The following is a 140,507-nucleotide window of genomic DNA, read 5'->3' as shown; positions in this document are numbered from 1 at the left end:
TGAGGACTGGTGTGATATGGTCATATTTTCTGGTTCTGCTCAGGATCCTGGCAGCAGCGTTCTGTTTGAGCTGTAGCTGTCTAATGGTCTTTTTGGGAAGGCCGGTGAGGAGACCATTACAATAGTCCACCCTGCTGGTAATAAAAGCATGAACGAGTTTCTCTAAGTCTTGCCTGGAAACAAAGCATCTAATTCTTGATATATTTTTGAGATGATAGTAAGCGGATTTAGTTATTGCTTTGACATGACTATTGAAACTCAGGTCTGACTCCAAAATCACACCAAGATTCCTGACTTGATTTTTTGATTTCAGGCCTTTAGCCTCAAGATATGCGTTCACCTTGAGAATTTCATCTTTGTTTCCAAATGTAGTAATTTCAGTTTTGTCTTTGTTTAACTGAAGAAAGTTTTGGCACATCCAACTGTTAACTTCATCAATGCATTTACATAGAGAGTCAATGGGGCTGTAGTCATTAGGTGATAGGGCTAAGTAGATCTGGGTGTCGTCAGCATAGCTGTGGTAAGCCATTTTGTTATTTTTCATTATTTGGCTGAGTGGCAGCATATACAGATTGAAAAGGAGTGGTGCAAGAATTGACCCTTGTGGGACTCCGCATGTCATGGATGTCCACTCAGACTTATGGTCACATATACTCACATAATAACCTCTCCCTTCTAAGTATGACCTGAACCATTTGAGGACCATTCCAGAAAGCCCAACCCAATTTTCTAGCCTGTCAAGAAGTATTTTGTGGTCAACAGTGTCGAATGCAGCACTGAGGTCCAGTAGTACCAGAATTGATGTTTTGCCTGTATCTGTATTGAGGCGAATATCATTTATAATCTTTATGAGCGCTGTCTCTGTGCTGTGATGCGGTCGGAAACCAGATTGAAAATTGTCAAAGTATCCGTTTGAGTTCAAGAATTTGTTCAGCTGACTGAAAACAACTTTTTCAATGATCTTGCCTATGAAGGGGAGATTTGAGATTGGTCTGTAGTTGCTCAGTATGGAGTTATCCAGATTTCTCTTTTTCAGGAGAGGCTTAACTACTGCGGTTTTTAGGGAGTTTGGAAAAGTCCCAGAAAGAAGTGAGGCGTTTACCACTTCGAGAAGATCTGCTTCTAAACAGTTAATCACACTTTTGAAAAAAGAAGTGGGGAGTGTGTCAAGGGTGCAGGTTGATGTTTTAAGGTGCTGTACTGTTTCTTCTAAAAATTTACCATCAATTGCTTCGAAATCAGTCATAGTAACTTTCTGAGGCTGTGGTCTGATCTGATTCACCCCAGAGAAACTCAAGGATGTGCTGATCGCATTTCTGATATTAATGATTTTCTCGGAGAAGAAGGAAGCAAACTCACTACATTTTCTGTCTGAGAGCATTTCACTGGGAATGTGACTCGGGGGGTTTGTTAGTCTCTCTACAGTAGCAAAAAGAGTGCGTGTGTTGTTTATGTTTCTGTTTATAATATTTGAAAAGAAGGTCTGTCTAGCTTTGCCTAGTTCCACATTGAAAGCACGAAGACTGTCTTTATAGATCTTATAATGGACTACAAGTTTTGTCTTTCGCCACATGCGTTCCGATTTCCTGCATTGTCTTTTCATTAATTGCACTGCTGTTGAGTTTCTCCAGGGTGCTTTTTGTTTGCCACTCTTTTTCCTGACTTTTACAGGAGCAATATCATCAATTACACCCTTAACTTTTGAGTTAAAAGAGTCAAGGAGAAAATCAACAGAGTCTGCAGATATGCTTGGTGTTAGAGATATAGCCTTCATAAACAGCACACTAGTGTTCTCATTTAAGCATCTCTTTTTGATAGAGACAGATCTAGTTTCAATGGCAGGAGAGATTAATATATCAAAGAAAATACAGAAATGATCAGACAGTGCCACATCCTTAATAACTATTGATGAAATATTTAGACCCTTACTGATAAGTAAATCTAGAGTGTGTCCACGATCATGTGTGGGTCCGTGAACATGTTGTGTCAAATCAAAAGTGTTAAGTACAGTCATGAGATCTTTTGTTGTACTGGATTCAGCATTGTCAATGTGAATGTTAAAATCCCCAGCAATAGCAAAACAGTCATACTCAGATGAGATTGCTGATAACAGCTCTGTAAAGTCATCAATAAAGGCCGGAGAATATTTCGGAGGCCTATAAATAATGATAAGCAGGATGCGTGGTGCACCTTTTAGCACAATGCCCAGATATTCTAGAGACAAATAGTCACCAAATGATACTTGCTTACATTGATAAACATCTTTAAATAGAGCTGCGACCCCCCCCCCCCCTTCTGACTGGTCTGCAGACACTCATAAAAGTAAAGTTAGGAGGGGCTGTTTCATTGAGGACTGTTGCACTGTAGCTGTCTTCTAGCCACGTTTCATTTAGAAGCAAAAAATCTAGGTTGTTTGTGGATATTAAGTCGTTGACTAGAAATGATTTGTTTTTAAGTGAACGGATGTTTAAGAGTGCTAACTTAACAGTATTAATTTTAATTTTTTCCCCCATAGTAATCTTAGTTTGACAATTAACAGGCAGCAGATTAGATGGGTTTGCCATACGGCCTGAGAAAGCCTTGGACTTTCTATCACGTAACAGAACAGAAATAGAGAAAGATAGAGACACACTGGGCTCACGCATGTTTTGTAAACATTTGATAAGATTGCTGTTGACTTTGCGAGGACCCAGAACACGTCACTGAGAGCTGGTATCAGTTGTTTTTGGTGCAGATGGAGGAGGGTGTGTGCCCTGACGTTGTGACCGAAGAAATCTCACAGGAGGAGGGGCAGAGCGAGCTGGGCCCACAGTCTTTGGTGGTTGTGGGCCTTGACGCTTTTTGGTTGATATCTGGGGGCTCGCAGCGATCGAGTATGATTGTCTGTTTCCAGTATAAACAAAATCCATTTTCTCTGTGAAGCTCAGAGGCGGGGATGCTGTAGAGCGGGATAACATGTCTGGTGAGGGGGGCTGTTTCCCTGATGTTACCGGAAACTGCAATATGTTATCGTCCGGTTCAAGGAGTGACATTTCTTCCAGCCTATTGCTTATATTACATATAAGTTTTAAAATTTCACCAGTATCACTCCTGATGGTCCCCATTTTTACCAGTGCTTCCACAGACTCCACAGTATGGGCTGAGATGTTACTGTTTAGTTCCTCGATCTGTGTCATTTGGAGCAGTTCTAATCCGTCACAGTGTGTCTGTGGTGAGCTCTGAGGGCGGGGCTCAGCTGGGAGTGTGTCCATGAGAAGTGGTTGTTGTGGCTGCGTGGTGTTATCATTGTCCTTGTGGGGTGTATCAACCGCATGTCCATTCAGATGCTGAAATGAAGTCCTGTGATCGTACTTTACTGGTGTGTGTGTGCCATCCAGGTTGAGTGGGTTAGCACACACAGCTGAAGGATGATGAAGGGAAAAATAAATATTGTCCTTTAGCACTCTTGCACCGAGTTTGTTTGGGTGGAGGCCATTTGATGTAAACAGTTGTCTCTGACTCCAGAAGAGATTAAAATTGTCGATAAAGTTCACTCCCTTCATGTTGCAGGTTTTTTGCAGCCATGTATTAAGCCCAAGTAGCCGTGAAAACCTATTTGTTCCTTTTGCTGGAAGTGGTCCACTGATGAACGGCTGAACTTTCAGTTTTCTAAGTGTTTCAAAAAGTTCATTGAAATCCCTCTTAAGGAGTTCTGACTCCTCTCTCTGAATATCGTTCTTTCCCACATGAATGATGAGTCGATTTGCAGTCTTGTGTTTCATCAGAATGTTCTTAAGTTCCCTGTTGACATCAGAAACTGTAGCTTGTGGAAGGCAGCATGTAGTTGTATCCCTGCTGCTAATGTTTCTGATTGTTGAGTCGCCCACTATCAGAGTCCTGGGCTCGGCTGCGGTCTGAGCTGAGGGCCGCTGTCTGCTTGACCTTGAGCGCCTGTTAGCATTAGTGTTAGCTGCGGGCTGATTCAATCTTTGTTCGGTCACATTTATCACGTTTGGGGATTCCTCACCCACATTCATTAGCACTTCAAATCTGTTTTCAAGATGTATATTTGGTGGTAGAAAACTAGTGTTTGCAATCCTTGTGTCTGGGGTAGAGCATGCTACTGCGGCAATATGTGATGCTCGTGACAATCTGATGTCTCGAGTGCCTTTGGGTCTTGCTCCCTGTTTGTTCCATTGATTAGTGTGTTGATCAGTTACTTGTTTCTGTACATGTTGAGTAGCACTACATTTATGGGACTCATCGGCAGTGTGCAGAGGGCGATCATGATGAAGCTCTGCTGTGTGATTCGTCTGGTTGGATGGTTCCGCAAATAACTTTGTTTCAAGAACTGCAATCCTTTGTAAAAGTCTGTGGCAGTTTGTGCAGCAAGTAGATTCTAGAAGAGGCATTTTCTTATCCTTTTGAATGTAGGCAGCTGTGTTTTCCCTTCTCCGGAATGTAAGCTGAAGGCAGTGGGAGGCTGGTCGGTTGAAATATTCCGCTTTTTGTTTAGGAATTCAGTCACCAGAGTTTCTAATTTTATCATTGGAGTCAAGCTTTGTCGTTTGAGCAATGTGCTGATTTGCTGAAGTTGTAAAATATAGAAGCGATAGAGAAAAGCGCGGAGCAGTAACCAAGAGCGTCCGAACAGTAGCGAAGCAGGAAGTCTATCCTCTAAACAGACAGCCACCCTGATCGGACATGCAATGCCGGCAATGTTGGCCACCGAGAGTACAGCAAAATCTCCGGTGTTAACCCTCTGGGGTCGGACAGTGTTTTGCGCCATATAGAAGTGTTGACATGCCCTGACATGTGAATTTTTCAGTTACTTATAAACTTATTAATAACTAAAGTCTGTATTCAGCACAAACAAGGCTACAATAATATGTGAGAAACAAACAAACAAAAAACATTTATGTCACTCAAATAAAGGCCACATAATGCATACTGAATATTTGTTAACAAAACTTTTGAGAACTGAGTCTGATGTCGTCTGATGCTGTGAAATTCACCTTGCCCACTCATTCACTTAAAACAATGTACTGATTACAATTTTGTAAGACACTTGTTGTTTAATACGACCTTGGAGGCATGGAGGCGTGAACGATCATGAATAATGGTGTGATTCACACCTGAAGAGATTTAGGCTGTCCCCTAATGAGCCTACCAGTGAGGAATGTGAGAGGGAACTACAAGAATCAATGTGAGGACAAGACAAGTATATATATATATATATATATATATATATATATATATATATATATATATACTGTATATACACTTTTTGTTTGTAGCCCATTTAGAATATAGTTAACAATATAATCCAAATATAAATGAGGGTCAAAGGCACATTTTGAGTATACAGTCATAACTGGAAACAAATCATGTTCAAATATATAAGAGAACATCACATACCTGGTATTTCCATGGTGCTTGATGTTTCTGGAGAAAGAAAACGTCCCTGCTTCCAGTCAGTGAGCTCAACTTCACCATATTCATATAGAATATCAGTCCAATGTAGCTGTACAGCTCACTGATGCTCACATTTATCCAATTGAATCTGTGACCTTTGCATTTGCCCTGGCAGCCCTGCCCTCCCCTGAGCAAAATAACACTATCAGAAAGAGTTTGTGTAGAGTCAGGGGAGAGTTTGTGGTCCAGGTTCACATGTGATCAGGTATCCTGTCACTGTCATTCTCACATCTAAACAATAAAATAAAAAAATAAAGCAAACATGCTGATAACAGAATCATATAAACTATGTTATTAATGCTCACATAATATTCACTCATAACAGAAAACATGATTTTTGTAATGTTATACACGCATGTATGTATTACACAGTATATGAACAAAATTTGTATAATTTTATATTATAATTTAACATTCATGGAGATGGAGGGCAACATGACATCACGACTTTGCGTAAACATACACGCCACTTTCTAAAGCCAAATGGCGTGTTATCTGTACACATTTTGAGCTATCCGCGTGTATGTCTACGCCGTGTCATTCCGCGTGTATGTGTACGCCGAAACGAACCAATATCTCCGCGTGTATGTCAAAGCTGTGTGATTCTGCGTGTATGTCAACGCTGTGTGATTCCGCGTGTATGTCAACACCGTGTGATTCCGCGTGTATGTCTACGCCGTGTGATTCCGCGTGAATGTAAATGGATTTATAAACATACTAAATGATGTTTTTTTGAAAATGTAAAAAGGCAGAATGTTTCTTGTGATAGGTAGGTTTAGGGGCAGTTTGTGTGTGTATGTATGCGTGTGTGTGTGATGGGTAGGTTTAGGGGTAGGGGCAGTGTAGGGGGATAGAAAGAAACAGCGTTGATAAACACACTAAAAAGCGATTATGCGTCTTGATAGCACGCCAAAATGGCATAGCGAATTGGCGGTTTTCATATTCATAACTCCTGACACATATTAACAAATTACAGTCACTTTATGACTTTGAGAATAAAACAGGGGTCTTTAAAGGTCCCGTTTTTCGCGTTTTTTTGAAGCTTTGATTGTGTTTACAGTGTGCAATATAACATGTGTTCATGTTTCGCGTGTAAAAAAACACAGTATTTTTCACACAATTTACTTATCTGTATACTGCTGTTTTCACTGTCCTCAAAACGGCTTGAAAGATTTCCCTGTTCTATGAAGTCCCTCCTTCAGAAACACGTAAGGAGTTCTGATTGTGCCAGCGGTTCCCGTGTTGTGATTCGACAGCAGCTTAGCGTACGCAGAGCGCACGTTACCGGAAAGGTCACGCCTCTTACCATAACGGGGATGCATGCGCTCAATGATCTCTAAGTACAGCGTCCCTGGGAAAGCCAAACAAAGGTGACTTGACTCCGGGATGAAAATAACAGCGTCTCGACGACATGGCGACAAACAAACTATACAAACGCAAACGAACGCAACGCTTCCTCTTCTCCACGCGGGAGCAACAAGACCACGCCCCCTTTTTCGCGTACTCTTGTGGGCGGAGGTTAGTCGACAAACTGTTCTATTGACGTCATTAAAGCAGGAAATACCAGGATGTAGTCCAAACCGGCCGTTCGCTGTAGGCTTTGAAAGGGAACTTCTGTTAAATAAAATATCTCGCTTGGCATTGAACTTTGAGCTTTATAATTTTACAGGTATTATATATGCTCTAACAGCAACATTACACACTAACTAAAGTTTGAAAAATGGGATCACGAAGAACAGGACCTTTAATATTCACAGATGCTAACAGAGTAAACTTAGCCTACTTACACACAGCAGGGAAATCAGTTGCTTTCAGAAATGAACAGCTTTTCATGGAGAATTATTCCAGGATTATTAAACGCATCTCCAAACGATGTAGTTGAAGTAGGAATGCAGTACTTGATGTGTTTGTTTGAGTTGATGTGTGATGTGATGTGTGGGTGTCGCCTCCAGAGCCTCAGTATTTGAATCTCAATAGAATGCGTGCTTCGAGGGCGTGGTCGCATTAGTGTATAATGAGCCGCTCAGGAATGACTAACATCTCTCTGCTTTCAAACGGATTACATAAACACAGAATATTTGTTTTTGATTTGGTTTACAGTGTTTAAAACCTGACATTTCAGCGTTTCTTTAGACATATGTCTCATGTTTGTGAGACAAGTATTCACTAAGCTAGAGGTCATTTTCTGAAGACTGAATGAACGTCTTTGAGAGAAAGGCTGCAGATCGCGCATCATGTTTGATTTCTTTATTTAGCAAAAAAGCACAACAATTTGTTTATAATACTGAGGCTCCGAAGACGATGCCCACACACACATCAGCTCAAGGTGGACGAGGACGCACTGAAGCTTTCTTTGTTTAAATCAGCTCAAAATTACTGTCAGATGTAAGTAATTACCTTGACAAACTATACATCATTTAAAAGATCTAAGACTCAAGCTTCCATTTTTGACCTCCCGTTTATTCTCAAAGTCATATAATGACTGTAATTTTTTAATATGTGTCAGGAGTTATGAATATGAAAACCGCGTCGGTATCTTTGATTGTAATATGAGCGTCAGCTGATCTCATTCATAAAAAACTCCTCTATTCTCGTCATGAAGACTCACGACAAAACAACATCCCTCAGGGCTTTTAGTTCAAAAGTGTGCAGATGAGGAAAAATATTGATAGATTCTCATATCTGTGTCAAATTTCTATACAGAGCAGTGTTAATTTTGACAGCCATTTTTGATTTAGTCTTAGTCTTTGTCTTCAGACGAAAATGCTTATAAGTCTTAGTCACATTTTAGTAATTTTTTCTTTCATAGTTTTAGTCTAGTTTTAGTCGACGGAAAGTCATTGTTTTTTTTCTAGTTTTAGTCATTAATTTTAGTCAAACTGCCGTTACCAACATTAATTTTATTTTTAATTTAATATATAGTCTTTAGACAAAAATGTTCATTATAATGTCTCTATTTAGACCAAATCAGTTTTTAATCTAGGTAATTTAGGCTGTATTGACATCACACTCTTAGTAGTAGCACTTGTGCAATGCTACATATCCCTTTTCTTTAGTTGGATAGCCTATATGCTGTGTCGTCCGCTAATTTCTAAGGTAGGATCATATATGAAGGATAGATAAAATGGTATTATAGTTTAAGAATCAAAACAAAATTTGTTTTTCCCTTTGGCTGTTGTGGAAAAACAGCATTTATTTGAAACTTCAAACTTCAAATAAAAGTGCAATGAACACAGAACACATGTTCAAAAGCAATGGCTGATGAACAAATATTTCTTGTGCATTCAAGAGGACAGTACTTCAAGTATAACTATTGACTGTCAATGCAAATACTGCATTTACAAACAATGTAATAAAACCATTAAAGGTATATACAAAAGGTACATACAAATATATAAAGGTTGATACAAAATAACATTTGAAATCTTAAACAAAAAAAATTACAGGCTTTGTACTTGGACTTTATTATCTACATTGATAAAAAAAAGTGCCATTGAAAAGTTATTGGTAGAGAAGTTATTGCAAGTAATAACTTGCAAATGAGCAGCTTATAAAAGTTGCTTAAAGTAATAAAATAAACATATTACTTTACCACTTACTTTAACACCTTCGGCTACCTATAAAAAAAATTGAACAAAAAGTGCATAAATGCCAACAAGTAAACATAGCATAACTTCAGTACAGAGGTAACAAAGCAAACATGAACATGGATGTCAGTAGTAGTTAAAACCTGAGCCTATTGGCAGGCTACTGACAGCGATTCATTTTCAGAAAAGCACTTTTTTCCAAGATCAACGGGCTCGATTCCGACGGCCCAAAAACTCTCTCAGCAAATGCCTGAGATGCAGGAACAGCAAGAAGGTCTTGGGCCAGGGGTTTTAGAAGCTGATAGGTAGAGCAATGAGCAGCCCAAAAGTCAAAGGCAGTTCCTTCATTTATAGGTTGTGACAGCTGCTCCTTGAATTTCTGAATTTCCTGCTTGACACAGAGCTTTTTGTGGCAGTGGCTAGGTCTAGATGGCCGGTTTGCACTCACTTTTGTACTTAGAAATCTAAATCTGGGTCGCTTTGCCTGTGGCTCCTGTTCCTCCTCATTTTCAATTTCAACAGCCTCCTCCTGTATTACGGGGGACACCATTTGCTCAATGTAATGTTCGGCACTGCTCAGAAGCTCCTGAATTTGTTCGTCGTCATTTTCAATGAGTGCATCAGCTGAGACCGTTGGATCAAGGAAGCATGCAGCAGCAGCGAGGGGTGAGAACTTTGAATCACTAGGATTAAGAAAGCAGCTAAAGCGTTGGTCTAGGTTTGCCTTCATCTTCTTTGCCAGAGAAGTTATGTCCTTGTGGCTAGAACCTTGGGTCTGGGGAAACTCAGATAGGTGAGCACTCAGGTCAAGGAGGGCAGGCACAACCAGACATAAGGACATGGTGTCACTCTGGAGCATCTGAGTGTGCTCAGCAAAGGGCAGGAGCAGATCTCTGAGTGTAGTTATTCTTTGCCACTCACTTGGCAGCAGACAATCCCAGCCCATCTTATCAGCTACTTGAGAAATGGAGTCCTTCGCATTAATAAAGCCCTATTCGGACGGGATTAGTTTAACATGGGGAGGTGGGGGTAAAGTAATTTTACCTCAGGACGTCTGTAATATTAATGGCCAATTCGCACGGGATAAGACATCTCAGTAAAACTAGCAGAATTGGTAGGGGTAACTCGCTTTAACCTCCTTGTCGTCATGTGCGTTGCTTCCTGTTTTCACGTGAGCAAACACACAATATATGTGTGTGTGTGTATATATATATATATATATATATATATATATATATATATATATATATATATATATATATATATATATATATATATATATATATATATATATATATATATAAACATTTAGGTCCAGTCTAACGATTCTGTTTGGATTGTATTGTTAATAGACACTTACCTAAAGCTAAAAGAAGTGTTGTGCCTCTAAAAAGTGCTTTCGATCTTATTGTTGCTTTAAATTGTATGCGGAAAATACTGGAGGTTTGCCACAGAGTTGTCCCACCCAGTGACGCCGCTACCACCACGCGCATCACGCGCTGCACGTAGGGCACCAAGTGCTCCGAGTGCACCACAAGAAAATGCTCTCTCTACCCTCCCGCGGCTCTGCAAAATTCGCGAACGCCGCCACCGCGGGCATCATAAAGTGATCGCGCTTAGGGCATCAAAGTGGCCAGCGGCGGGACTGGTCCCACCACCTACAACGAAACCGAGTGCTTCTTCAAGCGCTTCCATGCTTGCAAAACGCGCCAAAACTACTTTTAAACAGGAAATGATGGAATTTTACCGTACATTTTTACACCGGGTCTATTCGAACGGGATTAGTTTTACCCAAGGTCATTTTTCCGGACCTTTTTACAGAAGGTAAAAGTCTCCGTAATCTTTACTGACATTGTCCGTAATGATTACCGAGATGGCACATTCGGACGGGACTAAAATCACAGAGAACCTCTAGTAAAAATAATTACTTTACCCCCACCTCCCCATGTTAAACTAATCCCGTCCGAATAGGGCTTAAGACGTGCTATCATCAGGTAGGTGCTGGACCACATAGTGGGGCAGTCTTTGATCAGTGTGAGTCCAGACAGCTGCAGCAGTTGCTCTGTTGCCACGGATGACTTGCGGAAGAGCCTAACAAGTAGTCGAACTCTGTCTAGGAGGCGTTTGACACTTGCTTCTTTCTGGATTATGTTCACGACTAGTTGCAAGGTATGTACAACACAGGGCATCCTCTCTAGTGCTCCAAACCTAGGTATAAGTAACACAGAGAAAAGGACAAAAACGTTATTAATATTCTACAGGAAATTAGAATCCCATGAGCAATATAATGTAATAAGTAGGGCTGTCAAAAGATTAATCGCGATTAATCGCATCCAAAATAAAAGTTTGTGTTTACATAATATATGTGTGTGTACTCTGTTAATTATTACTTATATATAAATACACACACAAGCATGTATGTATTTAAGAAAAAAATATTATTTTTATATATAAAACATTTATATCTATATATATTATATAAATGTATATACAGTATATACATGCAAATATTTCTTAAATATATACATAAATGTGTGTGTATTTATATATAAATAATAATTAACAGAGTATTAACAGAGATTCTGTGACATTACACACTGTTTTCCCTTCAGATAACATATAAGTGAAATGCTTCCAGATATCATCTCTTCTTTTCCTTCCTAAAAATGCAGGTGCCGCTGACGCCATAGTTGCAACGAACTTGCTACTCTAGTTCAAATTTGGTAGACTAGACTACCAGTACATGTGACGTCAGCTGCTGCTTCCCCTTGCGGACAATAAAGTTAACTAACTAACTAACTAAGCAAAAACTCACTTCATTTTGATTTCCCCCCCAGCAATTTTTACTTATCTAGTAAATTAATCTTGATTTAAGAATTTTAAATATTTGGACTGGAAACAAGAAAAAATACCAAATAAGAATAGCATTTTTTGCAGTGTAGTCAAATCTTTTGATGATTTAAAATATAATAGGCCTTTGTTGACTACATTCCAAATAAAATAAACTACAAAAAATATATTTCCTTTGCTCTGTTGCTCCCTGTCACATAGGCCTACCTGAAGCTCATTCATTATGCAGCTCATTAATGCGGGCTATTATGGCCTTTGTTATCTCAGGTGCTATCTCATTATTCATTAGATATCACACCTCCTTGCATATTGGCTTTGTGAAGAGAAATTGTCTTACAAATTTTAAATCAATGTATTGTTTTATGTGAATGAGTAGGCTCAATGATTCTCACATCAGTATAAAGAAAAAACTATATGGAAATACAAGATGCAGTCAAAAGTCTTGTGAACACATATCTATTGTGTGTTTTGAGACCTTAATTTTAAAACAAAGTTTTTTGTTTTTTCAAAAACCGTGCATAAACATTTTTCTCTCAAAAATACAAGCATGTACATACATGTTGCTCACATATTATGGTATCCCAGTTTGTGCTGAATACAGTGTAATTACACTTTTGCATTAATGTGTTTATAAGCAACTGAGCAAAACATAAATGTAAGAGCATGTCAAAACGTCTAAAGGGCCCCAAAAGAGTTCAGACTCCAGAGGGTTAAGACTCAACTGTCAAAAGGACAAAGTTTAATAAAGAGTGTACTCAAAAGCCTCAATCCTACAATTCTTCAATTTTACCATTCAAATCCTTTGAGTGGACAAGGAGGTATCTTTAAAACCTACAAACATCTACAGAATGTTGTCTTCTGGCCTAGAATGTGGACAGATGTAAAAAACTATGTCAAATGTAGCTTGAAGTGTCAAACACACAAAGAAGGAAAATCGGATATCTGCAGCCAAGGTGCAACCTATCATAACCACACGTCCTAATGAAATGTTAAGAGTGGACATTATGGGACCATTGCCAAGCAGCAGTCCACACCGCCACAAATACCTTTTAGTCTGTTTAGACTATTCCTCTCATTGGGTTGAAATGTTGCTAATGCGTAAAGCAAGTGCAAACCATTGCTATGAATCTGCAAATTCTTACCCTTTGGAATGTGCCAGACTTCATCTTATCTGATTGCGGAATACAATTTGTCTCATCACTCTTCAAGTAATTGTGTTAAAAAAGGAACATTGCACGAACATTAACAACAGCCTACCATCCACAGAGAGTAAACCGCAGCCTATAAATGTATGATTGCTTGTTACGTGGAGGAAAAACACAAAAAATGGTACAGTTTTGCAATTAACTCAGCCATCCAAGAAAGTATTGGAATGTCTCTAGCAGGACTACAACTGGGACCAATATCTTCAAGGTCCAATAGACAAACTGCTTCAGGAAAACAACCTCTAACCATTTGATCCATCGTATGATGTGGTAAACCAGAGAGCTCAATTGGGGAAAAAAGTTAAAGAGAATAGCACACGAGACTATAAAAACTCAGAGACTATAATAAAAATAGACGAGAAGTCATCTTCAAGGAAAAATATCGCGTCTGGTTGAGGAACTTTTCACGATCCAGTGCTCAAAGTTTTCGTGCCAAACTAGCCCCTAAGTGGAAAGGACTTTATCATGTAATAAAGCAGATAGCATTGGAATCCACCGGTGAAGATGTCAGAACCACTCACGTTTGTAACCATGCTATCCCACGGCCAATGACTTGGAGTTGGAAAACAAAGACTCCTGGAAATCTTTCAAGAATCGTTGAGGCAGACAACAGTAGAAGCAGCAGCAGTTGAGTCGACAGTCACAGCACAGTCACGACGAGTAAGCTGAGTGAGTCAAGTAACCTGTGTGAACTACAACGCACGTTGTTTTGGGTTGGTACAGTCAACTGAGGGAACAAACCAAAAGACATTACTTGCGCATTTTTGGAACCTTCAGACACCAGCTGCAGAGCATTGCCAGTTCCCATTCAGTCGGTCACTCTCGACGCCACGTCGGAGTACCGACGAATAGGAATCTCGCTCGCGAGAGCCAATCTACTTCGAGTGTAACTAAACGAGCCAATGCACATTGGCATGCAATGATTGCACCAGGTGCTCATGCCACGCCGTGCGGGTATAAATGAGACACAGGTGATTGCATCAAATCAACCTTTTGCTTCGGAGCCGAGTGGTGAATGGTTTGTCCTAAAATCACTCTCTAAAAAGCGTGTGTTAACATTATAACGAGTCAAGCTCTTCAGTGGACCTCTCCTCGTTTGGTGTTGGAGTGACGGCACTGCAGCGGGGTTGATTTCTCTCTTTCTTTTTCTATTTTGAGCAAAAACAAAAGGCTGTTCTAACAGCTGGTTCGGTGCGCTGTTAAGAGCGCTGAAAAGCCGTTTTCACGGCTGGTAAGAGATCGCCTTCTATGAGAGAGAGAGAGAGCGCGCACGTCAGGCTGCACTTTTTCCCTGTCTGTGTCGCCGCGACTATTCCCCTGTGTGCTTCAGCACCGCGGAGAGCAGTTTCCCTAAAAGAGCTACACAGATAGAGTTTGCGTCTTTTTAAAGATGACATTCTATCTGTGTGTTTCTGGATGCGGTTGTTTCCTGTCCTCACTGACGGCCACGAACACTGTTTCACATGTCTGGGCGCATGCTGAGACTGTGTTTGTGGGTGGTCATGTTTTCTAATGAGAACATGACCACGTCGGCACGCCGGTCGCGACTCATCTTTCTCCGGGAAGCTTGAGTCCCCTTTGTTGTTGGCCAGCCGCCGCTCGTGTGTAAAAGCACAGCCGCGGGTCTGCTCGACACTCTGGGAGACCGCGGAGATCAGCGAGAGTTGCCGTCGGGGAAACCCGAACGGACCTCTCGCTTCTCTGCGTGCCGTGTGCCGTTGAGTGCTAGGCTGTAGCGCGGGTTGTCACGGCAACCCAGCGCTCGCTCTGTGCTCTAGGTGCGCTGTCCCCTTGCCTGTTTCTCGTTGTAGCGCCCTCCCTGGCAACAGGAGAGGTCTACTTCAGTGAAATAGCTGGGGTGACCTGAGGAGAGGAGGGCTTCTCCTTCGGGGAACCAACCCCCTAGGGCCCCTCCCCCTCTAGCGCACTGCAAGCTGTCCAGCTCTGGGTGGAATTGCTGGTCCTTCTTATGGGGGAACCTAGCATTTCATTCAGTGCTCCAGCTGAGGATCAGATGTCAATCGCTGCATCGGAGAGAGGGCTGTTGTGCTCTGGGAATGAGGATGATGCTGAGCCCACTGTAATGGTGTGTGCTTCGCTGAATTAGATTCAGAGTTAACAGCCATGCTTCCCGGGATCACTCCCGGATGTGCATGGAAAACTTGGCAGTGTGGCACTTCTTTGGATATGGAAAGCCAAAAGGGCCAAAACTGCATAAGTTTTTCCTCTCTCACTACCCTCAACGGTGGGGTGGCTGTGTGCAGACCACCCCTGCCTGCACTAGGGTAGTTCTGAGTTGAGGTTGAGGTTGAGCTGTGCATGTTGACTAACCGTGATCAGTCATGGCGCAGGCCCTCGGCCAGACGATGTCCACCTCAGTGGTCCAGAAAAACCTCCTGGCTTGCCTTGCTGAGATGTGAGTGGTCGTCAAAGTACGCTTTCTCGATGCTCCCATCTCACAAGGTGGCCTTGGGCGACACTGTTGAGAACTGGGCCCAGCAGTTCTTCGCAGTCGGTAGCAGGCTGAGGCAATCAAGAGCCTCCCCCGACATACCATCAGAGTGCCTCGTGGGCCGCCCCTCAGTCTGCTCGTCGCCAAAGGCGTCGTCCCCTGCAAAAAAAAACAAAACAAAAAAAAAAAAACACTTGGCACAGCCTGCTCTACTGTGTCCTGCAGGAGGATGGCGCTACCTGTCTCTGCTGCTGTTTAAGCGGTCGGTGAAACATCACCTCTGAGACGGGTGACTGGGAGATAGGCGGGGCTGCTCTTCCCCGGAGGAGGGCCGGGCAGAAAATCTTGAGTCAAAATCCGTTCTGCCGCTGGTGTCACAACCAGTGGTACCCAAATTCTCAAAAAAAAAAAAAAAAAAAACAGTTCCTCCCATCTCTGGGTCCCAAGGGGGTTCGGAGAGCTGTGGACGGTCAAACGCCGGACCACACTCATCCTCCTCCTTCGCCAGTGGACAGTAGTGGATGGTTCGAGGACGCAACCTAACCTTCTCACGTACCCTCTGCCCTCTCGTGGAATCAGGTAAGTGTGCACCGCACACTCACAACCGCGCTGCGGGCCGCCTCCACGAGACAGCCGCCCCAGCCTGGTACCTGCATTCCACCTCGCTGCCCCACGGTGGGTACGCCGGTGGTCCCTATGTCCCGCTTGCACGGACTCTGCGAGCCTGGCTAGAGCTCCCCAGTCCGTCTCGCTGGCTCATTCGGACCATCAGGCTCGGCTATGCGATTCAGTTCGCCCGGCGCCTCCCCCCAGGTTCAAGGGCGTCCGCTTCACCTCGGTGAATGTCGCAGATGCCCATGCCCTGCGTGCGGAGATCGCTGTCCTACTGGCGAAGGACGCGACAGAGCCGGTCCTTCCAGCCGATATGAAGACCGGCTTCTACAGCCCGTACTTCATTGTACCCAAGAAAACCGGTGCGTTACGACCAATCTTGGACCTGCGAGTCCTGAATCGGAGCCTCCACAAGCTACCGTTCAGATGCTCACGCAGAAACGCATTTTCGAATGCATCCGTCCCCAAGATTGGTTTGCAGCGATCGACCTGAAGGACGCATACTTTCATGTCTCGATTCTTTCTCGACACAGACCGTTTCTGTGCTTTGCGTTCGAGGGTAGAGCATATCAGTACTGAGTCCTGCCCTTCGGGCTGTCCCTGTCCCCCCGTGTCTTCACGAAAGTCACGGAGGGGGCCCTTGTGCCCCTGAGAGAACAGGGCGTTCGCATCCTCAACTATCTCGACCACTGGCTCATTCTAGCACAGTCCATCCAGGGATCAGTTGTGCGAACACAGGGACCTGGTGGTCAGACACCTCAGCCAGTTGGGTCTTCGGGTCAACTGGGAAAGGAGCAAACTCGCCCCCGTGCAGAGGATCTCTTTTCTCGGTGTGGATTCGGTCGAACGGACAGCGTGCCTCCCAGAGGAGCGTGTCCAGTCGATGCTGAACTGCCTGAACACGTTTCAAGGCAGGATGGCGGTTCCACTGAAACAATTTCAGAGGCTCCTGGGGCATATGGCAGCCGCTGCGGCAGTAACACCGCTCGGCCTGCTTCATATGAGACCGCTTCTGCATTGGCTACACGGCCGAGTCCCGAGATGGGCGTGGCAACGCTGCACTCTCCGGGTGAGCATCACACCGGCCTGCCGCCAGTCTTTCAGTCCATGGTCAGACCCCTCGTTCCTTCGGGCCGGAGTGCCCCCGGAACAGGTGTCCAGGCACGCTGTGGTTTTCACGGATGCCTCTGCCATGGGCTGGGGAGCCACGTACAACGGGCATGCAGTGTCAGGGGTTTGGACGGGCCCGCACCTGCATTGGCATATCAATTGCCTCGAGTTGCAAGCAGTGCATCTTGCTCTGAGCCGCCTCAAAGCGCGGTTACGGGGCAAAGATGTACTGGTCCGCACGGACAACACTGCGACCGTTGCGTATATCAACCGACAAGGTGGTCTGTGCTCCCGTCGCATGTCGCAACTCGCCCGCCATCTCCTCCTCTGGAGTCAGAAGTGTCTGAGGTCGCTTCGGGCCATTCATGTCCCTGGTGTGCACAAATGTGTGGCCGACGAGCTTTCACGAGCTGCGCTCCTAGGCGAGTGGCGACTCCACCCCCAGGGGGTTCAGCTGATTTGGAGACCGTTCAGGGTGGCACAGGTCGACCTGTTTGCCTCCCCAGAAACGTTCCACTGCCAGTGGTTCTATTCGCTGACCGAGGATAAACCCGGCACGGATGCCCTTGCGCACAGCTGGCCCCAGGGGCTGTGCAAATGCGTTCCCCCAGTGAGCCTACTTGCACAGACACTGTGCAAGGTCAGGGAGGACGAGGAGCAGGTCCTGCTGGTGGCGCTGTACTGGCCCAACCGGACCTGGTTCCCAGAACTTATGCTCCTCGCGACAGCCCCTCCTTGGCCGATTCCTCTGAGGAAGGACCTTCTGACTCAGAGACGGGGCACCCTTTGGCACCCGCATTCAGACCTGTGGAAGCTTCATGTCTGGCCCCTGGACGGGACGCGGAGGTTCTAGGTGACTTACCCCAAGAGGTAGTTAACACCATCACTTCGGCACGAGCACCGTCTACAAGACAGGCTTACGCCTTGAAGTGGGACCTGTTCGTCGAGTGGTGTTCTTCTCGCCGAGAAGACCCCTGAAGATGTTCGATCGCTTCTGTGATTTCCTTCCTGCAACAGGGGTTGGAGCGTAGGCTGTCGCTGTCGCCCTCCACCCTCAAGGTTTATGTCGCTGCAATATCCGCCTATCACGACCATGTAGAAGGTAAGACGGTTGGGAAGCACGACCCGGTCGTCAGGTTCCTTAGGGGGGCGAGACGGTAAAATCCTCCTCGCCCTCCCTCCATACCCTCTTGGGATCTTGCTCTGGTGCTCAGAGCACTTCAGAATGCCCCATTTGAGCCTTTGCAGTCAGCAGAGCTAAAGATTCTGTCAATGAAGACTTTGCTGTTGGCTGCATTGGCCTCCATCAAGAGGGTAGGGGACCTGTAGGCATTTTCGGTCGACGAATCGTGCCTAGAGTTCGGGCCGGGTGATACCCACGTGGTGTTGAGACCCCAGCCTGGCTATGTGCCCAAGGTTCCTACCACTCCCTTCAGGGACCAGGTGGTGAACCTGCAAGCGCTGCCCCCAGAGGAGGCAGACCCAGCCCTAGCTTTGCTCTGTCCCGTCCGCGCTCTGCGTGTTTACGTGGATAGAACTCAAAGCTTCAGAACCTCAGATCAGCTCTTTGTCTGTCACGGAGGCCAGCAGAAGGGAAAGGCTGTCTCCAAGCAGAGGATGGCCCACTGGATAGTGGATGCCATCACCTTGGCTTACCAAGCACAAGGTGTGCCCTGTCCGCTCAGGGTGCGAGCACACTCTACTAGAGTGTTGCATCCTCCTGGGCGCTGGCACGTGGCGCCTCGCTGTCAGACATCTGTAGAGCTGCGGGCTGGGCGACACCCAACACGTTCGCTAGATTCTATAGCCTACGTGTAGAGCCGGTCTCCTCCTGTGTTCTCACCTCAAACGGGTAGAAGCACTGAGAGGCCCCGTCTCTTGTCGGCTTGCTGCGCTACGGCGCTTATATTCTCCAGAAGCAAACTCTGTGAGTCCTCCACCGCCCTCGGTGCCGGACGTGGCGGAACGTCTGGCATTAGGCCCCTTGCCGCTGAATCCTTGAGAACCGGTATTGGGCTTGGGTTATATGAGTGACCCTACGGGGATCCCATATATCTTTCCACGGTCGCTCCTACGGGAAGCCCGTGTCTTTCCCTTGGGAGAGCCTTCCCGTCAATGGGACTGAGCCCCCTCTCTCCGTTGCGGGCTACGGCTCAGCATTGTACTCCACATAACTCCTTCGGGGTACGATGTGGGCTCCGCAGCGTCCCCTTCACTAGGGCACGCTTCCCAGTGTTATCCAATAAATCACTAAGCGGGTCTTGCGGAACGGCAGTGATGGACTTCCCGGTGTGAGCCCTGTCTCATCAGGTAAGAGAGCTCAGGTGGCTCACACAGGGCACTGGAAGGGGGCAGAGGCCATGGCGCTTTGGTAGGGATTCCTATTCGTCGGTACTCCGACGTGGCGTCGAGAGTGACCGACTGAATGGGAACGTCTCAGTTACGTATGTAACCCTCGTTCCCTGAAGGAGGGAACGGAGACGCCACGTCCCGTCGCCATGTCCTCTGTACCCTGCTGGGGTGCCTGTCTACCTACTCGGCTCCTCAGCAAAAGGCTGATTTGATGCAATCACCTGTGTCTCATTTATACCCGCACGGCGTGGCATGAGCACCTGGTGCAATCATTGCATGCCAATGTGCATTGGCTCGTTTAGTTACACTCGAAGTAGATTGGCTCTCGCGAGCGAGATTCCTATTCGTCGGTACTCCGACGTGGCGTCTCCGTTCCCTCCTTCAGGGAACGAGGGTTACATACGTAACCGAGACGTTCCCAAAGCCTTACCTCAGGTACTCACTCCAAAAACATTTCTCTTCAAGCTCCCCAAAAGTCATTCATATCAGTGATAAACAAACAAACGATTTACTCACTCCCAACGCGCATTCACCCATCCAACTTCTCTGACCGACCAGGGTGCTCTCTTGTCGGCTTGGGTGACTGCCTTAGACACCCTGGTTCCCTCTCCACCAGAGAGAACCATCCAGCTTCTCTGACCGCCCAGAGTGGCCTCTGGTCGACATGGGTGACTACTTTGGACACCCTGGTTCCCTCTCCTCCAGAAGGGACCAATCCAGCGTCTCTGACTGCCAAGAGTGGCCTCTGGTGGGCTTGGGTGACTGCCTTGGACACTCTGGTTCCCTCTCCTCCAGAAGGGACCACTCCAGCTTCTCTGACTGCCAAGAGTGGATTCTGGTGGGCTTGGATGACTGCCTCCAACACCCTGGTTCCCTCTCCTCCAGAGAGACCCATTCAGCTTCTCTAACCGCCCAGAGTGGCCTCTGGTCGGCTTGGGTGAGTGCCTTGGACACTCTGGTTCCCACTCCTCCAGAGGGACCCATCCAGCTTCTCTGACCACTCAGAGTGGCCTCTGGTGGGCTTGGGTGACTGCCTTGGACACCCTGGTTCCCTCTCCTCCAGAAGGGACCCATCCAGCTTCTCTGACCGCCCAGAGTGGCCTCTGATGGGCTTGGGTGACTGCCTCCAACACCCTGGTTCCCTCTCCTCCAGAGGAACCCATCCAGCTTCTCAGACTGCCCAGAGTGGCCTCTGGTCGACTTGGGTGACTGCCTTGAACACCATGGTTTCCTCTCCTCCAGAGGGACCCATCCAACTTCTCTGGCTGCCCAGAGTGGCCTCTGGGTAGGCCTTGGGTGACTGCCTCCAACACTCTAGAACTCTGGAGGACTTCCATCCATCCAGAGGGACCCATCCAACTTCTATGCCCACCCAGAGTGCCCCTGAGTGGGCCTCATGATGATCTGTGTAGGGGGGTGGTTGTCATTATCATCCACCAGCACCCTCCTCCTCAACTTCCAGACGGCCTGTTTTGAGTCCGTCTTCGCTCGCAACCGACCACACTAGAGGGGGGCGTAGGGATCTGACTTTGCCCGGGCATGAGTCACCCTCCCTGGGCTGGCCAGGGAGGTCTGAAAGCATGAAGCTCCCAGGCGTGTTTGGATTTTGGGGCTTAACCCCGGGCTTTACTCTGGTGTGTTTGGGTGACTGCCTCCAAAGCCCTGGAACTCTGGAGGACTTCCATCCATCCAGAGGGACCCACCCAACTCCTCTGACCGGCCAGGGCGCACCTTGGCCTGGGGATAGTAGCGTACGTGACTGTTGCATGGCTGACTTTGAGGAATTGTCAGAGGATGTTTACTTTGTATCAAACCAAAATCCAGAACGATATCGTTTTGAGCCAGAATACACAGGCAAGGAGTTACAAACTTTGGAAGCTGACTTTTCAAGACGCCGAATTACCTCTGGCACCACTCATTTGTTACTGTGACAGTCAGAGCGCGTTCGTGACAACACAATACTAACATTACAGGGGATACATGGAGCACGGGAACAACTGCAATACAGTAGTGACCACCCTATTCATGTAATACTGTCACTAACGTTACATTATGTATAGCTAATGACACTGTTACAGTAGGCTAGTCATCTAAAAACATAAAGGAAGTACTTACCGTAGCTGCTTGCTCTGGATATGGATCCAAACACACCTGTAGCCATCATCAAGTAGCCTACCATCGGGTTTGCTCAGAACATTTAACCGAGGACGACTATTTTGAAAAAATGGAATTTGCCACAGGGATCATGAAACGTGGGCTGAAGGATACGACCATCCCATCGGTAGTGACTACAGACAAGACAAAGCGGACCACCTGTGGCTGCGGTAAGTGTTCCGTTATGTTTTTAGATGACTAGCCTCCTGTAACAGTGCCATTAACTAGATCTAATGTAACGTTAGTGACACTATTAGATGAATAGGGTGGTCACTATTGTATTGCAGTTGTTCCCATGCTCCATGTATCCCCTGTAATGTTATTGTGTTGTCATGAACGCGCTCTGACTGTCACAGTAACAAAAGAGCGGTGCTATAGGTAATTCGGCATCTTGTCTATCAGCTTCCAAAGTTTGTAACTCCTTGTCTGTGTATTCTGGCTCAAAACAATATGGTTCTGGATTTTGGTTTGATACAAAGTAAAAATCCTCTGACAATTCCTCAAAGTCAGCCATGCAACAGTCACGTTCGTTACGATCTTCCTAGTCACGTTGGTTTTGTTGACAGACGTAACAGCGGGGCTTCTCCCTTCCTGCGAGCAAATCACTCCGCCCTCCGCAGAAAAGTAGAGCAGTGCTGCGCCTTCTGAGAATATATTCCCCAGTGTGTATAAGTTTATAATATGGCTGTGTCTCATGTAACTTTGTTATTTGTACACACTGTGACTATACACATCACAACATGTAAATAGGAAAATGTTGGTGTTATTTTGTCACTTATTGAGCAGTAGGCTAGCTGGAACCATATACCTCCAGTCTTTGGCTAAGCTAAGCTAGACTAACGATGGGTGCGTCAGACAGAGTTATGGCATGCACAGAGATGAGAATGGTATGTATGGACTTATCTAACTCTGGGGAATACAGTTAATAAGCCAAAGTCCCAAAAAGTTGGCGTGCTCCTTTAAGATATAAAAAAGGTGCCATCAAGAGGGCATAAGAGATGTTTTAAAAATACCGACTTTTAATTAACTGAAATTTCTGACGAATGTATGATATGACCAGTAACGTCTGTTACCTTAGCCTTCACCATGTACAGAACTGATGGCCTTGGTCGAAGATGTAGCAGAACATTAAATTGAATGGACAGTTGTTTTGGCTAAATTCACTGAGCATAATCTAAGCACTGCTATGGGGCAGCTTTGAAGAAGTATGATGGATTTTAGTGATTAAGTTTTTATTAAGGTTTTATGTGAGGTGTGTATGAGAGGTGAGGCAGATGTCTGTGAGGCCAGCAGCGTCACTGGTGTTGGGAGAAGCTGTGTTTCGTAGGGGCCAAGGTCAAGACTGGACACAGCAGCCCCTGCTCTAAATAATGGCCCCTCTATACCGCTCACCAAATACCGCATAAATTGAGAGCCAGGAAACGCCCTGAAGAAAAGAGCTATGATGAGATTGGCATTTAAGAGCCAGCTGAGACCATGCTGTGATTGTGATTGATAACTTTGTGGAACAGAACAAAATGTATTAGTATCAGTAAAACTGTATGATATTGAACTAATATGTCTCTATCATAGTCTTAATCCTTCAGGTCATTAGGATGGAGAGGATAATTTGGAGACATGGTGATGGCTTTAAGATGAGGACGGCTTTTGAAACGCATTTATTAAACAAGATACAGGTCGAGACTGGATTTGCAGACATATTGAGATTAAAACACAATGCTGTGCCTTCTATATTGGATCCGACAGGAACGGTGCAACACACTTATGTGAGTAAAACATGTTTTTTATATGTGTTAGTATTGCATTGTTACAGATCGTTTGAAATCTATTGATTACATACCTTAGCACACAGCCACAGGCTGGAGAATCCTCTATTTGAAGTGTTATTGCTTAGTTTGGGATCATACTCGGACTTGTAACGTTATGGGCCAGGGCTCGGACTTGACTTTTTTAAAAGCCCAAGGCTATGTGTTTTTCTGCCTGCCGACGGGCTATCTTAAATAGTGAAATAACATTCCTTGCTTGCACACGTGCACGTGTGTCCGGTTCGCAGTAATATTCACTGATCGCATCTCTTCCAGCAGCACCTGACCAATCAATAATAGCACTTAACATTCTATTCATTTTTCTGTCTGTCTAATTTATTTAAAAAAAAAAAAAAAATCCTGTGTGTTCTGTGTTAGATTAACTGAGACTTGTTACAGCACTTGCATACTGTAGCCTCTGACTGTTGTAGTTGCTTCTATTGCTCTCATTTGTAAGTCGCTTTGGATAAAAGCGTCTGCTAAATGACTAAATGTAAATGTAAATGTAAATGATCGGGCGACAACATTCCAATCAATCGCGGGTGGATGAGAGATGAATCTTTGTGTTTGTTTGATAAAGATATTTCGCAAGTCCTGTGAGTGATTCCTTAGACGCTTTAAAAACAATCCCCACATGTACTGAGAGGAGCTGAAGCTCATTAAATATGCAAATCTATCTCAATCCTAGCCATGGGCGTTTACTTCCAAGTCTTCAGTGCGTTCCCATCAAAAGCGACCGTTTCTTCAGAGAGCCTCAAAACCAAGGCAGAAAATAGCCTATTACTTATTCAATATGATGTTTCTAAATGTAAAAACCACGCGAGCGTCATAAGTTGACCTCAGACAACAGTATACATTTTTTTTTAAAAGCCAGTTCATGACATCTTTAACAATGAAGCTTTACAGTATATGTGTAACGAATCATCACTCGGGCAGGAATCCATTTGCATGCTTTTATTAGAAACAGTCGTAGTTGTACAGGCAGGGTCAGACAGGAGCAAAACAGGAATGATAGGGACAGGCAGAATCGTAATCAGAGGACAGGCAGAGGGTCAGGACAGGCAGTAAACACTCACAGAACGTCAAACAGGCAGGAGTCAGAGGCAGGCAGCAAAGGGTCGAGAACGGGTAGCAATCAGGATCGATAACAGACAGTCAGGCTTGGGAATAACGCTCGGAAATGTTCACCACGGCAAAACAAGACTTCGCACTGAGCTGAAGGAGAAGGGAGTTCTTAAAGAGTCAGGTGATGGGTGACAGCTGCACGATAATCAGTCCAAGGCACAGACTTGTGGGAAATGTAGTGTGTAAGTGAAAGTCAGTACTCGGGAGAGAGCTCCCTCCGATGGTCAGAGGAGGGAACCATGGAGTTCGTCTCTGTGACAGAGCCCCCCCCCTGCGAGCGTCTCCTGGCGCGAGGAGGCACCCGACGCCGAGGTCTTCCACGAGGCCGAGGGGCAGGTCTTCCCGGGTGTGCAGTGTGGAATTCCTCCACAAGGTTGGGGTCCAGGATATCATCCGCGTTGACCCAAGTGCGTTCCTCCGGACCATACCCCTCCCAGTCTACTAGATACTGTAGAATTCTGCCCCGGCGTCTGGAGTCTAGTAACTCCCGAACTTGATAGACCCCCTCGCTCTCCACCAGGATGGGTGGGGGACTCCGATCACCAGACACCTCCTCCCCCTCCTCGCAGGGACCATCGGCAGGTTTGAGCAGAGATACATGGAATGTGGGAGAAATACGAAAGTGATTAGGAAGAGCAAGGCGAAATGATACTGGAGTAATTTGATGTAGGATTTGGAAAGGGCCTACGTACCTTGGACTTAGTTTCTTGCATGGAAGCTTGAGACGTAAATCTCTCGTGGATAGCCACACCCATTGACCTGGTAGATGTGTTGGACCGGAACGCCGATGGCGATCCGCTTGCTCCCTCAGACGGCGGACGGCTTGTTGCAGGTGAGTATGAGCTCTGTTCCAGGTTTCCTCGCACCGTTGAACCCAATCATTGACAGCCGGGACATTGGTGGGTTCGCCAGACCAGGGGAATAGTGGAGGTTGAAAACCCAGGATACATTGGAATGGAGTTAGTCCAGTAGCAGGTTTGCGAATGGAGTTCTGTGCGTACTCAGCCCATATGAGATAACGAGCCCAGTCGTTCTGGTTGTGGTTGCAGTAGGTTCGTAGGAAGCGTGTGAGTTCCTGGTTGAGCCTTTCTACCTGACCATTAGACTGAGGGTGGTAGCCGGAGGTAAGGCTTACGTTGATGCCCAGGACCTGACAGAAAGCGGCCCATAGGCGAGAGGTGAATTGAGGACCACGGTCAGATACGATGTCCTCGGGTAATCCGTAGATCCTGAAGACCCAGTTGCAGAGGTGTTCGGCCGTCTGCATGGCGGTAGGTAACTTGGGTAAAGGGATGATGCGGCAGGCCTTGGAGAAACGGTCGATAACTGTCAGTATGGTAGTGTATCCATCTGAGATGGGAAGGTCGGTAATGAAGTCTATGGCAATGTGTGACCAGGGACGCTGTGGCAAAGGCAAGGGTTGTAGGAGACCTGCGGGGACCTGATGAGAGGTTTTGTTCTTGTTACATACGTGACACGCTCTGACAAATTGTGTGGAGTCCTTGGGCAATGACGGCCAACAGAAGCGGTTCTGCAGGGTTTGAGTGGTTGCGGTAATCCCTGGATGACCCGTGGCAGGTAAGTTGTGTACCATTTCGATGATGCGGTTGCGGAGGTTTATGGGGACGAATACCTTTGTAGGCGGACACTCAGGAGGTATCTCACCCTCTGCGTTAGCTTGTTCCAGCTCAGTCATGATGTCCCACTGTATGGGTGCAATAACAAGAGAGGTAGGTATAATGGTGTCAGTGCTTATGGGATTGATCTCACCCTCGAACTGGCGTGACAGGGCATCAGCTTTAACATTCCTTGACCCCGGACGATAAGTAACCGTGAAGTGGAAGCGTGAGAAGAACAGTGACCAACAAGCCTGACGGGGATTGATTCTCTTGGCGGTACGGAGATATTCAAGATTCTTGTGATCGGTTAACACTGTGAAAGGATGTGTCGCTCCTTCAAGCCAGTGGCGCCACTCCTCGAACGCTGCCTTCATGGCCAGCAATTCTCTGTCTCCGACGTCATAGTTTTGCTCTGCTGCCGTAAGTTTCCTGGAATAGTAAGCACATGGATAGAGTTTAGCTGGGTTACCTTGCCGTTGGGACAGGACTGCCCCGAGACCCGTGCTGGATGCATCAACCTCGACTGTGAACGGAAGGCCTGGATCAGGATGATGCAGAATGGGTGCTGTTGTGAAGCGTTCCTTTAATTGCTGAAAGGCGTCGATAGCAGCAGGGAACCACTTGAGGTGAGGCTGACCCTTCTTAACCATGTTGGTAAGTGGACAGGCGATGGTGCTGAAGTTGCGTATGAAGCGCCGGTAGAAATTAGCGAACCCCAGGAAACGTTGCAACTCTTTGATCGTGTTTGGTCGTGGCCAGTTGAGAATAGTGGAAACTCTCTTGTCATCCATGGCCACGCCGTCAGGACTGATTATATACCCCAGGAAGGAAGTCACCGTCTTGTGGAACTCACATTTCTCTGCTTTGACATAGAGTTGAAACTGGATTAATCTCTGAAGAACCTGTCTGACCTGCTGAATGTGCTCCTCCATGGTGTCGGAATATATCAGGATGTCGTCGATGTACACAATGACAAATCGATTGAGCATGTCTCGGAATACGTCATTGATGAAAGCTTGAAATACAGAAGGACTGTTGGCCAGTCCGAAGGGCATGACGAGATATTCATAGTGGCCTGTAGCTGTGGAGAACGCCGTCTTCCATTCATCTCCCTCCTTTATGCGGATCAGGTTATAGGCACTGCGAAGATCGAGCTTAGTGAAATATTGAGTGGTGCGTAATTGCTCTAGTGCTGGTGGAACCAGGGGTAATGGGTAGCGATATTTAGTCGTGATCTCGTTCAGACCCGATAGTCGATGCAGGGACGAAGACCGCCATCCTTTTTGCTCACGAAGAAGAAGCCTGCGGATGCTGGTGAGGTGGAATGACGAATAAAGCCTTTGGCCAGTTCCTCCTCTATGTACTTCCTCATAGACTCAGACTCAGGTTGTGAAAGAGGAAAGATGCGTCCCTTGGGCGGTTTGGATCCTGGAATGAGATCAATGGCACAGTCGTAAGAGCGATGAGGTGGTAATTGAGAGGCACGTACCTTGCTAAAGGCTAGAGATAGATCTTGGTATTCCTTGGGTGGTACGAATTCTGGATTGGGTCCATTTGATTCAACAAGTTCTGTAGTTTGAATGGTTCTAACGCCAATCGGAGGTAAGGGAGACAAGCATTTAGATCGACAGTGAGAGTCCCAGTGAATAATTGTGAGTGCGTAGCCAGGGTAACCCTAAAATGACGGAGGAGGTAGATGTAGGTGAGATTTACATTTACATTTACATTTAGTCATTTAGCAGACGCTTTTATCCAAAGCGACTTACAAATGGGGGCAATAGAAGCAGCTAGAGCAGTCGAAGGGCAACAATATCAGCAATATGCAAGTGCTGTAACAAGTCTCAGTTAGTCTAGCACAGAAAAATTTTGTATTTTTTTTTTTTTTTTTTTTAATAAATTAGACAGACAGACAATGAATAGAATGATAAGTGCTATTCTCGACCGGTCAGGTGTTGCTGGAAAAGATGTGTCTTTAGACGTTTTTTGAAAATGGCTACAGCCTCGGCCGCACGAATTGAGGTAGGCAGGTCATTCCACCAGGTGGGAACGGTCCAGGAAAAGGTCCGTGACAGCGATTTCATGCCTCTCTGGTATGGCACCGCAAGGCGTCGTTCACTGGCAGAACGCAAGTTCCTGGAGGGTGTGTAAGTCTGAACGAGCGAGTTTAGGTATATTGGTGCAGAGCCAGTGGATGTTTTGAAGGCGAGCACCAGTGCCTTGAATTTAATGCGAGCGGCTATTGGTAGCCAGTGCAGACTGATGAGGAGAGGCGTGACGTGTGCTCTCTTCGGCTCACCAAAGACCAACCTCGCCGCTGCATTCTGGATCAGTTGCAAGGGTTTGGTAGTGCATGCCGGAAGGCCCGCAAGAAGAGCATTACAGTAGTCCAGTCTGGAGAGAACGAGAGCTTGGACCAGTAGTTGTGTGGCATGATCTAATAGGAAGGGTCTAACCTTCCTAATGTTGAATAGTGCAAATCTGCAGGACCGGGTTGTTGCAGTGATGTGGTCAGTGAATTTTAGCTGATCATCAATCACAACCCCAAGGTTCCTGGCTGTCCTGGACGGAGTTATGGTTGATGAACCTAGCTGAATGGAGAGATTGGGGTGAAGTGCTGGGTTTGCTGAGACCACAAGCAGTTCTGTCTTTGCAAGGTTGAGTTGCAGGTGATGTTCCTTCATCCAGGCTGAAATGTCTGTTAGGCAGGCAGCGATACGAACACCAACCGATGGATCATCAGGTTGAAATGAGAAGTAGAGTTGAGTGTCGTCGGCATAGCAGTGATAGGAAAAGCCATGTTTCTGAATGACCGATCCCAATGATGACATGTAGATGGAGAAGAGAAGTGGTCCAAGCACTGAGCCCTGGGGAACTCCAGTAGCTAGATGATGTGACTTAGACAGTTCACCTCTCCATGATACCCTGAAGGACCTACCTGAGAGGTAAGACTTGAACCACTGGAGAGCGGTTCCTGAGATGCCCATCTTCATGAGAGTTGCCAGGAGGATCTGGTGATTAACTGTGTCAAAAGCAGCAGACAAATCCAGTAAGATAAGTACTGTGGAATGTGGAATTGTATGCTTTCAGTGTGGAATCTGCATCGTAATGGGTTGGGTCATGGTGCTCACGCGTCCGGTACCCAGGGGTCGGCCGTCTATTGCTTCCACTGCGAGAGAAGAGCATTCGGTTACTGGCACGTGATGTTGCTGAGCATAATTCTGGGCCATAAAGTTCCCCGCTGCCCCAGAATCCAGAAGGGCGGTGGTCTCTAGTCGTTTATCGTTGAAGGAATTGAAAATAATCAAAGATATTTGATATTTGAAATCCAACAAAGAAATTTGCTTTACTGTTGTCAACACATTTGCTTATCTGAAGGACCTGGAAAACAAAAGACAGGCCTGTAGGCCACATGAGGTGCCACACCTTTATGTGTGACAGTGGGGGAAGTTTGGTCTGATTGTTCAGTTTGAATGTTATGTGTGAGTTTGGTCTGATTGGTCAGTTTAAAAGAATACATTTGGTTTCAGTCACATGGTCAAGGAATAGATAAAAGGATTGGAACTGTGTCTCTCTCACTCTCTTTTCCTCTGGCTCTTGAAGTCATCTGGGCTTCTTGTCTTTGCTCTCTTCTTCTCTCTCCCCCACTCTCCCCCCCCTCTCTCTATCTCTCAGGTAACATTGTATTCATGCTGTGTACGATTAATGGTATAAGTTTGTCATCTCATTCATCCATTTTGAAACTATTTTAAGTGTAACCATAACCAGATTTTGGCATTAAATCCTTTCTATTACAAATACTGTGCTAACTAGTTTTGATTTAGTATTGACTTTGAAGTGCTCCCTATTGCAATACAATATAGTCACATTATAGCAACGCTCTCCCACATATTTTGCTATTGTAACTGCGCTTATCTCCGTCGTTGGTATGAGTTGCAGTGGGTGCAAATAGACGAGAAATTTACAGTTTTCTTCCATCTTTCTGATAACGCTTTTTAGTCTAATGGCAACCCTGTAGATTGAACCATCTACAGGAGTCCACTCTTACATCGTTGAATATAAGTGTTATGGGTGCAGAGACACACATGTCTGAACTATAGGAATGGGTATCACTCACCGACCGTGGTTTTCCCTGACGAGTGCGTATGGGGCAGTTATTTCTCACATGACCAGGACTGCCACAGTACAGACACAGACGATGACTTAGCCGATGATTCCTCTCCTCTTCAGATAAACGGTAAGCATTGATCTGCATGGGTTCTGAGCTGTCAAAATCCGCAGCGGGTCGAGTGTGCGCACCGTGCCTCTGACCAGTCTTGCGTGCTCGGATGAGATTTTCGATCTGTATAGCAAGCTCAATAAACTGATCCAAACTCTTGCCATTGTCACGACAAGCTAGCTCAGTCTGTAACTCATGGTTCAATCCTCTCCTGAAACAAGTCTTTAATGTGTCGCTTACCCAGTTGGTCGGAGCGGCCAATGTACGAAAAGACAGAGCGTAATCCGCCGCCGTTCTCTGACCTTGAGTGAGTTCCATCAAGCGATCTCCCGCTCCTTTTCCATCACTGGGATGATCGAAAACCTCTTTAAACCGTTGTAGGAACCCATCATAAGTAGGAAAAGCTGTTCCACCATCATTCCACACGGCCGTAATCCATTCCAGAGCCTTTCCCGTGAACAATGAGCATACCAAAGCGATCTTCCCGGCATCTGTGGAATACATGGTGGGTTGTTGGGAAATGAAGAGAGAACATTGGAGAACGAAACCCTTACATCTCGTTGGATCACCGCTGAACTTCTCAGGCAGAGATAGACGCGGATTCAGCGCTGGTGGCGTGCTCACCGCATGTGTAATGGCGGCTGTGGTCGGTGGTGGAGAAGTCTCGGGTGCGGATATCTGCATACCTTGTAAGGCGTTTACCAGTTCCTCCGTGAGGTTTGTGAGACGATTGAGCTGGTGTTGGTGAGCAGCGAGCTGATTGGCTTGAACAGACATCGATGCAAACAGGTGAGAGACAGCAGCTGGATCTTGTGTTGGCGAAGTCTTCTGTAACGAATCATCACTCGGGCAGGAATCCATTTGCATGCTTTTATTAGAAACAGTCGTAGTTGTACAGGCAGGGTCAGACAGGAGCAAAACAGGAATGACAGGGACAGGCAGAATCGTAATCAGAGGACAGGCAGAGGGTCAGGACAGGCAGTAAACACTCACAGAACGTCAAACAGGCAGGAGTCAGAGGCAGGCAGCAAAGGGTCGAGAACGGGTAGCAATCAGGATCGATAACAGACAGTCAGGCTTGGGAATAACGCTCGGAAATGTTCACTAGTGATGGGACATCTGAAGCGAGGCTCCGGAGCTTGTGTCGAGCAAAAAGGGGCGTTCCAGATGAAGCCCCGATTCGAGGCTTGTATCGTTTCCGTGAAAATCACGTGACGATGACAAACGAGGCCTCGGTTTCTGTTGAATACGTCATTGCTTCATTCTGAGTATCGCTTCCGGATAAAAGTGGTTCGAAACCTCGCGCCTCTTGTGGGGTTTGCATTGGTGTTGAGGTGTTGGTTGTACGTAGTAGCGGTAGTAACGTGTTTGTAGTAGCATAGTTATCATTATATATCATAGCTTGTATTATATATTATATTACATTATACTTAGTTAAGTAGATTATTAAAGTTAATTAGTTCAGTAGATTATTAGAGTAAATTAGCCTATATCTAGTTGTAATACCTATAATACGTATATATATATATATATATATATATATATATATATATATATATATATATATATATATATATATATATATATTATTCATTTTATTTATAGGCGCCTTTCATGACATTCAAGGACACCTTACAAAGTTCACACAAAAGATAAAAGTTTCATCAAACAATAAAGACAATACAGACAGAAATATATATATATATATATATATATATATATATATATATATATATATATATATATATATATATATATATATATATATATATATATATATATATTGCACTCCCAATCAGCACTGCACACACAATAATTTCTTTTCAATCATTTGGGCCATTCACTGTCATCACTAACCCAAAGAACTACTGAATAGTTGAACACAAAGTTGTGTGTTTGTGTGAGTTGTGTGTGCATAGGTTAATACAAGCAGAGTAAAATACTTTATTTAATACACATGCAATAGAAAAAGGGTGTGCCCATATGGAAGGCCGTTTCAGCATAAAAACGTTCCAGCGTTACTCGTCGTAATTATATTTTTACTAGTAACAATTAAATTAAAGAGCTCTACAATTCAATTATTACTAGTAACAATTACAATTAGAGAGCTCTATAATTCAATTCTTACTAGTAAAAATGCAATTGCAGAGCTCTCTAATTAGAATTGTTACTAGTAAGAATTTAATTAGAGAGCTCTGTAATTGGAATTGTTACTAGTAAGAATTGAATTAGAGAGCTCTGTATTGGAATTGTTACTAGTAAGAATTGAATTAGAGAGCTCTGTATTGGAATTGTTACTAGTAAGAACTGAATTAGAGAGCTCTCTAATCATAATTGTTACTAGTAATAATTGAATTATAGAGCTCTCTAATTGTAATTGTTACTAGTAATAATTGAATTGTAGAGCTCTTTAATTTAATTGTTACTAGTAAAAATATAATTACGACGAGTAACGCTGGAACGTTTTTATGCTGAAACGGCCTTCCATAGTGCCCACACTATGACAATTTGGTTGCTCAGGATGAATAGATTTGTGTGCGATACATTGCTTTGCACAGCAGGTGTCACTAGGGAGCACACTGTTTCATGAGGCTTCGGCTAAATGAACCTTTTGGTGAACCAATGGGCTGGAAAGCCTCAGTGGTTCAGAAAGCCTCATTTGGCCATCACTAATGTTCACCACGGCAAAACAAGACTTCGCACTGAGCTGAAGGAGAAGGGAGTTCTTAAAGTGCCAGGTGATGGGTGACAGCTGCACGATAATCAGTCCAAGGCACAGACTTGTGGGAAATGTAGTGTGTCAGTGTAAGTGAAAGTCAGTACTCGGGAGAGAGCTCCCTCCGATGGTCAGAGGAGGGAACCACGGAGTTCGTCTCTGTGACAATATGTCAGATATGATTAGCAATAAATGTTAAAAGCTCTAGTCACAGAACAAATAATTAATAATCTCAATAGCTCCTCAAATGTTCCATCATGTTCCACAAAATTACAATTACAATAAATCAATTATTGTAATTGTAAATTTGTGGAACATGATGGAACATTGCAGGAGCTATTGAGAATTAGATGCAACAGAGTTGCTCAGTGAGTTTTGCATTGGTGACTGGTGAGTTGATGACTGCATTTACAACAACTTTGTGTTATTTGATTACTTTGAAATGAAAATAACTTTGGGACAAAACTAATTAAACAACATTGAGGGGATAATTTATTTCAAGAATTTGATTATTATCTATATTTTAGAACAAAATGTATGCAGGGTTGAAGAGTGACTAGTTACGTTTAATGAAATTATGTTATTAAATTACAAAATTATAAATAATCGTATTTAGTTGTATTACTGAAGTAAAATATGTAATTCAATTAGTTACTAATCAAATTAAAAGGAAATTCATTTGCATCGATAAACTAATCAAAATAAAGTAATCCAAACCACATTTATAATGGGTAACTTATAACAGTAAGCAATTACATTTCCAAAGTAACCTTCCTAGCACTGAATGTATGTGAGATTCAAGACATTCTTTCTGTTGTGTGACTGTGTGGAATTTCTTTGAATTGCCATGAATTTAATTCCACTTCCTGTCATTCCAATTCCAATTCAACTTCCTGTGGGGCAGAATCAATTCAATTCAAATTCGAATTCATGAATTGAATGAAGGCCAACTTTGAAATTCTGAATTTTGCACAAGCCTGCCTCCTACCACCCTGGAGGTCACTAGTCGGGACCCACGGGCATGGAGATCCATGGACATGGGGATCCAGCACCGCGGGAGAATTTGCTTTTGGACGGGAATGGCGAGCTCTCCCCGGCTAGAGAATTCCAGCCCTGAGTGCCTGGTTGTTTGAGTGATAGTGAGAAAAGTAAAAAAACAAAAAACAAATCTCCACGGATTTGGCCGTGGGTGGTCTTGTTCGAACGGCCTCGAGACGAACAATGCACGGTATGAATTTTGCATTTTGAGTTAAAAGCGATTTCCCCCGGCCGCAAGCTAAAACGGCGGCCGCCATGCCACCCATTGGCCCGGCAGAAAAACACTCAAATCTCGCGAACGGAAAGACCCAGCGCGCTCAAACTCGGGGTGGAAGGACCACTTTTAATCAATACAAGTACACAAAACAAACTACATCAAAGTCTTTGTTGATTTGTTTACTGTACCAAACCTTTGTTGTGTGTGAAAACTGCTCGGGTTATGTATATAACCCTTGTTCCCTGAGAAGGGGAACGAGCACTGCATCGGGACGACGCTTTGGGGATGCTCCCTTAGCATCAGCGAATCTGAAACCAGAATGCCAACTAGGCCAATCCGATTGGCGTGCGTGATGACGTCATCGTGACGGCATACCCGGAAGTATAAAAGGGTTGCTGGAGCGTAATGGCGGTAGTAATTGCTCTGAAGCATGCGCTCCAGGCGCGCCAAGGTGTGGCGTCGGGATGCAGTGCTCGTTCCCCTTCTCAGGGAACAAGGGTTATATACATAACCCGAGCAGTTCCCTTTCGAGGGAACTCGCACTGCATCGGGACGACGCTTTGGGGAACGAGTACCCACTAGGCCACACCGAAGGGTAGCGCCTGCCCTAGTGTGAAGCCGGAAACCGGGCACAGCTAGGACTGGAGCACCCTAGCACCAGGCGTCGTAGGGAGATCCAGGCTATAAAACCTGATAAAAGTGTGTGGGGTAGCCCACCCGGCCGCCTCGCAGATATCCTGCAAGGGGACCCCAGAAAGAAGGGCCACCGAAGAGGCCATGCCTCTGGTGGAATGAGCCCTCACAGCCACAGGTGAAGGCAAACTGCGCACCTGATAGGCCATGGTAATCGCCTGGACAATCCAATTACTGATTGTCTGAGTAGACGCAGGCAATCCCTTCTTAGGCCAAAACACACCAACAGTTGTTGTGATCTCCTCCACTGTGCAGACTTCGCCAAATAAACTCTGAGCGCCCTAACCGGGCAGAGTAGGTGAAGTCTCCCCTCTTCCGCCGTCACATGAGGCGGAGGATGAAATGCCTGCAGGACCAATGACCTGACCACCCTTGATGGCACCTTAGGCACGTAGCCCGGCCTAGGGTGTAAGATGGCCTTTACTCCTCCCGGGGCAAACTCCAGGCAGGTCGGCGTTACCGCCAAGGCCTGGAGATCTCCCACTCTCCTGAGAGAGGTAATGGCAAGGAGAAAAGCCACCTTAAGAGTCAGATCCTTTGGTCCAGCCGACTCCAATGGTTCGAAGGGGGCCTCAGCCATCCTTCGAGAACCACTGCCAGGTCCCAGGTTGGAACTCTGGTCCGAGCCGCAGGCCTCATCCTCCGAGCCCCACGGAGGAATTGTACAACCAGCTGGTGCCTACCCAGAGGCCCATCACCCAGAGGAGTGTGGAAAGCCGCAATGGCAGCCACGTACACCTTGAATGTGGACGGGGTAAGCCCTGCAGAAAAACGATCTTGGAGGAACTCCAGCACTGAAGCCACTGGGCAGTTAACTGGGTCCACCTCACGTTCTCTGCACCAAGTGGAAAATACATTCCACTTGAGGCTGTACAGTCTCCTCATAGATGGAGCCCTGGAGCTGAGTAAGGTCTCTATCACCTCCGCCGATAGGCCAGCCTCTATGTACCTGGTCCCCTCAGGGGCCAGACCCATAGGTTCCAAATCTCCGGGCGGGGGTAAAATATCGTACCCGCCGCCTGAGATAGGAGATCCCTCCTCAGAGGAATCTCCCACGGCTGACCTGCTAGCAGAGCTATGATATCCGAGAACCAAACTCGAGTCGGCCAACGGGGTGCTACCAGAAGTAGACTGACCCCCTTTCGACGGACCCTTTCCAGGACTCCCGGGAGCAGAGCAATCGGGGGAAATGCGTACAGACGCAGCCTCGGCCACGTCTGCACCATGGCATCCAGCCCCAGCGGAGCTGGATGCGTGAGGGAAAACCACAGTGGACAGTGGGACGTCTCTCGAGACGCAAACAGATCCACTTCCACTGGGCCGAACCTCTTGCATATGGCCTCCACCACCTCTGGGTGGAGTCGCCACTCCCCGGGCCTCAGCCCCTGCCTCAGCAGGATGTCTGCTCCCTGATTTTGGACCCCCGGGACATACATTGCCCTGATGGACAACAGTTTCCCTTGGGACCACAGGAGGATGTGATGCGCCAGTCTGCAAAGAGGGCGCAACCTCAAACCCCCCTGCCGTGCCCCAACCAGTGAGGGAGGCGTCTGTTGAAACGGATTTCCGGCAACAGGACGCTCCCAACACTGGCCCTTGGGACAGAAACCAAGGTTTCTTCCATATGACTAGGGAACGAAGGCCACTGCGCGTTACCCTGATCATACAGAATGGATTTCCCCTCAAGGAAAGCCACCTGGTTTACTTCCATATCAGGACATGGTGGCCGCGGAGGTCCGGGAAAAAGCTCCTCAGAGCTTTGTAGACCGCCAGCATTTCCAGGCAGTAGATGTGCCAGGAGAAATGCCTGGTCTCCCACAGACCTCTCGCAAAGCGGCCGCCATGACCACGTCCCAGCCAGTGAGGGAGGCGTCTGTTGAAACGGATTCCCGGCAACAGAACGCTCCCAACACTGGCCCCTGGGACAGAAACCAAGGTTTCTTCCATATGACTAGGGAACGAAGGCATCTGCGCGTTACCCTGATCATACAGAATGGTTTTCCCCCAGAGGAAAACCCCTTGATTCCCAGCTACCACTGTAAGGGTCTCATGCAGCAGGCCAAGAGATATTCTGTTGGACGCAGCCGCAATGAGCCCCAGCAGACCTTAAACTGCTTCACAGTGATGCTGTGGCCTAGCTTCATTTTAGAGACCACCGCCCGTATGGACTCGATACGTTCGGGAGACAATTGTGCCCACAACGTAGAGAATCCCATACGACTCCCAGGAACACAGTTCTCTGAGAAGGCGTCAACACGCTACTGCGTGTAGAGTCTCAAAGGGCTAGGCCGCCTGGAAGAACCCGATATTGGTACGCTTTGCCCCAAAAAGCGAACCTCAGGAACTTCCTGTGACACAGAAGGATGGATACAGGGAAGTATGCGTCCTCTTCAGACCCATCGTGACAGACCAGTCCTCAGACTGGATCTGAATCACAATGGAGGAATTGCTAAGCATCTTGAATCTGAATCTCCTCAGAGAACGATTCAAGTACCTCCGGTCTAAAGTTGGATGCAACTCGCCATCCCTCTTAGGAACTATGAAGTACTGGCTGTAGAACCCGGACTCCCTGTCTGGCGGAGGAGCACATTCTGTGGCCTCCTTACCAACAGGGAGTGAACTTCCTGTTCCATTACCCGAACCTGCCCAGGGACCACTGCCGTCCAGACCACCCCACTGAACTTCAGGGGAAGGTAACCGGACTGCAGTCTGTATGCCCCTTCCTACAGTCGCAGGCCCCAAGCTGATATATTCGGAGGCATAACCATGCGCCGAGATAATCTGCTAAGGGAACCAGCCTCTCGAGGCCGGTCTCGGGTGTCAACCGAGCCTCCTCCCCGACCCCCTGAAGCGGCTAACCGGCAGGGCGAAATCGAGGAAGATTTTCGGTGTGCGTACGCGTTTGCTGGACCACCGCAAGTCTTGCTAGAGGCGGCTGGTGCAGCACGCGTGCACGGGGAAACGATGTGGCCCGAAGCGTACTAGACGGCGGGAACACAGCATCGATTCCCGAAAACTCCACAGGGGAGGCGACCTCGATCGCTCCTACCCGGGAGAGGGGGCTGGCCAGCAGGGGGCCTCATCTAAGGGAGCAGCTCAACAGGGCCACAACCCTAGAGCGGACACTGCGATTAGCAATTGCCTGAAACTGATGTGTCCCGCAGGCCACAAGGCGGCGAGAACGACATCAACTTCAGGAGGGCTCCATCTTAGATGAATATCCAGTTCACAAGTTAAACACGCTTGGGTGACAGAATTAAAGTATCCAACTTATCAAAGTCGGATAACATGACACTCAATTCCTCGGAATTAAATGCCATCATAATCACCAAACCCGTGCAACCTGATCTGAATAATAGGCTGAATAAAAAATATATCTAACTCCTCAAAGTCAGATAATATTTTAATTTAATTCCTCAGAATTAAATGCAGCCACAATAAGGTGAAACATAGTCTGAATGATAGGCTGAATATCTAACTCCTCAAAGTTAGATTATATTTAATTTTAATTCCTTAGAATTAAATGTAGCCGTCATTAATCAGACGACACTGTTTTATTTGTATTTATACGGACTCATAGACCCCGCGTTGCCTCAGCAACGTGGTTCAAGCCGTCATAATACAATTGGCTTTCATCCCTCGAGAAAAAAGCCAAACAGTGTCACACAATACAGTGAAACATGGTCTGAAATGACTGAATATCTAACTCCTCAGAGTCAGATAATATCTCATTTAAATCCTCAGACTTAAATGCAGCCATATCAGACAAATACTGATTTATTGAACTATACGGACTCGTCCGTTAAGCCAACCAGTATCTCATGCACACCGATCGCGTGTGTTCACATTAATTGCAGACCCATAACCTGCGCGCTGCCTTTTTTTTTTTTTTTTTTTCAGCAATCGCGTGGATGGAATCTTGCATATTTAAGAAGTGCTTATGACTTTGACTGCCTCGATGCTGAGTACGTCTAATTCCTCAGAATCAGACCTCTCAAACATCGCGTCCTCCGCCCCGGGGGAAGAAGCCGCAGCGCGGGCTTCCACACGGGGAAGGAGAACATCTGAACTGTCAGACAAAGACTGGGAAGATGCCTCAGCAGTCCCAGTCCCGCTGACAGTCCATCCGTGAGCCCCATGACCAGCCTCGCCGCACCGCCTCGGCGGATGCGGGACCGATCCACGGGGCTCACGAGGCTGGCCGGCCTCATCAAACACGGCCAGCCGAGAGCGGAGCACTCTGAGCGTCAGCTTCCATAATGCTCACAAGCGGCTCCCTCGAGAGCCGCTCGAGCATGCTGAACGCCCAGGCAGTGCACACACAGCAGGTGTGTATCCGAGCCCGACATGTAGCGAGGGCAAGGATGCACACACTGCTTGAACTCTCTCACTTTTTCACACTTCATTTCAATCACACACTTTCACTGACATACAACAGTAAATAGACAGACAGTTTGACAGATAGCGCTTGCTGAAGAGCAATAACTACCGCCATTACGCTCCAGCAACCCTTTTATACTTCCGGGTATGCCGTCACGATGACGTCATCACGCACGCCAATCGGATTGGCCTAGTTGGCATTCTGGTTTCAGATTCGCTGATGCTAAGGGAGCATCCCCAAAGCGTCGTCCCGATGCAGTGCGAGTTCCCTCGAAAGGGAACTGTATTTTGCTATATTTCGCTTTTTTGTTTTGTTAAAAGAACAATATACAATGCATCCGGAAAGTATTCACAGCGCTTCACTTTTTCCACATTTTGTTATGTTACAGGCTTATTCCAAAATGGATTAAATTAATTATTTTCCTCAAAATTCTACAAACAATACCCCATAATGACAACATGAAAGAAGTTTGTTTGAAATCTTTACAAATTAAAAAAAAAACGAAAGGAAACAAAAGGAAAGGGGAAAAAAATTACATGTACATAATAGGGCTGAACGATACATCAAATTTTCATCGTCATCGCGATATGAACTCGCGCGATGAACACATCGCAACAGACAGCCTGACACGATGAATAAGGGAAAACAGTTTACATGCGACAATCTGATTAAGCTATTCTGAATACTTGGATTACTTCCACATTGAATTGCGTTTTATAAGTGTAGGAATGCGGCCATCAAATCCTGCTTACTAAACATATATTATAAAATATTTAGCTGACGTCAAACGGGGCCAACGGCTCTTGGGCTAGTAAATCAGCACATAGGAGAATGTAAAGTTGCACGTCGTCAACTAAGCAACTTTTTTTTTTGTATGTGAAGCTGTTTTACGTGAATAGTATGACACGAGTGAAGCACAAAGCTTTATTTACAAAATAAATAATAGGTTCGCAATTAAATGTTACATCACAGCCATGGAAACATAAGGATTAATGCCGAATGAGAGAGGAAGCTTTGTGTGGCGAGCCAAATTTAAGTTTGCTTGCGTTTTGCAATCTGGTCACACGATTTTCCACGAATTTAACAATAGGTTTACTCCATTTTATTCTACTGGACATGGAATCTCTTATTTATTTTCCCAAATCCTCATTTACGTCTCTCACAGGGGATTAAAAGTTCTTCCTTGTTTGATTTATTTAGGAGTAGGCTATATTCGCATCATTTACTGTGGTAAAATAGAAAACGGAGTAGGACAGATACATTTTACTTCAAACTTTACTTTATTTAACACAGTTTGTGCTTGCTATTAGACTTGGTCAGGTTTTTGTGTATAGCGTATTTCATTCACGTCGGAGATTTTTAGTTTCGCTTTCTCTCACAGCGATAATCAAACAAAGCCTAAGTTCTTGACCCTGCGGAAGATTATTTCGTTTTTCATATTTTACTACAAGTAGCCTATCAGTTTTGGAACATCAGGAGAAAACATGAAGATATTAGAAAACGATGCTTCTTTCCTGCTCATGTCATCCCTTTCAGCGCAAGGGATAAGTCATAAGATGCACGTCTGTGGGGAAATATAAAAAACATTTTTCTTTAACTAATATTTAACTTATATTTATATTTCGATTATTTACAGATATTTATTTAAATGTTTTACAGGCTGTAGTATGTTGTTTCACTGACGGAAGTAGGCCTACTAAAATAAACACGCATGTTTGAGCCTTATATTTTTTATTTTCAAAATGTAGGCTATTTAATTGAGGTATATATTCACCTCAATCTCAATTAAATAGCCTACATTTTGAAAATAAAAAATATAAACGAATAATATATTTAACGAATATATAGCCTAACGAATTTATATATATAATATAGGCTATATAAAAAAATATAGGCGTGCATGCGTGTGTAGCCGCCACCCCCAACCACCGCGCCACTGCACAGTTCCACTGCAGTGTTATATTTCGTTCTCCCTTCTCTTTCTTTAATATGAAATGCTTTTTGAATTTCCAAGATAGAAACACTTTCTTGCCCTGGCTCTGTTGTTCTGGCTCCATCTCTACCTCTAGCTCCCGCTGCTCCTCTCCGACTCCATTGTGACTGATCACGCAAACCGTGCATTTTTTTAGTTTTCATTTTGGGGCTTCTGAGAAATGCATCGAGTTGCCTTAATTTATTTAGAGAGTAAATAAACTCATGAAACAGAGAAGTATCGTTAATGTTATCCATTGATTTCAACAATGTAACTGTATTCTAAATATCAACTATTTAAATTGCAACTGTAACGGAATACAGTTACTCATAATATGTATTCTGAATACGTAATACCGGTACATGTATTCCGTTACTGCCAAACACTGAACACCACCTATTAAAGCACTAAGACATGGGAACAGTATAGCTAACATTCACATTTGAATATTTATCGCAAGTCATATCGTCATCGCAATATTAAACAATGTTATCGCACATCGCAGCTTTTTCTCATATCGTGCAGCCCTAGTACATACGTATGCACAACCACAGCTACAAACAGAAACAAAACACAGCCTGCCAAAAGCTGGTGGCTTTTCAAAGGAACTAGCTCTGGGGGGGCGGGGTTGAGCTACTCATACAATCTCTTCGTATTTGTACGAAAGATGGCCTAAACCCTGCCCCACGACCATTGGCTAAGTCGATATCAATTCTGCACAGCACCAACCTGCATTACTAGTGAAGACCCCAGAATGCAGAGAAGGGGGCAGGTCTTGGCGGACTACTCTACATGGGAGGAGGCTGACATTAGGGATACTAAAAAACTACATTCGCTCAGTGAAGTTGCCCAGGCCGCCAGCGCTCTTAGCGGACGCCTCCATAACCCCTAGAAAGCCTTGGCCAATATAGATCTATACCCGAAGCCCGAGAGGGCAACTTTTAACCAGACAAAGCAGGTTAAACACAGCGAGCAGAACGGCTCTTTTATATATTTCTCATTCCCTTGCTGGCTGTCTACTAGCAACACTAGCACACCATGGAGCCCAAGCAACTGGTGTGTAATGATTGTTCTAGCCACCTAACAGGTGAACTACAGGCCCTACAGAAATATCCAACAATCCACAGCAATCCCCGAAGCCCTCTACAGGGAGCATAAGTCAAAAAATATATATTAATATTTTTCCTCTTATAGGGGACTTACTCGCTTGCCTGCGGCGTGCCATGATATCCACCCACAAGCTTAATTCACAATATGTATGCTTAGGTGCACCACTACCACGGGCCTGAGGGGGGCGCACTCACAGACCAGCCAGGCGGGCCTTAGAATATCATCATCAGGGGCCACCCAGGCTGGATGTAAGAAGCGCCTGGGGCGATGATGAAGAGGAGTGAGGGTCAATGGAATTCTTAGCAGACATTTCTGCCTGGATGAAGGAACATCGCCTTCAACTCAACCTTGCAAAGACAGAACTGCTTGTGGTCTCTGCCAACCCAGCACTTCACCACAATCTCTCCATTCAGCTAGGTTAATCAACCATAACTCCGTCCAGGACAGCCAGGAACCTTGGAGTTGTGATTGATGATCAGCTAAAATTCACTGACCACATCACTGCAACAACCCGGTCCTGCAGATTTGCGTTATACAACATTAGGAAGATTAGACCCTTCCTATCAAAGCATGCCACACAACTCCTGGTCCAAGCTCTTGTTCTCTCCAGACTGGACTACTGTAATGCTCTTCTAGCGGGCCTTCCGGCATGCACTATCAAACCCTTGCAACTGATCCAGTATGCAGCGGCGAGGGTGGTCTTTAACGAGCCGAAGAGAGTGCACGTCACGCCTCTCTTCATCAGTCTGCACTGGCTGCCAATAGCTGCTTGCATCAAATTCAAGGCACTGGTGCTCGCCTTGCCTAACATTCAGCATACACAGTCGGGATGGCTGAGAAGATTAATCTCCCTTCTCACCGCCATCCCAAGAGCACTTGCAGATAAGTCTCGTCAGCTACCAGATCGTTAGAGGGAAGAACACCTTCCCATGACGATTCAGCAAGCTCTATCCGGAAAACCCGTGACGTGCGTCCATGCTCAGCCTCGGCATGAGTGGGACCGCATCATCAGTCTCAGATGCCAAGCCCTCTTCCCTCAGGAAGAGAACCAGACGAGAGCGGAGCGATCTCGGATTGACAAACGCTCACATTATACAAACAACTCCATAAGAGCTGACTGTTCATGCTCTTGATCCCAGGCAGAAAAACACACGGCTCGTGTGTATACAATAATGAATTTGTAATTACCTTACCTCGAAGCATTCAGACAGAACAGTCCCTGAAGACGAAAAAGCGGTGACATGTTTGCAAGGCGCCCTTATATACTTCCTGGTCGCACCCTGATGACATCATAGGCTGTCGCCGGTCAATAGGATTGCTGTGATTCGATAGTAGTTCAGACACCTGTCACGCTGGAGGCGTTCCCCGTAGCGTCTTTCTGACGCAGTGTGAGTTCCCTTTCGAAAGGGAATCAAGACACTGGTGCTCGCCTACAAAGCAACCACAGGCTCTGCATCAATATACCTAAACTCACTTGTTCAGACTTACACACCCTCCAGGAGCTTACGTTCTGCAAGTGAATGACGCCTTGTAGTGCCTCCCATAGAGGCATGAAATCACTCTCACAGACCTTTTCCTGGACCGTTCCCACTTAGTGGAATAACCTCTATTCGAGAAGCCGAGTCTGTAGCCATTTTCAAAAAAAATGTAAAGACACATCTCTTCCAGCAGCACCTGACCAATCAAGAATAGCACTTATCACTTCATATCACATTTTCATTTTCTGTTTGTCTATTTATAAAAATAAAAGTTCTGTCCTGTGTGTTCTGTTCTAGATTAACTGAGACGTGTTACAGCACTTGCATATTGTTGCCCTTGACTGTTTTAGCTGCTTCTATTGCTCTCATGTGTAAGTCGCTTTGAATAAAAGCGTCTGCTAAATGACTAAATGTAAATGTATTGCACTACTGTAGAATGCCTGAGCCTCAACCTAAGCATTTCAATATGCAATTGTCACTGACATTGTATATATGATAAATAAACTTGAAACTTGGAAATACAGAACGCTGCAAAAGTTCACAATGCAACCAAAAACAGAAACGCGCTGCAAATAGCACACAGCTCAACACGCTGCAACTGAAGAAAACACATGTGTGGCAGAGGGGGCGTGGTTTTGCGAAGTCTGTAGCGGGAGAGAGAGAGCGCGGAGACGAATGGTGAGTAAGTAGGTCAAGTGCAGATCATTAACACCTGTGTTGCAGTAATTGGTGTGGAGAGACCGCAGTTAAGCCGCTGTCGGGAGAGAGAGAGCAGAGAGAGACCGGACTGGGACTGCAAACGCCTGCCTGCTACTATTTTGAGTACTGAGAGAGATACTGAGCCTGAGAGCAACGTTACCTATTGTTATTTGAGTGTTTTGAGTTTTGAACGCCCCCGTGCGTATCACAGTTTGAGGATCATGAGATCAAATAAAGAAGTGCAGTCCCAGTTACGCTGACCCCGTCTTCTTCCTTCCCACACCTACACGAGCCAACACTACAACATGCAAATAGAAAAACACCAGCAAAATAAGAAAACATCTTCATCAGTTTGACAACACGTGTGCTGCAAATACTGACAACGCAACCAAATACAGAAATGCACCACAAATAGTGGCGGTGTCAACAATAATTGATTCAGCGATGCATCGCAATGCGGGGCATGCACGATTCAGCATCGATGCGGCAAATTGCCATAATCGATTATGTCACCGTTTATTTTCTGGCCTTGAGTTGGACAATAAAGTTGTGAAGTTTCAATTACTTCCAGGGTCATAACAACAACAATCAAGATGGCTGAGGCGGAGGGAGATGACCGCGATAGACGGGTAATTAAAAACGCACCCAAAGCTTGGAAAGCGGACATCTGGGCACATTTCGGATTCTGACGCCGGCTTCACAGCGCACGCGGGCAGGAGCGGGGGGTATGGAGAGCGGGAGCCCGCGTCCCCATTGTGGATTCACACTGGCAGCGTTTGTCTCGTGCAGCTCGTATATTGCAAATACAGACAAATATTGTACATTATGTCACATTTTCCGGTCTTCTCCTCCGAGCCCCGTCTGTCTCGTGCTTTGATATATGATGGGCAGCATATGCTGCAAATGCAACCTTGTTCCCCTCTGTCCCAAACACACATGCATATAACTTGTTGTATATAAGTAGTTCACATGATAAATGTAAGTTAACATTAAAGTGAATATATGCTTCTAGTTTTAATCATTTAAACAGGCTTTTGAAGTTTGGGCAAAAACTTCTGGCAGTGTTGTGTTTTTAATTTTTTTAACAGCTCTGGATGTCATATGGTGATTGTGAAACACACGGGGCACTTCACTACATGATTTCATGGTGAAATTTGTTATTTTCCATGTTAATCTGGTCAGTTTTGATCAAGAACAATCCACTGTGGCTTTAAATCAGCGTGAGCAGCGCGGCAAAAATAGACTCGGCGCCGAAACGTTCGCGGCACTGCTGCTTCTGCTCCTGCGATGCGCTGCCGTGCCGCCTCTGTGTGCGATGTGAATGCTCTAATCTGTTAACATGGGCGCCGAAAAAAATATGCGCTGCTTACGCCCTGCTAACGCGCCTGCCACACTAAAATCAAGCACGTTGGCAATACAACTAACTTCACGAACCATGTTTATCGTTGGCTTCAACAACAACAACACAAAAAGTCGACACATCCCAGCCAAGAATTGACGAGTCGCTAGTGTCAACGTTACTGTGTGTGTTGCACTGAATATTTTTATTGCTGGGTGCCTGGGTGGTGGTTGTTGTTACAATAGTGTGACTGTAATTACGGATTAATATTTGCACAGGAGTTCATGAAGTGCCCTGTCTTAGAGCTTTTTACTGTGTGTAAAAAAAAACACTTCTGTTCACTGCTGGAAAAAGTTGGCTTAGTTGGTTATTATTGCTCTATATAATTTCAAATGGTTCTAAAGCAGAGAGAAGAGAAACATTTCTCATTCAAAGCACTGAAAGCAGTGTTCCCTTTCGTTCAGTCACTACGACGTACGTTAGTGACTAACGAATGGGGGTTTCGCTTAGAAGCCAATCATCTTCGAGTATTCAACAGCGCCCAATGGCAGTGCCAATGCCATGGGCATGCGGAATTTGCATGCGTAACTCCACCCCACCTCGTGTGTATATAAGGAAGTACGCTGGCAACATCGCATTATGTTTCTGCTTTGGAGCCAAGAGGATCTCTTCACTCCTACAAGCCTGAATTCTGAAGTCTTCTCTTCAGTCTTCGAGACCAGCGGTTCTCCAGGGTGTTGGTGTGACGGCGCGTTCCAGCGATCTCATGCTGCCTGCCTGCTGATCTGTGCAGTGATCTGCAACAGCTGTGTGTGTGTTTCCCTGGGCGCTTCGGCACTCTGCAGAGCTTTCCTCTCACAAAAAGAGCTTGCGCGTGGCACGTCTTTTTCAAGACGGTTCGCCCGTGCACTTCCGGGTGCGATCGATCTCCATTGCTGTCTATGGGCACATTCACTGCTCGATGTGTTTGGGCTTCAGCACGTTCGGGCAGTGTTTGTGGATGCGTCATGTTCCCACTGCGGGAACGTGACCATCGCGATGTTGCGGTCGAGACTCAGTGATCTCCGTGAGGAGAGAGAGTCCCCTCTGCCACACCCCAATCTACCATCTCCGAGAGAGGTGGTACTTTGGCTGGTGGCCAGGGTGACCTGAGTGCGGTGCCGTGGTATTAAGAACCCCGACGATCATTCCTCGGGCCACGCCCCCTCTCGCACATTGCTTAAACCCGCGAGTGTTGGACTGAAACAGCGGCCCGTCTCTGACGCCTCGTTCGTTTCGTTCACGCTCCAGATAGCAGTGAGATGTCGATCGCCGCATCCCAAGGTGGGCTGGAGTCCTTTGGGGATGACGATTAGGAGTTGTGCTCCGCCTCCGGGTGTGTCAGCGCTGCCTGATCCGACCTAAGGTTGACAGCCATGTTATCTCGGGCAGCCGCGAGTCTCGCGCTGGTGTAGAACTCCGCCCAGTCGCGAGTGCTCGTGGTTGCGCGATTGGTTTTTGGGGACGGCACCCGACAGCTGTTGGGCCCCGCCCCCAATGCCTTTCGCTCCCGAGGTGCATGAGGAGATCACGCGGTCCCGGAAGTCCCCGTGCTTCCCGCGATCGTTTGGTGGCCTCCTCCGCCTTCTCTGCCCTTGATGGGGCCGCGGCCTAGGGTACACTGGGGCCCCCTCACCCCCACTGTTGAACTCTTTGTTGCGCACTACGGTGTCCACAGAGGGCTTGACGTGGCGTGGTGTGGCTGTCCTAAGCACCCTCCCAAAGCCTGTGGGCTCGTCTACTTCGGTGGCGTGGTCCTGCAGAGCTACGGGCAGGCCGCCGCCCCTTTGCACATGCACAAGGGTGGAGCCGACCCAGGGCTCTTCATTGAGCTGCGTGCCGCAACTGATCCCGCCCCCGGGCGGTGAAGGTGGCCACACGCTCCCTGGGTCGGGAGATGTCCACAGCTGTGGTCCGGGAGAACACCTGGCCTTACCTGGTGATGTGGAGGACGTTGAGTGGGCCCGCCCCCTCAACTCACCCATATCCCAGGCTGGCCTCTTCGGCGGCGCGGCTGGGAACTGCGCCCAACAGTTCTCGGCCGCCCCAGAGCAGACTGAGGCTGTAACACGTACTGCCCCGGCGGCCAGCTGCTGCACCAGCCGCCGGCTCAGTCGCCTCAGTCCGCTCGCCGCCGAGGGCGCCCTCCCTCTTCCCGCCCGGCCCCAGCAGCAGCCTTAACCTGGGCCGCGCCGTGGAGGTGATTGAGGATGTCGCCCAGTCCGCTCCCCAGACTGGTTAAACGCCACGCTGGAGGTGGACAACTCAGAGATGGGTTCCAATTCTTCCCAGGGGATGGTAGCAGGGCCTCTCCTTCCCCCGGGGGAAAATCCTTCCGCTGCTGGCCCCCGGGCTAGCAGCGCTTGGGAAGAACTCATGTTCCTGTCTCTGAGGACCCAGAGACCGGTGATGACAGTGCGCGCCACCCACGGGTCCCGCCACTCGCATCCCTCTCTGTCGCCAGCCTCCTGGCAGAGCAGACCCCAGTGGAACGCGCGTCCTTCCCTGGTCTCCTCTGTCAGGACGCAGCCATTAACCGCACCCCCACCCCGGGACGCCCAACAGCCTCCCTTGTCCGGGTCGGTAACGCTGCATCGCTGCCCCACTCCGGGTACGTCTGTAGTCCGAATGACCCTGCTGGTGCAGTTCCTGGGAGCCTGGCTTCAGATTCCAGGGCTGTCCCGCTGGGTCGCGAAGACAATCAGGCGCGGCTACGCGATTCAGTTTGCGCAGGCTCCTCCCTGCTTCCGGGGAGTCCGCTTGCTATGGTCGGGGCCAATGCCCCTGTCATGCGAGCGGAGGTTGCCACCCTACTGGCGAAGGGTGCGATCGAGCCTGTCCCTCCAGCCGAGATGAAGTCCGGGTTTACAGCCCGTACTTCATTGTACCCAAAAAGACCGGTGGGTTAAGACCAAATCCTGGACCTGCGCATTTTGAACCGTTGCCTACACAGGTTTCCGTTCAAGATGTTGACAGCGAAACGCCTTTTCGAAGGCGTTCGTCCAGACGATTGGTTGCAGCGATCGACCTGAAGGACGCCTACTTCCATGTCTCCATTCTACCTCGACACAGACCGTTCCTACGGTTTGCTTTCGAGGGGCGGGCATATCAGTACGCAGTTCTACCATTCGGGCTATCTCTGTCCCCTCGCGTCTTTACGAAGATTGCCGAGGCAGCCCTTGCGCCCCTTCGGCAGCACGGGGTTCGCATCCTGAACTACCTCGACGACTGGCTCATACTGGGTCACTCTCGAGAGCAGGTTTGCGGAAACAGAGATTTGGTGCTCCATCACCTAGCCCGTCTGGGCCTTCGGGTCAACTGGGAGAAGAGCAAACCCTGCCCCGCGCAGAGGATCTCTTTTCTCGGTATGGATATCGACTCGGTCGCCATGTGCGCGCAGCTTTCGAGCGAGCGCGCGCAGTCTCTGCTGACTTCCCTTCGTCAAATCGAGGGCAAGAGTGCGGTTCCACTGAAACTATTCAGAGGCTCCTGGGGCATATGGCATCTGCAGCCGTGGTGACGCCACTCGGATTGCTTCATATGAGACCGCTTCAGCACTGGCTACGCGATCGAGTCCCGAGATGGGCATGGCGGTCTGGCACGCTCCGGGTACAAGTGACTCGGGCCTGCTTACAGACACTCACCCCGTGGTCGAACCTCAGCTTTCTACGGACCGGAGTGTCCTTAGAACGAGTTTCCAGGCATGTTGTTGTAACAACAGATGCATCATCCACGGGCTGGGGTGCCATGTGCAATGGACAAGCAGCCGCGGGCTCCTGGATAGGACCCCAGCGCCTTCTGCATGTCAATTGCCTCGAGTTACTGGCAGTACGGTTCGCCCTGCACCGCTTCCGAGCGTTGCTGAGGGGTCAACATGTACTAGTCAGGACAGACAACACGGCCGTAGTAGCGTACATCAACCACCAGGGCGGTCTACGCTCCCGCCGTATGTCTCAACTCGCCCGCCATCTCGTTTTGTGGAGTCAGAAGCACCTGAGGTCCCTTCGTGCTGTCCACATCCCCGGAGACCTGAACTGTGCAGCCGACGAGCTCTCACGGATTCAGCCTCTCCCCGGAGAGTGGAGACTCCACCCCCAGACGGTCCAGCTGATATGGGAACGGTTCGGCGACGCACAGGTAGATCTGTTTGCCTCCCAGGACTCTTCCCATTGCTCCCTGTATTATTCCCTGACCAAGGGCACCCTTGGCACGGATGCACTGGCGCACAGCTGGCCGTCAGGGCTACGCAAGTATGCGTCTCCCCCAGTGAGCCTTCTTGCACGGGTACTGTGCAAGATCAGGGAGGACAAGGAGCAGGTCATGTTGGTCGCCCCGTATTGGCACGGCCAGACCTGGTTCTCAGAACTTTTACTCCTTGCGACAGTCCCTCCCTGGCCTATTCCTCTGAGACCGGACCTCCTCACTCAGAGACGGGGCACCTTTTGGCACCCGCGTCCAGCGCTCTGGAAGCTCCACGTGTGGCTTCTGGACGGGACGCGGCAGGTTTGAGTAGCCTTCCACCTGCGGTGGTCGCTACCATCACTTCCGCTAGAGCTGAGTCTACGCGACGTCTCTATGCGTTGAAGTGGAACCTCTTCGTCACATGGTGTTCTTCCCGCCAAGAAGACCCCTGGAAATGCCCGATCGGGTCCGCGCTATCGTTTCTCCTGGAGGGGGTGGAGCGAAGGCTGTCTCCCTCCACCCTTAAAGTGTATGTGGCCGCAATATCTGCCTACCACGATCTCCTGGGAGACAAAAAGGTAAGTCAGCACGACCTGATCATCAGGTTCCTGAGGGGGGCGAGGAGACTGAATCCTCCTCGCTCTCCTCTCGTTCCCTCTTGGGACCTCTCAGTAGTCTTAAGTGCTCTGCAGAGGCCTCCCTTTGACCGCATCGGCCTCGCTTAAGAGGGTCGGGGACCTGCAAGCATTTTTGGTTGACGAAGCGTGCCTTGAGTTCGGGCCGGCTAACTCTCACGTGATCCTGAGACCCCGGCCCGGATATGTGCCCAAGGTTCCCACCACTCCGTTCCGAGACCAGGTGGTGAACCTGCAAGCGCTGCCTTTGGAGGAGGCAGACCCAGCCTTGGCATTGCTCTGTCCAGTACGCGCTCTCCGCGCTTACGTAGACATGACGCAGTGTTTCAGGACCTCAGACAAGCTCTTTGTCTGTTATGGTGGAGAGCGGAAGGGAAGTGCTCTCTCAAAGCAGAGGTTGTCTCACTGGATAGTGGACACCATTGTTTTGGCTTACCAGCAGCAAGGTCGACCATGTCCCCTTGGTGTGAGGGCACACTCCACCCGGAGTGTGGCCTCCTCTTGGGCTCTAGCGCATGGCGCCTCGCTAACAGACATCTGCAGAGCTGCAGGCTGGGCGACACCCAACACATTCGCCAGATTCTACAATCTCCGAGTGGAGCCAGTGTCCGACTATGTACTCGCCCCTACGGGTGGCCGGTAATGGGCCAGGCTCAGGTGTCTTCGCTTGCTCGCCATTCCACTCCAAGGACTGGATACGTGCGATATTTTCCCTCAGGTGAGCTCCCCAAGAGCCCTGAGCTCCTCCAGCACTGCTCACGCCGACATCAGTTCAGTCTGCCCTTTCGAGCCCAGACCCTCATGTCCGGCCAGGTGCTCCGTGTGCATGGTTCCCCTCCGGCGACCCCCACACGAGTATTTCCACCGTAAGCCTCCTCAGCGAGCAGGTGTCTTTCCCTTGGAAAGTCCCTGCCACCCCTAGGGTTAAAAATCCACCTTCGGCTGGTACCCTAGAGATCTTCCATATGCAGCCCTCAGCGGGTCATATGTGTGTTCTTAAGTCCTCCCTACGGGTAGGCATCTTGGCATTCCCTCACTGGGATATGCTTCCCAGTGTACCTTGGTAATCCTGTGATAAGTGGGAGTCCTTCGTCCGTACTAGTCTTACGACAGGGTACTCACACTTACGCAGGGCACTGGATGACAGCTGAGTGGCGTTGTTGTATTGGAACCCCCATTCGTTAGTCACTAACGTACGTCGTAGTGACTGAACGAAAGGGAACGTCTCGGTTACGTATGTAACCCTCGTTCCCTGAGGAGGGAACGGAGACGTACGTTTCCTTTGCCACGTCAGCTGTGCTGCCTGGAACGCGGGAGTTCAGTCTTGGCTCCTGCAGCAGTAACATAATGCGATGTTGCCAGCGTACTTCCTTATATACCTACGAGGTGGGGCGGAGTTACGCATGCAAATTCCGCATGCCCATGGCATTGGCACTGCCATTGGGCGCTGTCGAATACTCGAAGATGATTGGCTTCTAAGCGAAACCCCCATTCGTTAGTCACTAACGTACGTCTCCGTTCCCTCCTCAGGGAACGAGGGTTACATACGTAACCGAGACGATTTATGTTTTCTTTTTCAGGTTTGAAAATGCCATATCCAATAGTCAAGTCAAGTCAAGTCAACTTTATTTATATAGCGCTTTTAACAATGTAGATTGTTTCAAAGCAGCTTTACAGTGTTAAACAGGAAAATAATGCAGCATAATTTTAATCAGCTGTATAGCCATTCTGGAAACATTTCAAGTATCATACAGTGACAGTGTGGGCGTTAGATCAATAATTCGATCAGTAATTTAGTTTAAATGGTTAATTTAGTTTAAATTTTTCAACTAAACATCGAAATAAATCTAAATAATAATGTCCCCAACTGAGCACGCCAAGCCAGAGGCAACAGTGGCAAGGAAACCAAAACCCCATTAGGTGACCTAATGGAGAAAAATAAACCTTGGGAGAAACCAGGCTCAGTCGGGGTGCCAGTTCTCCTCTGGCCAATTAACAAACAGCGTATTATTATTATTATTCTGGCAGCTTTACAGCTCGGAGGTCATAATAGATCAGAATATTCGAGGGACCGGGGGCAACATGCTGGAGACGGGTTTATTGAGGATGATGTTGAATAAATAATTATTAAAGTGCAATATTCGAATGATCGGAGACAACACGCTGGAGACGGGTTTATTGAGGATGACATATCGATTTAAGTATTATTTAATTGTAATATTCGAACAATCTGAGTCAACACGCCGGAGACGGGTTTATTGAGATGCCGTGTCGTTGAGGCAGTTGCAGGGGGCGTCTAATCACGGTCTCTCAGACACTTCGGGGGCCTGTGTTGGTCTTCTCTGGGCGCAGGTCCACCATCTGAACTGGATACGGCCTGGATCCGGCTGACTGCAGTAAACCTCGGGATAAAACAGAGAGACTATCATTAGCGTAGATGCCATTCTTCTGATGATGTCACGGGTACATCAGGTGTTATGGGAAGTGTTCCCGGTTCCGGCTGACCTGGTTAATGCAGCCTAACAATCACTTCATTGAAAAAGTGATTTTATGTGTATGCCACAGTAAAGAGATGTGTTTTTAGCCTAGATTTAAACTGACAGAGTGTGTCTGCTTCCCGAACAATGTTAGGAAGACTGTTCCAGAGTTTAGGTGCTAAATAGGAAAAGGATCGACCGCCTGCAGTTGATTTGGATATTCTCGGTATGATCAACTGGCCAGAGTTTTGAGACCGCAGTAGACGTGATGGAGTATAATATGTTAAGAGCTCGCTCAAGTATTGGGGAGCTAAACCATTTAGTGCTTTGTAAGTAATAAGTAAGATTTTAAAATGTATGCGATGTTTAATAGGCAGCCAGTGCAGTGTTGACAGAACTGGGCTAATATGGTCATACTTCCTGGTTCTAGTAAGAACTCGAGCTGCTGCGTTTTGGACCAGCTGGAGTTTATTTATTAAGCGAGCAGGGCAACCACCCAGTAGAGCATTACAATAATCTAGCCTTGAGGTCATGAACGCATGAACTAACTGTTCAGCATTTTGCATTGAGAGCATGTGCCGTAATTTAGATATATTTTTAAGATGGTAGAAAGCAGTTTTACAGATGCTAGAAACGTGGCTTTCAAACGAAAGATTGGTATCAAAGAGCACACCCAGGTTCCTCACTGACGACGAGGACTTGACAGAACAGCCATCAAATGTTAGACAGTATTCCTGGTTACTACTTGTGGAGCTTTTTTGTCCAATAATTAAAAATTCATTTTTTTCTGAATTGAGTTGCAAGAAATTACCGGTCATCCAATGTTTTATATCAGCTATGCATTCCGTTAATCTTGTGAATTGGTAAGTTTCTTCAGGGCGTGAAGAAATATAGAGCTGAGTATCGTCAGCATAACAATGAAAACTAACGCCATGCTTCCTAATGATATCTCCCAGTGGTAGCATGTACAGGGTGAAGAGTAGCGGTCCTAGCACTGAGCCTTGTGGTACTCCATACTGAACTTGCGATCGGTGAGACATATCTTCATTTACTACTACAAACTGATAACGGTCGCATAGGTATGATTTAAACCATGATAATGCAATTCCACTAATACCTACATAATTTTCGAGTCTATTCAAAAGAATGTTGTGGTCGATAGTATCAAATGCAGCGCTAAGATCGAGTAACACTAATAGAGAGATACAGCCACGATCGGATGATAAGAGTACATCATTTGTAACTCTGATGAGAGCAGTCTCAGTACTATGATACGGTCTTAATCCTGACTGGAAATCCTCACAGATACCATTTCTTTCTAAAAAGGAACATAATTGTGAAGACACTGCCTTTTCAAGTATTTTTGACAGAAAGGGTAGATTTGAGATTGGTCTATAATTGACTAAGTCTGTAGGATCAAGTTGCGGTTTTTTAATTAGTGGTTTAATAATAGCCAACTTAAAAGTTTTCGGTACATATCCTAATGACAAAGATGAATTAATAATATTAAGAAGAGGATCTATGACCTCTGGTAGCATCTCTTTTAATAGCCTAGTTGGTATAGGGTCGAGCATACATGTTGTTGATTTAGATGATTTAACGAGTTTAGCCAATTCTTCTTCTCCTATAGCAGTGAATGAGTGTAATTTTTCCTCGGTGACACTACAATGCTCTGTCTGATGTGATGCTGTAGTAGACGGCTGCATGGTTAAAAAATGTTTCCTAATATTATCAATCTTACATGTGAAGAAGTTCATGAAGTCATTACTGCTGTGCTGTTTACAATCATCAGAAGTTGAAGCTTTATTTTTGGTTAATTTAGCCACTGTATCGAATAAATACCTTGGGTTGTGTTTGTTTTCTTCCAAGAGAGTTGAGAAATAAGCAGATCTAGCAGTTTTTACGGCCTTTCTGTATGTGATCATGTGCTCTTTCCACGAATTACGAAATACCTCTAATTTTGTTTTCTTCCAGCTGCGCTCCATTTTTCTGGCTGCTGTTTTAAGGGCCCGGGTGTGCTCGTTGTACCACGGCGTTGGACTATTTTCTTTAATCTTCTTTAAGCGCAGAGGAGCAACTGTGTCTAAAGTACTGGAAAAGAGAGAGTCAATAGTTTCTGTTGCAACATCGAGTTCTTCTATACTATCTGGGATGCTGAGCAGATGATACTGATGAGGAAGATTATTTAAAAAGCAATCTTTAGTAGCGACAGTGATTGTCCTGCCATTTTTAAAGCGAGGGGGCGGCTTTGCAACCTTAGCTAAATGAAGTATACATGATACTAAGTAATGATCTGAGATGTCATCGCTCTGCTGCAGAATTTCAACGGTATCAACATTTATTCCATGTGACAATACCCTGTACCATTCAATTTTATTTTATTTAAATTACATTTATGTCAAAGATACAGGAGAGTGATAATACACACATAGCGCCAATAAAATCTGTTGTTCAATATCTGACTGCTTGTATTGCCTCATGACTGATTAAAAATTTGCCTTGTTGTGTGCAGTAGAATTTTGATGCATCGCAATGCATCGTAGAATCGAATTGAATCGAATTGTTACCTGGTGAATCGTAATCGAATCGAATTGTGAGGGCAGTGCCAATGCACACCCCTAACAAATAGCACAGACCACAATGGAAATATTTCAAGGGAATCCCAACAAGTGACTGCTTATGGTTCAATGTCTACTCGTCAGTAGTGTTGTCGATAACCTGAAAGGTGAGGGGTTTTAATCCTAATCCATATTCTAATCATGTGCGTTGTATTTACACCACGTTTCTGTATTTGGTTATGTTGTTAATATTTGCAGCTTGTTTCTGAATTTGGTAGTGTTGTCAGTATTTGCAGCACATGTGTTGTCAAACTCATGAAGATGTTTTCTTAATTTGCTGGTATTTTTTTCTATTTGCATGTGTTTAATTCATTTGCAGAGCGTTGAGCTCTCTCAGTTATGCAGTGTACACATGTATTCACACAAATAAATACAACAGAACAAAGATACAAATTAGTTATCTATAGTTATCCATTAGATGTTATCTGGCATGCATAATACAGCATTTTTAGTCATTTCCAATAATTTTGATAATGTTTTTATTTGTAGAGAGGAAAAGAGGGAAAATCACAGAAATAGTTGTTTTGTAATACTTTAGTGTCACTGTCTAATTGGGTAGTGTTGTATAAATGTTTGCTTTACGCTCTGAGCGGTTTCATTCTGCCCTAGGTGAATTTTAGGCTGTTGGCTAGAAACTGCAGCATACCGTAGTAAAGAAAACAAGTGACATGAAAAACTGGTTTATGGTTTGGGCATATGATATGCAAAGCAACTGTAGACATGTCAGACATTTGTTCTAACACATCCCTTTATACTACGTTAGGTAGGACGACTGAAACTAGAAACACTTCATTAAAAAAAATAATCCATGCTTTGGATTTACAAGTGAATGGCATCTACACTTATAAAATCATGAGGTTCACAGAGTCAGTCTGGACTGACTTTTTGTTCATTGAACATCATTGAATTAAAGGGGTCATATGATGGTTCTAGAAAGAACATTATTTTGTGTATTTGGTTTAATGCATATTAAGGCGTATATGTTTGTTCTGCTGTATTTGTGCTTTTGCTCGTAATTTGATTATTTGTTCTTATTTTATTACTGACTGTCTTTAACAATATAAAAAAATTATATGAGTTAGGATAATAGTTTTTAGAGTCATAACCTTATTTATTAAGCTTACATGGCTCAAAAACAATTCTAGGCCTATTTTATTTTATTTATCAGTTTTTCTGTGGTGGGGCCAGTGAAAATTCTGGCAGGGCAAGTAAACATTTTAACCCCTGAAAAAAAACCTTAGCATTGAGCCCTGAAATATATTTAAAAAAAAACACACAAAAAACACGGATTTGCGTGTAATAACTTTAGAGGCAAAAATGTTGAAGAGGAATGTAGAAAGTGACGAACCTAAACAGGCAAAAAAAAATTAGGGTTTTTTTTTCTTAAAAATCCGGAAAAACAACTCAAGCGAAGCCAACCTCTTTTGTGTTGAAAATAGTTGTGTGATGTATAAATAAATGTTGTTTATATTTATTTACCAAATTTATTTATTTATTGTATATGGCAACACCACATATCCGTAACACTCCCGCTCCGCAACACTAGTAGTTTCGGGAGGTCTATATATAATATAAGTGGTATCTTGGTACACGTTCTCACTGAGGGCTTAACCTTCACTGAGGGCGTACCTTCACTCCACCCACCTGTACACGCACAAAGACACTTCTTCCTTGTTCATAAAGAGATTAAACAGCACTTCAACACACAGGTACCACCTTTCTTTATAATGTTTTTTTATTGATTGTTTTATTATGGAAATATATAGCTGAGTGTAAGAATCATAAATGCAATTACTATCTTTAATTGTAGTGGCTTTCACTTATTTATAAACTACAAACATTTGGTAACAAGTATACTTAATATCAAAAAATGCAAGGGATATTAATAAAATGTGTTGCAATTATCACATTATATATGCAAAACATTGTACATTGTAAAAACAATGACAATCTTTATGTTGTAACAATGTGCAGATTGATGTTGTTCAACAAAGTCATTTAGACGGTGCTCTCTCGTCTCATATGTTTGGTGCGTGAATCTCTTTAGTTAACATTAAGAATTCAATAGTGATAGTGATACCTTGTTTTACTATATTAATCAACAATGTGCAGACTGCAACACAAAAGCTAGTTATATGAAATAAAAATTTTAATTATTATTCAGTTTGCATTATTGTATTGTGTAGGTTGAAATTACATATACCACAGATATAGTAAAGTGTACTTATATGATGCTTTAGACAATACAGATTTCTTTATAGCAGCTTTAAAAAGTAATGTTTTTTAAAGTAAAATTAGTGTATCAAAGCTTAGGAATTTGTCATTTCAGTTACAATTTAACCAACAGAGCAGCTCAACAGAGGATGATACATTGTCAGTGAATTAATTTATTCAATTTTCTCAGTAGTTTCACTTCATCTTCAAATATACTTCATACTTCAAAGTATCATCAATAAATTACACAGCAAATGCCAAATGAAACAGTTATACAAGGAGAATGGGCAGTGACGGAAACAGGCTGCAATCATAGGCAGTGGTTGTAGTCTCAGCAGCTATAGAAGTCTCGCTGATTGTTGGAGTCTGAGCTATGGTCTTAACAGGCCACGTCGATGTCTCTGTGTGGTCTTAACTGGTTACAAGTCAACATCTGGCCTAGATACAGACTGAATCACACTCAAAGAAGTGGGTGGTGACATTAAACTATCATGCATGTTGCTTTACTCATTGAGCCATTTCTTTGCTGGCATCAATGCAGTGATGGGTAAATGCTTGTTCATTATATTCACATGCTATGGCTATAAAAAGTTATGTATGAACATGTTCCAGACTAGCTATTTATTGTAACTTGAAGTAAGATTAGATGATTACAGTGCTGCTCTACTTCATATGCAGATTAAGCCATCTGTGTACGGTCTATGGTCCCGCTCCCCATCAGACAATCATGGAACTCTCATGTGCACAACAGCTACACACTTAAGCTTGGGATGCTCATCATGGTTATTTTTCCCAACCAACAAATGCCGCTCGTTATCCGAATATTAACTGTTAACTGATAAGATTATAATATTGAATTGGCATTAAATAAATAAATACAATTGGCAAGTGTCTGTGACCCGTTAAAAATACAAACTTTACAAATTTACACAAAATAAAAATCCACAGGTTTATATTACCGTGCAAACAGCAGCATACAGAACAGATCAACAACAGAACCTGAATTCACACATGATCACATGTTCACGCACCTGCAGCGTTTCTGACAACAGAGAAAAACAGAATAAAATAATATAAATAAAAAGCATAAAATAAATAGGCCTACACTAAATATTTTTCACTTAAATAATTAACAAATTAAGATGACAAAATTAAACCCTGAGGGAGAGGTTCTGGCAGACCAATCACAGCGCTTGCGGTCCGTGTAGAATTGATGTGTTGTTACATTTTTGGAGAGGTGCGCGACAGTGTAAGTTGTAGGGTACGCGTGCAACATAGCCTACGACGTAGCTACTGCGTACACTCGACGCAGAAGTATAAATCGGGTTTTAGACCCGTGGCAGAAAACCCTCTCAGATGTCACACTCCCGTGTGACCATTTCCAAAGCAGCACACATTTCAATAAGTTTTGCTTTTGTGGCTTCTTTCTCCGTTTGTGCATAAAAAGGGAGATGATCATGCGTGTCAACCTGTGACGAACAATATCCTCCTAATTAATGGAAAATAATAATACTAACTACCTCCATGCTGCCACTTAAAGGTGCACTATGTAAAACATTTTCTGTAAAATATCCAAAAACCACTATAGGCCAGTGTTATATATTTTGTTCTGTTGAGTACTTACAATATCCCAAATGTTTCCAACTATTTGTAAATCGTGAGAAATGGCTATTTTTATTGGAGGAACCGGGACGTGTAAGGGTGTGGCCTGTCGATGACATCATATCTGCTTTACCTCATACTCATGACCGGAAAAGCGGAAGTGGCGCCGGCGACTGTGTCATAATATCAGTCCTGCTGCTCGTGAGGCGTGTGTTCCGCTCTTCTTATTAACAATCGCTCCAGCAGCCTTGCTCATCTCTCCCACACAACTCGGTCCAACTCTGCTCCTTCTTTTTCTTGTTGATTTTTATGGCGGTTGGCATACAACTTCAAGGTGCATTACCGCCACCTGCTGGTTATCCGGCTCTGCTTCAGACTACAGTAATGTTAATTATCGCATCCATTAACATGATTTCTGCCCGAGTCCTATCCTGACTCTTTCCCACCGGCTGTGAGGTGAAGACCACATGTCCCAAGATTCTGCGCTCAAACGTGGCGTCATCAAACTATGCCTTTGTTTTGAACAGGCGACCTCTAGTGGACGGAAAAGTTACATAGTGCAGCTTTAAGGACTGCCAAACCATTGCTTTGAACTCTGTCACTCTGTGGCCGTCATCCTCGGCTCTCATCAGGTGTGTGTTCAGGAGGCTAAAAGTGATGGGGTAAATGTTGGAAATGGACATGTTCTTTTCTGTTGACTTTATGGTGGTTGCACATTTTAAATTTTCCAACACTGGCGCAATCTCCGCCATTATCTGCCAGTATTCGTCTTGCATCTTGAGGGTTCTGGCATCTTGCAGCCTTGTAACCGTTCAGTCAGACAGAACCGCTGTAACAGCCCACCTTTGTTTGAGAAGTCTTCCGAACATGTCACACACCGAGTTCCATCTGGTTTTACAAGATTTAATGAGCTGGTGTTTCGTAAGTTTCATTCGTTGTTGTTTAGCTTCCAGTGCCTTGCATGCAGGGGTGCTGTGGAAATGTCTGACAAGCCGCCCAGCTACATTTATAACCTGATGCACAAACACATTAAATCCATAATTTACAGCGAGCTGTAGTGTATGAGCAAAACAGGGAACCGAGTCCCAGTTCACCCGTTCTGGAGAGTTTGCGATGTTGCGTGCATTGTCATGAACACATGCAAGACACTATCCCATCAAGTCCCCATGTCTCCACCGTATCAACTAGTTTAGCTGTGAGGTTCTCAGCTGTGTGTCTGCTTGGCACACTGTGTTAGTAAGACAGCTGAATGAACTTGCTAGTCCTCATTGATGCAGTGGCATGTTATTGTTATATAGCTCTCCGTTGTGAGTGCCGTCCAGCAGTCAGTTGTAAGGGCCACAAACTTTGTGCTTTTGAGTTGTGATTTAAGCAGGGTTTTTTTTCTCTCCTCAAAACAGGCTTCAATTCTACGGGTAATAGTACATAGTAATGGGATTTCGTAATTGGGCTCAATATAGCCCAATTCAGTAGCTCTTGAAAACCTTCACCACAGACGACATAAAAATGTCTTTTACTACCACTGAAAATATTTACTGTGTTATATCCTCAGATCGCCGTGCATCGTATCTTCTCCCTGATAACACGGAGGGTTTTGCCCTTCATCCCTCGATGCTTGTGGATGTTTGCTTCGCAAGTGTAGCATATTTTGCAAGTAACTTTGTCACCCTTTTTGTCGAAATGTTCCCACACAGTACTTCTTTTTGCTTGCTTAATTTTGCTTGCTCAGCGAAATATGTCTGTAGGCACATGTAGTTGCATGTGTTGACGTGCCCAGTGAGTTAACAAATACATACAGCATATTTTTCTTTAAAGGGTTACTTCAGTCTAGAAGGCACCAACTTCTAAAATAATTTCACATTTCTACTACATAAATGACCCAATTTAAATACACTTTCATCTTTCCAGCGGTGAAGTACCCCTTTAAACATGCAGCAAACTAAAAAAATACTTTAAACCTGAAAGTATTAATTGCTCAATTCTTACTTTCAGTTAATGGTTAATGGTCAACAGGAGCATCCCTAACCTAAGCACAAGCTTCACACTTCACCACAATGGTAACCACAAAAACTTGATGAATTTAAGTTCATACAAAACAACTACAATAAATCAGTCCAAACAAATAATTTTTTGTTGGAAAAATATAATTCAATTTCATGGAAATGTTTTCCTTAATTTAATTAAGTGCACTCAAATCCTAAATTTATTAAGTTTGTTCAACAAACTATTATTTGTTTCAATGGACTCGTTGTAGTCTTGTTGTATGTACCTAATTTAATTGTGTGGAAATGTTTTTCTTAAAGGGGTCATATGATGCGATTTCTTGTTCTATTCCGTAGTGTGTTATGTAGCTTTTTGTGCATGTATAAGATCTGCAGTTACAAAGCTCAAAGTCTCAAACCCAAAGACATATTCTTTGTAAAAGTTAAGGCTAAGCCACACCTTTATAAAACGCTTCGTTCAAACGCGCCCCCACATCACCGCCCTAATGTTAACGCAAAGAAAGAAGGCATAACTTGTATTCTCGCTGTAGTATTGTTGCCGCCGGTGCCACCATGTCGTGGAGACGCTGTGTTTTTGTTGCAAAATTCAAAACTACTACGTTTTTTTTACCTTCCAAAGGAGGGGGCAATAAGAAAACAGTGGCTAAGCTTTAGTTACAACACTGTTCCAGAACAGTACAACCAGTGGTGGGCTGTCAGGGCCATCAGGGACTTCTCTGCTGGCCCTGTCAAAATCAAAAATATTTATTTTTTCATAATTAAATTAATGTGTGTCTGAACGTGTTTAAATTCAATTACTGTCTATATCAGTACGTTACATTTATATTTCCAGAAAGAATGTGAATGAAGCCGGTAACGTTAGCTGACAAGCTGTTTTTTCTGTGTTTCTTTTGATGTTCTTGTTGGTCTGCGTTTTTGTTTGTTTGTTTAAGAGTGTTTGTCAGTGAGTTGATTCACCAGTTGCCTAAACGGTGACACGTGAGTGCAGTGGTATCAATAAATAGTTAAATTGCCTTTTTGTCTCGTGTGTCCTTTTATTTTGCTTTCGACCTTCCTAACGAGCACTTTGAAAGCGGGGTTTGTAACAGTAGTGCTTACAGTGCATCACATGCTTGTATTTTGTATGTATCGGTGTGTGTGGTGTTGTTATGGCAGCAGCGTGGGGTGTGTTGATCGTTAGTGAAGGCCCTGACTGAAACCCCACGGTACGCTACTGAGTACAACCCAAATATCCGACTGTGTGCTGTGCACCTGTGAGAGTACAGGCCGTTTCTACGTCTTTGTCGTTTCTACGATAATAAATGCAAACTTAACAATCTGATATGTTCTGGTCCAGTTGCGCTGGCAACGTTGATCGATCAGTTTGGCCATCTGCATCATCCGGATCAGATTCGGGCTCTAATTGATAAGGTAGGACTGACATTATCATCAGTCAGTATTGCTTTGCTTTGGGAGCTGATGTTCCAAACATGGTGGCATTTCTGTCAGAGGCTTAAGGTATTCGGGCCAATCACAATTCACTGGATCACTGGCCAATCAGAGCACACCACGCTTTTTAGAACGATGAGCTTTGTAAAAATTCGCGTTTCAGAAAGGTGGGGCATAGAGGAGCAACAATAATGTACAGTATGTGTAAAATAATTACTTTTTTTTTACCTAAAACCGCGTAAACACATTGCATTAAACCAAATACACAAAATAATGTTCTTTCAAGAACCATCATATGACCCCTTTAATTCAATTACGTTCAATGAACAAACTATTTTTTTGAGTGCAGGCTGACTCTGTGAACCTCATGATTTTATAAGTGTAGATGCCATTCACTTGTAAATCCAAAGTAAAAACTTAATGAGATATTTTGTTTATGAAGTGTTTCTATTTTCCGTCGTCCTAACTAATGGAGTATAAAGGGATGTGTTAGAACAAATGTCTGACATGTCTACAGTTGCTTTGCATATCATATGCCCAAACCATAAACCAGTTTTACATGTCACTTGTTTTCTTTACTACGGTATGCTGCAGTTTCTAGCCAACAGCCTAAAATTCACCTAGGGCAGAATGAAACCGCTCAGAGCGTAAAGCAAACATTTATACAACACTACCCAATTAGACAGTGACACTAAAGTATTACAAAACAATTATTTCTGTGCTTCTCCCTCTTTTCCTTTGTACAAATAAAAACATTATCAAAATTATTGGAAACGACTAAAAATTCTGTATCATACATGCCAGATAAGTAATATTGCGGTCATTTTGTAATGAAAAAGTAAGCGAAAACAATCTATATTGTATAAAGCTCTATATAAATGAAGGTGACTTGACTTCTCGTATTCCCAATTCTCATTTGTGTTGGTAGTTTACAAAAATAAATCAATTGACATTTCTATTTTTCTATTTCTATTTCTTCAATTCCCTTTGTGATCTCATGTGATTCAAATTAATTGATTAAACAGATAACAAATGATGAGTCAGTATCATAGTATCACTACATAATTTCACCACACAGGGTCACTATTCAAGTCAAGTCAAGTCAACTTTTTTTATATAGCGCTTTTAACAGTGCAGATTGTTTCAAAGCAGCTTCACAGAATTTTATTCAGCCGTACAGCCATTCCGGAGAAAACTATGATGTCATCAGTTCATTTCAATTATCATACAGTGACAATGTGGGCTTTAGATCAGTAATTAGATCAGTAATTTAGTTTATATGGTTAATTTAGTTTAATAATTAGATTTATTTGGATATTTAGTTGAAAAATGTAGAAAAATTTAGCTGAAAATCAGCACAATAGCGGACGATCACGGGTCATTCCCCAATCAAACAAATAATCCACAAACAAGAAATCAATTCAACACAAAAAGAAAAGAAAATGCAAAACCCAAGCCAAACCAAACATTCCTAATAACATACAGGTATAAGACCGTGTGTCCACCAAAGCATTTTCCTGGCTGGCTGGCATATTCAATTGTTTTCAATGGGAGCGCCACGTTTTTAGAACGGCAAGAGAGTAATGAGGCGCTGAGCGAGTATTTCACGCTCAAGCGCTGAGCGCTCAGCGTTTTTTACTGAACATTGAAGAATGTTCAACTTTGAGAAAAATGCAGCGCTCATCACTGTCACTTTTCACCCAGCTGTCCAATCACAGTGGAGGAGGGGCGGGACATATACCACACCGACCAACAGCCACATTCTGCTTGAACTGTAAAACGTCAACAGATGACAACAAGCAGCATAATAACGGAACAAAATAATTTAAAACAAGCCAGAGCAAATACTTTACATTGTATCAGCATTTTTTATATAGAATCAATACAGAAACAAACTATCTGTGAAATGAGATGCTAGTAACACTTCCGCGGATATTCCATATCATTACAAGCAAAGAGTCTCTACTGAAAAAAATGCTGTGCTGCCAAAATGCTCTCAAGCGTTCACAGCGAGACATTTTCAGCAGAGAGCCTTTCAGCCGGCTAAAAACGCTTTGGTGGACACGCGGCCTAAGGGTGACACACGTAAATCTTTGTCACTGTAAGGTTACCCCCCGTCAAGGAACACTGTCAAAGTACCAATTTAGATGTATCCCGGTAGGCTGTACACCCGACGCGTGTTGATCAGTTTGGAAGTCGTCCTTCACCAGATGGAGACCGTCACGCTTTTGGGTTAAAATTTGCATACAAGTTGACAGAAAATGCACAGTTCGAACAAGAGACGGGAGGGTGGTCGAACACAGCGTCTTGCAAATAAAACACCATCCAATTCGTCCGGAGTCATTCAGTATCACACGCAGATAAGGGTTACCTGCACAGCCTGCTGCAACACCTCCATGCCTTGTACCACTGCGATAAATAACTCAGCAGTGCACTCTATGGCATGTGTGGCACCAGTAGGGTTGGTTATTATCTTGGACTCATTTATAAAAGATAGTAAATCAGAAATTCCTAAAATCTTTGTAACTCCATCTACGACACCCTGGGAATTTCACCTAGGGAACTAATTGTCCAATGGGACACACAAAGATAAAGTAGAGATGCGAAAATGTAGAAAAATAGCAATTACTTTATTTATAAAAACACTGGGATCACTTCAGGGAGCCCCTATCAGCTTCGAGATACAGAGAACGGGCCAATGGCCATTGGCGTGCAAGATTTGCCCCGCATCGCAGGTATAAACAGGAAGCGAGAGCAGCGCACTATTGTCATTCACTTTGGAGCCGAACAGGCGTTATCACAGAGTTTCAACTGCTTTATCAGCAAGAGAGAGAAAGTCTACTACAGACCAGAGGACAAAGAGTATCGCTGGTGTTGGCGTTAAAGAACAGATCAGTGTGACCGCGAGCTCACAGCTGCACAAAAACTGCTGTTCTCACAACAACCCAAAATTTCTGTTGGTTCGGTGAGGGCGTACAGTGAGTACAGATACAGGCTGCACTATCTCCTGTATTCTGTCGCGGTGTTCCCTGGGTGCTTCAGCACATCTTTAAGAGCGTTTCCTCACAAAAGAGCAACAAGGGTGTGACTGCGTCTTTTTCAAGATGTCATTCCACCCGTGCGTTTCTGGATGCGGTCGTTCCCTCTCACCCGTTGACGGTCACAATCGCTGTTTCACGTGTTTGGGCGTTCAGCATGCTGAGGCAGAGTTTGTGGATAGTTCGTGTTCCCACTGCGGGAACATGACTATCTCGGAGCTTAGATCGAGACCCCTTCGGGAAGGTGGAGTCCCCCTCCGCATACTTCGATCTAGTGCTATCCCTGCCCAGCAGGATAGACCTACTTCAACGGATGCCCGGGGTGATCTGAGGATTACATTCAGAGCAAACCCGCCGAGCGAGCCTCCGCGGGCCCCTGATCCCTCACAAGGTCCTCAGCCGGTGGTGCTTCTGGAAGAAGCTGCTGGTCCTGCCCACGGGCGTCCAGCAGTGACTTTCGGGGCACCCGCGGATGAGCAGATGTCGATCGCTGCATCGGAGGGGGAGTTCCAGTCCTCGTAGGATGAAGATTCGGCGGTACTGCCTCCCTCTGGGAGAGTGGCAACGGTCGAGTCGGACCCCGAGTTGACGGCTATGCTTTCCCGGGCCACCGGGAAGGTCGGGCTTGAGTGGAACCCTCCACCACGTCCCGAACCTTCCAGGTTGGATGATTGGTTTCTCGGGGCGGGTCGCACTGGTTCTCAGCGTCCCGCTCCGGTACCATTCTTCCCGTAGGTACATGAGGAGCTGACTAGGTCGTGGACGGCACCTTTCAGTGTCAGAAACAGACCTAGCGGCTCCTCCCTCCTCACTACCCTCGACGGCAGACAGGCCAAGGGTTACGTGGGAATCCCACCAGTTGAGCAGGCTGTCGCAATGCAACTGTGTCCGGCGACCACCTCCAACTGGCGCGGTGACCCGCGCCTCCTGTCCCGGGCCTGTAAGTTCTCTTCCAACCTAGTTGCGAAGGCTTACAGGTCCTGCGGACAGGCATCTGCTTTGCATGCCATGAGTTTGCTCCAGGTGCACCAGGTGCGCTCATGGATATGAAAGTCACCTCCCGTTCCCTCAGTCAGGCGATGTCCCCCTTAGTGGTCCAGAGCGACATCTCTGGCTCAACCTGGCCGACATGAGGGAGACCGACAGTACCGGTTCCTGGACTCCACCATCTCGTCGGCCGGGTTGTTCGGCAACGCGGTCGAGAGCTTCGCCCAACAGTTTTCGGCCACCCAGAAGCAGATGGAGGCCATCAAGCACATCCTGCCTCGGCGGCCAGCTGCTGCTCCCACTCCACCGTCGGCCGCAGCACCTCTGCTTGCCCATCGCCGAGGATGGCCACCCGCCGTTGCCTCCGCTCCCTCCTTAGCCCAGCAGCAGCCTACACCTCGCTGTGGACGTGGAGCCGGCCGCGGGAAGGCCGTCCAGCCCGCTCAGGCCGCTGCCAAGCCAGGTGGCAAGCGCCGTCGTAAGCGACCCTGAGACGGGCCACCCAGAGATGGAGGAAACTGCTCTGCAGGAGATGGTTGCAGCACCACTCCTTCCCCCGGAAGAGGGCCGGGGGAGAATCTTTGTTTCTGTTTGTTCTGTTCCACCACTGTCCCCAGTGCCAGTGGTACCCAAATTCTCAATAAAAGAGCAGTTTCCAATATCTCTGGGTGCCAAGAGAGCGCACCTGTCAGTGTTCAACGCTTCCGTGCCTTGTCACTCTCAGACGCCTCTCTGTTTGCCAGCAGGGGGTGCCGGCTGTGGGGACGCACCCCAGAGGCCTTCCCACACTCGCACACACCCTCAGTGGAAGCAGGTAAGTGTTGCACAACACACTTAGACCCCACTTCGGGCTCCCACCAGGCCATCCGAGTCGGGTCCCTGCATGCCGCCTCGCTGCCCCGCTGCGGGTACGTCTGTGGTGCCTTTGGTCCCGCTTGCACGGTCCCTGGGAGCCTGGCTAGCACTTCCCAGACCGTCTCACTGGCTCATCCGTACCATCAGACTTGGCTATGTGATTCAGTTCACCCGGCATCCCCCCAAGTTCAGGTCTCCTGTGCTCCAGGCGGAGATCGCGGTCCTACTGGCGAAGGACGCGATAGAGCCGGTCCCTCTAGCCGATATGAAGACCGGCTTCTACAGCCCGTACTTCATTGTACCCAAGAAAGGTGGCGGGTTACGGCCGATCTTGGATCTGCAGTTCTTGAACCGGTCCCTTCACAAGCTGCCGTTCAAGATGCTCACGCAGAAACGCATCTTCTAGTGCATCCGTCCCAAAGATTGGTTTGCAGTGATCGACCTGAAGGACGCGTACTTTCATGTCTCGATTCTCCCTCGACACAGACCGTTTCATCGCTTTGCATTCAACGGACGAGCATATCAGTACAAAGTCTTATCCTTCGGGCTAGCCCTGTCGCCCCGCGTCTTCAGGAAGGTGGCGGAGGCGGCCATTAGAGAGAGTGGTGTTCGCATCCTGAACTACCTCAACGACTGGCTGATCCTTGCCCGGTCACGAGGGCAGTTGTGCGAACACAGGGACATGGTGCTCAGACACCTCAGCCAGTTGGGACTTCGGGTCAACTGGGAGAAGAGTAAACTCTGCCCCACGCAGAGGATCTTTTTTCTCGTGATGGAGCTGGACTCGGTCGCCCAGACAGCGCGCCTCACCGAGGAGCGTGTCCAGTTGGTGTTTAACTGCTAGAATTCATTCAAAGGCAGGACAGCGGTACCACTGAAACATTTTCAGAGGCTCCTGGGGCATATGGCATCTGCAGCCACGGTAGCGGCACTCGGACTGCTTCATATGAGACTGCTTCAACGCTGGCTACACGATCGAGTCCCGAGATCGGCGTGGCACAGCGGATCCCTCCATGTCCAAGTGACGCCGAGATGCCGCCAAACCTTCAGCCCGTGGTCGGACCCTTCATTTCTACGGGCAGGAGTGCCTCTACAACAAGTGTCCAGGCATGCTGTTGTCTCCACGGATGCCTCATCCACCGGCTGGGGTGCCACGTACAACAGGCTTGCAGTTTCGGGTCTGTGGACGGGGCCCCAACTGCAATGGCATATCAATTGCCTGGAGTTGTTAGCAGTTCGTCTTGCACTCAGCCGACTCAAGGGGCCGCTCACAGGCAAGCACATTCTGGTCCGTACAGCACTACGGCCGCTGCGTACATCAACAAACAGGGTGGTCTCCTCTTGTGGAGTCAGAAGCATCTGAGGTCGCTTCGTGCCACTCACATTCCGGGCCTGCTCAATCGTGCAGCCGACGAGCTCTCACGTCAGCAGGTGCTTCCCGGAGAGTTGACACTCCACCCCCAGGTGGTCCAGCTGAAATGTAGTCGCTTCGGGCCCGCTCAGGTAGACCTGTTTGCCGCCCCGGACACGACCCACTGCCAGTTGTTTTATTCCCTGACCGAGGGGACCCTCGGCTCGGGTGCTCTGGCAATCCAGGACCTGCGCAAATATGCGTTTCCCCCAGTGAGCCTTCTTGCACAGTTCCTGTGCAAGGTCAGGGAGGATGAGGAGCAGGTCATGGTGGTGGCTCTGTATTGGCCCAACCGGACTTGGTTCCCAGAACTGATGCTCCTTACGACAGTACCTCCATGGGCCATTCCTCTGAGGAAGGACCTCCTGACTCAGAGACGGGGCACCCTCTGGCACCCGTGTCCGGACCTCTGGAGACTCTATGTCTGGTCCCTGGACAGGACGCGGAGGTTCTAGGTGGCCTGCCACAGAACGTGGTAGACACCATCTCTTCCGCTAGAGCCCCCTCTATGAGACGGCTCTATGAGTTGAAGTGGAACCTGTTCGTCGACTGGTGCTCTTCTCGCCGAGAAGACCCCCGAAGGTGTACAATCAGCGTGGTGCTTTCCTTTCTACAGAGTGGGTTGGAGTGAAAGCTGTCTCCCTCCACCCTCAAGGTGTATGTTGCTTCTATTGCCGCTAATCATGATCTAGTAGATGGAAAGTCCTTAGGTAAGCACGACCTGATCGTCAGGTTCCTGAGGGGGCGAGGAGACTAAATCTGCCTCGCCCTCCCTCTATACCCTCTCGGGACTTAACTCTGGTGCTTACCGCACTGCAGAGGGTGCCCTTTGAGCCTTTGCTGTCAGCTGAGTTAAAAGTCCTGTCACTAAAGACAGTACTCCTGACTGCATTGGCCTCTATCAAGAGGGTAGGGGACCTGCAGGCATTTTCGGTCAACGAATCGTGCCTGGAATTCGGGCCTGGTAACTCTCATGTAATCCTGAGACCCCGGCCTGGATATGTGCCCAAGGTTCCCACCACTCCCTTCCGGGACCAGGTGGTGAGCCTACAAGCGCTGCCTTCGGAGGAGGCAGACCCAGCCCTAGCTTTTCTCTGTCCGGTCCGTGCCCTGCGGACCTATGTAGACAGAACGCAAAGCTTCAGGACCTCAGAGCAGCTCTTCATCTGTTACGGAGGACAGCAGAAGGGATAGGCTGTCTCCAAGCAGAGGATGGCCCACTGGATAGTGGATGCCATCGTCTTGGCATATGAAACCCAAGTTGTGCCCTGCCCGCTCGGGTTAAGAGCCCACTCCACTAGGGGTGTAGCTTCTTCCTGGGCGTTGGCTCGTGGCGCCTTGCTGACAGATATTTGTAGAGCTGCGGACTGGGCGACACCTAACACGTTCGCTAGATTCTATGCCTACGTGTAGAGCCTACGTGTAGAGCCAGTAGCTTCTCGTGTGCTCGCTTCCCATAGTCAGTAACACCAGAGTGCCCGTTCTAGTGTCGGCTTGCTGCACCATTCCCTTCCCCATGGAACGGATACGTACGCTTATTCTGCTCCAGTTGAGTTCCCCTAGAGATAGGCGAACCCTGTCGAGTCCTCCGCAACCCACGGCAGTCGGATGTGGCGGATCATCCGACGCCAGGTCTAACACTCGTATGCATTGGTGGAACCTGTGTTAGGCTGGGTTCTGTATGTTGTGACCCCCACAGCGGTCCCATATGTGTATTCTTCTACGGTACAGCTCCCTACGGCGAGCTCGTGTCTTTCCCTCTGCAGAGTCTCCTCTGCCGTCCCAGTACGGTGTTGTTCCCCCACCGTAAAATTGGCCAGGGCCACCCCTGGGACTTCCGTATGTTGCACTGCCCAAGGCCAGTCCATACGTTTATTCCCCACATGGTAACTGCCTCCGGGCATGATGTGGCTTCCGCAGCGGCCCTCCGGGCATGCTTTCCCAGCGTTATCAATAAATGTCTACTGAATGGGTCTTGCGGAACAGCAGTGTGACTCTCCCTGCGTGAGTTTTCCCGCCCGATACAGACGGGGTCTGAGGGGCTCTCGCTGGGCGCTGGAAGTGGTAGTAACTATGGCGTTTTCCAAAGGGTCACAATCCGTCAGTTACGTCCGACGTACGTCGAATGTGACCAACTGAAAGGGAACGTCTCGGTTACGTATGGTAACCCTCACTCTCTGAAGGAGGGAACGGAAACGTACGTCCCGTCGCCACAGTTGCTGTACCATCACTGCAGTCCTGAGCCACTAAATTCGGCTCCTCAGTGAAAAACAATAGTGCGCTGCTCTCGCTTCCTGTTTATACCCGCGATGCGGGGCGGAGCGCGAGATGCAAATCTCGCACGCCAATGGCCATTGGCCCGTTCTATGTATCTCGAAGCTGATAGGGGCTCCCTGAAGTGATCCCAATTCGTCGGTTACGTCCGACGGACGTCTCCGTTCCCTCCTTCAGGGAACGAGGGTTACCATACGTAACCGAGACGTTCCACACACACACTCAGTGCAACATGGGAATAGGTCTGACTTCCACAATAACAACAAAAGAAAACAAAAAAAGGACAAATAAATCAAATAGAAAAAAACAACTATAATTCAATCCACAATCAAAAATATATGCAAGATGGCAGGGAGAAATAATAAAACACCCAAACTTCACTACGCACTTCAAACCTACACTAATGTATTCACTTCACCATGCATGTTCATTCAGGTGACAAAAGAAAATAGTTTCAAATCACTAAGTGAACAAGGGTACCCATTAGTTTAGAGTGGTTATCATGCCTTCCTACCTTCCTACCTAACGATAGTTATCACGCCTTCCTACCTTCATACCTAACGATAGACAAAATGTCTAAATTTTCACAAAACTTTAACACATCAAATGGACACATGTAACAATGTCAAATCAATAAACAATAAAAAGGAAAGAAACAATAAAGTTAACCAGTTATATCATAATCTCAAACGAAACACAAAGGAAACAGAATAAACAAAGAATAAAAAATAAATCACATTACGCTTCCACACGAATGAGACCATAATCCATCACCCGCACACACACACACACATACACACACACACACACGACTTGTGCACATACACGCACAGCAAGCACACTTCCAACAACGACCACTCAATGCGCCACTCACATTGACCTACGAGTTCACTCACACCAACATAAAATATGGATCATATAGACCCCACAAACAAAGTTGTCCAGTTGAAACAGTGCAGGGGTGGCAGAATGTTCAAGCCGGATCACTGTCCCAATTGGCTAACTGCGATCACACGGACATATTACAAGCGGCGCCTCTTCGACTAGAATAAGAATGGAACACTATATGAACATCGGATCTTTTGTGAATATTCACACATTAAATCAATAGTTTACCTACCTGATTACTAGCAAATCAGCCCTTCTGACATCAAAACACAGGTTGATAAGTACAGCCCGGAATGCATACTGAATAAACAAACAGAGCACGTACAGCCAACAGTGCATTTAAATAATTACTTCTCTACGGTAACATTCCCAAATACTGCGATTCAGTGACGAAGTACAGCCAAACTCTCACCCTTTACCGCTCGGCCCAAAGATCCCCAACACTGGGCAAGATCAAACAGCAGTTAACACTAGCAGTTTCCACGTTCTCCTCAGCCACACTCCTAAACCTAAACACGGCGCCCCAGAAATTACGTCACTTCCCGGACCCGGAATAACGCGCTTGCCTAAATGTCCATCGCATCTCTTTTTATATAAATGGAATACACCATATTTGGGCATTAACCCTATGATGGCTGATTACATCACTACATAAGGAAACAGCCAAGCAACCAAAATGTCAGAAGTTATGATGGATAAAAGATTATACACATCTATAGGATTCATCTCTCATTTGTCTCTCAAGCACTGCACAAGCCTTCTCCTTCTGTTGCACTAACACGTCATATTCAGCGCTTTCTTTCTTCTTCTTCTTCTTCTTCTTTAGATTTTATTGCCGGTTGACAAACAACGAAACAGTGTATCGCCACCGACTGGTATGGAGTGTGGATCAAAATGACCTATTTCTTTTTTGACCTATTTCAAGATGACCCTTTTTTATCCTTTCCTACAAAGTAGCAATTTTAAGTTACTGAAAAATAAAATTAGGTATTACATTAGAGTAATAATAATAATAGTTATTTTGTAAATAACAAAAAAAAAAAATCTAGATGTTATATTAGAACCCTTCTTTCAATCTTGTTTTTCTGACAGTATAGCATAACATGTTCCACTGTTTTTTCTGTCCATAAGGGGAAGTGCTCTCTTTTCGAGAGGCTGCTCACTGCAGAGCAAATATGTGGAGCTTATATCTAGCTCCTCCTTGCTAGAAGTTCTGCGAGGAGGAGCAAATTAAATTTGGGTCTAATGGGTGGAGCTAGAATATCCAACCACACGCTAACCCTACCCACAACTCTATCCCTACACCCCTTTAGACGTCCAGAGAGGTGGAGCTGGACATCATTTGACTCAGCAGTGAGTACCACTTGCTCTTTTCTGCTTATACATTCAAATACCAACCGGTAACATATGTTTTGTTCTTTCTTTTTTTTTTTTTTAGAACCAACTGATTTTTAAAAGCTGAAATGACTGTGAATGAATTGAACTGCCCACAGGACAAAAAAAAAACAGTCCCCAAGGAAGCTCAGATGTCGGTGTAAACCACAGCCCTGAATAAAGACACTGACGACATCAGTGGACATCAGAATGGCCGAGAGGGAAGGCAGATGTGAGTGCACAAAGTCTGCATGAAATATTCAGGATCAGTCTTAATGTAATCTTGGCCACATTCAGCAACAGAATATGGTTGTCAGTCTGGTTTTAAAGTGCTAAATACAGTCACGTTTACACACAATTTGGTTATTAATGAGAATAACTGCATTTAATAACAAACTGATTAGGGGCATCGGACCGGGGGAAATGGTAGACATGAGTTTCAGGGGCCCACAGAATATCTTTAATGAAATTGTTAAGTTAAAAAGAAAAATATTTTGTAGATTACCCAAAAGATTTGGAAAAATTGTCCCTTTGTAGTTATACTTTATTCTTCTATTTCTTAAAATTATGACTAAATTATTGCTATTTTTGGTATATTTTATTATAATTTCCCTGCTAAATTGAAAAGTATAGCCTTTGCTTCTTTGATAGCAGCATACACAATTCTGTTCTGATGTAAGGATGCAACTTCTCCATCACACAATCAATGGATAAAAAGTGTGATGTAGAATATTAAGCTGGAAATTAGATGTACACTTTGTGCTGGATTGTTTTTGTAGTAACAATAGTGTCAGTGTTTCAATTAATGAAATTAAGAAAGTGTTTAAAAAAGATTTGAAAAATTGATTAAAAAGCAAGCAAACTTTCACTATCATTACCACAAACAGGTGATAAATCAGGTAGTCAGGGCGTGTGTTCAGCCCTTTAAATGGACTTCCAGGCCATTCTGCAAATCAGCATCTGTTAAATCGTTGGTCAGAAACCTATGGAGCCACAACTGTCTCTTTGACAGAAATCATGTGGCTTGCCAGGTCTCTCACCCTTTACCAACAAATGATGGATAAAAAATTTGACACAGAGATCCGCTCTCTGCAGAAAAAGCAGCCAATTACACTTTTACAATTACACAATTATACTCCTTGTTGTACAGCCTACCAAAGTTTATGATAATAATAATATTCATGTTGTACCGGGCGCGCGTGTTCAGTGCTGTTTGCGAGTGTCACGATTCATAACAGCAATCAATAACCACTTACGTTTCTGCAGGTAAACTACAGCTCCTGCACTGTGCATGCTCCTGCTGTGCATGCGCTCAGAGCGCAACACGGACAAGCATAGTAGCCTTTGCCTTCGGTTGCGCACCTAAACAGCCAAATAAACACATAAATATATCAAAATGCCAAGTCGAGTATTCACATAAACACAGTAGATAGTAGACACACACAAAGAGGATTTATGCCCATCAGTTGGTAACTCAACCTCACAGTGAAAGCCCTGCACAATTAATTCCAACTTATTAATGGTTTGCTGCATATTTGTTTGTGTTTAGTTTTCTATGGACCTAATAATTATTACTGTTGAAATTGTATTGCACAATCAGTACACAAGTTAGCTGTTGTAATGCTTTTGTCTCTGCAGCGGATGTTCGGAAGACCAGGGAAAGGCGCCTCAATAGGAGCAAGAGCATGGATGGACGTCCTAAAAGTATTTAAATGAAACAGAACAGTTTATAGATTTAAATTGCTTGCACTGCTTTTTAATATCATGGTGTGTGTGGTGTGTTTTGTGTTTTGCAGTGGGTGGTAGTCCAGATTTCAATTGCCCTGACAGTAAGTCAATTAAATGATTCGATAGCAGCAGAAAAGTATGATATCGTTTTGATGCACTGTGTAGCTATCATTTATTTAATATACAACAAATATGGCACCAAGACATTAGCAGCAGATCCTTCCAAGTCCTGTGTGATGCACTGTTGTGACATTTCTTCCATAACTATCATTCAAATTGTGTGTGACTTGAGCCACAGCAGACCTGCCGGTTACAGAAAGCACCTAAACACGTTTTAATTAAATAAATGAAAAAGCTAGTGATATCTCACCTTGTTAAAATTCAAATTCTCTTACCAGAGAAGCCTTGAAAAAGGCTTTTCAGCACTCTTAACAGTGCACCGAACCAGCTGTGAGAACAGTCTTTTGTTTTTGCTCAATAAAATATAGAAAAAGAAAGAGAGAAAATCGGCACTGCTGTAGTGCCGTCACTCCAATACCAGACGAGGAGAGGTCCACCCGAAGAGCTTGACTCGTTATAATGTTAACACACGCTTGGTAGAGAGTGATTTCACAACAAACCATCTACCACTCGGATCAGAAGCAAAAAGCTAATTTGATGCAAGCACCTGTGCCTTATTTATACCCATGCTGAGTGGCAAGAGCAGCTGGTGCAATCATTGCATACCAATATGCATTGGCTCGTTTAGCTACACTCGAAGTAGATTGGCTCTCACTAGCGAGATTCCTATTAGTCGGTCTCCGACGTGGCGTCGGGAGTGATCGACTGAATGAGAACTGAATTCTACTGACAGGATGCTGTGCATGCTATCCGAGCGCAACACGGACAAGCATAGTAGCCTTTGCCTTCGGTTGTGTACCTAAACAGCCAAATAAAATATAAATATTTAAAAAGTTGAATATTCACATTAACACAGTAGATAGTAGACACACACAAAGAGAATGTATGCCCATCAGTTGGTAACTCAACCTCACAGTGAAAGCCCTGCACAATTAACTCCATATTGCATCGTATTAATTGTTTGTTGCATATTTGTTTGTTTTTAGTTGTCTATGGACCTATTAATTACTACTGTTGAAATTGTATTTTATAATTAATAATAATAATAAAAATTTAATCTGGAAAATTTACTTTTGGAAAATTTTAAAAATGTCTCTTTGTACTTCGCACTTGACCTTAATAGACTATTATCTGATAACAGCGTATCTTACAACAAATCAAAACACATTGTAAAGTACAAGATTAGGTTAATAAACTCTCTTGACACTGCAATTGTTAGAAATGTTTTCATGTGATTCCAGTATCAGAGCAAAAATATTAGGATCTTTGAGCCAAACATTGTTTCTCAGTCTGATGAGAAGAGACCCTGACTTGATTTTAGTTTCCTATTTATGCAGAACTTAAGCCAGATTGTTGACTAAATAAACACAATAGTAATGGATGTGCATACAAGTCTTCATGATGTAGAGCAGTGTTTCTCAACCAGTGGGTCCTATAGGGGGGTCGTGAGACTTTCTCTGTGTTCTCATATTTTCAAATGTTGTATGTTGAATCGTTATTGCCGTAACTTTCTAACGCTGTTTCTAAACTGTCCTATCATGATAATTTATCACTGCCGCGAACGGCTCCTATTGGACAAGGTCCTACTCTCTTTGGGCCCTATTTTAACGATCTGAAACGCAAGTGTCAAAGCGCGAACCGCAAGTAACTTTGTGGGCGGGTCTCGGCGCTGTTGCTATTTTCCCGGCGGGATAAATGGCTCTTGCGCCCGGCGCAAATCTAAAATGGGTTGGTCTGAAGTAGCTTCATTATTCATATGTGTGGTTTGGGCGTAACATGAATAAACCAATCCGAGCGTCATCCAACATTCCCTTTAAAAGCAGGTGCGCAAGTTCCATTATGGATTGCTATTATTATGGCGTATTTACCAGGCGCACGCCAGGAGCGGTTCACAGCCGAGGAGACTGATGTTCTTGTAAGAGCAGTGAAAGACAGAGAAGTGAAGTTGTAATGTTGTACATTATGGTAAAGGTGATTTCACAGTCTTTTTTTTCTTTCAGTTTTTTCAGTTTTTCAGTCGATTTTTTTTCCTGGTTCTTGACGGACAAACCAATTTGTCAGATGTCCTTATATACATATATTTCTTGCCACTATTGGGCAAACAGGTTTTATCCTTAATTATTACAATTAGCCTGAATCATTTGTAAGCTAGATTTATGCCTATTTTTTCACATCTTCGTGGCACACCACAATGATTTCCGTCATCTCATGTGTTAATATTTTTTTAGTGTAACAATTTATGATTTGCAAAAATAACTGTTGCATCTGTGTAGATTACATGAGCAAAGTGTATGCGCGTTGTGCACGCTATACATTATGGTCAAGCATGCGCCCTTAAAATAGCATAATGAACAACGCGCAACGCGCCACTGACTTTAGACTAGGTTTTTTCTGGTCAGTGGCGCAATTGTTTAATGGAACAGCAAAATTGCACCAGGGATTGTTTGCGCCGGAACACGCCTCCTTTTTTGCGCTGAACCGCCCAGGTAGCGCAAGTTCATTCACTAGTTTAGCGACGTGCTTCTGTGGAGGGAAAAGCGCGCTTTGCGCGGGTGCAAAATAGGAATGACACGTGCGTCGGTGTACAAAGTCAATTGCGCTGGGTGCAAGATAGGGCCCAATATGTATGCGGTTTACCCCGTTGCTTGGTAACGACAGCGCGCGCACAATGCCAGACCTGTACGCAGCCACGGCCTGTTAGCTTGAGAAAATGCATCCGTTTTTTAAAAGAAAACAAGCAGAAGATTCGGAAAGTCCTTCCACTTCAAAAGCAGCAAAATGTAAACAACGCAAGTACAACCCAGACTACTGTATATTAAATATGGATTTACTGCGTTGGACGAAAAACCAGTGTGTTGAGTGTGGTGAGGTCTTGGCAAAGGAGTCCATGAAGCCATCAAAACTTGAACGTCACATACAGACTAAACATCCAACATGTGTGGGTAAACCTGTGGATTACTTTGTTCGAAAGCAAGATCTACTTAAAAGACAGCAAAATTTTATTGTGTCTCTCACGACAGCTTCAAAAAGCACCCTGAAGACAAGTTATCTGGCAGCTGGCCACACTGCCCGCGCTAAGAAGTCGTTTAATATTGGTGAAGAGCTAGTTATCCCATGTGCAGTTGACATGTGCCGTGAGGTACTAGGGGAAAGTGCTGCGAACTAAATAAAAGAAATCCCACTCTCCAGTGTCTCCAGGCGGATTATAGACATGAGCGATGATATCGAAAAGCAACTTTTGGATCGAGTGCGAGCAAGCCCCTTGTTTGCCATTCAAATTGACGAATCAACGGATGTTTCAAAGATGGCATTATTGCTTGCATTTGTACGATACAACTGGGAGGGTGCAGCACACGATGATCTACTGATGTGCAATGAGCTCCCAACACGGACGACAGCGGACGAGTGTTTCCGTTGCCTTGATGGATATTTCGCACAGAATGGGCTGGATTGGAAGAATTGCGTAGGCATTTGCATGGATGGCGTGGCTGCGATGACTGGCAAACATGGTGGGGTTGTGAAGAAAATTTTGGACGATTCACTGCTTTTTACACCGTGAAAGCCTCGCAGACAAAGAAATGTCAGTGCCCTTAAATGAGGCGATGGACATTGCTGTCAAAACAAATAATCTAGTGAAGAACAGTGCTCTCAGTTCCCGCTTGTTTTCAATTTTGTGCGACCAGCTGGAATCAGACCACCGCCAGTTGTTATACCATAGTGAAATTAGGTGGCTGTCACGAGGAAAAGTTCTTAATTGTCTTTTTGAAATGCGCAAGCAAGTGCACACGTTTCTGGACTAGAAATGGTCTCCCCTGGCAAAGCATTACACAGAGGCTGAATTTCTTGTGAAACTGGCATACATGTCAGATATCTTTGACCAGCTAAACCAGCTAAACCTATCCTTTCAGGGGAGAAACAACAGTGTTTTCTTGATGGCTGACAGAATTGAAGCATTCAAACGGAAATTGGTATTGTGGGAGAAACATGTTTCCTACCCTTACTGATGTTCTGCAGGAATTCCCTCACATTAGTACCGACATACAGAGAATTGTCCGGGACCATCTGACCAGATTAACACAGAAATTCTCTGATTATTTTCCCAACGACCAAAGTGTTGGGAATGTGTGGATTCGTGATCCATTTTCAGTAGACCCAAGTGATGTGGACGTTGTACTGCCCATTCATTTGCAAACAGTTAGTGGAACTGGCATCTGACGGCAGCTTGCAGCTTGCTTTTCGCAAAACAGACCTGAATTCCTTCTGGATTCAAACCAGACACGAATATCCAGAACTCGCAGATCGTGCAACAAAGTTTCTCTTGCCATTCAGCACTACCTATCTTTGCGAGTCGGGATTTTCAACAGTGACTGCAATGAAAACAAAAAGCAGGAATAGGCTGGCAACAGCTAGTTTGAGTGCAACACTACGAGTGGCCCTTTCCCCAATTCCACCACGTCTGGATATCATCGTTTCAGAGCGGCAGTGTCAAATGTCACATTAATGTGAGTAAAAATAAATAAATCAGTTTGCCTCATAGTCTGCCTAATTATTGAAAAAGTGTGTGTTTTCGTGAAATTAATGGTAACACTTTTCAATACGGTTCATTAGTTAACTACATTAGTTAACATGAACTAATAATGAACTGCACTTATAAAGCATTTATTTATCTTTGTTAATGTTCATTTCAACATTTACTAATGCATTATTAAAATCTTGCTAACATTAGTTAATGCACTGTGAACTAACATGAACAAACCATGAACAGCTGGATTAATATGAACTAATGTTAACAAAGATTAACTAATGCTGAACAGAGGTGTTGCTCATGGTTAGTTCATGTTAACTAATGCATAGACTAATGTTAACTAATACAGCCTTATTGTAAAGTTGTACCAAATTAATTATAATAAGCAAACGGTGTAGCCTAGGTCTAAAATTTCAGTTATTTGTTTATTCCCAGCCTTAGTGGGTCGTATGACTGACATACAAAGAAAAGTGGGTTGCAGTAGGCAAAAGGTTGAGAAACCCTGATGTAGAGGACTTGTTACTCATCCATGACTATGTAAAACAATAGTATTTATTGTAACAAAGTTATGTTTTATTTGTTGCCAATTTTTACATTTAAATGTGGTTATAGTATTTAAAAATTGAAGAGCGCACAACGAAGTAGTAGAAAAAACAAAATAGTCTTCATTAATCCACACAGAAAACTCAGGAGATCACAGGAGAATAAACAGCTCAGCATACACATCAACAATAAGAGACAAATGAACCAGGGAAACTAAGGGCTTATATACAAACAGGGTAATCAACATATAAACCGAATAGTTTTAACAACCAAGGTTACAGAGAAACTGAACAGAAACAGGGCCACAATCAGTACACAAGTTAGCTGTTGTAATGCTTTTGTCTCTGCAGCGGATGTTCAGAAGACCAGGGAAAGGCGCCTCAATAGGAGCAAGAGCATGGATGGACGTCCTAAAAGTATTTAAATGAAACAGAACAGTTTATAGATTTAAATTGCTTGCACTGCTTTTTAATATCATGGTGTGTGTGGTGTGTTTTGTGTTTTGCAGTGGGTGGTAGTCCAGATTTCAATTGCCCTGACAGTAAGTCAATTAAATGATTCGATAGCAGCAGAAAAGTATGATATACAGTGAGGAAAATAAGTATTTGAACACCCTGCTATTTTGCAAGTTCTCCCACTTAGAAATCATGGAGGGGTCTGAAATTGTCATCGTAGGTGCATGTCCACTGTGAGAGACATAATCTATAAAAAAAAAATCCAGAAATCACAATGTATGATTTTTTAACTAAGTATTTGAACACCTGAGAAAATCAATGTTAATATTTTGTACAGTAGCCTTTGTTTGCACTTACAGAGGTCAAACGTTTCCTGTAGTTTTTCACCAGGTTTGCACACACTGCAGGAGGGATTTTGGCCCACTCCTCCACACAGATCTTCTCTAGATCAGTCAGGTTTCTGGCCTGTCGCTGAGAAGAGTTTGAGCTCCTCCAAAGATTCTCTATTGGGTTTAGGTCTGGAGACTGGCTAGGCCACGCCAGAACCTTGATATGCTTCTTACAGAGCCACTCCTTGGTTATCCTGGCTGTGTGCTTCGGGTCCTTGTCAAGTTGGAAGACCCAGCCTCGACCCATCTTCAATGCTCTAACTGAGGGAAGGAGGTTGTTCCCCAAAATCTTGCAATACATGGCCCCGGTCCCATGTGCAGAAAAACACCCCCAAAGCATGATGCTACCCCCCCCCCCCCCCCCCATGCTTCACAGTAGGGATGGTATTCTTGGGATGGTACTCATCATTCTTCTTCCTCCAAACACGTTTAGTGGAATTATGACCAAAAAGTTATATTTTGGTCTCATCTGACCACATGACTTTCTCCCATGACTGCTCTGGATCATCCAAATAGTCATTGGCAAACTTAAGACGGGCCTTGACATGTGCTTGTTTAAGCAGGGGAACCTTCCGTGCCATGCATGATTTCAAACCATGACGTCTTAGTGTATTACCAACAGCAACCTTGGAAACGGTGGTCCCAGCTCTTTTCAGGTCATTGACCAGCTCCTCCTGTGTAGTTCTGGGCTGATTTCTCACCTTTCTTAGGATCATTGAGACCCCACGAGGTAAGATCTTGCATGGAGCCCCAGTCTGAGGGAGATTGACAGTCATGTTTAGCTTCTTCCATTTTCTAATGATTGCTTCAACAGTGGACCTTTTTTCACCAAGCTGCTTGGCAATTTCCCCGTAGCCCTTTCCAGCCTTATGGAGGTGTACAATTTTGTCTCTAGTGTCTTTGGACAGCTCTTTGGTCTTGGCCATGTTAGTAGTTGGATTCTTGCTGATTGTATGGGGTGGACAGTTGTCTTTATGCAGCTAACAACCTCAAACAGGTGCATCTAATTTAGGATAATAAATGGAGTGGAGGTGGACATTTTAAAGGCAGACTAACAGGTCTTTGAGGGTCAGAATTCTAGCTGATAGACAGGTGTTCAAATACTTTTTTGCAGCTGTATCATACAAATAAAGAGTTTTAAAAAAAAAGCATATATTGTGATTTCTGGATTTTTTTTTTTAGATTATGTCTCTCACCTTTGATGACAATTTCAGACCCCTTCAGATTTCCAAGTGGGAGAACTTACAAAATAGCAGGGTGTTCAAATACTTATTTTCCTTACTGTAGTTTTGATGAACTGTGTGACTATCATTTATTTAATATACAACAAATATGACAACAAATATGGCACCAAGACATTAGCAGCAGATCCTTCAAGTCCTATGCGATGCACTTTTGTGACACATTTCTTCCATAACTATCATTCAAATTGTGTGTGACTTGTGCCACAGCAGACCTGCCGGTTTGTGGTTTGTCCCTCCTCGGACATTGTTGGTAAATTCTGACCACTGCTGCCCGGGATCAACCCACAAGCCTTGCCATTTCATATACTCTGACCTAGTCGCAATGCCATAACAATCTGGCCCTTGTTAGATGACCAACTAAAATCGCTTCACCTGTGACTAGTCACGATGTTTTGGCTCTTCAGTGTTTTTCTTGTCTAAATATTGCATTATTCAAAAAGGTTTTACAGAAAAATCATTTTAAGCACATAATATTTCACCGTAGGTCTGTTTATAATATAAAATTATAATATCACTGACTGCATATTCCGTACAAAAGCCAGATCCGGCATCATTAGATAATTTAAGCAGAGAACGGCTGAAAAATATTAAATCGACAGCTTAGAATAAAATAACAAATTACATAAAGCACCTAAACACGTTTTAATTAAATAAATGAAAAAGCTAGTGATATCTCACCTTGTTAAAATTCAAATGGCCCCTCACTTTCTCCACCGTTCCACGAGGTAGCCTTAGAGGTAGCCATAGCCATTACACAAGTGACCAAGATGGCGGCGCGAGTAGATCGCGAGGCTCAGCGTCTCTCCAGATTCTGCAATTTTGCGGTATTTTTCCTGTTCTTCTCGGGTCTGTTCGTACAGAACAGTTGTGCCTTTACAACGTACACCCGCGCTGAGCTTTTGGATATTGGTTTGCGAATTTCCGACAGATTTATGGACAATCTACAACACCTTCCTGAGATCGCTAGAACACCCGTGGCTCTGCACTCTGCCCGGCCGGGCGGAAGTGCAAGAAGGCGGAGGAGAGATCGTAAACAAAAGAGGGGGAAGCGTGGAGGTCTGCGAGCTAAGCTAATGCTATCACCGCATCGACTCCCTTTACCCAGCATTTTCCTTGCCAATGTACGGTCGCTAGTGAACAAAATGGAGGAGATTCGACTCAGCATCACACACAGTAAGAAACTTTTGAACTGTAACGTCCTAATCTTCACGGAAACCTCGTTAAACAGCGGAATACCGGACACCGCTATCGAGCTAGCGGGACGCCACACACTCCACGCGGATAGAACATTAGATGGCTCCGGGAAGAGCAGAGGGGGTGGATTGTGCATTTACATTAACAAAACTTGGTGCACAAACTCTGCTATTGTTGGGAGTCATTGTTCAGCTAACCTTGAGTTTCTCATGGTTAAATGTAGACCGTTTTATCTCCCGCGGGAGTTCACTTCAACCATTATCACTGCTGCTTATATTCCACCGGATGCTGATGCCAAGCTTGCTATGAAAGAACTTCATGCAGCCATCAGTAAACAACAGACTGATCACCCAGAAGCTGCGTTTATTGTTGCAGGTGACTTTAATCACTCAAACTTAAAGTCAGTGCTACCCAAGTTTCACCAGCATGTTTCCTGCCACACCAGAGGAAACAAAACCTTAGACCATGTTTACACAAACATGGCTGGAGCTTACGTTGCGACATACCCCTCCCCCACCTGGGACAGTCAGACCATATCTCTTTGTTCCTCACCCCCAAATATGCACCACTCATCAACCGTGTGAAGCCATCAGTGAAGACAATCAAGGTGTGGCCTGCGGGGGCAGATTCCACACTCCAGGAAAGGTTTCTAAACACAGACTGGAGTATGTTTGCTTCTCAAGCCACCAGTGGCGCTCACACGGACATTGACTCCTACACCTCCTCAGTATTGGATCATATCAATACCACCATCGACAGTGTTACAACCCAGAAACAGATCACCACATACCCAAATCAGAAGCCTTGGATGAACAAGGAAGTACGACTCCTGCTGAAGTCACGCAATACTGCCTTCAGATCAGGAGATGCACAAGCCTACAGCGCATCCAGAGCAAACCTGAAGAGGGGCATCAAAAAGGCCAAGCACTGCTACAAGCTAAAGATGGAGGGTCACTTTTCCAACTCTGACCCTCGACGCATGTGGCAGGGAATTCAGGCCATCAGCGATTATAAACCCACTCACTCCACCCCCGCAGCCACTGATGTCAACTTCCTGAACGAGCTAAATTACTTTTATGCTCGCTTTGAAAGAGACAACAGAGAAACTGCCACCAAGCTCAAACCCTCAGCTGACCACCCACCAATCACACTCTCCTCCACAGATGTCTGCAAGGCACTGAGCCGGATCAGCGCGCACAAGGCTGCTGGACCAGACAACATCCCTGGACGTGTTCTCAGGGCATGTGCGGAGCAGCTCGCTGAGGTTTTTACAGACATTTTCAACCTGTCTCTTGCCCAAGCAGCTGTACCATCATGCTTTAAACGCACTTCCATTGTGCCAGTGCCGAAACACTCTAGCCCAGGTGCCCTAATGACTACCGCCCTGTAGCACTCACACCCATCGTTATGAAGTGCTTTGAGCGGCTGGTCCTGGAACAACTAAAAGACTCAATACCATCCACATTGGACTCACACCAGTTTGCCTATCGCAGCAATAGGAGCACAGAGGATGCAGTTTCCATGGCACTGCACACTGTGCTCACCCACCTGGACCATAAGAACACTTATGCACGTCTGCTGTTTGTTGACTTCAGCTCAGCATTCAACACTGTCATCCCAACCAAGTTAATTGCCAAACTTGGAGACCTGGGCATCAACACTTCAATGTGTAACTGGATTTTGGACTTCCTAACTGACAGACCCCAGAATGTTCGATCAGGATCCACCTGCTCCACGTCCATCACACTCAACACTGGTGTACCACAGGGCTGTGTGCTAAGTCCGTTTCTCTACTCCCTCTTCACCTCCAACTGCAAGCCTGTGTATGGATCTAATTCCATCGTCAAGTTTGCGGACGACACTACGGTGATTGGTCTCATCAGCAACAACGATGAGACTGCCTACAGGGAGGAGATCCAGCACCTGGCCACATGGTGCGCTGATAATAACCTGCTCCTCAACACCACCAAAACGAAGGAGCTCATCGTGGACTTCAGGAAGGAGTCAAGAGGCACACACGACACCATCCACATCAATGGAATGGCTGTTGAGCGTGTCTCCAGTTTCAAGTTCCTGGGGATCCACATCTCGGCGGACATGTCGTGGACAACCAACACCTCCAGCCTGGTCAAGAAGGCTCACCAGCGCCTCTTCTTCCTGAGGACACTGAGGAAGAATCAGCTCTCCTCGGCTATCCTGGTGAATTTCTACCGCTGCGCAATAGAAAGCATCCTGACCAACTGTGTGGCAGTATGGTATGGGAGCTGCTCTGTTGCGGAGCGCAAGGCACTGCAGCGGGTGGTGAAAACTGCCCAGCGCATCACAGGGACTCCACTACCTGCCATCGAGCACATCCAGAGGAAACGCTGCCTGCATCGAGCTCGCAGCATCCTCAAGGACTCCTCTCACCCAGCCCACAGACTGTTTTCTCTCCTGCCCTCTGGCAGGCGTTTCAGGATTCTCCGGACCAGGACCAGCAGACTTAAGAACAGTTTTTTCCCCAGAGCTGTCTCTTTATTGAACTCAAACCCCCGTTGATCCACTTCCCTCATAAACTGCAAACTCTCCGACCTCACATCTACATTCAATATGTTATTTGCACTACAAACTGTTTATTACAGTAACAACTGTTTACATTTGCATTTTGCACCACCATATCTTAACTGGATTATGCTCATTTGCACTGCCGACTGTATTTATAGTACCTACTGTTTACATTTGCATTTTGCACCGTACTTCTAACTGTGATATGCAACCACTTTCCACTGCTTTTTTACACTTTCTCTCGGATAGCTCTGTCCATAATTTATTGCACTACCTTAATCCACTGCTATATTCCTCATATTAGCCTAAAATATTATTGTATACCTCTATCTGTAAAATTCTGTTCAAAGTAATAGCCATCTGTTTATTTATTCACTGTATATATTCATCTGTAAATTCAGTTATGTTTATAGTAATAACCATCTCTCTACTTATACATATTTATATATATTCAGTACATTTTTATGCCCTGCACTTACGCAACCATTGTATATATCCTGCACTTGCTGCTATTGCACTTCTGGTTAGACCTAAACTGCATTTCGTTGCCTTGTACTTGTACTTGTGTAATGACAATAAAGTTGAATCTAATCTAATCTAATCTTAGAGAGATTATTTGTCTTGATTATTGTTAAAATTTAGATTTTCGCTTCATACCAAACATGTAGTGGTAAGAATCACAATGTATTTGTTTTCCACAGTTGTTTTAAAATATTTTAATGGATTTGGAGAGTCGGTGTGGACAATTAAACATTTACCTGAACTTTAGCTAACTTTAGGAAAAGTATCTTTCAGTATCTGAAATTAGTGAGGGTGTTCTAGTAAAGAGCAGATGTAGGGTTCGTACAGACACTATAAAATGAAATTCCAGGACTTTCAGGGACTTTTCAAGCATTACTTTTTTGGTTCATCAGAGATCTCACTAATCAAACAATATCTTTATTATCTAAAAAAAAAAACAAGGTAAATCGATAAACAAAAACAAACTAATACAACAAAATGGTACAAATAAAATGCAGCAAAATGATAGGTAACTTTAACCATTGAAATGTACTATGACAAAGATGGCTCTACATCTTTATCAGATGGGCTGCAGCGTTAATTTTGCATCAAAAGATTGTTTTATCAATAAAATTAAACACTAATTTCACATATATTGACAGGGCTCAATAACTTGACGTAGCTACATTAACATTACAATCAGTTCCCATTCAGTCGGTCACTCTCGACGGCACGTCGGAGTACCAACAAATAGGAATCTCGCTTGCGAGAGCCAATCTACTTCGAGTGTAGCTAAACGAGCCAATGCACATTGACATGCAATGATTGCACCAGGTGCTCATGCCACACCGTGCGGGTATAAATGAGACAGGTGATGGCATCAAATCAACCTTTTGCTTCGGAGCCGAGTGGTAGATGATTCGTCCAGATATCACTCTCTTCTACGCAGTGGAACTGACTGAAGCCTGATTTCTAGTAGCGATCTCTTCAGTTGGGGTTGGTGTGACCGCACAGCAGCGGGCTGTGTGGTTTTCTGATCATCTCTCTTCATTGTTCGTCAGAGCAATCACAAATGCTGTTCTCACAGTTGGTTCGGTGCGCTAGGTGGAGAGCGCTGAAAAGCCGTTCTTACAGCTGGTAAGAGAGCGCCTTCGTGTGAGAGAGCGTGCACGTCAGGCTGCACTATCCCCTGACTGTGTCGCCGCAGCCGCGACCCCGCCCCCTGCGTGCTTCAGCACCAAGGAGAGCATCCTTCTAAAAGAGAATTACACAGAAAGAGCTTGCGTCTTTTTAAAGATGACATCTGTGTGTTTCTGGATGCGGTGGTTACCAGTCACAGAGGGATGGTCACCAGCGGATGACTCAAGGTGGATGACTCATATTTTCACTGCGGGAACATGACCATCTCAGAGTTGCAGTCGAGACTCCATCTCGCAAGGGGTGGAGTCCTCACGCCTCAGCCTCGATCTAACCCTCCACACCTCAGGCAGTAGCTCGAGCGATTTGAGGGTTATGGTGAGCACACTTCCCCCGGGGAACCCTCATCCCTCTCGCACTCCGCAGCCATTAGAGCTGCCATTGGAACGCAGTGGGCCATTCATGAGGTGTGCACCATACGTATCCTTCGGGGCTCCTCTCGAGGAGGGAGGGTCAGATTTTCTCTGGAGATGACGGATTTCCCAGTGGGAAATTCCTCTGTTGGAAATTGTATGGCTCTGTTTCAAGCATGATTAAACTGAGTTTGTGCCCATTTATACTCCATTTAATATGACAAACACACACTGCCTCCTATGAGGAAGTGACGTACACGAAAGTGTAAGTCATGAAATAAGCATTAATTGATAGGAGACACGACATATACGAGGTTGCATGAACTAGTAGTTTACTCATAAGATAAGCATAAAACAAAATTCCATACAAGAGACGCTTTACAAAACAGTTATATTCGTACACACAATGTCCTGGGGTGCATATTCATTTATAGAACGGTTTATCTATAACTTGAGGCAAAAAAGTCTCTCTTTGGCTTTGTGTCTTAAATGTGGCCTTTTCCACGTGGCTACATTTTTTTGAACAATAAACCGTCTTATCAGTTTGTATCCATGGTAACTGAGGCCCTTCTAAGTGGTATGTCGGGGGGAGGGATGGTTCTGTAGACCTCAGAGTGAGTTCAGTTGTTACACCCACCACAAAAAAGTAAGAAATAAAATAAAATAGGCCTAGTTATTGTTTTAGTTGTTTTTTGATCCATGTAACCTTAATAAATAAGGTTATGACTCCAAAAACTATTAACCTTACTCATATAAATTTGAAATATTGTTAGACAGTCAGTAATAGAAATAGTAATCAAATGTAAAATATCACTGCATAGTCTTCATTGTATAGATATAGATGAACCCTTATTAAATTTATTCAGTCAAGAGCAGTGAGTGATGTTTTTCTGCCATTGAGAAGATTTTCCGGCTTTCCGTGTTCCCTTTCAAGGGAACTCACACTGCGTCACCGCTCTGGGAACGCCTCAGCGTGATTGCGTCGTGAAGCACTTATGTCATCAGTCCAATAGAGAGACGGAACGTCATAGGCGGGTGACGTCATAGACCCGGAAACTATAAAGCACACGGGCAAACACACGCCGTTAGCTTATGTTGCCTTCAACAAGCGCTCTGTGTTACTGTCCAAAAAGTGTCTTTTGTGTTGTGTCTGAGTTCAGACTTTGTTGTTTTCGTTTGCACTCACACTCACATTTAAAAAAAAGAGAGTTATCATGACGAGCGAGCAACAATACAGAAAGTGTGTTCCTCCCTGCTCACGTTATATTACGAGCGGGGATACACACTTGATGTGTGTTGTTTGTTTGGGAGAGCAGCACGCGCAGTCGGCACTCAAGGGTGCCGGCTGCGAGCATTGTGAGGTGCTGCCTCTTCGTGTGCTGTGATCCCGCCGGGCGCTCTTCGAGGACGCCCTCCGGCTCGCGCTCCCCACGGCACGGGTCCCGCTGCTGCTGAGGCTCAGCGGCGGCTTATGTCGTGGGGTTCGCAAAAGGATCTGGCGGAGGGGATAGAGACGGGCCCCCGCCCTATCTCTTCCTTCACCCGCCAGATCCAGCGCTGCCTCTCTGGGATCGGGAGCCCGCTCTGCGGCTTCTCCCGCCCGGGGAGCAGCCGCGATGCTGCAGCTATCTTCCTCCGAGGAGGTTGATGTCTGTAGCATCGATGCAGGGGGTGAAGACTCGTCACTTCAGTCCCCTGCAAGTGAGGAGCCCATGGAGGTGCTGAGCAGAGCAGTGGCCAGACTACACATTGACTGGCCACACGAACATCATGAGCGAGCTGCCGTAAAAAGCAGACTCGACGAGCGCTTTCTCCCCGCGCGCTCTGTTCAGCCTCCTCGCAAGAGTCTGCCGTTTTTCCCGGACCTCCACACCAAGGTGTCGAGGTCTTGGAAGCGGCCCGTGTCTGCACGCATTTTCACACCGCATACATCAGTTTATATCAATATTGCTGGGTGGAAGAGACACGGTTATGGTCAGTTGCCTCGGGTTGAGCAGACGCTTGCGAGCCATCTGTCACCCGAGTCTGCTTCGACCATAAAGGCTCCGACTTTGCCCACAAAACCGCTCAAAGTTACATCATCTTTTGTGGGCAAAGCGTACTCGGCAGCAGGTCAGGCAGCCGCATGTCTGCACACTATGTCTATCGTGCAGGCATACCAGGCTGATCTGCTAAGTGACCTGGGGGAGAGCCACGAGATCGGAGTTGATACTATTAATGAGCTCTCCGTGCCACCAAGGAGACGGCTTGATGCATCGGCCATTCGATGGCAGCCCTGGTGGCCACGGAGAAGCATTTGTGGCTCAATATTACGAATATCAAGGAAGTGGTCGCTCGGCCCAGGGTCTGTGGCAGGAGCACCAGCGTTCGTGGCACATAAATTGCCTGGAAATGTTGGTGGTGTTTCAGGCTCTGAAGCACTTCCTGCCGCATCTCAGGGGCCATCATGTGCTTGTGCGCACAGACAGCACATCGGTGGTCTCCTACATCAACCATCAGGGGGGTTTGAGGTCCCGTTGCTTATACAAGCTAGCGCGCCTTATCCTCCTCTGGGCTCAGGGAAAATTGCTGTCAGTCAGGGCTATGTACATTCCTGGGCAGTTGAACGTGGAAGCAGACATCCTGTCAAGGCAGGGGCCAAGGCCCGGGGAGTGGAGACTCCACACGGACGTGGTGGAGCTCCTTTGGGAGAAGTTCGGCAGGGCCCAAGTGGACCTGTTCACCACTCACGAGAACTCTCATTGTCGTCTGTGGTTCTCCCTGTCGCCTCCAGCTCCACTCGGACTGGATGCGATGGTACAGGAGTGGTACAGGCTGCCCCTGTATGCTTTCCCCCCGATCGCACTGCTTCCGGGAGTTCTAGAGAGAGTACGCCGGGACGGGGCCCATCTCCTGCTCGTAGCCCCGTTCTGGCCGGGCCGGGTATGGTTCTCGGATCTGGTGTCTCTCCTCGACGGCTCTCCCCTGGAGATCCCGTTCAGGAGGGACCTTCTCTCTCAGGCGGGCGGAGTATTTGTTCACCCCTGCCCGGAGTTGTGGAAACTGTGGGATTGGCCTCTGAGTGGGCCCAGCTCGTAAGGTCCGGTCTCTCAACTGAAGTTGTTGAGACCATTCTACACTCCAGAGCTCCCTCTACGAGGAAACTTTACTACCTAAAGTGGAGACTCTTCACCTTGTGGTGTAGAGATCGCCTGCGGGATCCAGTTAACTGCCCTGCGAGCGTGGTGCTGGAGTTCCTGCAGGAGAGATTCTCTGCGGGGTTAGCCCCCTCCACACTAAAGGTGTACGTGGCGGCCATAACAGCTTACCACACTCCTTTGAGTGGAGTTTCATTAGGGCGACACCCGCTAGTAACCCGTTTCCTCCGTGGAACCTTGAGACTGAGACCTGTGACACGCACCAGGGTGCCGGCCTGGGACTTAGCCATCGTCCTTCAAGGCCTTTCCGAGGCTCCCTTTGAGCCGCTCGAGGAAGTTGCTGAAAAGTTTCTCACTTTCAAGACATTATTTCTTCATGCTATTTCTTCTCTAAAAAGAATTGGGGACTTGCAAGCCCTCTCTGTTGCACCCTCGTGCTTGGAGTTTGCTCCGGGGTCCGGGGTGGAGTTTACATTCCTAAGGTCCTCACTAATCCTGTCAGACCTATTGTGCTCCAGGCCTTCTGTCCTCCTCCCTTTGTGACGTCAGACCAGGAAAAGTTAAATCTGCTTTGTCCCGTTCGTGCGTTAGACGCCTATGTCCACAGAGCTGCCCTGTGGAGGAAAACTGATCAATTGTTTGTTTGTTACGGACCTCCATCCCGTGGGGGTCTGGTGTCAAAGCAGAGGATGAGCAAGTGGGTAGTCGAGGCTATCTCACTGGCTTATATGGCGACCGGACAGCCCTCTCCTTTGGCTGTTCGGTCCCACTCCACTAGGAGTATGGCTGCCTCTAATGGGGTTTTGGTTTCCTTGCCACTGTTGCCTCTGGCTTGGCGTGCTCAGTTGGGGACACTAAAATTTTTCAACTAAACATCGAAATAAATCGAATTAATAAACTAAATTAACCATATAAACTAAATTACTGATCTAATTATTGATCTAAAGCCCACACTGTCACCGTATGGAAATTTAAACTGATGACATCAAATGACTATACAGCTAAATAAAATTATGCTGCATTATTTGACTGTTTAACACTGTAAAGCTGCTTTGGAACAATCTACATTGTTAAAAGCGCTATATAAATAAAGTTGACTTGACTTGACTTGACTCTCAAGCTCTCTTAGCAGGGGCCTCCCTGCAGGAAGTTTGTGATGCGGTGCATACATTTGTCAGGTTCTATGAACTAGATGTTAATGCTACTCCTATTTTACTGAATGAAATGTTGACCCAGGATGAGCTATTGGGGATGTTGATTGAGGTGTTCATGTTTACATTCACTTAAAGCCCGGGATACACTTCACAATTTTCGGCTGTCCCAGACGAAAGATTGCATCGAGAAACAATTGTGGCGATTTCTGTGATCTTGGCTCCTAATCGGTGGTCCAATGTCGTTTGAGGTTCAAAGACGGGTGTTGTCACAGTTTTGAGACCAAAAATAGCCTACGATCATTTTCTGACAGTGTCAGAAATTCAGCATGATCAACGCATTTTTTCATATTTGCTGCTACGGCCTACGTCTACTGATCAGCCAATAAAAATGCGACATGAAATCAGCACTAAATGGCGCTAAAACTTAAAACTGCTTACCTCAAGCTTTTTTCCCTTCCTCTTTCACAGTGTCTTCATTTTTTCAGCACACATAAAAACCACAACTGCCAAAGAGTGATTCATCATTATCTTTTTGTTTACCACTAGCGCATGCTGACGTTTTATTCTTCTATAGAAACGTGCATCGTATCCTATGAGTCAATAGATGTCATCATCATACAGCCCAAGTTTACAACTCAAGTTTAATAGATCCATGTTGCACAGTGTGACACAGATTGTGATTGCTAAAATCGTGCAGTATATCCCGGGCTTAATACATAATGAGTTTACGATGATACTCGACAAGACAGGCAAGTGAGTCAGACAGTGATGTCCGTGCTCAGAAAGATATAAAAGTGTATTTGCACACTGTGAGACGTGTAGGATGTGTGTTGCTGCGCGAGTACCAAACTGAGAGATGTGGGCCCTTTCGTGTCTATGTGCACGTCTAATGTGCAAATTATCAAGATGCAGTACTGGCCCGAGTGGGCAAGTGACAGTTCCGTCAACTGTCCCAAGTGTCTTTCACGCTGACCCCGGGCCATCAGGCAGACCTGAAATTGTCTTTCAATAACTCAAGCTCTTTTCAAGTACCTTTTCATAAATATGGCTGTTTTCAAGGATTTTCCAGGACTTGAATTTGACTTTTTGAAATTCAAGTCCTGGAAAATCCTTGAAAACAGTCATATTTATGAAAAGCACTTTAAGCACCTTGTACGAACCCTGTGTGTAAGCATAACAAGAATAGTGAAACAGTGAAAGTGAAGTGACGTGTCCCATACTTGGAATTTGTGCTCTGCATTTAACCCATCCAAGTGCACACACACAGTAGTGAACACACACCCAGAGCAGTGGGCAGCCATATTGCTGCGGCGCCCGGGAAGCAGTTGGGGGTTCAGTGCCTTGCTCAAGGGTCTCACCTCAGTCATGGTATTGAGGGTGGAGGAGGGCACTGGTTATTCACTCCCCCCACTGACAATTCCTGCCAGACCTGAGACTCGAACTCGCAACCTTCTGTCATTGAGGTCTAAAACAGTGATTTTCAACCAGGGGGTTCCTGCTGACTAGGGAGCCTCAGCAAACTTCCAAGGGGGACCTAATAAGTCTTAAAGGTCCCATGGCATGACATTTTCATTTTATGAGGTTTTTCAACATTAATATGAGTTCCCCTAGCCTGAATATTGTCCCCAAGTGGCTAGAAATGTTGATCGGTGTAAACCGAGTTCTGGCTGTCTTCCTCTGCCTTTGAGAAAATGACAGCACAGATGAGCTGATCTGGAATTTTCCTGTTATGACGTCATAACAGGAACGGTTACCTCCCTTTCCTCCACCCAGAGAATTTGGCACGCCCATGAAAGCGCTATATTTGTCCTCCAGAGATCATGGCTTGTGAACGAGTGAATGCTGGCAGTTTCTCAGTGTTTGGATGTTCAAATGAAAACAGAAGTCTTTTTTCAGTTGCTTCTGATCTGTGATCAGTAATTTCTGATGTGTAGCTAATTATTCAAGTTCACACAGAACATTATTATTCGTGAACACACTGCGGCTTCTCTCTCTCCCAACAGAATGGTGTTTTCGTGTTTTCTATCTTGTGAGTCAGTGTTTTTGTACTTCCTCGTCGCGTCTATCTGTTCTAAAATGTGCATACAGTCATGAGTTTCTGCTCAACATCGGCAGAGCCACATCTTTAGAGATAAACCTCACACACGCCGAAGCTCGGGCTGCACTGACCGGTCGGCCTTCAACATCACCGACCCCCAGTACTGCATCTGGCCCACAGCGGAGGCACCAAACGCGGCGTGAGATTAAGCAGAAGGGGGTAAGCGTGAGTGTATCCGGGCTAGGCTAGCCAGCTTTCCCCACAATAAACTGGATTACATTTGATTACTGCCCTGTTGTGTCTTTGTTTGCGGTGTGCACTCAATGCGCGTCACTGACGCTTTTCATATGATAGGAAAATATCTAAAAATAATGCTATAATCAACACTTACTCGTAACTTGTTCATCTCGACAGCTGTAATGGTACATTACATGTGTTACAAAATTGGTAGAATAATGATGAAGACGGGCTCGGCGTGACTGGGACTCATGTTTATTCAGAACTCTCACATGCAAACACAATAAACTCACAGCGCTGACAGCGCTCTCACAACTCAGTAGTTACTATTTAACTTTGTTAGCAATCGCTCCGTCTCTGGTCCGTGATTTCCGGTTCGCGAACTAATCATTCTTTTGAACCGGTTCTTTTTAGTGAACCGAACCAGTTCACCAAATCGGACTGAATCGTTCTAAACGGTTCTCGTCTCCTGTCAGCGCTGATCCATAATTTACTAAAGTTACTAACTTTCTGACATGAGTGACAGCCCCTCCGACTAGAAATAAACTAATAACCTGAAGTATATGCTAGTAACTACAACAGTTCACTGAACTGAGACGTGCTGAGAGAACTGATGAGAAGTGAACTCAGGTCCATCCGTCTCTCTGGCAGCAGGCTCGTGCCTGCTCGTGCCTGGTAGACCTTGTTAAACCACGCCCCCTCCGCTGCAAGATCTGATACTCATTTCAAATGCAAAGATGTCCGCCAATCAAATCAAATCAAAATCAAATCACTTTATTGTCACACAGCCATGTACACAAGTGCAACAGCAGGTGAAATTCTTGGTGCAGTTCCGAGCAACATAGTAGTCACGACATGACATGTACAACATTTAAAGCAGCATCAGATTACACATCTGATGTGCCCACAATTACTCACAGCACAGTAAACTCTACAATAAACAATGTGAGTGTAGTTCTCACAGCTTTAAACAATATACACATACTTACAATATACATATACTTTAAACAATATACACTTAACATACATTAAACAGTATACATTAAGCTATAGTAATAATAATATACAATGTACAGTATACATTATTATTCACAGTAGAGATCCAATGTACAATAGGTGCTATATGATAAATAATAAATGATAAATAAATGTGTATATAATGTGTGTGTATCTACAGTGGGTTGTGCTGAGTGATATTCTGTCCAGTGTGTGTTATGATCCTGATGGATCAGGAGTTAAGTAGTCTGATTGCTTGTGGGAATAAGCTGTTCTGGAGTCGGCTGGTGCGTGTTCTGATGCTGCGGTACCGTCTGCCTGATGGCAGCAGTGAGAGCAGCCCATGGTTCGGGTGGCTAGAGTCTCTGATCCTCTGAGCTCTCTTCACACATCGCCTGGCATAAATGTCCTGGAGGGAGGGAAGCTCACCTCCGATGATGCAGCTGGCCGTGCGCACTACCCTTTGCAGGGCTTTGCGGCTGCGGGCGGTACTGTTGCCGTACCAGGTGGTGATGCAGCCAGTCAGCAGGCTCTCTATGGTGCTGGTGTAGAAGCGTGTGAGGATGTGGCGGCTCATTCCAAACCTCCTCAGCCGTCGCAGAAAGAAAAGGCGCTGATGAGCCTTCTTCACAACGGCCTCGGTGTGGACGGACCATGAGAGTTCCTCTGTGATGTGGACACCGAGGAACTTGAAGCTGCTGACTCTCTCCACCGGTGCTCCATTGATGGTGATGGGGCGGTGTTCTCTCTCGTTCCTCCTGAAGTCGACCACCAGCTCCTTGGTCTTGCTGACGTTGAGGGAGAGGTTGTGCTCCTGACACCATCGTGTCAGAGTGTGCACCTCCTCTCTGTAGGCCGTTTCATCATTGTCAGTGATGAGACCTACCACCGTCGTATCGTCAGCAAACTTGATGATGGTGTTGGAGCTGTGGGTTGCCACACAGTCATGTGTGTACAAGGAGTACAGGAGTGGGCTGAGAACACAGCCCTGAGGGGCTCCAGTGTTGAGAGTCAGTGATGAGATGTTACTGCCCATTCTGACCACCTGGCGTCTGTTTGACAGGAAGTCCAGGATCCAGCTGCATAACAAGCTGTTTAAGCCTAGAGCCCGGAGTTTAATGTCAAGTATGGAGGGCACAATGGTGTTGAATGCTGAGCTGTAGTCTACAAACAGCATTCTCACATATGTGTTCCTCTTTTCCAGGTGGGAGAGAGCAGTGTGAATTGTTGATGAAATGGCATCATCAGTGGAGCGGTTTGTGCGGTATGCAAACTGCAGTGGGTCCAGTGAGGGGGGGAGAACAGAGCAGATGTGGTCTCTGACTAGTCTCTCAAAGCATTTGCTGATGATGGGGGTCAGAGCAACAGGACGCCAGTCGTTTAAGCAGAGTGTTTTTGATTGCTTCGGTACAGGAACAATGGTGGACGTTTTGAAGCATGTGGGGACCACAGACAGGGAGAGGGACAGGTTAAAGATGTCCGTGAAAACTCCAGCCAGTTGGTGCGCGCACGCTCTGATGGCGCGGCCCGGAATCCCGTCTGGACCCGCTGCTTTACGGACGTTCACCCACCGGAAGGATCGGGTTACATCCGCTACAGATACGGAGAGTGCACTAACCTCTGTATCTTCAGCCGCGAGCTCTCTCTCCGCGAGGGCGGTGTTAGTTCCCTCAAAGCGAGCATAAAAGGTGTTGAGCTCGTCCAGGAGAGAGGCAGCGGTGTTCACGGTGGAGTTTGAGTTCCCTTTATAGTCTGTGATGATGTTAATTCCCCTCCACATGCTTCTGGAGTCGGTGGTGTTGAACTGTCCTTCAATCTTGTCCCTGTACTGGCGTTTTGCTGCTCTGATGGTTTTCCGGAGGGCATAACTTGCTTGTTTATGCTCCTCCGCATTACCGGAGTTAAAAGTGAAGGTCCGCGCATTGAGTGCCGCGCGAACATCCCCATTTATCCACGGTTTCTGGTTTGGGTACAGCCGTATTGTTTTGGTCGGAACAACGTCTTCTACGCACTTCCTGATGAAACACGTTACGCTATCAGCGTAGACCTCGATGTCGTCATCAGAGGCCGACCGGAACATCTCCCAGTCCGCGTGATCAAAACAGTCCTGTAGCATAGAGTCCGATTGGTCCGACCAGCACTGGATGGTTCTGAGGGCGGGTGCTTCCTGTTTCAGTCTCTGCCTGTAAGCGGGCAGAAGTAGAATGGACGCGTGATCTGATTTGCCGAATGGTGGGCGTGGGAGGGACTTGTAACCGTCCCGGAAGGGGGAGTAGCAGTGATCTAAGACGCGGTTCCCTCGCGTGTTGAAGCTAACATGTTGGTGGTATTTGGGTGCAATGCGCTTGAAGTTGGCTTTGTTAAAGTCCCCGGTCACAATAAACGCAGCCTCAGGATGCGCGGTTTCCTGCTCACTCACTGTCCTGTACAGTTCCTTTAGTTGTGGGGGAATATACACAGCTGTGATGATGACCGCGGTGAATTCCCTCGGTAGCCAGAATGGTCGACACAGAACCGTGAGAAATTCCAGATCAGGAGAACAGAAAGACTTGATAGAATGAACGTTCCTCTGATCACACCAGGATCGGTTGATCATAAAACATACACCCCTGCCTTTGCTTTTCCCGGAGAGATCTTTTTCTCTGTCCATTCGGTGCACGGAGAATCCCGCGGTTTCGATGGCCGAATCTGGAATCTCAGCGGACATCCAAGTTTCTGTAAGGCAGATAATGCAGCAGTCCCTCGTGTCTCGTTGGAAAGAGATCCGCGCTCTCAGCTCGCAGAGTTTATTGTCCAGAGACTGAACATTTGCCAGTAAAATACTGGGAAGCGGGGGTCGGTTTGCGCGGCGTCTTACTCTGATGAGTACGCCGGCTCTACATCCCCTTCTCCGGCGGCGTTTCCGTGGTCGGGCCGTCCAAACAAAGGGATCCGCTGCCGTGTTTGTAAACAGCGTGTCGTCGTTGATGAATTTAAAGTCCGGTTTTCGGTGTGCGATTGCCGAACCAATGTCCAAAAGTGTCTGTCTGTCGTACGTAGTAAGGCAGACAACATCCAAGACAAAAAACACAAAAACTATAAACAGAACAAACAAAAAACTACAATGTTTCAGCAGAGCTTGCGACGTTGCGGCCATCCTCGGCGCCATCTTGACTCTATCTTGACTCTATCACAACAGTGGCCGTTTTTACTGAAGTCTCACAGCAGACACGCCTCCTGAAACAGGGCATTCAGCCACAGGGCAAACATCAGTATAGAAAAAATGCCTTTTATTTCTAAATTATGACATTTTATGATGTAAAAATCATACTAACAATATAAGTACACCTCAGGAAACATTATAAAATAATAGAAAAATGCCATGCCATGGGACCTTTAAGAAAAATGTGTAATTAAATTAGCTACTTATGAAAATGTTAATGTTTACAAAGGGGGTTACATCTGAATCTTTTCTGTAAAAAGCAAGGACACCAATGTTTCTGGAGTTTAGGACACATACTTATTTGATAGCGATGCAAAGATTTGATATCAAAAACAGCATCATAGCATTATCGTTAAGGTTTTAACAGTATTACTACTCTTACCGATACTGCTTATCGATCCGGTACTTAAACAGTATTCTTATTGGTTTTTTTTTTTGTTATTTGGATATTTTCTCTTTGCCTTTAGTTTGAGTCACATGAATGGCTCAATCGTCAGTAGGTTTATTAGACACTGCCCCTTTAAGACCGAATGCAGATCTAATAATATCATATTCTCCACTTTCTCTAAACTATTTACGCCCATTTAAGATAAACTGTGTTTAAGTGAATGCTCTCAAAGCCGGTCATTTGAACATATTTTAACAAATTTTAACTATTTGTTGTGTATTTGAGGGTTTAGGCGCACACACAAAGCCTAAAGTATAGCTAATGTGCACGTCAGTCCGTTTCGCATTGCGTGCACACACACATAAGCCGCCTTGAAGTTGGAAACAGTGTCTCTTGCTCGGTTTATAGCTCTTTTTATTATCAAACACAGAAGAGTAGCAACAGTAGAGACTGCATTTTACAACAATCACTGATTCTGGCGTTAAGTTTAGGTTTAAGGAGAAATGGGAAGGGAACTTGTGCTCGACGGAACACAGCCAGTTTATAATAGTTTTACCTCATATCTTCTTTTTATAATCCTTGGAAGCGAAAATAAAATTAGATTAATATCACAGCCCTAAAGTGTAACCAGACTAAACTTTGGTTTATTTCTCTTGGCCATCATCACTCATTGAACTGGGACTGTCGTGTTATGCGCGATGTAGCTCCATGTGAGAAAGCTCTCTCTCTCTCTCTTCTAGATTGTGAATAGCAAAAATGCATCACAGACAAATGGTTTAATATCATCTCATATAGCTGAGATAGAATTTGCAAAATAATGTCTATATATCAATTATATATAGTAAGTGTATTATTGTCTTAATTTCTCCAGTACCGACAGCAGAACCGAGAGTGTCGGAGCTTATGGATACTGCAACCTTTCATAATTTAGCACTGGGGCTCAATTAATGCCGGGTTTTGGTACACATCCATAATCATAGCTATTAAACTATTTCTTGTTATGATTTTAAATCTGTATATAACCTCAGAACGATCTCAAATTTAAAAGAGGTGCTAAAGTCTTCTTTTGAAAGCATTTTTATTTTATTTAGAAAAGTAAAAGTAATCAAATGTAATCAGTTACATTACTTTAAAAAGTTATTGAAATAGTTACACTATTTATTATATTTTAAATAGGGTAACCCTACTGAAAAATCCAGCATTGCTGGTCACCAGCATAAAGTATGTTTTGCACGCTCGGACCAGCATGGGATACTGGTTGCTGGATCCCAGCATGAGATGCTGGTGTGCAGGTGAACCAGTATATGTTGTCTTTTAGGTGCTGGTATGATCCCAGCAAGACCACAACAAAACTTGTGTATGTGTTACATATATTACTTTTCTATAGTGTGTTCATAATTAAAGACCAAGACAATTTTCCAAATTAATTTAAAAAAAAAATTAATGAAGAAATTAACAATTGGCTCAGATTATACATTTGACAAGTAAAAGACTAAAGACAAACTGAATTACTGAATACACACAAAAAATATCCATGAATTTCATATAATCGTTCAAACAAATGATACTACAGTTTTTGAAGGGATTATTTGATTACAGTTTGTGGATCTATTGATCGCTGACTGTATAGCACTGTTAGTTTTGTCTTTATAGAACGAGTGTAGCCAAGTATCTGTCGTCAGAACTATGAGACCATTGCGAAGACTAACCATAGATTTATTACAGTGGCTAAATCAAACACAGAACCATGTTTAGCGTGCCTGCATTTACACTGATCACTTAAACGCCAACAGACACCAACATTCGAAGGTCTCTAGTGGGATTAAAATGTTTGTAGGTGTTTGTCTGATAAATTTGAATTAACAATTAATAACTGGCTAGCGGAGCCAAACAGTGTTTCCCTTTGTTTACGTCCTTGCTACCGCATAAAAATAACGATAGAAACCATTCATGGAAAACACATCAACAAAGAATAAAACATACTTGCAGGTTGTGGCCCATAACCAACAGCTTCTGCTTTTAAAGTGGGAACTGCTCCATCTTTGAGGACAAGCTTTTTTGCGAATTATGTATTATCAATTCTGCATGTGTATATACAGCACAGTATAAAAAAAAAGTTACGTTCTGTTGAAACTTTATTGTAATGTTTTTTCCTCTGTAGCAGTTGTTCAGGCATTTCACAGAAGACGCCAGAGTCCCTTGAGTAAGTATTTAAATAAAACTCTAAACGGTTTGTAGATTTAATTGGCTTGTACTGCTTTTTCATAACACAGTGTGTGTTTCAGGGAGTGATTTGAGGATTGTTCTGCTGGGGAAGAACTTGGCAGAAAACTGCAGAGTGGGAAATCTCATATTAGGGAATGAAAAGTTTGACAGTAAAGCTCCTTCAGATCAAGTGCAGACAGAAAGAAAAATGCACAAGACAGTCATCAACGCTCCTCACCTTCTCCAGCCGCATCTCTCAGACCTTCAGATCATACAGACAGTGAGAAAGTGTCTGTATCTGTCTGATCCAGGACCTCACGTGATAGTTCTGGTCCTTCAACATGATCAGTGTTCAGCAAAAGATCAAGAGCATGTGGAGAAGGTGCTCAACTACTTCTCTAACAAGGTTTATGAATACACCATGGTGCTCACGACACAAGAGTCAGACAGTGTTGAGTCGACCGAAGTCAATGGTGTTATAAAGGACATAGTTAAAAAATGTTTTAACAGACATTACAAACTTACAAAAAACAGCCCTGCTGCTGATCTTAAAGAGAGATTGGAGAAATTTGCACAGATGAACAGTGGACACTATCTGATTTGTGATGAATTTGAAGGTTCAGAGAATTCCATGGAGACACAGGACCGAGAAAGAGGTGAGTTTGGAAATATTTAAAATAATTTTGATCTACTGATTCCTAATAAAAAGAAGTAAATTACAAAAATATATACAAAAAAAAAATAACACACTTCACACATCCTGTCCAATGATCTCCTTCAAGCTGAATATTATAAAAACTAATATATAATTGCATGTAGTATAAGCTATATGATTATGTGCACAGAAAAAATCAAATAAATTAATCAGATCAAAATCTGAATTTCAGATGGTCATCCTTGATCTTTCTCTGTTGTGTATTTAATTGTGGAGATCAAAGTAAATATATATATATATATTGTTTTTTACTTCAGGTCACAGGAAGTCACCTTTGACCGTTGCACTATTTGGAAACTCTGCATCGATCCAGTTTAGACATGACAACATTCTCCTTGGAGAAGAAGAGTACTGTTATAAAACTAAAGATACATCCAGGATCCTCCCTTTACAGAGGGAAATAGCAGAACACAACATCTCTGTGATAAACATGACAGTCAGATATGAGACTGAAGTTAACCTGGACTGTGTGAATCATCTCATTGATCAACTAGTAAATGAAAATGAAATCCATGCCTTCATCTTTGTTGTGCGACTGGGACAGTTAACCAATGATGATCAGATGGGACTTGAATGGCTTCAGAAAGTATTTGGCGACGAAGTTCTTCAGTTTGTGATCATTCTCTTTACCTACGAGAGAGAAGAAGAGTGTGACATTATAATAGATGATCTGAGGAAAAACCCTGTTCTGGAGCAGCTGTTGGAGAAATGTGGAGGAAGATATCAAACATGCAACAAGATGATGAACAACCAATCAGAGATGAGAGACCTGATGAACAAGATTGAGCGTCTGTTCAAGGAGAATAAACAGCAGAGCTACACTGAAATAAAGCAAAACTTTGAAAATAGAGAAAAAGAAAGTGGTAAGAGATCAGTTTGTTATCTGGCGTTATGCTTAATTACTCTTATTGTTATCACTTGAATAATAAGGTAGTACCAAAGTGAGTTGTGATTCAAAAGCACAGGAATTAACAATTAAGAGAACGAAATATTTACGTTTTCCACTGTTTCATTTGATTAAATAGATAAAATCACAATCACGAAAGAGAACACGCAGCGAATCACGACAAGCATGGGGAAAGATACACACGAGGTATGTGCTGGCAGAAATATAACTATAGAATATGTGCACAGAATCAAAAGGAAACAGTTTTAACATTTAATGTATGTAGAATAGAAGCTGAAGGAATGGTGAGATTAGAAAATTGTTTCGTTGTCACATTTTATCTTCCGTTTTAGAACAAACATTTGGGATGCAAAACTGTAGAATAACTACAGCCCAATTAGGCCCACAAATATCCAAGTTTTAATTGTTTTCAAACTGTAGAATAACTAATGATGTATTGAAAGTAAGGTATGGAAAGTGACCCAATCTCATATAGGTACTGTAGATACTTCAAATACATTTGGTATTAAATGGATTTACATTTAGCTCTAAATTAAACACTTATGTTAAGTTGTATCATAAATTGACAAAATTAAAGGTTACACTCATGCATTTTATAAAATGTAATTACTTGAGCACTAAATCCTCACATTGTGATGTTGCTGATATAAAATTTAGTTACTTTTCTACATACAGGTGATGTACACATAAGTTTCAGGAGTGATATGTATACTGTACATACACACACACATTTGGAGGAATTTAGCTTTGTTAAAAACTCCTGTCTTTTTAGAAGCGCTTTTTTTTTTGTTTAACATTGTTACTTTATTGAACACATATTCACACCCCACGCCAGCGTTGTAAACTTAAGACTTATAGATTCATAACAGGGCCGTGCAGAGAGTTCGTCAGGGGCAGGGGCTCAAATGTAAAAAAGGGGCAATATGTAAATATATATATATATATATATATATATATATATATATATATATATATATATATATATATATATATATATATATATATACCCTGTTCGGGCGAACCAGCCTCTTACTGCATTTCGTTGCCTTGTACCTGTACTTGTGTAATGACAATAAAGTTGAATCTAATCTAATACACATTATATATATATATATATTTATATATCCTTATGCTTATCAAGCCTGCATTTATTTAATCAAAAATACAGAAAAAACAGTAGCCTACCGTAAAACTTCAAATAATAGCCTGGGCTTGTATTTACCCAAATCGCCGAACTGCACCGGCTTGTATTTGAAACAGGCGTCTATAAGAGACAGGCCTTTAATTTAGTGTTGAGATGTTCAAGCATGACGGTAGGAGGTTACCACATTATATTACGTTTTATTTATAATTAATTCGAATGTGTTTAACAAATCGTTTAATGTAAGAAATGTCTTAGATTATTGGCAGCACAAAAAACGAAATGATGTGACAGCAATGGGCAGAACAATATAAGTTACCGCTAAAATCCATTGAGCGTATGAACTTGTTGCCCGAATCACATCAAAAAGAAAGAATGAAGGCTACCCTGTAAAACAACTGCAATCATGTGATAGAAAATTACTCTATTCATCACTATCATCATCCCCGCGATTCTCAATTACAAGTTCATGGGCGAATTCCTCCTCCTCGTCGCTTTCCTCCACTTCTCCCTCTCCAGCCTCCGCTAACTCTGCCTGCCTTGCTCGCACTAACAGATCCCGCCCAGATGCGCACGGCTCTCCCTCTTTGAAACAATGGATAAGGTGATCCTCGCTTCCATCAGAACTGTCAGGCCACATACCTAAGGATAACATCCCGAAGTTAATGAAATATATCTCCTCCTTCTCCCTCGCACACACAAACACACGCGCACGTCTGCGCGCAAGCATTAGAGGAATTTTTCAGCCGCTCCGTATCCAGCTTTACCCACGCTTGAAATGTGACAACTGTCAGCTTAAATGTCAAATTATACTTTTCTCCATGGTGGTATTGAGAGAATTAAGAAAAACTGAAGACTGAAAGTTCGTTAACCTCTTTGTTATGCTGATAGTGATGAGTCGTTCATGAACGGTTCATGTCTGTCACGTGAAATCTAATCAAAACATTGAACAGACGATCTGACGGGTTTGAGAAGATCAAATACAGCCCGATACTAAAAAACAGACCCGGCGTCTATTTGAGACTGGCCTTTATTCACCCAAACCTGTCGTCACACCAGGCGTTTAAAAGAGACAGGCGTCTATTTGGGACTCGGCTATTATTTGAAGTTTTACAGTAATATTGTGAAATATTATTACATTATGTTCTTTTTAACTTTTTATTTATCAAAGAATCTTGAAAAGAGTATCACAGTTTCCATCATTGACATTAAATCCTCATATTAGAATGATTTCTGAATGATCATGAGACACTGAAGAGTGGAGTAATGATGCTGGAAATCCAGCTGTGATCAAAGGAATAAATTATATTTTAAATTATTTTAAAAAAGAAAACCATTATTTTAATATATTTCGCAATATTGCTGTTTTTTATCAAATAAATGCAGGCGTGATGAACATAAGAGACATCTTTCATAATGCTGCATCATATAAAAAAATGGTAATAATAAGTCCTTTCATGTAACCATTTCGCCAGCCTACACTTAGCTTAATAGGCCTGTAGGTGCCGGTGGCACTTGGGTTTTGTTAACTTTGATAGTTTCATGAAATAGTAACGGTGTATCAATATAGGCTACATAAATACAAGTGAATTTAACACTACTTACCATTAATGCGACTTTTGCTGCTGAACGGTTTTGTGCAGGGATTTGTTTGTTGTCAGTTAAAATCCATTTTGTCAGTGATGCAATTTATAAAATGAGACAAACCGCAGGAAATTGTTCCACAAACGTTAGTTCGTCTGACCATGTAATTTTCAACCGATTTATGAATAAGAACAGAAAATTACCGCTTCACATCACATCGCCCAATGGAATTTGAACTTGCTTTGCCAGATCACGATTGGTTGGTGTATATACATGACAAACAGGCATTGGTGAATTGTGTAATACTTTAAAATATATAGCTAATATATAGATTTGTAATTAAATCAACACATTAGCTCTGATTATGGATGAAAAAAAAAATATTGGTTTACTTTTTTCCCGCGAGGCCACACTCTCTCTGAAAGGACCATATTTGGCTCGAGAGCCGTTTCCGAACAGTGGAAAATCAGCTGTCAATCAAAACGCACGCAACGCAACCCATAGCAAAGCGTTATGGCAACGCCTCAACAGAAATTGTCGGATTTTTGAGCCGTTCGTTACTATTGTATACATTGTCATGTTATAATAATCACATTTATTTAGTTTTATTGACCACGATATTATCATTGATATTTGTCTGAGAGGGGCACTTTTGATTCATTTTGAAAAAGGGCAGGGGCTCGAGCACCCAAAGCCCCCCCCCCCCCCCCCCCCTCTGCACGTGCCTGATTCATAATGATATACAGAAATTGTAATCAGATATTTTAAATAAAACTTTGAAAATAATTTGATTCAAATTATTTGAATGTATGTTCAGTTTGGTTTCACATTTGGTAAAATTGTTTGTCACTACCTGAATTTTGTAGAATGTGGTTGTACTCTAGCCCGTCCTCCTACGTACTTCCGCTCAATTTTCATTTTCCTTCAGTACTCCATCTGGGACTGCTGTATACTCTTAGGTTTTCTCCGAACAAATTTTTACCGGTCCAATCAGCGAACAGACTGAGAACAATGAAGTAGATGTTGTGCGCTAGTTTGAGTTGTAGTTCAGTAATGGCGGTGGAGAAAGATGCGAGCAAATATCCAGAAGTTAAAGCCGGAAAAAGAACAATCTTTGCTGAGTTTTGTTGGTGGCCATGATTTTGTGTCTCGAGAAAAGTTTGATTTTCCAGCTCGCTGTTAGTGGGGAAGGAGTTGGCTGAAGCCCCAGTAAGTTAATTGTTTCGCGTGCGGTCCTAAGATATTGTCATCATTTACAGCAGCTAATCAGTGATTTTATTGCGTCCGTCTCCCACCACCAGCATAAAATCCCCCAGGCCGAATTACCTCCTGTTTAAGAACAAACACCAAGGTCGTGTGGTCATTTGATTGCTGTCCGAATCCACATCTCTGAGTTTTCAAGAATATATCACTTCAAAATTCACTGTTTATATCATTTTTGACCACGGCAGAGCACCGTACGTCCGCACTTCGCTGTCATTTGAATGCATTTCTAGACTTGTATCTCTTTAAATGCTGGCAAGTATTTTCAAGAGCAATATATTTCATCACGCTCAAAAAATAAAAGGAAGAAAAGCACGTAAACATTTGAATTGGGCCGTTATTTATGGCAGCATTTATTCTTATCATACCAAGCATATGATATTTTATTTACAGTATGTTATGGACCAAGTGAGCAGCGCATTCAAGAACACAAAACTCTCCCATCCACCGTGAATAAATCACAATCCGAATGCACAAGGTTTTATCACTGAGGTGGCGTGCACAATCTGCAGTTATTTTTACGGATTTCCATGTGAGAAAAAAAGGCGAACGGCGCATGACATACGTCACGACCAAACGTTAGCGATTGGTTATGGCAGATCCAGAGTGGCTCTGGGCAGATCCAATAGTTTTAAACTTCAACAGTACCCGCCATCAAGGAAGTAAACGCTTGTCAATGGAGAGTGGCCAGACTCTCTGTTAGGGATGGGCATGATTAATCGACAATCGATAATTGATCGTTAAGAATTTCGTCGATCACGTTCATTTGTTATCGATTAATCCAATGCATTTTTTTATCTAATGCAGGTTGCGTTGCGTAGTACAGTCTTGAAGCAATTAAATGAATTTAACTGTGTGGCAGCAATTAAATATTTTACCACCAGAGTGCAATATTTGACACCATACTCGGTTATCTGTGATCTTCCATTTTGATTTCAAAAGAATAATCATGAAGAGGTCACGGCGAAGTGTGGCATGGGACCATTTTGATTTAAAAAGCAAAACATTGCGATGCCATGTATAAGTACAACACGGCCACGATGCGATGGGTTTTGTTGTGAAAACCTGGCAACCCCGACCTGTGCATCCCGGTAACGTCAGTCCCCTCAGAGTCCCCTCGGGTGTTGTCGGCGGCTGGACTGACGGTCACCAGGTTGCGGTCGCGTCTGACCCCAGATCATGTCAACATGCTTATATTTCTCAACAAAAATCAGTAGACTGGTGCAGAAGTTGTATGCGAGTTACTAAAGTTAGTTATTTATCAGGCTTTAAGTAGCCTAATTTGTTAAGTTAGCCTAATTGTTAGGAAGGCTAATATCTGGCCCTTTCTTCTGGCTTGAATAGTTTTGAGTAACATTTTGACAAAACCTGTCAGATCTAAGTACTATTATGTTTTTTGTTTAAGTTATTGTTTAACGTGATTCTTTTTTATTATTATTATTTTGTAACAAATGAGGTCTCTGTTTAAGAACGCCGGCTCGCAGCTGCAGGTTCCGCTGCAAAGAGCACCGCATATGTACACGCATACATGTTCGGTTTGCCTAACTGAATGTAGTTTAACTGTCTGCCACAAGTTGATCTTGTAATAAAGGTCTCATTGAGGAAAAACACGCTGTATTTTTGTATTCATTACATTTTTTAAGTATAAAAGTTAAATAATTAATTTTATTATAAAAATTTTAATGATTAATCGATAGTCGATCGTTAATTCTCCCGGCGATCGACCAAGAAAATGTTATCGAATGCCCATCCCTACTATCTGTACATTATAAATGAAATGTACGAGAGTCTGGTAGGACCAGGCTAGTTGTACTCTCTGTAGATTACGAAACTGTGTGTGTACAGAACAGGATTAAGCATTTAAGGTGAAGTGACAACCAAATTTATCTGCAGTTTTTACAAGACCATAGTACCCATGAGCTGCATATATTAAAGTGAAGTGCATTACTGTTGTTGTTACGAAACTGCTCCGAGAGACAAAGGTTGAGGATCCAAACGCAGTATTTATTGGGGTAATACACAATCGTAGTCAACAGTACAGGTAAGGTCAAAACACAGGTAGGCAGTCCAAACAAGCAAAAAAAAGCAGGGGACAGAGGCAAAAGGGTAATATGGGAAACAGGCAAGTAATCCAAAGACCGACGAGACATGAAACTGGTGAGAATGCTCAGAAATGCAGTGCAACAACATAAAAGACTTAACAGGTTTATATAGGGTGAGCTAACAAGGTAAATGAGACACAGGTGGATGTAATCAGGAATGATGTGTCCGGGCAGTGAGTATTGTGGGTAATGTAGTCTGTGGTGATATAGCAATAGTCTGAGGTAGAGTGCCCTCTGGTGGACTACATGGGCACTCTCACTGGTGATCGTGATAGTTGTTGAGCGTGTGCTATTATACAGGATTTTTAGTGTCTCAGAGCAGCTCAGTTTGCAGTAGGGCTTGGCAATATGGCCAAATATCTTATCATAATACTGTTTGGATTTTATATTTTTCAATTTCAATATGTATTATTATTCAATATTCATTTCATACCATTTAAAATAGATAAATAAAAACATTCTGCATGTTGAAGAGATGTGGTGGTGGGCTAATTTTACTTTGGGAACTGTAGTGGAGCCAATGGATATGTGTGTTATTGCTAGCCTTCAATTTTATAAGATGTGGTATACAAACTGATTTATTGATTTATTAAAACTGATTTATTGATTTATTAAAACTGATTTATTGATTTATTAAAACTGATTTATTGATTATCAAGAACATTAGTTGCATTCCTGCATCAGGTGAACAATGTCTTTCATTACAAATTACCAAATAAATGGCTGTTTCTTTCATAGGTAATGGCTTTAGTAGAAGAAGAAACAAGATTGGAACAAGACGACGGAAAAGAAATGAATGGAAAAACAAAGCATCTCTTTAATAGACTTCATCTTAAAGGCAAGCAACTGAGAGCTGCAGATTTTCTTCAATTAACAGCTCATTCATTAAAATCCAGTGAATCTTGTGCTGAAGAGGAGCTGATTCAGACTTTCATGCAAAAACTACTGATGATGAACTACAGAGCGAGATATATTCAAGTTGAGGAAAACAACGAACAGCATCCCACAAAACAAAGAGACAACGACTCACATGAAGATATGGGTGATATTTTTAAAGCAATGTCTTTTTCTAGAAAAGGACTCAATCAATCTGATCGCATTCACCCGATGGATGTTCAGATGGCCATGTTTCATTGTGCTGATGGTTTCCTGAAGCAGCTGATGGTCACTAAACTGTCCCAGTGTCAGTACGCTCTGCCTCTACTTGTTCCTGATCCAGTCACACAACAGATTGAGTTTCCTCTCTGGACATTCAGACAAATCAACAAGAGCTGGAAGATGACAAACACCAACAATGAAACCATCAGTCAAACCCAGCCGATCTACAAAGCAGAAACTCCAATGGTGTCTTTCTTTAGGTTTGGTTCTGTGTCTTCATCCAAGTCTCAGCTGATGAACAGTCTGATCAATGAAAGACACAACACATTCTTCCACAGGAACTGCCCAGGCAGCAGCAAAACCAGAGTCCTGATGGATGGAGTGGTGGAGATCGCCTGGTTCTGCCCCTCTGGATCATATGATGATAAATTCACTGACTGTGTTGCATTCTGTAATCTACACGGAGATGCAGGAGACCATGAGAAACAGCTCCAGATCCTCACAGAAATGGCCTCAGTCAATGTTGCTCTTCTACCACAACTCCAAAACAATGATAAAAGTGCAGCAATAATTCAAAACTTGTACAGGAACAGAAAGCCACTCATTTGTCTTTTTACAGAAGATGAATCTGCTGTAACTATGCCGATGAAAGGAAAATACAAGATTGGTTTGAAAGACAGAAATCAGTCAGAAGTATCTGAAGAACTCAAAAGAGCCATAAATGAATGTCTCTCAGAATCATTTTCCACTTTTAGACTTGAAGATGTGTCCAAACACTCAGTCGTCAGAGTAGATGAGGAAGATGATGAAGACTGCAGGAGAGGAAGAGAAGCAGCACAGCAGATGATGAGTTTACTGGAGAAGAAACATCTGAAAGAAATCAAAGAATCATTTCTGCCCTGTCAGGGGAAACTGTGGCATCAGTGGAGTCAGAAGAACAAAGAACTACATCGACCTCGAGCATATGAGATAGAAATGGACATCAGTAGAAAACAAACAGAGATGAAGACTATCCGAGAACAGCAGCATGAATCTGACATCACTGCTTTTATACAGTTGTTTTTAAAACAAACCCAATGTCATGCTGAGAACAAGATGTATTTTCTGAAATGGCTTGAAATCTTTCTAACATCAAAAAACATTTTAGTTCCTCACAAATACAATAAATCTGAGCAACTGACAGCTAAACCAGCAGAACTTGAGAGAATATCTGAGGAACTTGAAGCTGCATCCTTTGGTTTGGAGCACATCATGAGGGAGATCGGTCAGATCTATGAATCATGTTCATCTGTGAAGAAGAACAAGAAAGACCTGCCGTTTGACTTCTCTTCTCTCCCGAGTCTTGCAGCAGAGATGATGATCTTTGGATTTCCACTGGAGCTGATGGATGGAGATGCTGCTCATGTTCCTCTGGTCTGGATCTCTGCTGTTCTAGATGAACTCGTCCAGAAACTGGGAGGCCAGAGAGTCTTTGTGCTGTCAGTTTTAGGGCTTCAGAGCTCTGGGAAATCCACCATGCTCAATGCCATGTTTGGACTCCAGTTTGCCGTCAGTGCTGGCAGGTGCACCAGAGGAGCTTTCATGCAGCTGGTCAGATTGTCAGACGAGATGAAAACACAGATGAACTTTGACTATATTCTGGTTGTTGATACAGAGGGGCTTCGTGCTCTAGAATTGACTGGAAGTTCAACCAGACATCATGACAATGAATTGGCAACATTTGTTGTTGGTCTTGGAAATTTGACCTTGATCAACATCTATGGAGAAAACCCATCTGAGATGCAGGACATTCTTCAGATTGTTGTCCAGGCCTTCCTGAGGATGAAGAAGGTCAAGCTGAATCCCAGCTGTGTGTTTGTGCATCAGAACGTCTCAGACGTCACAGCCGGACTGAAAAACATGGAGGGAAGGAGACGACTGCTGCAGACACTGGATAAGATGACAAAACTCGCTGCTAAAGATGAAGTCTATGATGCAGGATGTTTCAGTGATGTCATTAAATTTGATGTTCAGAATGATGTGAAGTATTTTGCTCATCTTTGGGAGGGAAACCCACCGATGGCACCACCAAACCCAAACTACTGTAAGAATATTCAAGAACTAAAGAAAACCATTATGTCTCATGCAACAAAGTCACATGGAATGATGCTGATAGACTTAAAAGATCGTGTTAAAGATCTCTGGGAAGCTTTACTGAATGAACGATTTGTCTTCAGCTTCAGAAACTCTCTGGAGATTTCAGCTTATAGGAAACTGGAGACAAAATACAGCCAGTGGTCCTGGAGTCTCCGCAGTGCCATGATAGATATTGAGAACAAACTACACAACAAAATAGAAAATGAAGTAATTCATGAGGTTGAGGAAACTGATCTTCAAAGAGAACTTAAGAAGACAAGTGAAGAAGTGGAGAAATCAATGTCTGAATTCTTTGACAAAGACACAGATGCAGATATACTGATTCACTGGAAATCATCATTTGAAATCAAAATCAAAGATGTTCAGGAAAACATTGTGAGAGAAACAAAGAGGAAACTAAATGAGATTCTTCAGCAGCAAGACCTGAAGAAAGAGATTGATGCTCAGAAGACAAATCATGAAAACACTCTCTTTGAAAAGAGCAAAGAACTTGCCTTAAAACTCAAAGACAAAACAAATGATGAGGAAACACTGAAGAAAGAGTTTGATTTGTTCTGGAAACACAGTGTGAAAAAGATCATCAGAGACACTCATCCAATAAAAGACATTGACATAATGAGAGATGTGAAACACTTCCTCAGTGACACCTATGAAAGTGCTCCTGTAGGCCACTGGATGGAGAGCAAGAATATTTTCTCTGTGCCAAGTTATACTCAATATGTTCTTTTCAAAAAGGAGTTCAAAGATTCTGCAGTCAACTCATCTGGATACACTCAAACATTGTCTCCAGAAGATAAAATAAGAGCCTTCATCACAGATGTTGAACAGCAGACAGACAAAATGATTCAGTCATTTAACATTTCAAAGATGGGCTACAACATCAGCCGTGTTCAACAACTCATAGTTTACATCAAGACGAGAGTAACAGAGCATCAGGATGGGTCTGTGGAATATGAGTTCAAGAATGAATTCTTCATGTATTTAGTACTTTCCATCTGTAAGAGAGCAAACAAGATGATCACTGACCAATACAGACTGTTCAGAGATGCCAATGATCCAGAAATATATGTTGAGAAGAAAAGAGCAGAGTACTATAGTATTTTCCAGAAATACTGCCATGGAGCAACATCATCTGCCATTTTTGGTGAGATCATCTGTCAGAAACTGAAAGAGCCCATTGAGCAGAGCGTCTACAAGAAGACTGCCAGAGATCTGACAGATGAAATAATGAAAAACTGTCAATCACTGAATGGAAACAGATCCAATCTGGAGAAGCACATCCTGAAGACACTGGCAGAAGAGGAGGATTGTCACAAATACATGAACTACATTGATAATCCCAGAGATCACTTCAAGAGTTTCATCAGAGATGAAGTCAGTCGGTACATCACTGATAAGTTCAGTGTCAGAGTTTTACCCAAGATGAAGGAGAACATTGAACTCCTGCAGCAGAAGATCATGAAAGCAGCTCATGAATCTACTGAACATGTTCAAGAGAACAGAGGAGATGCTGGTTTGTGGTTGAAGAGTTTCACACAGCAGCTCTCAGATGTGCTGATCTTCTCTGAAAAAGACCTCAGTGGAGTGAAACATAGTGGTGCTGATAACTGCAACCTCCTAGAAGATGTGATAAAAAAAGAACTTCCTTCTACAATGTCTGAAATCTGCAGAAGATTCAAAATAGAGACATTTTTAGTAAAGCTGGACTATAAGTTCAGGCCAGATGAGATTCTGATTGATCATTTCTGTCAGTGCTGTTGGGTTCAGTGTCCGTTCTGTAAAACTGTCTGCACCAACACCATAGAAAACCATCATGGAGATCACAGTGTTCCTTTCCATCGTAGTATTGGACTGAGTGGAATTCATTACGACAATACAGTTAACTTGTCTACTCATATCTGCACATCAGCAGTAGCAAACAGCAATTTATATTTTTATCCTATTGGATCAGAAGATAAAGTCCCCTGGAACGATTACAGAACAGCAGGAGGAGTTTATGCAGACTGGAGCATCACCTCTTATCTCTCTGAACTGCCCTACTGGAAGTGGTTTGTGTGCAGATTCCAGAAAGATCTGGAAAAACACTACAGAAAAACATTTGAGGGGAGTGGTGAGATCCCAAATGAATGGAAAATATACTCAAAACAAGATGCCTTAGAGAGTTTGGATAAATACATTTAATTGAACAAGTATAATACGTTTCTTTTAGGTCTTTGATTTACAGAACAGTTTTATCACTTCAATTAAGCTGAAATCATCATCTTTGATACCTTGGGACACCTTAGAGAAAAGTCTCTAAAGATTTAATAGTGTTCCAATCAGTGTTAATTTTGACAGCATATTTTGATTTAGTTTTAGTCATAGTCTTTTGACTAAAATGCCATTTAGTTTTAGTCATATTTTAGTCACCTGAATTGTTTTTAGTTTTAGTCTAGTTTTAGTCGACTAAATATCATAAGATTTTACTCGATTAAATATCATAAGATTTTAGTCCACTAAATCTACAGTAGTTTTAATCTCCTAAAATCTGATGAGTTTAGTTAAATTGTAATACATTAAGCATTTAAGTATTACATAACCGACTGTCACTTGAACTGACATTTTGACATAATTTTGTTTTTGACATTAAAATTACACGAAAGAGCTCAATTCACTTTTTTGTTTGTTTTTAAAAACATCTATATAGTTTTTATAACTTTGTATTTCTGTTTTAGTTAGTATATCATGTTAAGCTAAAGCTTCAAATAAGTTTGTTTATTTATTTTTTTAATTTCAGTTAACATTTATTTAATTTTAAGTAACAAAGATTTTTTTAATGGTTTCAGTTAACTATTATAACCCTGATACTTTATTTAATATGTGTCAAATACTGGTCTTTCCTCCTGAATATGAATTAAATGGGAATGAAATTAAATACAGTTTATTGTGTAAGCAAAAACAAATATATAATGCGTGACTTTTAATTATAAACCAGCTGGAAATACACAGGGACTCTTATTTTGAAATATCTGCCTTACTATTGTTGCAGTTGCAGGAGCTCATTCAAGTTCAGATGAGGAGATAAAATATGCATTGTTAGAACCGTCTAAAACACATTACTATATAAACATCGTAAAGTAAACATTTTCATTATTCATCAGCATTAGTTCATAAACAATTGCCTGGCATAAATGTGTGTTATTCATTGATTGTGAGCCGCTTTGGAGCGCTGTATTGGGGATGTGTGAGCCTGTAGAGAGCGCAACACCGCCGTGTTTTCCAGCGGTTAGATCAGTTCAAATCAAATGTGCGCATCTGTTACACAGGACATCAGTTCTGACTGGATCTCTTCCCTAATCGTCCCTCCCTAACATTTTCGTCTCGTTTTTATTTGTTGACGAAAATGACAGTTGATTTTCGTTATAGTTTTTGTCATCCATCACCAGTTTTTATTTAGTTATCGTCTCGTTTTCGTCAGTGGAAAAAAGGTTGTTGACGAAAATTGTGACGAAAATTATTCGTCAACGAAATTAACATTGGTTCCATTTCAAAAGAATATGAATTGGTGGACTGATCAATACATTAAGACCTGGTTTTCGGGAAAAAAATCCTAAATATGACAAAATAATTGTAAAAGTCTAGTTTGAGCACTTCACTGAATCCTGCTGACTCTTTAACCCTCTGGTGTTCTTCGGTCAATCGGAAAATTTTCTGTTTTGAAATTTTCAAAATCACTGCTTCATCGGAATGATATGAAACTTGGTGACTTTTCTAGCATTAGGTATGTAAACACACAAAAAAATTGGGGTCATGATTCGAGCATGCTAATTGGTCGTTAAAAAAAGTAGCTTTCATTGTCTTATCGACCTTAAAGGAAATTAATGGGAAATCGGCAAAAACACAAAAATTCTCAGAATATTTGTGTGTACAATCTACAAATCGGCCTCGATGCTGAAAAAAAGTACACAGCAGTAAAGGGGTGACACTCTAAAACATCAAGAGTGTGATGTTGACACATCCACTCACACACACACGCACACTTATACACACACACACAAAACTATGAAAAACGTCTCAGGTTACGTATGTAACCATGGTTCCCTGAAAGGGAACTCGCGCTGCGTCAAGCGCTGCGGGAACGCCTCTGTGTGATTGCGTCATGAAGCACTCGTGAAATCAGTCCCATGGCGTGACGGGACGTCATAGGCGGGTGACGTCATTGACCAGGAAACTATAAAGCAACCCTGAACCAGTGTCAGCTTCTGAAAAAGTCGAACAAGTCAGTCACAGGCATACCGGGAGTATGGCAAAGCGATGCAGCGTCTCGTTCCCTCTCAGGGAACCATGGTTACATACGTAACCTGAGACGTTCCCTTTCAAGGGAACTCGCGCTGCGTCAAGCGCTGCGGGAACTGAATACCCAAGCCGCCATAATCCTCAAGTGATTATTTGAGCTATAGGCTTTCCTATAGCTCAAACAGTAGAGCATGGCACTAGCAACGCCAAGGTCATGGGTTCGATTCCCAGGGAAAGCAAGAATTGACTAAATGTAAAATGTGTACCTTGAATGCAATGTAAGTCGCTTTGGATAAAAGCGTCTGCCAAATGCATAAATGTAATGTAAATGTAAGTGCCTGTATATGTGAAATCGTAATGCACATTATGCTACAAGCACCCGAGAACCCGGAGTAGAGGCCACGTCCAGGTTATAAAATCTTATAAAGGTGTGAGGAGAGGACCATCCTGCTGCATCACACACCTCCTGAAGAGAAACTCCTGACAAGAGAGCCATAGAGGCAGCCATACTCCTAGTTGAGTGGGCCCGAATCTTTAGTGGTGAAGGTTGACAGCCCGACTCATATGCTAGTGAAATAGCCTCGACTATCCACTTGCTTAGGGTCTGCTTAGATGCAGGCTTTCCCCTACTCGGGGACCAGAAACAGACAAACAGCTGATCAGATTTACGCCACAGGGCAGCTCCGTGGACGTAAGCATCTAGTGCCCTCACTGGACAGAGAAGATTTAATTTCTCCTGGTCTGGATTTTGAAAGGGAGGCGGAGAAAAGGCCTGCAGCATTACAGGCCCTGCCACAATAGTGGGAACTTTAGGGACATATCCTTCTCTTGGAAACAAGAAAGCTTTCACCATACCCGGTGCGAACTCAAGAAACGAGGGAGCAACAGACAACGCTTGTAAATCTCCAACTCTCTTAAGAGAAGAAATAGCAAGAAGAAATAGCGTCTTTAACGTAAGGAACTTTTCAGGCACCTCCTCCATAGGTTCAAAGGGGGCCAGAGTCAGGCATTCTAATACTATGGCCAGGTCCCAAGTCGGCACCCTTGAACGTGCCGCAGGTCTTAGCCTCAGAGTACCACGAAGGAAGCGGGTAACCAAAGGGTGTCTCCCCACTGATGCACCATCGAGATGAACGTGATAGGCGGATATGGCCGACACATATACCTTTAAGGTGGAAGGGGATAACCCTGAGGAGAACTTTTCTTGAAAAAAATCTAGCACTCAATTGGCAGTTAACTTGATTCACTGAATGGTTTGCGCACCATGCAACAAAGACTCTCCGTTTTAGGCCATAAAGCCTCCTCGTGGACGGAGCTCTGGAGTGTAATATGGTCTCCACTACCTCGGTAGAGAGACCTAAATCTACGAACTGGGCCCCCTCAGAGGCCAAGCCCACAGTTTCCACAGCTCCGGGCGCGGGTGCAGGACTGACACCGATGCCTGAGAGAGAAGGTCCCTCCTGATCGGAATCTCCCACGGGGGACCCTCGAGAAGAGACACAATGTCTGATAGCCATACTCGGCCCGGCCAGAACGGGGCTACTAACAACAGACGGACCCCGTCCTGGCGTACTCTCTCAAGAACTCCTGGTAGCAATGCCAGAGGGGGAAAGGCGTACAGACGCAGCCTCGGCCACGTCTGCACCATGGGGGCTGGATGTGTGAGGGAGTAAAATAGGGGACAGTGCGTTGTCTCTTGAGATGCAAACAGATCCACCTGAGCTTGCCCGAAGCGGTTCCAAAGGAGCTCCACCACCTCAGGGTGAAGTCTCCACTCCCCGGCACCACTCCCTGCCTCGACAGGAAGTCTGCCCTCTTGTTCAAACGGCCCGGAATATATATTGCTCGAACTGACAATAACTTTCCTTGAGCCCATAACAACACTCGACCAATTTCCATAATCGGCTTGAGCGCACACCCCCCTGGCGATTTATATAGGAGACCACCGTCGTGTTGGTCCTCAAATGTCCCCTAAGGTCTGGGAGAAAGTGCCTGAGTGCCAGGAACACAGCCATCAGCTCCAGCTGGTTTATGTGCCAGGAAAGCTGATGGCCGCTCCACAGTCCCCAGACCGAGCGATCACTCATGATTGCCCCCCAGCCGGTGAGAGATGCATCCGTCGTTAGCGTTAAGCGACGACAAGGAGCCCCCAACACCGGACCCTGGGACAGGAACCAAGGATCCTTCCACACAGCCAAGGCACGAAGGCATCGCCGTGTGACCTTGATCATGCGAAAAGGATTTCCCCTCGGGGAAAACCCCTTGGTTTTGAGGCACCACTGCAAGGGTCTCATGTACAGCAGGCCAAAAGTTATCACGTTGGACGCTGCTGCCATCAAACCCAGAAGTCTTTGAAACTGTTTCACAGTGAGTGACTGGCCTAGCTTTATCCTGGATACGGCTTCTAGGATCGATTTCGACCGGGCGGGCGTCAGCCGAGCCCTCATGGTCTTTGTATCCCATACTACACCTAGAAAAGTGATGTTCTGTCGTGGAGATAACATGCTTTTCTTTGCGTTTAGCCTTAACCCCAACACTTTCATATGAGCGAGAACAGCATCTCGATGCTGAACCGCTAACTGTTCTGACTGTGCTAAAATGAGCCAATCGTCTATGTAGTTGAGAACACGGATGCCCTGGAGTCTCAGAGAAGCCAGAGCTGCATCCCCGCACTTTGTGAATGTGCAGGGTGATAACGCTAGGCCGAATGGAAGAACCTGATATTGGTAAGCTTCGCCCCTGAAAGCAAACCTGAGGAACTTCCTGTGCTGAGGAAGGATGGAGACGTGAAAATATGCATCTTTTAGGTCTATTGTGACACACCAGTCCTCTGACCTGATCTGACACACAATCTGCTTTAGAGTGAGCATTTTGAATTTTAACTTTTTTCCTGCTCGATTTAGCTGACGCAGATCTAGAATAGGACGCAACCCTCCATCCTTTTTTGGAACTATAAAGTACCGGCTGTAAAACCCTGACTCTCTGCTGTGGGGAGGGACCCTCTCTATAGCCTCTTTTCGCAGAAGAGTTTGTACCTCTTGTTCCATAATCAGAGCCTGCTCGGGGCTGACCACTGTGGGCACCACCCCGTTGAACTTGGGTGGGCGAAAACCGAATTGTATTCTGTACCCTTTTTCTACTGTCTGCAGGACCCAATCTGAGATATTTGGCAGAAGTGTCCTCTCGAGGCTGGCCTCTGGTATTTTTTGAGCGGTCAGCTCGGTGCCCTGAAACGGCGCACCGGCAGGGAGCAACCGAACTGACCCCTTTTGAACCCCCCTCGAGGGGTGCAAGCTTCCCTGCGCCGCAACGTTTCCGGGTGGACACGGAGATTTGGACTCGCTGAGGACTGCTGCGCCCCGAAGCACCAGAGGTGGCGGGGTTGGCAGACCGGCCCTCTGATGGCACCAAGCGGAGGCGGGCGCCTCGACGCACCGCTTCCCCTTGGAGGGGACTGCCATCCGAAGCTCTGCGCTCCTGGCGTCAGGACTTCTTCTTTGCCGGGGCCTTCCTAGAGGTAAGAACAGTCCTCAGATCTGCTCTACCTCGGGAAGGCCTCGGCTGAGTGTGCTGTCCCGGTCCCCAGCCTCTCTGTGGGGGAGCATGGGACGCCACGCTCTCTTTTTGTTGTGCTCTATGAGCTGAGGAGGACGTACTCGGTTGGGGCTGCTCCCGCCCAGCAGCCCCAGAGACATAGACTTTGCGGGGAAGAAACTTCTGAAAAGCGGCTGCCTGTTTTTTAGCTTCTTGGAAGCGATCAATCACCGCATTAACAGAACCACTGAAGAGGCCAGTGGCAGAGACAGGGGAGTCTAACAGGAACTTTTTATCTTTCTCCCTCATGTCAGAAAGATTAAGCCATAAATGTCTCTCCGTGGCCACCAGTGCTGCCATGGACCGGCCGATGGATTTTGCCGCCTCCCTGCTGGCCCGAAGAGACAAGTCAGCTGCCCTCCTAACCTCCGCCACTGTTTCTCTTTCTACCTCCTCGGTTGCTTCGTCTATGTCCTTCAGCAGGTCAGCTTGATATGCTTGTAGGACCGCCATAGTGTGTAAACTGGCGGCCGCCTGACCTGCTGCCGAGTACGCCCTGCCCACTAAGACTGATGTTGTTTTTACTGGCTTAGTGGGCAGCTGCGGGGCTCTCAGTGACGATGCAGACTCAGGGGAGAGATAGCTTGCAAGCGTCTCTTCCACCTGAGGCATTGCCGCATAACCATTCTCTTTTAAACCAATGATGTTAGAATATTCAGATGAGGCTGGATTATATATTCTGAATGATGCTGGTCTTGAGGGTTGTGCTCTGGAAGGCAGGAAGCGTTCATCTAATTTATTATTTTCACTTGACGGGCTTCCTGCTCCTCAGCTGGCCAGTCTAGATTTAATCGGGCACAACGCGAGTCACAACCTCAATAAGCTCCTCATGTGTGTGTGTGTGTGTGTGTGGTGTTTCAGTGTCAACATCAGGAATCTCAACATCCAGTTCCTCGGAACTAGAGTGTTGTGAAACCTGCGCTTCAGCGCACAAACACACACCAAATAGACAGAACGATTTCAACATAGAGTGCTTGTGAAGACACAGAAGCTGACACTGTCTGGTTCAGGGTTGCTTAATAGTTTCCTGGTCAATGACGTCACCCGCCTATGACGTCCCGTCACGCCATTGGACTGATTTCACGAGTGCTTCATGACGCAATCACGCAGGCGTTCCCGCAGCGCTTGACACAGCGCGAGTTCCATTGAAAGGGAACTGAACCTATGAACCACATTTGGAATTTTTTTAAACCACAGCTTCATCAGAATGATATGAAACTTGGTGAATTTTCTAGAATTAGGTATGTAAACACACAAAAATTGAGGGCATGATTCGAGCATGCTAAGTGATCGTAAAAAATACTCCCACTTGTGCTCTTCGGTCAAAAATGACACCATAGGAAATGAATGGGAAATTTGCAAAAACACAAATTCACAGAAAAAAAATCTATATTTCTAACAAAAAAATATCTAAAACTTTATAATAAATAGTCTGAGATTTTTTAAATATATATTCAAATCCATCAACAAAAAAAATCATTAAATGTGTTCAAGACAGAACTAGGGAATTCTCAAGCCTCCCAATAGAGACCTCTATTGGTTACACACATGGTTGCATGATTTCTTCAATAATTCCAAAAGAGGGCGCTAATCTGCTAGTCTCTATTTTAACCTGAAATACTGCAATAATATTTTTTTTTTTTAATTAAAACAAATTTATTGTATAATTTTCAATGGCAAAAATAGACCATAATTATTGCATAAATATAAAAAAATACCATCAAATCATCTCAAAATTAAAAATTAAAAATATTATTGAAGAAAAATAAATTGCATTGGATTGATTCACTGGGGTGGAGGAAGTTTAATTTTTAGGTGTCCGGTCACTTATGACCGGGAAGACAACCAATGCAACCCCTAAACGAAGAGCACCAGAGGGTTAAAAAAAGATTTCTCTTCTACTTTTCTTTCAGTATTTCTTAATTGTATAAAATGTTTGAAAATTCATATTATTAGCACTTCTCATGTTGTTGCCTCCTTAAGATGCATCCTTGTATTCCTCATATACAGTATGAGTCACTTTGGATAAAAGCTAAATTAATAAATATAAAAACATACATGTAATTTGTTTTCATTGTTCAATTAGATGTTTCATGTATTCTAGTTAAAGTTGTTTTTAATATGTTATTTTATAATTATATTTAGGGCTGGCAAAGTTAATTGTTTAATTATTTACACCTTTATGTTCAAGTTCAATAAATGTGAGTCATGCATTTACAATATACCGCGTAAATAAAGCTATGTGGGTTCACTTTAGTCTCTTTTTTCATTTCATATTACTAATTACGTTTACATTACTTTCTAAAAACTGCCACACCCCTATAAAAATTCAAATATGATACCCAATAGTACTTTTAGTACTGTCCAATAAATTCCTGCAAAAGTGTATCTTTCTGTCTATCCATCCAAGTTTCCATTATGTGTAATTGTGTGTGAATTCTAGACAAGCATGTGTTTGTGATTATGTACAAAACAAAAAAAACAAAAAAATCTATTTATTACTATTCATCTGCATGTATTTTACCTCTGTGTGTGTGTGTTCAGATAGGATTTTTTAGGTGAATGTGTGTGTGTGTGTGTGTGTGTGTACCTGGTATTCCCTATGTTATGGGGACCAAATGTCTCTTCAAGGATAGTAATACCAGTCAATTTACCATATGGGGATATTTTGTCTGTCCCCATGAGGAAAACAACTCATAAATCACACTAAATGAAATCTAAAAATTACATCAACGTGAAGTCCCCCTAAAACATGGAAACCAGTGTGCGTGTGTGTGAAAGAGAGATAGCCTACATGAGGTCCCAGTCAACTAAAAACTAGATAAATTGCTTATCACATTTACAATGTTATAAAATTCCCTTTGGAATGGGAACTCGCAACTACGTCCAAACACAGTTTGATGAATGCCTTCAGCATGAAGATGTCTAAAGTATGTGTATCAAACATGACAATGACACTGGCCTGCAACACCCGTGATACAGGAGGCCATTTGTTTAGAAGCGTGTAAGGCGATTTACAATGGCGTCCTCTAACAAGCGTTTCAGGAAGTGTGCTCCTTGTGTCCGTATCTGATGGTGGAGGATACACACAACCTACGTGTATCTTGGAGGCAGAATGCGCAAACAGAGTTTTTCCATGAAAAAGCTCCGATCACGCCTGTCCCTTTTCTCGTGGGAATTAGGATAGTTGCCTGAGGTATGTCTCTTTCTCGTTCCTCTGTCGCCGACTCGAGTGATCTGCTGGACGGGGATATTCTTTTGTTTGAATAATCTGACCCAGCAGACAGCGCTCTTCTGGCTTTGGGTCAGGAAGAGTAGGATATGGCAGTGGAGGGCAAAGAAATTGTATGGAGCCCTCTAAGTCTGCCTGCCCCCAGCATACAATGAACTGCAGGTAATGGCCCATGCTCAAGATTATCGAGACCTTCCTTGGATGAGTGAGAAGCCACAGGATGCTTGTGGTAGCATTTTTTTTAGCTGGACATGACCGCCCAGTTCCGGCAAGTCGTCTGTTTCTGCGGGACCTTCACGTTGAAGTGGAGAGGTCCTGGAAGAAACATATTCGGCACGTGTTCATGTCTTTCACCACACGAATTACACGAATGTGGAGGGGATGCGCGAGCACGGATATGTGCTCGAGGCCTCCCATTGAAGATATGTTTGTGTACAATCAATGGGGGAAACGTTGATGTTAAAAGACTCCAACTCTGCTGTCAAAGCAGTTAAGATTAACATCAAGATTAAAAAGCTGAATGGCAAGGCTGCGGGTCAGGCCAGTGGGGCTTTGCACACGATGGCAGTTGCAGGCTTACCATTTACATTTTACATTTACATTTATGCATTTAGCAGACGCTTTTATCCAAAGCGACTTACAACTTGGGGGTACAATAAGCGATTGGTCGTGAAGAGTCGAGTGAGCGCAACAAGTGCCTCAAATACTTGGTCCGTGTACATTTCTCAGTGTAGCACAGGCTAGAGTAGGGCGGAAAAAAGGAGGAAAAGAGGAAAGGAAAGTTTTTTTTTTTTTTTAGGAGGTTAAGTGCTCACGGAAGAGATGAGTTTTTAGTAGACTTTTGAATGTTGTCAGTGAATCCGCATTTCGGATGGCGGTGGGCAGATCATTCCACCAGCTGGGAACGTTGAATGAAAATGTTCTGGAGAGGGATTTTTTGCCTCTCTGTGATGGTACCACAAGCCTTCGCTCCTTAGCTGAACGAAGGCTTCTGGTGGGGGTGTGGAGTCGTAGAATCGAGTCAAAGTATGCAGGAGCTGAGTGCGTGGTGGCTCTGTAGGCAAGCGTCAGCGACTTAAACTTGATGCGAGCAGCGAGTGGTAGCCAGTGCAGAGAGATGAAGAGTGGTGTGACGTGGGTCCTTTTGGGCTCGTTGAAGACCAGACGTGCCGCTGCATGTTACCAGGCTAACCTGCTTAAAGACCTGGATGAGGGCAATGGTCTTTCCCCTGAAGCCGTGACTGAGCTGTTCTGCACCACAGATCTTGCTTTCTGGGCCACCAAACAGACAAATACCCTGATTGGACATGCAATGGCGACAATGTTGGCCACCGAGAGTACAGCAAAATCTCTGGTGTTAGCCCTCTGGGGTCTGACAGTGTTTCGGGCCATAGAGAAGTGTTGACATACCCTGGTCTGTGATTTTTTCAGTTGCATATAAACTTATTAATAACTAAAGTCTGATGACACTGTGTTCAGCACAAACAAGGCTACAATAATATTTTAGCAACATGTATCTTTGTATTTTTGAAAAAATAACATTTATGTCACTCAAATAAAGGCCACATATAACACATACTGAATATCTGTTAACAAAACTTTTGAGAACTGGGTCTTGTAGCCTAGAGTTTTTTCTTCAAAATGCTGTGAAAATCACCTTGTCCACTCATTCACATAAAACAATGTATTGATTTAAATGTTGTAAGACACTTGTTGTTTAATACGGCCTTGGAGGCATGGAGGCATGAACAATCATGAATAATGATGTGATTCACACCTGAAGAGATTAAGGCTGTCCCCTAATGAGCCTACCAGTGAGGAATGTGAGAAGGAACTACAATAAAGAATGTGAGGACCAGACAAGTATATATATATATATATATATATATATATATATATATATATATATATATATATATATATATATATATATATATATATGTATATATATATATATATATATATGTATATATATGTATATATATATACCCCCCCCCCCCACTGCGGGCACCCAGCGCACCCGATAGCCCACCGCCAATGTACGCTCCACCGTTGTCCACCCACCAGTAAGTAATCTATGAGATACCTAACACTAAAATACATAATATACACAATATACTTTCACCAATTACGATTTATTAGCTACTCCATAAACAAATACAAGTAGACCATAAATGTTATACAGTTACTGCACACCCATTATTGTGTTCAGGATATTATATACAAAAAAGACTGATGATGGTTAAACATCATACAAAAATAGAACCAAAGACAGATTAAACACAAATAGTAAGATAAATAACAAACTACCGTATTCAATAGCAAAAGTGTTTGTTTTCCAGTAGATGGCAGCAATCTTCCACTAAACTATGGCACATTTCATATTTTCACTATGAATGAAACTGAGTAGTAGATATTTTATTTGAATTTGACATAAAATGTTGCTATTATATAAATAGACTATTATTACTAATTTACATGTACATTTAATTTAATATTTAATCCAATTAAATATGAATTTTAATTAATAAATAAAAATGTATATAATTTAACACAACTACACAACTGTAGAGTAAAAACATTAATAAAAAACTGATATTCCATGCGTTTAAAAAAATCTGACAAGATTAAGGTAAAGTCACACTGTCTGGTGCCTCTCTAGACAACCCAGCACAATTGTTAGCATAAAGTTTAAGGTAAAAATAACTGCCATTCATTTACTAGTATCTTAATACTATGCAATTAGATAAACTGTTCATTCATTATTACATCACTTTACCTCTGTCTTTATCCCCATTTTTCATCTTCCCTGCATCAGAGGGCTTTGGTCTTTTTTATACTGTAGGGTAGGCTATGGCAGACTATAATGCTAATTTATAATGTGTCATGTGAATTCGACCATCTGTCACAATCAGGTAACTTTTTGTCTACTGGTGCGAGTTAAGCACCCTCAAACGAAAGCAATCCTTTCTACATTGAATGTGGCAAGACGCGACGCAACACAACCGTTATGTTAATTCATTTTATACCAGCAGGTCAAACAAAATCATACAAGAAAAGAATTATGGAGATTTAATATTACAGAAACGCCAACTCTATTCATTCACTAAAATTCGCTGAAAGTCAACCGCACAACTGTGCAACGTGCATGTTCACATTTTAATTATCCATAACAACCCCAAAACTTGCCCGCTTGCCTTGCACATCTGCTAATAAACCACGGGCAAAGTTTTTCGACTACTTTTTTACCTTTTTTTTTGCTGTGGATGTTATTGAGCTTGTAGAAGTTTAGCTCTTGCGTTCTTCTGAACATCTCGCGCTGCCATTGCCCGATGCCATTTTTATATCACTCCATAATCTGTCTGTTTAAATGCCTATTCCCCGAGTGGTAGCTACAACGACTGTCTGTTTTAAAATATCTACGAGAAGAAGCCTAGGCCTCCATACTGACAGCTTGGCTCATAGCTTGCAGGTTTGCTTAGTGCACTGTAACAATATTTAAGAATGCATATATTTTTTTTTCCATTTGATTGGTTCAACCGCCACTCGCCCAAATTTAAAATATATTTTTTCGTCAAGTCATCCGCGGCTGTAACCGCCAACAGCGAATCTCTGTGAGGCGGTTCAACCATGGCATGCACGCCTGCAGTTATCCGGCCTGCCTAGCTTGCTTGAAGCACTGACTGAAATGAAACGAGCGCGCGCCGAAGCATTTGTCTAGGAGGGGCGGGCATGTAAGCGGAGGGTTAAAATGAAGCGCTCTGATTGGCCGAAAGCTTTTCACTCCACTTTCACGCTGTGGCTCAGCAGCAGAATCAACGTCATATATTGCACTGAAACCGGCGAAATGCGAGATGCAACAAAATGCGTACATAGAGAGCAGCGAATCGTACAAGCGTACCAAAGGGTCAAAATGCGTGCCGAGTACGAAAAATGCGTACATGTTGGCAGGTCTGCACTGGTAATCAGTTTCTGAAATTGTGGACAAGTCTGTCTGACCTCAGTACAATATGATATACTGATCACCTGTCTGATATTATTGATCTTCTCAGAAGAAAAGGAGGCAAACTGATTGCATTTGCTTTTGGAGAGCAAATCACTGGGAATGTGACTTAGGGGGTTTGTTAATCTCTCTACAGTAGCAAGTATGGCTGTTGTTCTGGTGTTAGTGGAGGCTGTAATATGCTATCCTGGCTGTTTTCCAGAAAGTCATCCTTGGGTGCTGAATCTTGGAGCAGTTATAATTGGATTGCCACACACTGCTGAAGGATGATGGAGGGAGAAAAAGATATTGTCGTTTAGCACTCTAGCACCAAGTTTTTTTGGGTGGAGGCCATCCTGTTTAAACAGCTGTCTCAAACTCCAGAAAAGATTGAAGTTGTCGATGAAGTTCAGTCCCTTTATGTTGCAGGTTTTTTTGCAGCCATGTAACAGCCCAAGCAACCGTGAAAACCTATTTGTTCCTCTTGCTGGGAGTGTTCCACTGATGAACGGCTGAACTTTCAGTCTTCTAAGTTTTTCAAAAAGTTCATTAAAATCCCTCTTAAGGAGTTCAGACTGCTCTTTCAGAGTATCATTCTTTCCCACATGAATGATTAGTCGATTTGCAGTCTTATATTTCATCACAATGTTCTTAAGTTCCCTGTTTATGTCAGAAACTGTGCTTGTGGAAGGCAGCACGTAGTTGTATCCCTGCTGCTAATGTTTCTGATTGTGGAGTCACCCACTATCAGAGTCCTGGGCTCAGCTTTGCTCTGAGCTGAGTGCTGCTGTCTGCTTGATCTTGAGCTCCAATTAACATCAGTGTTAGCTGCTGGCTGATTCGATTTCTCACCCACATTCATCATGTCTGGTGATTCCTCATCAACATTCCTTAATACTACAAATCTGTTTTCAAGATGTGTATAGGGGGTGGTAGGAAACCAGTGTTTGGAGTAGAGGATGCTACGGCAGCAATATGTGATACTCGTGACAATCTGTTCCCTTTCAAAAGCTACACTCAATGCTGCATAAGCTTATGCAAATGGGAAATGTCTTTGACATAACCAGCTGTGAAAATAGTGTGAAAACACGTCAATGAAATTGACCCGGAGGTATTTATAGCCTCGGCTGGTGACGTCATAGGTGCACCTGCTGCACGAGGCTATAAATAGATGAGCTTCAGCTGGAGCAAACCAGGTCTTTTTGTTTTCAGACCAACTCTGTGTTATGGTGTGTTACAAAGTCTCTGAAAAAAAAAAAAAAAAATTCTCTCTCTCTCTTTCAAGACTCAACTTGAGATCTTTGTTAGGAGTTAGTTTTCAACATGGCAGTGTGCAGATTTTTCTCTCTCTTTCTCATCTCTGTTACAAAGAAACATTAGTGGAAAGAGTTCTAGTTAAATCTAATCAGTTGAAAACGAGTCAGCAGAGTAAAACGCTGTATATCCATGTTCTCTTTCAAATAGAACTGGATGTGCACGTTTATTGCTGTGTGTGTTTGGGGAAGAGCATGCGGTCGCTGCATTGAGTCAGACGAGTTCGAGCATTGCAAGCCTTTACAGTTAGAATGCTTTATGCTCGTCTGGGCTACTTTCAGTCCGCACCAGTTTTCGGAGCTCTCGAATGGGTTTGTTGACGAGCAAGAGACGGGTCCGTCCCTTTCGCTTGCTCGCTCACCAAATGCATGTTTCCCCGCGTGATCCCGAAGCGCGCTCCGGCGTTTCTTCGGCTCGCGCGGGGAGTGATGATGAATCTCTGGGTCCGCGGACCTCGAGCAGCCGCCTGCGATCGTTCCTCACATGATGGTGAATCCATACGAGGAATTTATCGAGGTGGTTGTTCGCGCGGTGGCCAGGGCAGTTTGTCTGGTACCGTGAATGAGAGATCCCCGAACGCAGTGAGCTTGAGGTTTCTGTCTAGAAAGCATTTACTTCACGTGTTTTTGTACCCTTGACTTCGACATTTTCGACTATCATGGGTGCGAAATCGCGTGGATATGTGAGAATACCCCAGGTGGGAGACGCTCACGAGCTATCTCTCGCCTGAGTCTGCATTTTCATTAAAGAGACATACCTCCCCACAAAGCCATGTAGAAAATAAACGTCGGCTGTCATGGGCAAAGCTTATATATATGAATTATATATTGTATATTATTTTATATGGAATATATATATATATAATATATTATTTTATATGGAATATATATTGTATATGATTTATATAAGAATAATAAATATAAAGGGACAGGCTGGTGCTGCGCTGCACACTATGGCTGTCTTGCAGGCATATCAGGCTGACCTTCTGAAGGATTTGAGTGGTTCATTTGGTGACACAGTTAACTCTGTAGTGGCCAGATTTAAAGGAGTGGAAGAAACATGAAGTGTTCACTCAGTTTCTTCCTCAATGCACTCAAGGGGAGGGGCTATCAGCCACACAACCTCTCTTCAGTCCTTCAAGATTTAGGGGGGTAATAAGCAGAGTGTGGCGAGTCGCGCTCTCCCTCGTAAAGACTGGAGACCGGCTCGTCATCCTCAACAACCTCCCAGGGCAGACCTCATGACTGTCATCAATATAAGAAGTCCGGTGGTCTGGTGCCCAGTCTGCCCCCACGGGACAGGGCGTGTCAAACATTTGCTCGCCCCACCCCGTTATCCTCAAAACTACTCCATCCCCGCCGCCTCTGGTGATTCGGGGGGGCAGTGGTTTCCAGTGAAATGTTAGACGTTCAGTGTTTAAATCCTGCTATCATCCAGGACATAGAACGTCTAACATCCCCTCAACAGGAAGTGTTAAAATTGTCACTCTCAGAGTCTCAGGCAGCGTGTGAACTTCTGCCAGGCGTTTCTGCATGGGTGTTAAGCACGGTAAAAATTAGTAAACTTATATATTTGTCATCCTCCTTGTTTGAACGGCGTGGTCTCCACTTCCGTGAAGGCGGAGTTGGCGTTCGTACTGTCACAAGTGACAGCAGTTACTTCCTGGTCCCCAGTAGGGTGGGGGGGTGTCTAATCTCAGATCTTCGAGTCTTAAACCGTGAAGCAGTTAAAGTACTCAAGGTCAAGATGTTACAGTGAAGTCGGTCGTGTCGCATATTCAACATTGTGATTGGACGATTGATCCGAAGGACGCATGTATTCGCATATAAAGTCTGCCACAACACAGGAAGTTCCTGAGGTTCGCTCTTGGGGGCAAAAGCTTACCAATTTCGGGTCTTCCATTTGGCTAGCCTTGTAACCGCACGTATACAAAATGTATGGATGTATTACCGGCTCCATTGGGATTCCGGGGCATTAAAATTTTGAATTACAGAGGCGATTGCTAAAATTTGCACAATCACATGAGATGGTGCTTCAACACAGTGTGTTGGCTCATCTAGTTTCTCTAGGGTTGAGACTCAACACCAAGAAAAGTGTTCTTTCTCCTGCCCAGAGAACAACTTATCTAGGGTTTGTTCGGTTTTTGGTCACAAGGTGGGCACAATGGTTTCCCGCTTGAATCAAGACCATTCAGTATTCCCTGAGCAAAGTCAGGCTAGACCAAGATCTTACTGATCATCAGCACCAGAGTGTTAGGTCTAATGGCATCAGCATCCACGGGTTTCCCTTTGGGGTTGTTGCACATAAGACCGTTTCAGTTGTGGCTCAAAGCCAGAGGACTTAGGGCCAATCCTCAGGCAAATAAAGTGGCGCGCCATGTGGCTTCGTACACTAACTATGTGGTTCAGACCCCGGTTTTTGCCTTGGGTCCCACTCTAGGTGTACCTTGTCGTCGCAAGTTGCTAACGACGGACGCTTCCCTGACGGGCTGGGGTGCGGCCTTAAGTGGTCGTCCAGCCCATCAGGAATGGGAGGGTCATCAACTCAGTTGGCACATCAACTGCCTCGAGTTGACGGCTGTATTTCTGGCCCTGAAATACTTTCTCCCCCAATTGAGGGGCTGTCATGTCCTAGTGCGGGTGGACAGTACAGCTAAATATCTCATATATAATCACCAGGGGGGTCTGTGCTCACGCTATCAGAATAGCAAGACAGATTTTTCTCTGGGCTCAGAACAAGTTCCTGTCACTCGAGCAGTGTACATTCAAGGGCGGTTGGATGTGGGAGCAGATTTACTGTCCAGACAGAGTTACAGATGGGGGGGGTGGAAACTCCACCCAGAAGCAGATCTGGATCAGATTTTACAGAGCTAACCACAGGGAGTGGACCTCTTCGCCTCTTCTCAGACAGCGCAATGTCCCTGCTTCTCTCTGTCACCCAGCCCCGCTGGGTCTGGATGTGATGGTTCATACATGGCCCAAAATGCGTCTGTAAGCCCTCCTTCCAGTCGCTCTGCTCCTGGGAGTTTTAGCCAGGGTTCGCCAACAAGGGTCTTGCTTCTTATCGATAGCGCTGCGTTGGTCGAACAGGGTTTGGTTCTCGGAGATAGTGTCTCTCCTCAACGGCTCGCCTTGGGCGATTCCGGCGAGGAGGGACCTTCTGTCTCAGGCAGAGGGCACGATATTCCATTCCAGGCCCGACCTGTGGAACCTTCATGTTTGGCCCCTGAAGGGCACCAACTGAGGGACACGGGGCTTTCGCCTGCAGTTATTGAGACCATCCTAAGTGCTAGAGCTTCCTCCACTCGGAAAGTTTATGCTAATAAATGGGGTGTCTTTGAAAGGTGGTGTACGACACAATGTAGATTCAGTCAACTGCCAGGTAACTTCAGTTCTGGATTTTCTACAAGAAAAGTTGTCATCAGGCACCTGCCCCTCCACTCTCAGGGTTCATTTGGCCGCTCTTTCGGCTTGCCACGTCTTGGTGGATGGGGTGCCGCTCGGGAGACATCCTCTACTCGCTCGCTTCATTCGTGGGGTAGGCGGTTGAGGCCACCTGTTAGAACCAAGATCCCTTCATGGGACTTAGCTTTAGTCCTCGAGGGTCTGGTTGAGACCCCCTTTGAAACATTAGCTTGCCCCTCCACTCTCAGGGTTTATGTGGCCGCTCTTTTGGCTTGCCATGCCCTGGTGGATGGGGTGCCGCTTGGGAGGCATCTTCTGCCTGCTCACTTTGTTGTGCCAGGCAGTTGTGGCCTCCATTAAGAGCCAAGATCCCTTCATGGGACTTAGTTTTAGCCCTCGAGGGTCTGGTTGAGACCCCCTTTGAACCTCTAGAATCAGCGTCTGACGAACTTCTGACTCTAAAGATGGTTTTTCTTATGGCTATAACTTCTCTGAAAAGAATTGGGGACATGCAGGCTCTGTCAATATCGCCATCCTGCTTAGACTTTGCCCCAGGTTTGGTGAAAGTGATTTTGCATCCCCACCCTGACTACCTGCCTAAGGTTCCTTTGTCGACTGTACATCCTGTCACTCTTGAAACCTTCTGCCCTCTGCCGTTCACAACGCCGGATCAGGAGAAACTTCATAGACTGTGTCCAGTCCATGCTCTTCAGGCCTACGTCCACCGCACTAGCCAGTGGCGTAATTCAGAGCAACTGTTTGTTTGCCATGGGGGCCGTAACAGAGGTTCTGCCACCATCAAACAATGTCACATTGGGTCAGGGATGCTACTGCTCTTGCCTATGAGGTGCGCGGTCAAGCTTCACCTATAGGATTAAGGGCTCACTCCACCAGGGGAGTCGCCTCTTCTACATTTACATTTACATTTATGCATTTAGCAGACGCTTTTATCCAAAGCGACTTACAACTTGGGGGTACAATAAGCGATTGGTCGTGAAGAGTCGAGTGAGCGCAACAAGTGCCTGAAATACTTGGTCCGTGTACATTTCTCAGTGTAGCACAGGCTAGAGTAGGGCGGGAAAGAGGAGGAAAAGAGGAAAGGAAAGTTTTTTTTTTGTTGTTGTTTTTTTTTTTTTTTTTTTTTTTTTTAGGAGGTTAAGTGCTCACGGAAGAGGTGAGTTTTTAGTTGACTTTTGAATGTTGTCAATGAATCCGCATTTCGGATGGCGGTGGGCAGATCATTCCACCAGCTGGGAACGTTGAATGAAAATGTTCTGGAGAGGGATTTTTTGCCTCTCTGTGATGGTACCACAAGCCTTCGCTCCTTAGCTGAACGAAGGCTTCTGGTGGGGGTGTGACGACGTAGAATCGAGTCAAAGTATGCAGGAGCTGAGTGCGTGGTGGCTCTGTAGGCAAGCGTCAGCGACTTAAACTTGATGCGAGCAGCGAGTGGTAGCCAGTGCAGAGAGATGAAGAGTGGTGTGACGTGGGTCCTTTTGGGCTCGTTGAAGACCAGACGTGCCGCTGCATTCTGGATCATTCGAAGCGTTTGGATCGCACAAGAGGGGAGTCCAGCCAGAAGCGCATTGCAGTAGTCAAGTCTATAAATAACCAGGGCCTGGACGAGAAGCTGTGTTGCGTGTCCTGTTAGGAACGGTCTGATCTTCCTGATGTTGTAGAGCGCAAACCTGCAAGAGCGAGCTGTCTTAGCAATGTGATCTCTGAAGGACAACTGGTCATCAAATGTAACTCCAAGATTTCTGACTGATTTTGAAGGGGAGATCAGGGATGCACCTAGCTGGATGGTGAAGTCATGTTGCATAGTGTGACTGGCAGGAAAGATGAGGAACTCAGTCTTTGCCAGGTTGAGCTGTAGGTGATTTTTACTCATCCATGCAGAGATGTCAGCCAGACAGCCGGAGATTCGTGCAGCTACTGTGGGGTCGTCTGGTTGGAATGAAAGGTAGAGCTGAGTGTCATCAGCATAGCAGTGATATGAGAAGCCATGTGCCTGTATGATGGGACCTAATGAAGTAGTGTAAATGGAGAAAAGGAGAGGTCCAAGCACTGAGCCCTGAGGAACCCCCGTGGTCAGTTGATGCGCTTGGGATTCCTCTCCTCTCCAGGCAACCTTGAAGGACCTACCTGTGAGATAAGATTCAAACCAATGGAGCGGAGTCCCTGTGATGCCCAGTGATGAGAGGGTGGACAGAAGAATTTGATGATTTACCGTGTCAAAGGCAGCAGATAGATCAAGGAGGACAAGGACTGATGATTTGGACTCAGCTTTAGCTATCCACTTCTACTGCGTTAGCAAGGGGTGCTCCCTTACAAAGTGTTTGTGATGCGGCAGGTTGGTCCTCTCCGCACACATTCTTAAGACTTTATAGCTTGGATGCTCATGCCACTCTGGGCTCTCATGTCCTTGAGTCGACATCACAGGCTAATGCCTGAGGCTTCTTGCGTTCTTGTGCACACCTACACAACCGTAAGGGGTCCAGGCACCATCAAGCACGGTGGCGTGGGTATTCTCGTTCCCATTTGCATAAGCTTATGCAGCATTGAGTGTAGCTTTTGAAAGGGAACACTTGGGGTTACTTGACTGTAACCCTGTTCCCTGATAAAGCGGAACGAGATGCTGCATTGCTAGGCCGTGCTGATGATGCTTCAGGACTGGTCTTCAAACAAAGAAGATCTGGTTTGCTCCAGCTGAAGCTCATCTATTTATAGCCTCGTGCAGCAGGTGCGCCTATGACGTCACCGGCCGAGGCTATAAATACCTCCGGGTCAATTTCATTGACGTGTTTTCACACTATTTTCACAGCTGGTTATGTCAAAGACATTTCTCATTTGCATAAGCTTATGCAGCATCTTGTTCCGCTTTATCAGGGAACAGGGTTACAGTCAAGTAACCCCAAGTGATTTCTTGAGTGCTTTTGGGTCCGGCTCCCTGTTTGTGCCATTAATTAGTGTGTTGATCAGTTATGGGTTGTTTCTCTACATTGATTATGGCCTTTTGCGGAGCACTAGATTCATGAGACTCACTAGCTGTATTCTGAGGGGGGTCCATGATGAAGCTCTGCTGTGTGTTCGGTAGAATACAGTAGTCCCCCAAGTCAGGGCCGGCCCTGACCAATTTGCTGCCCTAGGCAAGATTTTACTTGGTGCCCCTTGTATCAAGGTTTAGCACTACACGTTATCAGTCTAAGTTGTGGAAACACTCGTACTGTTTTATTTTTGTAATGCATTGATGTTTTATTTTTATTGTTGTTGTTGTTTTATATGATGTCCAGTCCATTCTACCCCATCATTATGTTCATGATATTATTATTGTTTTTTATTTTTTAAAGGCTGATGATAGTAAAACTGTACAAATATTACACCTATGCCACATTACAGCCTAAACACAAATAGCAAGAGTAATTGCATCTAACATTCATGCACAAACTATTCATTGAGATCTAGCAAAAGTGTTTGTTTTCCAGTAGATGGCAGCAATCTTCCACTAAACTATGAGCATTCATGTTTTCACCAGGAATTCAACTGAGAAATTTTGATATTTAATATGAATTTTACATAAAATGTTGCCATTTTAAATAAACCTGTATATAAATATCATTACTAATTTCGGCAAATACATTTTATAATTGCTATACACCCCCTTAAAACTGCACAACTGCAGAGTAAAAACATTAGGCTATTAAAAAAGTGATATTACATGCGTTTAATATTTTTATATTATTTATTTTTTACAAAATCATACTGGCTGTGGCCTCTGGAGAACCCAGAACAGCTGCTTGCATAAAGTTTAAGGTAAAAATAACTGGAATTAATTAGCAAACATTCGTATTTTACTACTATGCAATTAAATAAACTGTTAATTAATTTGCCTACATCACTTTACTTCTGTCTTTACACAGCAAAAAATGCTCTTCTTATTTAGAATCTTTTTCTTGTTTCCAGTCCAAATATCTAAAAATTCTTAAATCAAGGTGCATTTAGATGAGTAAAATGACATAGCCTACTTCATTTTGATTTTATTTTCAAGAAAACAAGAAAACTATCTTCTGTCATTTAACTTATCTAGTAAATGCACCTTCAACCTTGATTAAGGAATTTTAGATATTTAGACTAGAAACAAGACACAAATACTACGTAAGAAGAGCAGTGTATCCCTTATCTTCCCTGCATCAGAGGGCTTCTGTCTTTTTTTTAGACACTTCAATTCGGCCATCCGTCATAAATAATCAGGCAACTTACACCGTGTCAACACCTGGAGCGAGCGGCCAAGAACCCTAAAAAATGAAAGCAATTCTGTCTGCGTTAGATGCGGCGAGAGGCGACGCAACACAACAAATTCCCGATAAACTGATCGCGCGTTGTATTTCTGACGCACTTCAAGTAGATCAGCGGGGGGAGATTGATGAGGCGGACCGGAAAGAGGCGGGGGACTTAGTTACGTTTTTTTTGCGCTTTATTTGGTAATATTTCAAATTAATATTAATAAAATAGTATCAGTAATAAATTTTGGCGCCCCTATGGATGAGTGGCGCCCCTAGCATTTGCCTATTCCGCCTATGCCACGGGCCGGCCCTGCCCCAAGTAACTTTGTTTCAAGAACTGCAATCCTTTGTAGAAGACTGTAGCAGTTTGTGCAGCATGTAGATTCCAGAAGGTATTTTCTATCTTATTTTGAATGTAGGCAGCTGTGTTTTCCCTTCTCCGTAATGTAAGCTGATGGCTGCTGTTGGTGAGAGGCTGGTCGGATAAAAAAAATCCCCTTTTTTGTAGTAGTTTTCCAGTTACAAAAGTTTCTAGTTTTAGCGTTGGTGTCAAGCTTTGTTGTTTGAGCACTGTGCTGATTTGCTGTAGTTTACAAAATATAAAAAGCGATAGAGCAAAGTGTGGAGCAGTAAGCAAGAGTCCTAACAGTAGCGAAGCAGGAATCAGCTCTCTACAGGGGTAATTCATTGACTGTCAGGTTAATCATTTATATGCAAATGTCAAAAGGCCTCTCTGAGATTTCATGGAACTGATCATCGTGACTCAGTCCAGACCCTACACTACATTGCATTCTATGTTAACTTTTCCTGTAGCAGAAAAGCTGATAAGTTGATGTTTGATGTGTGTGTGTGTGTGTGTGTGTTTCATCTTTACTTTTATCAATTGTACATTGTTTATTTTGTGTACAGCGCTTTGAGAATCTGCTTTCAAAGGTGCTTTATAAAATAAGATTTATGATATTATTATTATTAAACTGTTTAAAGACACGCAAGGTTAAACAGTTGGTTTTGTCTTAAGTGAATGTAAACATCTGTGAAAGAAACTGTGTGTATCAGTATATTGGATCCTTGCATTACTGTAGTTCTTAAACTGAAGGCAGCCTAATATAAGAATCAGTAAATGTTTTATTCATACAGTGAAGAATATGCAGTTTTATTTTTTATATTTGATTATTCCATTTCTTACTAGGGTGCTGCTTTTAGGTATACCTACTGTACCTGGAAATTTTAAAGCAGTTAATTTATTTGCATTTTTCTTTTATTGTATTTTGGTGTGCTGGAATTTAAACTTTGGTTTAAACAAGGACTTTTTTAAACATTTTGATACTTATTTTTGAGTTTTCCTTAATTTTCCTATAGTTTCCTGTTAGGAATTAGGCCATATTTCTTCAATGCTTTAGTTGTGCAAGGTACTCTATGTGGTTGCAAATATACAGCTTCATCTTGCCAATCAAAACCCTTTGAAATGCAATATCTGTAAGTTATTTTTGTTTTATCTTGTTTTCTGAGCATTATGAGTACGTCATTGCAGTGTTATGTGTTATAATTGAGTGTGTTTGGCAATTTTTGTCATGTAGCATTCAATTCAGCATGTCTGTTACCTTTTCTGTCTATTGTGCACATCATCTGAAACCTAATCTCCAAAAAGCACGACTTGCCTGTTTCCTACCTGGTTTCTTTCCTACTCTTGGAAAAGAAATTCACCATCTTACTACACAACTACAAGGGAATTGGGATTGTCTATTTGAAAGTAAAAGATAAAAAAATTAAAGAAAAGACTGCGATTGAACTTACCCATGAAATAAAACTAATGACTTCTCACACTGGTGGGCAACTGGATGGCTTGACTGCAAAAATGGAGTCCGAAACAAGAAAAAACTGAGACTGATACATTCATTAGCATTATGAGTGCTACTAACAAAAGAAACTACAAAAAAAAAACTGAAGCTACCTTGCATACTGAATTTCGCTTTATGGTGGAACAACTTCAACTGGAGTTACAGCAGGACATTAAGACCACCCAACAAATTGACCATTTAAAGCCGTGTTTTTACCGCAAGAACTTTCCCCAGGTTGGCAAAAAAACGATTGGCATGAAAATGATTGGCAAAAAAACGTTCCTGGGACAAATTGTTCCATGGGGTACATTCAGTGGAAACAGGGCTAAAGACTGCCCTTTCCTACCTTTGGAAGATCATCTGATGACACTGAACCACTGATATATCTAACACGATGTCAAGACTTACTAGCATTGTACCCCCTCACCGACGTTGACATCTTAGTACTTTTCACACAGTCCAACATAGCACAGCACGAGACTGGTAGGAAGTCGCCAGATATTCCATAACCACTTGGGATGAATTTGAAACAGCTTTTCTGTTTGAAGATGATGAAGAGGAGTTTGCAGAACGAGTCTGTGATAAGGTTCATTCGTGTAGATGCGGGAAGGAAGAAGACGGGGTCGGCGTAACTGGGACTGCACTCTTTATTGATCTCACGATCCTCAAACTGTAACACGCACGAGGGCGTTCAAACTCAAAACATTCAACCACAACAGACAACGTTGCTCTCAAGCTCAATATCTTTCTCTCTTTCTCCAAGCAGTGATATGCAGGCGTTTGCAGTCCCAGTCTCTCTCACTCTCTCCCTCCAAGCAGCGGCTTTTACGGTCTCTCCACGCCAATCACTGGAATGAGACACAGGTGTTAGTGATCTGCACTTGACCTACTTACTCACCGCTCGTCTCCGTAGTTCCTCGCTCCCGCTACAGACTTCGCAGAACCACGCCCCCTCCGCCACATACCCCCACCGCCCGCACCAGGCCGGGGAACCATCCGGCCTGCAGCCCCCCCCCCCCCCCCCCCCCTCCTGGAGAGGAAGTCAGCCACAGCCATCTGAGCACCCGGCCTGTGGATCACCTTGAATTTAAAAGGCTGTAAAGCTAGATACCAACGGGTGATCCGGGCATTGGTATCCTTCATGCGGTGGAGCCACTGCAAGGGGGTGTGGTCCGAACAGAGGGTGAACTCCCGCCCGAGGAGGTAATAGCGGAGGGTGAGAACGGCCCACCTGATCGCCAGGCACTCCTTTTCTATGGTGCTGTACATCGTCTCTCTCT

At 44.5% G+C, this 140,507-nt stretch overlaps 1 protein-coding gene across 3 annotated transcripts; it reads left to right on the top strand.

Moving 5' to 3' along the window:
* The first annotated feature begins 57,797 nt into the window (after positions 1-57,797).
* Positions 57,798-116,232, top strand: LOC307124533 (interferon-induced very large GTPase 1-like). Of its 3 annotated transcripts, none has more exons than XM_079813830.1 (12): positions 57,809-57,844; positions 73,967-74,188; positions 74,274-74,441; positions 75,848-75,913; positions 76,006-76,038; positions 81,476-81,541; positions 81,634-81,666; positions 102,319-102,357; positions 102,440-103,015; positions 103,332-103,937; positions 104,100-104,167; positions 110,810-116,232. In XM_079813830.1, the coding sequence occupies exons 3-12, from the start codon at positions 74,420-74,422 to the stop codon at positions 115,484-115,486; spliced, it is 6,186 nt and encodes a 2,061-aa protein (XP_079669956.1). In that variant the 5' UTR covers positions 57,809-57,844; positions 73,967-74,188; positions 74,274-74,419; the 3' UTR covers positions 115,487-116,232. The 3 variants fall into 3 exon arrangements, with proteins under 3 accessions (XP_079669957.1, XP_079669956.1, XP_079669955.1); XM_079813829.1 differs by having other exon boundaries at positions 102,316-102,357; XM_079813831.1 differs by lacking the exons at positions 81,476-81,541; positions 81,634-81,666 and having other exon boundaries at positions 57,798-57,844; positions 102,316-102,357.
* Positions 116,233-140,507: the final 24,275 nt, after the last annotated feature.

Source organism: Gobio gobio (assembly GCF_949357685.1).
Source record: "Gobio gobio genome assembly, chromosome: 1".
In the NCBI taxonomy this organism is placed as follows: Eukaryota; Metazoa; Chordata; class Actinopteri; order Cypriniformes; family Gobionidae; genus Gobio; species Gobio gobio.
The sequence above is the reverse complement of the archived record's forward strand: the minus strand, read 5'-3'. Positions and strand labels throughout refer to the sequence as shown.

Bases quoted from the DNA above. Each gene is read 5' to 3' on its own strand.
- LOC307124533 (XM_079813829.1), top strand. From the start codon at position 74,420: ATGGCCGAGAGGGAAGGCAGAT. The intron at 103,016-103,331 runs GTGAGTTTGGAA...TTTTTACTTCAG, and splicing joins GACACAGGACCGAGAAAGAG to GTCACAGGAAGTCACCTTTG. The intron at 104,168-110,809 runs GTATGTGCTGGC...TTTCTTTCATAG, and splicing joins TGGGGAAAGATACACACGAG to GTAATGGCTTTAGTAGAAGA.